The 144,179-nt window shown below is 37.9% G+C and overlaps 1 pseudogene; it reads left to right on the top strand.

Annotated features, from left to right (window-relative positions):
• Positions 1–73,762: 73,762 nt before the first annotated feature.
• Positions 73,763–137,031, top strand: LOC149255670 (homeobox-leucine zipper protein HDG1-like; annotated as a pseudogene).
• The last annotated feature ends 7,148 nt before the right edge of the window (positions 137,032–144,179 follow it).

The following is a 144,179-nucleotide window of genomic DNA, read 5'->3' as shown; positions in this document are numbered from 1 at the left end:
ACTTCCAGACTATGCCTTGCCTCTCTGTCTGAAAACATCAATTTTCCCACCAAAACAAAACAAAAACCCCCTGAACTCAAAACCTAGCCTAAAATCCTTTTCAACAAAGCTAAATCATAAAGAGAGAGCCCTCTCTGACTGCAGGTTGGCTAGAATCTGTAGTCCAAAGTTGGTCTGTGGTTACCTCGGCCGTATCCTTTTCCGGAGCTTAAGGACAACCTGAGTGATAACATAATGGCGACTCCACTGGGGAACTTCCTCAGATAGTTTCACGAAGAAGGTAAGAAAGCTCCGCTGAGACCATAAATCAAACTTTCCAACTCTTGTTTATCTCTTAAAACTACAGATGAAGCCTGAATGTCAGCCAAGAAGCCTTTGAAACTGTTTTTTGCTTTGCATTAACAGGAGTAAATAAATGCTACTTTAGTCAATCTTCATGCTAGTTTTAAGTTACAAACAAGCTGTCCCATATTTTAATTAGTCCCTTGTTGATTACAAAAACATTCCCAGGAAAAATACCCAAAAAACAATTCGGAAGCTGGCTCCCAAGAAAAATCCACGATATACCAGATCAAATCCAGATCCCAATCCTCCAGCTGTTTTTGAAAACCCTAACATAATCTCGAAAAACCTTAGGAAGCAAGAAAGACAGGAAAATTTTGCTGATTTGAGCCCGGAAACAACTTACCCTAGCAGTATTCCAACTCCTGTCAAGGTTTTGTTCCGGTCAACCCCAATTTCCCTTAGTTCATCATCTACATCTCGTAGTACTCCTTCCACACCTTCATTCACTGTACATACTAACACTACTGTTGTTTCCAGCGTTCCAGTTACTCCTATGATCCCCGTTACTCCAGCTGTTCCACTTATCCTCGTTGTTCCACTTATACCTGCCAATATGGCTAATTGATATGCACCCCTGCAATTACCTGCTAATGCTGGGGCTTTACCTCAAGAGTACCAATCAAAAATCACATATTTTAACAGCACCGGTCCTTTCACAGCCCTTCAGCACACCAAAAAGATGCAAGACTATTTTGAAAACTACGAAATAGATGATGATAGTGTGAGAATGAGAATTTTTGTTCAGAGTTTAACAGGTGATGTAAGAACTTGGTTCAGATCACTTGCTGCAAATTCCATAACCACCCCAGATGAGCTTTACCAATCCTTTACCAATAGATGGGAGAAAAAGAAATACCCCTTGCACATACTAGCTGAATATGATACGATCAAACGAGGTCCTCAAGAAACTGTTCTGGAGTACTGCGCAGGATTCAATAATGTATATAACGCAATACCACAGAACTTAAGGCCTCCACCTGACCTTGCCTTGTACAAATTTCCCGATGGATTCGACCCGAATATGGCATACCAGTTAAAAGAAAGAGCTCCTCAAACCCTTGCGGACATGAAAAATGTTGCTGTCAGTGTAGAAGCCAATTTAATTACCAAAAGAAATAGAGCTAGAATGGAAAGAAGAACCACCTTTAAGGAAGAACCCTCAGCTTTTGATCAAAAGCTTGATGCTATCATCAGTGGCCTGCAAAGGCTGGGAGAAAGAGTAGAAAATGTTGAGAGAAAAGCATCATGGGAAGGACAACAGTCTAATACCATAAGGAACCCAAATTTTAGAAAAACACAGAACACAAATGCTGGTAGGCCTAACCAAGACCATGATATAAGACCCCCTTTCCAAGATAATTATGTCGAAGGATCTACTTCTAGTGAACCCATAGAGGACACTCACATGAACTTAATGGATCTAAAGGGTGAGCACCAAACTGTCCTGTCCCAAGAAGACCAAAATGAACTTGATTACAATCAGTTTCAGACTAGGTCTGGCGAGTCCTTTGATTTTAAACAAGGTTATGATATCGTTGTGTATGAAGTACACAAACAATATAAGCTGAGAACTAGGACCATTGACATTTCCGAACCTAGTAAAACGAAGGATAGCAAACAACCCAACAAGATCAAAGGCAACGTTGTCATAACAGAACCAGCTGATATACCTATTCCAAACCCGCATCAAGTGACTGTAGAAGACATAACAGAAATACAGCCTTCCAAAGATCAGCCTTTGCTACCTTCTTCCTCGAAAGAAAGCTCGAACAGGGTCCCAAAAAACTTTCCTGAAGTTGAGAAACCGCAAGCAAAAACTTCCCATAACGCTGATAAACAAGAGCAAAACACAGACAATTCAAATGAAATAGAAAAAACTGCCATTATCAACACCAAGACTCCATTGGAAAAACCATTTAATTTAGAAACAGAAATAGCTAAGTTAAAAATATCCATTCCCCTCTCAGAACTTGCCAAACATGATGTATATAGGCAGCAAATTCAAAGATCACTTCAATTGCCAGAGGTTAAGGATGATGTAAATGTTTTAGATGACACCCCAGAGCTGCTATTTGGCCCAGAAGTTAATGGAAAATCAACACATGGACCGGTCCCACCCTTTTATGTCAGTTTGCATATACACGACAAAGTTTTGCACAACGCTATGTTTGACTCAGGGGCATCACACAATCTTATGCCCAAAGCAGTTATGGAAAAACTGAATCTTGATGTTACAAGACCTTACAAAGATTTATACTCATTTGACTCAAGTCAAGTGAAATGTCTAGGCCTCATCAAAGACTTGTGTGTCTCCTTAGTCCAATATCCCAACAAGACCATCCTCATGGATGTAGTGGTTGCTGACATTCCACCAAAATACGGTATGCTCCTGTCAAGATCATGGGGAGCAAAGCTCCAAGGATCCCTTCAATTAGACCTTTCCTATGCCACCATTTCAGTCTTTGGGCAACCAAAGAGACTGTATAGAGAAACACTCATGAAATATGTGGTAAGTAGTGAGAGCAAGCCTGAAAATTTTCCCATTTACTCAATCCACTCTGATATGGATTCCTTTATTTTGTTTAATGATGATACAAATGTTCCAATTGATAATGAGCCCTTCACTCTAGAGCAACAAGCACACATCAACGAAGAATCAGTTGCACACACTGACGAAACTGTCACAGCAGTTGATGCAACCAGCCTACCAAAAGAAGTTCCCCAAACAGAAATTTTAAATCTGCCCAATCCTAAAACAACTCAATCTCTTGATACTGACCATAAGCAAGAAATCACATGGTATTTAGAGTTTGATGGCTCTATTAACAAGTTAGGAGCAGGGGCAGGTGTCTGGATTCACAACACATATAACAACCATGCAGAAGGTCATGCCTACAGACTGAATTTTAAATGCACAAACAACATGGCAGAATATGAGGCTCTGCTTTTAGGCCTTAAACTCCTCAGAGCTCTGGGAGCTGCAAAAGTGTCTATTTTAGGAGACTCTGATTTAATCATACAACAGATGAAAGGCAATTTCGTAACCAATGACAACAGAATGAGAGCCTATAGGACCGCTGCTACTAATATACTCCAGGCATTCACTGAATTCAAGCTTGACAAGATTTCCAGAAATCACAACATTCATGCACACAGCCTAGCCACCTTTGCTAGTACATGCAAGCTTCCTTTTGACCCAAACCATCACTTCACAGCTGAAATAAAACATAGGCCCGCTGTCCCAAATAACGTTAAAGATTGGCAAGTATTCGAAAACGATGCGCAGAATAATAATTTCCTCACCCTTGAGCATGAGTTTTTGAATATTAATATCGACATGGATGCTATGACAGATCCAGAACACCAAACAACTGAAAATCAGCAAGATGTAACAGCTGCAACAGTCAAGCAAATCCTGAAACCAACTATTTTTGACAAAGACAACATAGAACAGCTGAAACAAATACACTTGGAAGATATAGCCAAAACAGAGGCAGACATCATTGACTTAAAGGATAACTTTCTGCCTGCTGGCCTAACCCCATTAGAAGACATGTTTGATGTTAATGACGTGCCAAGAAAGCCAAAACTACAGCCTATAAACACTGATATAGAGGAACATAACATTGGGACAACAGAAAAGCCAAAAATGATCAAACTGTCCAAAAATTTACCACCTGATCAAAAGCCCAAGTACATTGACTTATTCAAAGAGTTCCAAGATGTATTTTCATGGAGCTATGAGGATCTGAAATCCTATGACACCTCGGTGATCCAACACACCATTCCTTTAAAACCAAACCAGAAACCCTTCAAACAGAAACTTAGAAGAATTAACCCTATGCTTCTTCCCCTGATTGAGAAGGAAGTAAAGAGGATGTTTGAAGTAGGCATCATAGCACCCATCAGATTTTCTGAATGGGTGTCCAATCTTGTTCCTACAAGAAAAAAGACAGGCAAAATCAAACTTTGTGTAGATCTCAGAAATTTAAATCAAGTCTCCCTAAAAGATCATTACCCTTTGCCTAAAATGGACCACATCTTGCAAAGAGTAGTGGGATCATCTAGAATCTCTTTGCTAGATGGTTTTTCAGGTTTTAACCAAATACTTGTTCACCCGGACGACCAAGACAAAACAGCTTTTACTACACCCTGGGGAACATTCAAGTATGTAAAGATGCCATTTGGTCTTAAAAACGCTGGTGCTACCTTTCAACGTGCAATGGATATTGTTTTTTCCAAAGAAATACATGACTTCCTAGTTGTCTACCTTGATGACTTAACCCCATTTTCCAAATCTGATGAAGAACACCTCAAGCATCTCAGGCAAATTTTCATGACATGTAGGAAATATGGCATTTCCTTGAACCCCAAGAAGTCTCTGTTTGGCCTTGAAGAAGGCAAATTACTTGGCCACATCATATCAAAGGATGGGATCAGAATTGATCCTGAAAGAATACAAGCCATCTTCCAAATCCCATTTCCAAGAAACATTAAAGAGCTACGAGCATTCCTTGGGAAAATCAACTTCTTGAGAAGATTTATTCCAAATCTAGCTGAGCTGATAAGATTGTTAAGCAACATGTTAAAGAAGGATGCCAAGGTAAAATGGTCTCTTGAAACCAAGCAAGCATTTGAGAGTATCAAATCAGCCTTAACGCAAACCCCTATCCTAACTAGCCCACAGTTTGACAAAGATTTTATCATATTTTCGTTTGCATCTGATCACACTATAGCCGCTGTCCTTTTGCAAAAGGATGAACAGGGAGCTGAAAAGCCAATTGCTTTTTTCAGCCGAGCTCTAAGAGATGCCCCTTTGAAGTACCCAATAATGGAAAAGCAGGCCTACGCACTTGTTAAGGCCATCAAGGATTTCAGAGTGTACATTTTATATTCACACGTGATTAACTATGTCCCACATGCTGTTGTAAAGGACATATTGACTCAAGAAGGATTAGAAGGCAAAAGAGGCAAGTGGATTGCAAATATCCTTGAATATGACATAGAAACAAAACCAACCAAGCTGATAAAGGGACAAGGTTTAGCTAAACTAATGTCCGAAACAAATCTTCAAGCCTTAGAGATTAACCAGCTGGACAATGAACCGGAGCTGGCGACTCCACAGATCAGTGAAATCTTTTTACAATCCCCATGGTACGCTGATATATGCTTTGTATTGTTAAACCTGTGTGCTCCCCTAGGGTTGTCCAGAACCAAGAAAAGATTTTTGAAAATGAAGGCTTTAAAGTTTTGTGTTATAGATGGTGCATTATTTTGGAGAAATCATGAAGGTATATTGCTTAATTGTTTAACCATGAATGAAACTAACAATGTCATGAAAGAATTCCATGCAGGTGACTGTGGAGGACATCTATATTGGAAGTTCACTGCTGATAAAATTTTAAGGGCTGGTTTTTATTAGCCCTCTCTTTTTGCAGATGTAAAGAAGTTTGCCATGTCATGTCACAAATGCCAAATTTTTAAGGGCAAGAGAAAGCTGTTACCCCTGCCCCTTAAACCCATCTCAACCGAAAGACCTTTTCAACAATGGGGTCTTGACTTCATTGGAGAAATCCATCCCTCTTCCTTAGGCCAACACAAATGGATCCTAACAGCCACCGACTATTTCACTAAGTGGGTTGAAGCCATTCCCTATAGACAAGTCAATGACACCATCATTATCCAATTCCTTGAGTGTAATATCCTTTCCAGATTTGGCTGCCCTGAGAAAATCATCACTGACAACGCCGCTGCCTTTAAGTCCAAAAAGATGATCAATTTTTGCCACAGATTTCATATTGCCTTGGGCCACTCCACAGCCTATTACCCTCAAGGTAATGGCTTGGCCGAATCATCTAACAAAAGCCTCATCAACATCATAAAGAAAGTGCTGGAAGAAAACAAGAAGAACTGGCACAAAAAACTGGTAAATGCCCTATGGGCAGACAGACTTTCAAGCAAAATATCAATTGGGATGAGCCCTTATGAGCTAGTATATGGCATGGAGGCCAGATTTCCTTCATCCCTGGGCATTCCTACTATCAAGCTGTTACAAGAGATTCAAGCTGAACCGAATGACATTCAAAGAAGAATCAATCAGACCATTCATCTGCAGCAAATCATAGAACAAGTTTATGACAGAGCTCAAATTGTGCAAGAGAAGCTCAAAAAGATGTTTGATAAGAGAGCTAAGGCTGAGGATTTCAATGTTGGTGACAAAGTTCTAAGATGGGACTCAAGAAGGGAAGACAAGGGCAAACATGCCAAGTTTGATTTTCTATGGAGAGGTCCATTGGTTATTTCAGCTGTTCAGGGAAATAACACTTATTTTCTCAGATCTGTGGAGGATTGTTCTGCTGAAGAAGGCTCGGTCAATGGCCGTATGTTGAAGCATTACCATGACCCCTTTTAAAGGGACACAATGCAGTTTTGTATATATCTTTGTACAGTCTTATTTGTATATATCAGTACTTTGTTTTCATTTTTATAAACAAGCCGATTGTTTAAGAAGCAGCAGTAAATTCTGTGAAGACGTAACTAATGCAAGTGCCCCAGTTCTGAAAACTTTGTCTTTGCACCAAAGCACAAAACAGCAAAAGGAAAACTGTCACATTACAAGCATTTAATGGTAGAAAAAAACTATTCGCAATCAAAGGCATGTTCCAGCAGCATTGTACATAATTATCAAGCACGCAGAAGAAAGCAGGCGATGCTGTACAGTTCACAGTAATTCAGTTGAGGAGGAGGTTGTTGATAGTTCAAAGTTTATATTTTCAGCAGCCAAAACAAAGAAATGTTTCAGGTCTACAGCAACAAATAAAAGATCAAGGCAATCTGACCTGTTGTTCTTGGCTTTTCACAAGGAAAAGCCATCCCCAAGTGGAGCCACTGTTAGCCTCCTGTTGCAACAGGGTATCATCTTTCATGATTGACATTTTTACATGCCAAATATGTCATACTTTGCAGGCTACAGTGTTCCATATTTCCACGAGGTGCCATGAAGTATGCTTAGTCCAAATGCACTGCTGTATTCCAATTTTTGATGAGTAGTTCCAGTTTTTGAAGAGTTTTCATTTAAGGGAGGTCCAAACAGTTTAATCTTGGTCTCCCTAGGTTTCAATTTCCTGTTTTAGAATATAGAGAATGATATCTGTCCAAACAGTTTAATCTTGGTAGATTTGTAGATAGGTAGAGAATCAAAGGGACCCAACTGTTTAATCTGGGCCCTGGCAGAAATAAGTGTAGATTTAGATAGGAAAAATTCAAAAGAAAATTTGTAAATCTGGGTATGCAAGTCTAAGTGCACCCAATTCAAAAGAAGAAAAAATGTTAGGAAAGTAGGTTGGGTAGGTAGCTGTGTAGTTGCAGAAAGGCAATTTATGATCAATTTTGTGTTACAAAGTGCTTTATCTTTACAAAACACAGTGCAGGCAGTTTTCATGCAAGGGAGCTCAAAGGTGGACATAACTAACTCCCCCTTCTTCTAATTCCCCAAGTCACTTACTAACTTCCCAAAGAGGTCAAGATCTGCTTGATTCCTCTTAGTTTCATCATCATCCATATCAGTTGCCTTGGTGAAGATCTGCTTTACTCAAGGATTTTATTTCTTTTCAAACACTTTTCCCCAAAATCAGCCTAAGGTCCCTGACCTTGGCGCCTGCTTATCATCTTCATATTAACTACTAACAAGTATTATATAACTCCCTATTAGTTTTCCCCTTTCCCCTACTAAAACTTTGTATATAAAATTCCCCTATGTAAATATTCCCCCCTGGCAATATAGCCATATTCTTTCTAAGTCAGGGAAAGAACAGTCCATCTGGGGCTGCTTTTAGCCCATCCGTGTCCAAGCAGGGATTAATCTGACACCTGGCCAGATTAATAACCTCTTCCCTAGCCCTAAAAACCCTCAAAAACCCACTTTTTGCCCCCTTATCCTAAGTTTCGGGCATAAATTGCTAAACCCGCGCGCAAAAACCCATGTTCTACCCCTTTTCCTAAGTCCTAACTGTAAATACATTAACCCGCGCTCGTATTAACCCCCCAAACCCACTAAACCTAAGTTTCAAACCCCACCTGCGCGCGTTATTAAATTTGGAATATTCTGCGCATATTCCCCGCCCGTATATCCCCGCCGACTCGCCATCGCCGCCAGCCGTTGGATCATCCGCCCCGCAGATCTACGGCTGACGGGCCCTCCCATCCCAGAACCGCCCGAGCTTTAGCGTCCGGGAGATGGGCGGTATTACCGCCGTACTCCCGCCACGCGTCAGGCTCTGGGGTGTGGCGGAGCCCCTCCCCCCAAAACCGCCCAGGCACTAAGGCGGTGCGCCCAAAACCGCTTACCGCCCTCCCCTGTGACGTAAGCCCCATGTCACCTGCTGAGTCACCTGCCACGTGGTCTCCTGCCACCGTACCCTGCCACTGTACATGCCATGTCACTGTCCGTACATGATGACGTCACCCGCTGACGTCATCCCGCCACGTCATCATGCTGACGTCACCCGCCGTACGAAGTCACATCCACTGACGTCATCAGCACTTTTTAGCGCGAAGGGCAAAAATCGCACTTCGGAGCCCCAGAATCAGTTTCTGAGGCAGTTTTTGATGAGCGATTTGCGCCTAGAATGGGGAATCTTCAGGGAATATTTTCATTCTGCAGCCCCCAGGAAGCCCGAAAGGCGTCGAATGAACCATTTTTCTTCACGAACCACTCAGAAATGAGCAGAAAACAGTTTTGAAGAAAACAGAGGCCGAACAGCGGCCATTAAATGATGATTTAACACACAGCACATCAGAATAGCATTGGTTTATTGCCAAAGAGTATCAAAGGAAGATGAAGAGCCAAAGAGTATCAGCCGAAGATTTTTTAGGGGCTCGAAGCACCTAAACATTGATGAGCCCCCCTAGAAAGTCAAATCAAGAGGCGTAAGCCCATCCTTGCCCTCAAATCACAGTTAAAGATTTAAATGCAGACAAACAGCAGAGATGCAGAAACCCATACACATTTATTTCAGAAAACACTGCAGCAAGCCACCAAGGACAACATCATTTACTCAGTTTTGATACAGCGGCCCTGAGCGCAGCCCGAGATATTTTTTGCATTTATTTCTGGATAGGATTAGGTTAAGTAATCATCTTTCTTTCAGACCTGATTAGGTCAAGATGTAATAAAGGAACTCTGTAGATAGTTTTTCCCTATATATACCGCCCTCTACATTGTTACAAGGGTTGGTTGATTGAGAATTTTCATTAGAGACTCGCATTGTATACCTGAGTTTTTCTATAATCAAAGATTTCTGAAAGCTTGGAGAGCAAACTGACTGTTGTAAATGAATGTTTTTGGAGATATGAAGATGGAATTCTTGTGCTGCAGCCTGAAGCAATAAGTGCATCTTACCTCTGTTTATTGTTTACCACTATCTAAATAGCAGAAAGAAAGAATAGCTTAGAATTTGTTTAAATACACTCTATGCTCAATTTCTGCTATTTCTTTATGTTTTCCTCTGATTGAATTGGTTATGAATATGAATTCCTCCTGGCTCATGTTTACCCTGATTCACTTGTGTTGGCCAATTATCTAGGGATTCTTCACTGCCCCTAGGTAGAGCTCTGTTACCTCCATCTGTTAAGCTGATTGAGAGATTCTTAACTGCCTCTCATTACTTAGCATTCTTCCCATCATTTAAACCTGAAATATTGTTTCATGCTCAACTATCTTGCTCCATTTTACCTCTCTTGTGACCGAAGAAATGCACCAGCAGTTCTCCTCCTCGACTCCATGCCCAATGGTTTGAAACTTCTAGACTGTGCCTTGCCTCTCTGTCTGAAAACATCGATTTTCCCACTAAAACAAAACAAAAACCCCCTGAACTCAAAACCTAGCCTAAAATCCTTTTCAACAAAGCTAAATCATAAAGAGAGAGTCCTCTCTGACTGCAGGTTGGCTAGAATCTGCAGTCCAAAGTTGGTCTATGGTTACCTCGGCCGTATCCTTTTCCGGAGCTTAAGGCCAACCTGAGTGATAACATGTTGTAAACCCTACATTTTATCATAATGGAAACAATATTACCATATCCTAGAATGTCAAACTTCTACTAGGATTTAGTTACAAACCCTATAATTTACATACTATGAGAATCAACAATTAGGTTAGCACATATATCTATCTAGGATGATCATGCACAAGAATATCATAACATATATTGGACAAACCCAAGACACAAATATAAATACATTTAAAGTCAAGAATATAATGAACTTGATTAGGCTAGGGTTTTGATTAGACAGACAAACATACACCTAGGGTTTTATTCCTAGGAGCTTACTCTCGATATATAAGGGTTTTGTTCATAAACCCTAATTTACCAAAACCTCAAGTTCTAGGAATACACAACCCTAAAGGAATAGGGTTTCCATAACAATACTAAGACTCAAAACATGGCATTACTAACAAAACCCCAAACATTAAAATAATAGTATTTTCTAGATTTCATCAGTAAAACTAAGTAGACTAGGTTTTTTCACATTGACATTCCCTTAGGTTAGGGTTTTACAGAGAACCTTTTATGGTTCCACAAATATGATGATTTTAATGAGGGTAGATTCAATCTAATGATTAATCTCCCAAATAAGAATCTTTATGATTCAAAAGTCGTAGACGTAATACTTGTTAGTAATGTAAAGCAGATTTATTAGAATGAATGAATATACCTTTATCACGAAGAGAACAAGAATTATGGTCTAAAACATACCTTTAAGTTGTTTTCTAGAAAAACCTTATAGGACATCAATTCCAATAGAACTTATATCATGCTTTTTCTTGTGAGTTCTTCTCCATAGCCCTTAAGCATGTCATCAAGATTTACCTAGACAAGGAAAATATGAAAAGAAATGTTATTAACATCTAATACAAACACATTTATATAGGAAAAGGAAAACCAAAAAGATAATACAAAAAGTAAGATACTTATCTTTGGAAAAATGGTGAGGGCTCCCTCTTAATCCAATCTTGAGGGACACCTACAACTTTAACAAACAATTCAAAAATGTTTTTCCAAAGCATGTTAAACTTATAAGTACTAACAATCAAAGTACAAATAAAAACATTTCAAAACTTTAGAGTAGAAGGATATATAGGGGATAGAGTCCCTAAGAGTCCTTAGAAAATAAGTCTTTGACTTTGGATTCTTTCGTCTTGTTCTTCTTTGGTGGTCCTTCATCAACAACATTTTCAGGTTCCCTTTCTCTCTTCTTATTTCTCGAATTCTGAGGATAATTGCTTCTATAGTGACCCATCTTATGAAAATTGTAGCATTCAATCTTGGATAGGTCTACCTTTCTTCTAAGCCCTTTATATTTCTTGAAGGTTCCTTTGTTCTTGTGATGAGCGGAATAGGCATTTGAAATTTTCTCTTCTTCATTCTCTTTGTTTCTTACTAATGAAATTATGACTTCTTCTTGACTACATGCATTCCATAATTGTTCTAATGTTCCTTCCAACTGTTGAGACCTGATGAAAAGGCACTCCGAGATGTTGGTAATTCTAGAAGTGCAGTGATTACAAGCTCCTTTTCAGGTACCATCTCAACTATTGCCTAGAGTTCATCTCTGATTCTAGCTATTCTTACAAAGAAGGATCTACAATGTCTTCCTTTGACATCTTTAAAGTTCTTATTTCATTCTTAAGACTTGCAATTTAACCAAGATTCTTGATTGTGAATAATTTGGATAAGGTGTCATACATATCTTGAGCAGAATCTATGTTGAATATATATAAGATGAGGTTATCCTTTATTACATCCACCATTAGGTTCATGGAAAATATCTCTGTTTCTCTTAATATTTCCTTTTTTGCATCACTTGACTCATTTGTAGGCTTCTTTACTTTTCCTTTGACTAGATCCAATACTTAATTCTTCTCGAGGATGAGATCTATCTTCTTTTTCCATGCCCTGTAATTGGATGCTCCTTCTAATTTGTTTTCTCCCTTCATTGAGTTAGACATTGTTCTTGAAGATAGTAGGCTTGAATTATTATATGATCCTTTTCTTTGATGACCCTTATTCAAACTTCTTAAAACTTCTCCTTTCAATAGATCTTCAGGCTGCCTTTTTCCTTCTTCTTCACCTTAGCTCTGAAACCATGTTGGAAAATCAAAAAGGCAGAAATATTTTATTTATGTTGATAATTACTTGTGATATTCTTATGTTTTTATTAACTTTCTTATGTTCTTATTTTAACTTAGTTCATCAAGCAATTACCAAAATCATAACACAAAGATCAAAGACACCAGATGTAGGCAGATCGCCAGGGAAAAACCCCTATCTAGGGGAAAACCCAGTCAACAACTCTTCCTTTATTAGTTTTACAAGATGATCCAAGACTCCTTGACCTAAACACAGACTTCCTCCAATCACCAAGTTAGGCAGATGATGACCTTCTAGCAACAACTTCGACCTAGCACTTTGATCTTGCAGCAACAAAATTTCGACCTCCCCAACAACAAAAGAAGTTTGATCTTGATGCAGTACTTTGACTTTCCAGAAGTAACCCAACAAATTCACACGTGAGAGAGAGAGATGACCCAAAAATTTGACCTTCCAGCAATGCTTCTTCTTCTCTAGGAATTTCACACCTTTTATGCTTATTCTACTTGTATATTGAACTTGTGAGATTGTCTCCTCCAAATGAATCAAGTTGCACTCTATATATACCTTTTCTGGAGTTCAATTTACCCTCATCTAGGCTGACTTGATTAGGTAAGGTTCAACTTGGTGTGGAGGTGAAAATTTACATATTTTACTCAATAATAATTCTTTTTACATGATTCAACAGTCCAAAAAGGGTCTCTTTAAATGGACAATGACTCTAATGACTTAATATAAAACTTAGAAGTCCTCAATGGGGACTTTGACCTAAAACATGATGGCCCACACATGAAACCCATGCTTTAATAAGTCATAATAATAATAATAATAATTCCTTTTTCTTTCTTTTGATAATACATTTCATTATGACTTAAATACAATTATGATGACCGAACCTAGTTACATTCTTCAACAAACTTTGTGTTTCAGTTGTGTGCCAACCCATATGAAACTTGAGATAATGGCGTTGAGATTACAAACAACTCCTTTGGGAAGTCTGAAAATGTGCATCCAATAGATGGGAATGTTGTGCATAACATACTTGACAAGAATAAGACGCCCTACCAAAGAGATCCAGTGATGAGATCATTGTTTTAGTCACTTACCAATTTTGTCAAGAAGCCAGTCCCAGTCCTTATTTTTGTATCCATTCGGTTTAAGGAAAAATCCCAAGTGAAACAATTGTCCAAGTGAGTGAATTTTAGCTAGAAGATATTGGAAATGTGCTTGATCTCGTCCGCATCAGGCTCACTGGAGATCAGATTGGACTTTAATTGGTTCATGAGAAGGCTCGAGGCGAGTCTAAAATTAGAGAGGGTGTTGAAGATAACTTGCCATTTAGAAGGGTTTGATTTTCCAATTGTGAGAACATCGTCCACATACATTAAATGGGAGAGGGGGACCCTTTCAATGATTTTGCATCCAGATATGAGACCGTGATCACAAGCACAAGTAAGTTTTCTAGACATGACATCTATAATGATGAGGAACAATAGATGAGACAAAGTGCAACCTTGTCTTAGTCCTATGGAGATTGAGAAATAATCTATGGGTGAACCATTTATCACTATAGCAAAGGAGACAGTCTTTATGCAAGCTTTTATCCAATTTATCATAGCTTGCATGTGTGATTTCCTAGCTAGTTTGTGAATTCATGGTACATGCATGCATGTATTTGGTTCTCTTGCTATCAATGGCATGTGTTTTTCTAGGTGTGACAGTGGTTTCAACCTTGCCTTGCAATTTCCAAATAGCCATGGTGTGATGGGGTTCTTTCAATTGGTTAAGATTTGGATTCCCTAATGGTTTTGGAATCGGGTGAGGTGGTCTCAAGAAAATTCCCAAGGGTTGGGGGTGGAGGTGGTTTAATCTCTAGGAATCCCTCGACAAGTGGGTGGATATAGGAAAATTCCTCAAGATATTAGTGAATAAATTTTGAGGCTTCCAGGCTTGTTTTGGACTTAGTGATCACTTGACCGGTTTTGGTGGGATTACAGTAGCCTAAGGGTGGAGGTGGTTTAATCTCTGGAAATCCTTAGTTGTTTATGTATTGGTTTGCCTATGTGATCCCTTGACCAATTTTGACAGGATCGCAAGAGCATGAGGGTGGAGGTGGTTTAATCTCTAGGAAGCCATGATTGTTTCTGTCTTGTGTCACACATTCATGCTTAGAATATGGCACTGGGGTGACTAACTAAAAGAAAGATTTGGTTTAGCCCAATCTATGGTCGTGCGGTATGTGGAAGTCCCTAACTTGGTTAGCTTTTGCATATGTTAATACAAGATCTTTTCCTATCGTAATTCATAAGTACTTGTACTTGTTATTATGTGGCTTTGATGGTTGTTCTATCATGGTTATTATTTAGGTTATATGTTGGTTACAAACATGGTTCCATAACAAGTTCTAGATATGGCTCTTGACATGTTTTGATTAGTGATGAATGGTTAATGAATGCATGAGATAAAAAATGTTATTGCAACTATTATGAGAGGGCATTAGACCTTCTTTGTGATTCTAGGATAAGTATCAGACCCCTATGTTCAGATATGCATTCATGGCCTGTAGATTACATGCTTACCATATGTTTGACGAAATGACTGTCATGGCTAGGCCTAGTTAGGTCAAGTATTTGATCAAGTTTGGTATGAATGGTTTTGTCCTGATGTTATTTATCATTCTGGAAAGTCTCATTGAGTTATGGGCAGTGGTATGGATGCTGACCTGGAATTTAGGCTCATATCCAGGACCACACCATCTATACTGAGGAATCTAGGTCATAATCACAACTCGATAGGCTTATGCATGCGGTTGGAGGCCCTCAACTGTGTTAGGCCCCTATACTACTAGTGTAACCTCTTATTGTTATTAGTACAACCCCCATATTATATTGTTGTACCCATGTAGTCCCCATATTGTTACTATTGTGCCCTATAGAAGCCCACTATTGTTATTATTGTGCCCTTATATTATTATTGTTATGTCGGCTTTGATTACATTATGACCCCTTAGACTCCTATATATAGAAAGGAGGTATTTTCATTTGTATCATCCAAGAATTGTTCATTTGTGTAATGTAAAGGAGGTTGCCCCCTTGAAGAGGCTTATTTATAAGGTGTTCATCTATCTTTTTTATCTTTTTGTGAGCTAGTTTCATAACATTTGGTATCAAAGCTTTGGATTCTAGGGTTTCGCTACTCCAAATAGGTCATCATGGAATTTTCGCTATAACCTTTTTTCTACGATGTCTCAGAAGTGAAAAAAAAACCATTTGAGAAGAAATCGCGTTGAACCGAGGTGTCCAAATTTTAGATCTTTTTGCACTATATTTGCAGAGATATGATCTGAGAAATTTGGTCTTTTTGCAAACTCCTGAATTACATTCCCAACAGGTGACCTTGGGAAAATAGTCATAACTTTTGGTTTGAGCATCAGATTGAAATTTTGTAAGAAGTTGTAGAAAGAGGATGGACTGTAGTTGCTTGTGCATATTTTTCAGATCCTAAGGTTAAAATAGTGACATGTGGCACTTCATACAAGTTCGCTCTTCTGAAAAGGTTTATAATCAGGTCATCTTGGGAGATTGTGCATAACTCTTTCTTGGAGAATCTAAATTCGATTAGACTAGTGGCATTGGAAAGAGGACGCAAAGGGCTACTGCAGATCGCAATTTCAGAACTGGAAGATCCGAAAGTACAGAGTTACAGTCATTGTAAGATTCAGCTCCTGAAATCAAGAAAAGACAATATGAGGAAGTTTGATGGAAAGGATCCAGTAAATTGGATACTTCAGATGGAGGAATATTTTGATCTACAAGGTGTACCACTGTTACAAAAGGTATGTATTGCATCTTCATATTTAGAACCAGATCAATTTCATGGTATAAAGGGCTTTGTTCTCGTAAACAATTTGTTACGTGGTCAATTTTCATGGAGGAAATGATAGCACATTATGAGGATACAAAGAAAAACACCTTCTTTAGAGCAACACCACAACAATTGGAAAGAGTAAAAGGGCTTTGTTACATAGTGGAAAATAAAATTATGGCAACAAGGAAGTCTACCCCTCACAACTATAATAATGGAAGTGTTGTTTCTCCTAGCCTTCCACAACCTACAAGGGTTACACCACAAAAATTGGAAGAGAAAAGAAAAAAATGGCTTTGTTACAATTGTGATAGCAAATGCACTGAAGTTCATAAGTGTGCTGAGAAGAAATTATTTTACATAGAGTATGAAGAGGAAGAAGAAAAGGATCAAGAAACATCAAAAGAAGAGGATATGCGCCAGGACCAAACCCCAGAGAAAGAAGAAATGAATCCGACCATATTTTGTAAAGCATTAGCAAGAATTACCACTCCTCAAACTCTCAAGATAGAAGGACATATCAAGAAGAAAAAGGTTCAAGAAGTGAAATATCACATCGATAAAGAAGAAATGAATCCAACCATATCTTGTAATGCATTGGCCAAAATCACCACTCCTCAAACTATCAATATAGAAGGACATATCAAGAAGAAAAATGTTGAAGAAGTGAAAGATCACATCAAGCATCAAGAAATGAATCTGACCATATCTTGTAAAGCATTGGAAGAAATTACCACTCCCCAAACTCTCAAGATAGAAGGACATATCAAGAAGAAGAAGGTTCAAACAGTGAAATATCAGGAAGAAAAGTATCAAGAAACATCATAAGAAAAGGATACTCCCCAGGAACCAACCCTAGAGAAAGAAGAAATGAATCCAACCATATCTTGTAATGCATTCGTCAGAATTACCACTCCTCAAACGGTAAAGACAGAAGGACATATCAAGAAGAAAAAGGTAATAGTGTTGATTGATTCGGGTAGTACCCATAATTTTATTAATTGTAAGATAACCAAGGACTTGAATTGCTTCCTAGATCTAAAACCAGAGTGTCAAGTGATGGTTGTAAGTGGAGGAACCATAAATTGCTCTAGAAAGTGCCATAATATCCAACTATCCATGAGAGAATATGTATTGAATAGCACAATGTTTTCCGTTCCAATGGGTGGTGCTGATGTTGTACTAGGAGTCCAATGGCTACAATCCTTTGGTACAATAGCCTTTAATTTTCAAGAACTTTTTATGAAATTTTCTTCAGAAGGAAAGGAAGTTGAATTAAAGGGTATCACAGGGAAAACGGGAAAGATAATCAACTCTGACGGAATGACAAAGCTTATAAAGAAAGAACAACGAGGCGTAATTGCACAATTATATTCGCTAACTGTTTGCACATCAAAATCATATATTTCTCCAGATCTCCAAAAAGTCTTGGACAATCATTCCAAGGTATTTGAGACTCCCAAAGGCTTCCCATGTATTCGTGATCATGATCATGCTATTCATTTTATTCTAGGATGTGTTCCTCCAAACATCAAGCATTATAGATATCCATATGCCCAAGGGAGTGAAATTGAACATATGGTTGCAGAAATGGTAGAAGTTGGTATAATTATCCAACCAAATTTGATAAACAAAGGAAGGTATGAATGGAAGAATGGTGAAGGAGGGAGGGAACTCATTCAAAAGTTGTCGAATATCCCAGTTCCAACAATATTGCCAGAACTTGACAAGGAAGGAAAAATCATATTGGAACCTGGAGCAGTCATAGAAACAAGAACCTGATAGCTACGGAATCGATCAATTTCAGAGTATCTCATCAAGTGGAAGAACTTATCCACTAAAGATTCCACATGGGAGGACAAGAATTCTATACAGAAGCATCAAGAACTACTCAAGTGTTAAGGACAACACTTTTTGAAGGAGAGGGGCATGTTTGGCCCCTATACTACTAGTGTAACCCCTTATTGTTATTAGTACAACCCCCCTATTTGTTATGAAACCAGCTCACAAAAAGATAGAAAAGATAGATCAACGCCTTAGAATTCAGCCTCTTCGAGGGGGCAACCTCCTTTACATTACACAAATGAATGATTCTTTAATGATTCAAATGACAAAACCTCCTTTCTATATATAGGAGTCTAAGAAGTCATAATATAACCCAACTGACCTAATACTAATAATATAAAGGCACAAAAATAACAATAGAGGGATTCTATGGGGCACAGTAATAACAATATAAGGACAATAGGGGCACAACAATATTAATAAGGGATATAACTACAATAGTAATGGGGTAATCACTAGTATTATAGGGACCTAACATGCCTCTCTCCTTCAAAAAAGTGTTGTCCTCAACACTTGAGTAGTTCTGGATGCTTCTGTATAAAATTCTCATCCTCCCATGTGGAATCTTCAGCAGATAAGTTCTTCCACTTTATGGATACTCCGAAATTGATCGATTTCGTAGTTGTCGAGTTCTTGTTTCTGTGATTGCTTCTGGTTCCAATATAATTTTCCCTTCCTCGTCAAGTTCTAGCAATATTGTTTGAACTGGGAGCTTGTCGCCTATAACCTTCTTTAAACATGAAACATGGAAAACTAGGTTGTCCTTTAAGAGTTGGAGGACTTGTTGGTGATGCTCGATGTGATGTACCACTACTTGAACCTTACAATTTTCTCTTAAATATGATGTGATGGATGGTGGCTGATATCCATAAAGTGCCATAAATGGGGTCATTTTTGTTGTTGTATGGAAGGAAGTGTTATACCACCATTCAGCCAGAGGCAACCATTTGACCCATTGTGTCTATTTATCAGATAAAAAGAAACAAAGATATCCTTCCAAACATTTTTTTACTATCTTAGTTTTCCTATCAGATTGAGGATGATAAGATGAGCTATGAGCTAACTGAGTACCGAGACAAGAAAATAATTCTGTCCAAAAATTCCTAGTGAAAATGGGATCTCTGTCACATACAATAATCTTTGGGTTTCCATGTAGCTTTTGAATTGTTTCCATAAATGCAGTAGAAACTGTACTGGCTTTAAATGGATGTGATATTGCACAAAAGTGTGCATACTTTGTAAGTCTGTCAACTACCACCATGATGACACTCTTTCCCTCAGACTTGGGTAAACCTGTGATAAAATCCATTGAAACCTCCTCCCAACGTTGGCTTGGAATGGATAAAGGTTGTAATAGACCCGGGGTCTTAATTGTTTCAACTTTATTTTGTTGGCAAATCAAACATTCTGCCACAAACTTTTGAATATCCAATTTCAAGCCATCCCAAAAAAATTCCTTCTTAACCCTATGGTAAGTTTTTAAAAATCCTGAGTGCCCTCCTAAGGGAGAAGTGTGCAATTCCATAAGAATCTTTTGTTTGAGTTGGGAATTCTTACAAAGGTATAAGCGATCTTTGTACCATAACAAATCATTTTCCAGCTAAATGTATCAGATGTACTGGAATCTTCTTGTAACTTTTGAATAAGTGCCCACACTTCTTCATCATTCTTCCATTCCTCCCTTGCTTCGTTTATCAAATCTGGTTGGATAATAGAAATGGCGCATAACAATGCTTCCACATCCTCATCCTTTCTTGAGAGTGCATCTGCCACCACATTTTGCTTCCCTTTTTTGTAGATGATTTCAAAGTCATAACCCAACATCTCTGTGACTCACTTTTGTTGCTCTTCAGAGGATAATCTTTGTTCTAAAAAGTATTTAAGGCTATCATGATCTGTTTTTACCTTGAAGTGTCTTCCCCTTAGGTAGGGTCGCCATTTCTTAAGTGAATGTAGTCTTGCCAACATTTCCTTCTCATAAATAGCTTTGTGTAAAAACTTTCCCTTGATTGGATGAATTTCAAAAGCAATGGGTCTTTCATCTTGCATTAAAACAACACCAATTCCATTTCCTGAAGCATCACTTTCCACAATAAATGTTTTTGTGAAGTCCAGTGTAGCTAAGACCGGTGCTTGGCACATTGCCTCTTTAAGATGTTCGAAGGCCTTTGTTGCTTCTGGAGTCCATGAAAATGCATCTTTCTTCAATAATGTTGTTAGAGGTGCTACTATTCTCCCATAATTTTTAACAAACTTGCGATAATACCCTGTCAACCCAAGAAATCCTCGCAGATGCTTTATGGATGTGGGGATTTTCAATTCCTTAACGGCTTTAATTTTGCTAGAGTCTACCTTAACTCCTTCATGAGATACAATATGACCCAGATATTCCACCTCTTGTACTCCAAAGAAACATTTGGATCTTTTTGCATATAATTGTTTCTCCTCCAATAGTTGTAGCACCCTGTCAACATGTTCAACATGATCCTTCCAAGACTTGTTGTAGTTTAGTATATCATCAAAAAATAATAACACAAATTTTCTAAGGAAGGGTTTGAAAAGGGGTAGAAGTTGCATTGGTAATGCCAAAAGGCATGACCAAAAATTCATAATGACCATCATTAGTTCTAAATGTTGTTTTCGGAATGTCTTCAGTCTTCATTCTGATTTGATGATATCCTCAACGAAGATCCAACTTGGTGAAGTAAATTGATCCATGCAATTCATACAGTAATTCATCAATGACAGGAATGGGAAACTTATCTTTAATAGTGAGCTTGTTGAGCTCCCTATAATCCGGACACATGCACCATGATCCATCCTTCTTGTGCACCAATACTACTGGAGCAGAGAAAGAACTTTGACTAGGTTGAATTATACTAGCCTCCAACATTTCTGCAACCATACGTTCAATTTCACTCTTTTGGGCATAGGGATATCTGTACGGCCTGATGTTTGGAGGAACACTTCCTGGAATCAGATGAATAACATGATCATGATCACGAATAAGTGGGAGACCTTTGGGAGTCTCAAATACCTTGGAATGATTGTCCAAGACTTTTTGGAAATCTAGAGAAATAGATGATTTCGATGTGGAAACATCAGGTGAACATAATTGTGCAATTACACCTCTTTGTTCCTTTTTTAGAAGCTTTGTGATACCATTAGAGCTGTCTTTACCGGTTTCCCTGCAATACCCCTTAATTCAACTTCCTTTATTTCTGCAGAAAATTTCATGAAAAGTTCTTGAAAATTAAAAGCTATTGTACCCAACAATTATAGCCATTGGACTCCTAGTACAACATCAGCACATCCCATTGGAATGGAAAGCATTGGGTTAGTCAATACATATTCTACCATGGATAGCTTGATATTATGGCACTTCCAGAGCAATTTATTGTTCCTCCATTTGCAACCATCACTTGACACTCTGGTGCTGGATATAGGAAGCAATTCAATTATTTTGCTACCTTACAATGAATAACATTGTGGGTACCTACTGAATCAATCAACACTATTACCTTTTTCTTCTTGATTTGTCCTTCTATCTTGATGGTTTGAGGAGTGGTAATTCCTACCAATGCATTACAAGATATGGTCGGATTCATTTCCTTTTTATCTAGGCTTTGTTCCTGGAGTATATCCTCTTCTTTTGACCTTTCATGCTCCTTTTCTTCTTTCTCTTCACAATCTATGTAGAATAATTTCTTCTCAGCACACTTATGACCTTTAGTGTATTTGCTATCACAATTGTAACAAATCCCTTTTGCTCTTTTTTCTTCCAATTGTTGTGGTGTCAACCTTATAGGTTGTGGAAGAATAGGGGCAATAACACTTCCATCTTTATAGTTGTGAGTGGTATGCTTCCTAGTTGCCATAATTTTGTTTTCCATCTTTCTTACTAACCTGAATGTCTTCTCTAATGAATTAGGTTCCCAAAGGCGAACATCATGTTGGATATTATCCTTTAAAGTCCTTATGAACACATCAATCCTATGCTCCTTTGGAATGCTTTTTACCCTTATGTTCAATTTTTGGAACTCTTCAATGTGCTCCATTATTGAACCTCTTTGTTTGAGACTTATCAATTGGCTAAAAAAAGTGTTGCTTTTTGTATCCTCATAATGCGCTGTCAATTCTTCTGTAAAAATTGCCCAAGTGATAATTTGTTTACGAGAGAAAAGCCATTGATACCATACAATTTAATTTGGTTCCAAATATAAAGTTGCAATACGTACCTTTTGTGTGTTTTGCACATTATTGAGATCGAAAAATTGCTCCATCTGTAATATCCATGTCGTGGGATCCTTGCCATCAAACTTCCTCATATGGATTTTTGGAATATGATGGGTCTTCGATCCAACATTAGAGTCTATGAAATCATGATTGACATTTCTTTTGTTCACATCATGAGTTTCCTTTACTACCCTTTCACCATTTGTAAGTATTTCTTGTAGAAAATTTGTCAAATCTGTCTTCAAATCTGCCATGTCTCTCTTCAAATCTGTCTTCAAATCTATCTTCAAATCGTCCATCTTAGCTTCCACGCCCTTTATCTTAGATTCCACGCCATTTATCTTAGCTTCTGTTAGCTTTTGTGAGAGTGACATTTGTTTCACTTGGTCTTGTAATTTTGATATATCATGTAGCATTTCTTCCTCTTCTTCATGAGTCATGCTAGAGCTTTCAGGTTGCTTACTAGGTGTTTGAATTTTCTTTCCTTGGAGCATCAGTTATAGATAATAATTCTCTACTATGCCCTTTGAATACCTTCAAAATATTTTTTCAAACCAAGCTTAAGCAAAAATTTAAAAAAATCTACACACCTTTTTTCACTTTGTAGGAGCTTGATATTGCCTCTGATGTATCTCTGTAATTTCGGATCATCCAGTTCCGAAATTGTGACCTGCAGTGGCCCTCTTTTTCCTCTTTCCAATGCCACCAGTCTGATCCAAATTGGATTCTCCAAGGAAGAGTTATGCCAAATATCCCACAGTGACCTGATTATAGACTAGTTCAGTAGAGCGAACTTGTACGACGTGCCACGTGTCCCTGTTTCGACCTTTGGCTCTAAAAATATATACAAGAAACTAGAGTCTATCTTCTTTCTGTACCTTCTTACGAATTTTCAATCCGATGCTCAGAGAGAAAGTTATGACGATTTTCTCCGAGTCACCTGTTTGGAATGTAATTCAGGAGTCTGCAAAAAGACCAACTTCCTCAGATCATATCTCCGCAAATATAGCGCGAAAAGCTATGAAATTCGGACTCGAGGTTCAGATCGATTTCGTCTCAAATGGGTTTATTTTTTCGCTTCTGAAACATCGCAAAAAAAAAAAATAGTTATAGCGAAAATTCCACGATGACCTATTTGGATCAGCGAAACCCTAGAATCCAAAGCTCTGATACCAAATGTTATGAAACCAGCTCACAAAAAGATAGAAAAGATAGATCAACGCCTTAGAATTCAGCCTCTTCGAGGGGGAAACCTCCTTTACATTACACAAATGAATGATTCTTTGATGATTCAAATGACAAAACCTCCTTTCTATATATAGGAGTCTAACGAGTCACATTATAACCGAGCCGACTTAACAATAATAATATAAAGGCACAAAAATAACAATAGAGGGATTTTATGGGGCACAATAATAACAATACGGGGACAATAGGGGCACAAAAATATTAATAAGGGATATAACTACAATAATAATGGGGTAATCACTAGTATTATAGGGACCTAACATTATTATATTGTTGTACCCATGTAGTCCCCATATTGTTACTATTGTGCCCCATAGAAGCCCACTATTGTTATTACTATGCCCTTACATTATTATTGTTATGTCAGCTCTGATTACATTATGACCCTTTAGACTCCTATATATAGAAAGGAGGTATTTTCATTTGTATCATCCAAGAATTGTTCATTTGTGTAATGTAAAGGAGGTTGCCCCCTCGAAGAAGCTTATTTATAAGGCATTCATCTATCTTTTTTATATTTTTGTGAGTTGGTTTCATAACAAACTGCATGGAGGCCTTGTATGAATGCAATTGGGAGCCCAAGTCACTAAAAAGCATTCCAGCTTAGGGTTTGGGCACTGGGAGTGGTAGCTTAGCTGTAGGTGTCCTGTAGCTCTTGAGGAAGGTCAGTAAGGTTCAAGTTTGTGAATTCCACTCCCTTAATTGTACTTAGGAGAATGAGTCATGTAATAGTAGCCTTCAACTCATGTTTACCCTGGCAAGCCGATGAAAGTGGGTAAATGTGGAAGTGGTGGTTACAAATAATACCTAAAAATACTACTTCTTGTAGCCCTTGGTGTGACTAGGATCCATTATTAGTTGCCAAAATTCCTCCAAAAGTTATGATTTAGACATGGCATGTCGTTATATGGCTTCCATTGCTTCTAAATTATGCATCTCATAATGGATGTATTCAGGGATGGGTGAATGGAAGGATTTTGTGGCCTCTTGAGCATGGTAGTGGCCTCGGTTCTGGCCATAAGGGCCTCAATCACCTCCATTTACTCTTTGGCTCCTCATACTCTACCTTTGCATGATGGCTAGCCAACAAGGGTTTATCTCAAATAAAGTACAAACACTCATGAATTAGAGAACAACAAATAAAGCACTACAAAGATCTCGACTTAGGATTTAAGTTGGGAGCTTTATAACTAAGACCACAGTAATAACTAGTGTCAGACCCACATGGGATGTGAATAGTTATGAATGATAGAACAATTAATTTCCTTTACTATTAACATAGATGTACATTTATAATACATTCTTGTCACTGTTGGATTCATCTTCCAACATCTCTTGGATTCCTTTGACCATTCAGCTCCCACACCTTAACCCTTAGCAAATTAGGTGTCCAACACTCCCCCCCTTAATCCGAAGGGTTATGTACAAGTCTAAGAAGAGATTTGTAATACAAAATCTACAAAAATGCATGGCAACACTAGGCTGAATGTGCTCTCTAAAATGTGTAGTATTTCCTTTAGATTCACAAGTTCATGTTATCTACTAAAACAAGAGACAGGAATCTACTTCTACTCTTTACAATGGAAGCACATAAAGATCGAGAAAAACAATAATCGACAAGAGGAAGAACATCAATGGCACATAACACAATAAATATCCGGGGAAAGCCACAACTCAAAACTCCACTATCTGTATTGCATTAACCAAAAATCCAAGATGATAATACAATGCTTTTTCTCACAAGAACAATCCCACCACTTAGTAAAATCAATCTCCAACTGACAAGCAAACTCTTGGCCAACACTTTTCCAATTATCCTTCTCTCTGAGTCCCATTTCCTTGCGCAATTCCACCACAATTCTTATGGCTGAATAATTCATCTTAAAGGGAAACTAGTGCATCCAAAACTCCGCAATCCATTCAAGGTTGAGTTCCTAATTGCATGCACGATCTGTACAACTAAGAAAATTATACAACAAATAGTACAATGTCCCCGCACTTTAGTCTCAACTGGGTCTTTCTCAGAATCGACATACATGAGTTTCTGATGAGGGAATCTTCAGTTAATTGGAGTAGCACTAATTAATGCATTAGTGCACCAACTGACTGTTAACTCACTATTAGTTTCTCAAACTGTTTGGAACTAATTTAACTGGACTTAACTTAGTAAACTGAGTTAACTACTTACAACTCATACTTAACTCATCCTAAACCCCTATAATATAGGGAGAACATATACATGACTACAGAAAGACTTCCAACTCAAAATTCCTAAGTTAACTAAGTAAACTCACTCTAGTTAACTATTACAAGTTGTTATGAGAATAGAATTTGATTTTAATTATCAGTTTAATTCAAGGAAAAATTAAACTGAAATTTCTAGATTCTATTTTTATCATTTCTTGTTGCTATTTTCAGCACTCCCTCTCAACAAGAAAGGAATTCAACTCGATCCTGATCCTGAACCTTTGGAATGTTCTGCATGCAACACTTCTCTCTAGTGTTGTTTCTCCAACAACTCGAGAAACAAAAAAACATCCAACCTGAATCAAAATGATGCCTTTGTCATCAAAGTCTCTGACTGCTATTGCCTTTGTCTATTGAAAACTCTGCACTTCTGTTGACTCTATCTTTTTGCACTGTTGTCAACCCTCTCTGCGCTCTTCAATATCTGACTGCTCTAGCCTCTGTCACTCTGAGGGCCTCAATCACCTCCCTTTCCTCTTTGGCTCCTCATATGCTACCTTTCCATGATGGCTAGCCAGCAAGGGTGTATCTCAAAGAAAGTACAAACACTCGTGAATTAAAGAACAACAAATAAAGCGCTCTTAAGCTCTCGACTTAAGACTTAAGTTGGGAGATGTATAATTAAGACCATAATAATAACTAGTCCATTCTAAAATAACCCTGCAACAAACCAGAAAACCAGAATAAAAGAACAATGAATTCCCAATTCACAATACACTTGAGACCCCACAGCCATATTCTTTGCTCGATGATTGCAAGTGAATTCTCACGGTGAAAACCACAAATTAAGTAGTAAATTGCTACAAAATTCTAGAAGGACACCCCCTGGTTAGTTGAATCAACTAGAGGCCCTCTCTTAGGCCCAAAAACTAGCATGATAACACCATAGTTATCACCATTCCAACCAAAGGCCCAAGCTATGAGCCAACTTATACTTTCATCAATAGAATTAGTGTACCTACCTACAAGCTAAATGTTGAACCAAGACACATTCACAAATCTGTAAATCCTGGCAGGGATAGAACCGCCAATGGAGCAATACCACCCTTTAATACTACAGGAAAATATCTAGACAAAAAGCTTACTGATACACTCATCCCTAAAGACAATGACTATTAAACCGAATTTTAAACCTAACTATAGAATTGGATGTTACACAAAGATAGGACCAACAACACAATAAATCCTCACAACAAGACTCCAGACATACATTGAGGGAACAATTGAAGTATAATGAAATCCCCTCTTAGGCCTAAAGGCCAAACCAATTGAACCCTAGGTACCACCTTTCCAGCAATAAATCCAAGCAATAAGTAAATTTTTGTTTCCAGGATTAGCACAAAACCCCTCTGAGAAGGTCTAATTTTAGCCCACAACACAGTCGTATATCTAAGAATCTTGATAGGGGTTAGAGTTACCATGAAAACGATGAGACACAAATTTCGATTACAAGCAGTTCCAAGCAGTCGATAAGTTGAAGAAACTAAGAACAACTTCAATCTCCTAACAACAAGATCGAACTAGAAAACAAGGTTTAACCCTCGAACTGATGTCCATATTCCACTAGGTATACATTATTGCTTGTTCACAACATTCTTTCTCCAGGACAAACTCTCCACCTAGCCTACCACTTTGTGGCTCCAGGAAAAACCACTGGTCTACCAGTAGAGGTAGGGGGTCGAGGTACTCCCAAATTGACAGTCCACAAAAACTTTTCCGGTGTTTTATCCTCCCTAGGAAGTTTCCAAAACAATTTAGTCTGCATGTGAATGCATGCATGGGGGTGGCCACACCAACCCACAAATTCAATGCTCAACATAATGGCAGCTGCTATGATGGAGGACACGAATACCTATACCACTATCATTATCATGTTGCAACCCCATCAGGAAAGTTCTTATTATTATATTATTATAATATCCTTTAGATTCATGATCAATAAAAGTTTTAGGGTTTTTCAATAATACTTAATAACATCATTAATATTTTAAAATTAATAAAATTAATTATTATTATCAATATTTTTTTCTTTTCTTTTATATGTTGTTCATGGACCCCAGAGATTGGTGACCACTAAGTCCATGGAATAAATTGTATCAAACAGATCCACATGAAGGGATCACTTCTCGTCGGCTCAACCCCATAGCCTGGCCCCGAGAATGTTGAGAGAAATAAACCTGTGACCTCTCAATAGCAAGGTGATTTAACAATGGGGACTCGACCAATTGAGCTAACTCTCAGGCCTTACTATTATCAATATTACTATTAACAATACTTTTATTTATTATTATTATTATTATTACTTTTATTTATTAGTATTATTTTGGAATATTTTTTTCATTTAATATTGTCCCTCATTTATTCAATCAGTGTTTTCTCTATAACCCTAACATTAATATTAATATTAATAATTATATGTATATTATTATTATCTTAGGTTTATTTTTATTAAGATATATTATAATGTTAACAATTAATACTAACTTAGATCCATCTTAACTGTGGATCTATCAAGTGCCGAGACGGATCAAATCTCTCGAGGTGCAAACCTTTCGTCAAGTTTTACACTTAAAAAGGAGGTTTGTGATTCGAGAGATTTGATCCCTCTTGCCGCTTGATAGATCCAGAGTGAAGATAGATCTAGGCTAGTTTAATTTCTATAAACAAAGTGCAAAGTTACAATGATATAATTTTTATATTTAAATGCATGATATGGAAAAAAATGATTATAGTTGTTTTTAAAAGATTGCACACTAAAAAAACAACGTAATGGAGAGCATCTCTTGACACAATTAATAATAATTCTTATTATTATATTATTGCAATAATGATTAATTTTATATTATTATAATAATATTATCATTAATAATATTATTGAATGGAGACTTCTACAAGTACAATTATTTTGAAATCTATCTTTTGGATCCATCGCATCAATAATTTAATTATTGACATGTTTCAAACCAACCAATGTGGTTTATCTTCACGACAAAAATATGAAGAGAATTTGATCCAACCATGGGTATAAATAGGGACGAATTGTAATAACTAAATGGTTAGGTCAAAATTCATAGGAAATAGTCATTAGGAGACAGGTAATATTAAAATCAAAATAGAGTATATTCTTTAGATTCATTATCAATAAAAGCTTTTAGATTATTTTAGTGATACTTAATAACATTATCAATAATAATTATTGTTATTATATTTTATTGTTATTATTATTATTATTATTATTTGTGTATGTTGAAAAGTTTGTATTAATAAAAAAACAAATACAGAGATGACAAAATGCATGTGGTATCACCTCGACCAGGCTTGTTGAACAATGTTAGAAGCATGCATCATTACACAAAAAACAAAATGCCCAGCGCAGAGGTCGATAGCCTTAAAGGCCTAACATATTGGAAAACATAAAGAACTAAAAAGACACCAGTGATCATAATCAGTCGCCATAAGTAATTGAAGCAGGATTATATGGCCCTATTCTTGGAGGAGGAGGAGGGCGATACAGACAATTGACATGATGCTCAAAGTGAGCAAGCCAAGCTTCCATCTTTTCGAATTTCTCTATCAACAGATTTTGCCCACTCTAGAAAACTACAATTCTTTCATGAACATGGCATTGGAAGTAGTGGAGTTATTCCATTTTGGCCATAATGGCCTCATGCTCCTCCCTTTGGGCTCTATCGAGAGATTCCAACCGAGCAATGAAAAATTGTACTAACTCCTGAAGCGTCGTGGAAATCTTCGGATGCTTGGAAGGAGCACAACCCGTTGTTCCCACACAACCTTGAATGTTGCTCCGTCCCTAAGAGGCCATGACATGACTGTGACCCGGTCCTCTCATACCTCCAATAATGCCACGACCACTCTGAATTATCATTATGATGCTTTTTCCCACCATGAATTTGGTCGAGGAACTTTTCCCCCCACGAGTTCTGCGACCCCCACACTCAGCACCATGCACTGAATCGACGCCCCATTTGGTGCTTCCACCACTTGCATTCATTGCGCCACCCTAAATGCCTTTAGAAGAAGGTAATCCTTCCACCTTTTCCTGGGCCAGGGCATGTGAGGAGGGCAAACTAGGCTTCATATTGATGTCCAATAACAAGCTGATACCCTAAAGGCAATACCCAAACTGAACCAAAGACCACCGAAAAAAACTAGGTAGCACATAGACAGAAATTATGCGCCCAAACAAACGACCACCCTCCACCAGAGGCCAAGAAAATCACACTGTAGACAAAGAAGGAAATGGATTTTGACACAAAAAATCACCCCATGGGAAATTCACCACTAGACAAATACCGAACCAGGCTAGAACATGCAGAATAATCTACAACTGGAAAGGCCAAAAGGTGACTTGAAAACTACACACATGAGAAAAATAGAAGAACAGGATCCCTGAATCCAGACTAACATTAAAGCCACAAGGAAACACCAAAAGGAGGTATTTTATTGACAACCCAAAATGGGAAGAACCAGGGGATGTCAATGCCTAGAAACCAACACCACCCCAACACCAATTCCACCACCCAAATGAAAACAACACCACCAGAAGTCTCAAAGTTGATTAAACAAGTGACGTACGCCGAATACAGATGACCCAAGAGACACCAACCATAAGGCCAAGGTGAGAAACCAAGTAAACACAAAGTGACCAGACCCAGAACAAGCCAAAACCTCAAGTGACATGCCCTTCGACTTAAGAAGAAGAGGGAAAGTTTCACCAATTGCAAGAAGGAAATAAAGATTATCAAATTAAGCCCGCAGGAGTTGCGATAGACAAAATACTACCACCCTAGCCCAACGACCTGGAGAAATAAGAGCACGGAGGAGTGCACATCCCTCAGAGAGATAGAGAAAAACCAAAATATTTCGTGCACCATGCAATTTAACCAAATAAGCGTCAGCGCCATTGAAACCTGAAAGAGTACAAATTCGTTGCACACAGACGAAGGAGAGATTTTCACACAGATGAGCTCAGATTCATTAACTACCGCGTGGTGGAGGAGTTGTTGTCTTGCACTCCCCCTCTTTAACCAAGAGCCAACTGTCAGGCTTCACGTGACGAGTGGTTTCCGTAGCCTGACACCCACATCGAGGATGCTATTATCTTTTTTTTGTAACTAAAAATATTTCTATTACACTTGTACAAAAACTACATTTATAGGGGTTTTGAGGCTCTGCAAAAGCCAACCATGATCATAAGCTAGAGGTTGAGAACTAGGGAAAATTATAGAGGTAGGAGGAGGCCTCTACGCATAGAGGAGAAACTAGAGGTCCTCCTGACGAGTACATAATAACATTACAGATAGAAGCAGGAAAAAAATTACAAATGGAACCAGGAACAAATTTACATATAGAACCATGAGCATTAGAACATCTTAGATGTGAGAAGAGCTACCTTGAAATATGAGTGTTTTCCATTTAGTATTCGAGAGGATCTTCCTTGACCATGAGACAAGGCTTGTAGTAATCTACATTGTCAGGAAGGGGATGCACCACTAGAGCCAACTAGCTAGATGACAATGGATGTGTTGATTGATGTTGAAGAGAAGAGACCCCTTAACTGTTGAAGTGGTCACTTTGACTATTGGAGGGGACCAAGCCAACTAGAGGTTGTGACGCTTTGGAAAGAGGCTGTGATGCTTATTGAGTGGAGTATCTACCTAAACTGGAGAGAGCGAGGTGGGGTCCACAATAATGTCTGTGGAGGGAGACACAAAGCCCTAAAGTTGCATGCCAAGAAGGTTTCCAATGCATTGGTAGGCCATCTTGGCATGGTGCAGGTTGAATTCCATATCCAACACATTGCCTTGCAACAAAATGTTTACATCCTCTTAGTCCCCTTGTAAAGTAATTCTTGCGCCTACCTATTTACTTATTCACTTTCTACAAGTCATTCAATAAGGAACCTTAGTAGGTATAATTGATCTTGGAATCAAATCAATCTCATGTGAAACACTTCTAATGGGAAGCATTTCTATTGGTATATCACCAACAACAATATCTATAAACACCTCCAACAATTGTTGGATATCCATTGCCACTTCACACTTTTCCTCATCCTCTTTACCTTATTTAGAATTATGGACAAACATAAGTTTTCCTTCTTATGTTCCTTAAGAAAATATTTGGCTAAGCATAACATTACGTGACCACTTTTACTACCACTACACCCATCATCACTATTATGTATTGTAGTTATGTCCCCTTTTTCCATTAGTTCGAGCATGTAACAATGCCCATACTTATTGAATTCATATGTATTTTCCATACCATCATGGAGAACCTTCCTATCAAGCAACCATGGTCTTCTCAATAATACATGACATGTGTCCATCTCCACCACTTCAATTAATAGTTGGTCACTAAAATTGTAAATCTAGAAACTCAACCAACATTGCTATGTTAGAGTAATTTGTTGACCCTTATATAACCATGAAATTTGATATGGAGTTGGATGAGGGATACAATTTAATTTTAACTTATCGATGACCTTTTTGGACATCACATTTTCTGTACTCCCTCCCTCTATGATCAAATTGTAGCATTTACTATAACCTTTCATTTAGTTTTAAAAATTCTTCCTTATCCGGGTTCCTTCATAGTATTATTTTTAGGCTTGAGCAATACCCTTCTAAACATAAGGTTTCCACCCTCTTCATGTTGAAGTACTGCAACATTTCCTCCCATGACTGATGCCTCACCTGCCTACATGACATGAATCTCGGCCTCATTCCTTCTTCTTAGAATATGCATCTCTAGACATTTAGATGCCTTGTGCCCTTCTACTCCATGTCATTTATTGCAAGTAATGGCATACTGAGCTTTGCATCTTCCAAACCCTTTATGTTTACCGACATGGTTGTCTTCCTTGGAAATTTGACTACTATACACTTTAGCTTTACTCGCTTTACTAGAATTTCCTCTTGCAACCTTCACTCTTCCTTTTCCTTTAAGATTATTTCCTCTGTAATTCCACTACCACTTCCTATATTTTAACTTTTCCTCTACCTTCAAAGCAATTTGATATGCTTAATCCATGTTTTATAAATAATGGGTACTCATATTGAATATAAAACTTCAATCCATTCACATACTTTGCTACACTTTGATACTCCAGTTCATTAAGTCCTAATCTGAGTGATAGTTTGAGGAATTCATTTATATACTCCTAGACCTAGGTCTTTTTGTTTCAAATTTTTTACTTGTCTGTACAAACTTTATTGATAATAATTAGGCAAGAACTTCTCCTTCTTATTAGTCACCATTTTCTTCCAAGTTTTTATCTTCTCCTTTCAACTTCAATATTAAAAAATAGACTCTATATTGAACTCTTGGATATTGTTATACTCATGGTATCACTTAAGTTCTCCTATCAAATCTATGAGAGTATTTGCTTTCATATTGTCATTGTAGCAAAAAACTTCCACCCTTGCATTATGTCTATCCTTCATAATGAGATCAAATGCTTTACTAAGTCTCTTTCATCAACATTTTGTTAGTCCTCCATCTCATCCTTTAATTCTGAGTCTAATATAACTCCAACATCTCCAATTTGTTTGTTCTCTACTTCTTCAATTCTCCTTCTCAACTCCTCTAATTCATGGTTCCCAACACCTTCTCAACCTACTCCTCTTTGCAACAGCATCCTTAAAAGTTTTCTTGAAGTCCTCAACCAAGATATCATTCACAAGCCTTCCTCAACCAAGATATCATTCACAAGCCTTTCTTTCAACACTACCTTCCAACACTTTTTTAAATAGACCTTTGTTTGATACCCAGTCTCTCCCACAGTGCTATCTAAAATATACCCAAAAACCTATTATATTGACGATGCAATGCACTTTGAAAATTCTAATATAAAAATATTTCAACTTCTTGTCATCCAAATATCATCTTCTTATGCAAAATAAACACATACATGATACATCTTGTTAAACCCATCTATCATGACAAACCAATAGTCATGACCTTTACAAGACAAACAAATCTCTACTTACCTCGATGAACACTAGTATATACTCGTAATGATATATATAGATTTTGATTACATAGTTCAATGGGTTTGTAGACACATCCAAGAAAATTTTGATTACATAGTTCAATGGGTTTGTAGACACATCCAAGAAAATTTTGATTACATAGTTAAATGGGTTTGTAGACACTGGTTGGCCAATACACATAAATTTATAACTTTGTTATCATGGTGAAAGTTCCAAGCATTCTAAAGTTTTCTTATCTTATCAAATTGAAAACTTTTTTGTAATACAAAATTTAGCCTCATGCTTATTACTGACCACCTGCAGTCACTCCGTTAACCTGGACAGTCCTCAGAACTAATCACGGTCGATGGGTGTTGGCCATGTCCAACCAGGGTTAAGCGAACCGATGATGTCCCCACTCTGCGGTGCGCATGTGGTGGAAATTGGAATCTATTGTTTTTGCTGAGGCGAATATTCGAGAGTAGACAACGCCTATTTCTTTTAATTAATTTTTGGATATGATAAAGAGTCCAATATGGGTTTGAACGAGGGCCCCAAGCGATGGAAATTCCATCCATTCGGTGACAAGAAGGTTGATTTATCCTTGTATTCAGACGGGACATAATTTCCATGAAATTTCGTGACACTGGAAAAATATACATAATTTCCAGGAAATTGACTTTTACAATGTCGTTCAATAATGGACCGAGGGCCCATACGAGGGCCCATAAATCCTTTATGTTTAAATGGGGCCCAATTTCCCAAGTTTCAAAGTGATGGAGATTTCATGATGGTCGAGACGCAGCGTTAAATCTATGAAATTTCCGGCGGTGGAATATTTAAATGATTGGCCTTGTCACTTCATGGAATATTTAAATGATTGGCCTTGTCACTTCATGATTGTGGATGGAGATTTGGTAAATTCTTCATCGGAGACCAGGTCTGGAATATTTGGTAAATCTCCTTTCTCTGGAAAATGAAAATTTGATGAGGTTTTGGTATTTTTCGTGTTTTTTATTTTAGGTTCTACTTAAATTTGTGAGTGTCGATTTCTCCTTGTCTAAAAATTCTCTTACAACTATTCATTCATCTCAACTTCTTTTAATCTCTCTATGAGTGTGTCTTGTTTCTTCTCAGCGTATGCGTTTCACCATGTCTCCACTTCCTTTAATCTCCCTCTTAGAGTGCCTTGTTTCTTCCTAAGTTAGCGTATGTTTCCACCTAGTATACAACCATCTTTTTAAGATTTTATAAAGGTTTTTAGCCTTTGGGAGTTTATAATTTTGTTATGTACATAAATTTTCACATGTGAAAGACACTGAAGAAAACCATATAATTATGATGATGAGGATCCTCAACTGCTAGTAAATGAGATAGAGTTATTTTTTTTTAAATATCAAGAATTTAACTACTATCCCTTTTTATAATTTATTTAAATCCAACAATCTACTACATATGTCAAATTTATTAAACATATAATTACATGTTTAACTATTTCTTAATAACTTATTTTCACCAAATATTTTATTTACAGATAGGCACACACATCTTTATTTACTCACTACATATTTTATTTATTGAATTCTTTATTTATACCAAGATAACTTTAATCCCTATAAGTGCACTTTCAAAATAATAAATCTAGTAATGATAGCTAAATATTTTTAAAATATTTGTATATCCTTTCAACTAATTTGATATCCATTACACATATTTGGAACACATTATTCCTAAAACCATGACGGTGAAAAATGTCAAGACTAAGCAAACTTTGCAATCTATCTACGAGGTAAACTCTGCAATCTATCTACGAGGTAGTCAACTCATTGTTTGCATTTGAACATTGTTAACTAATCATGTTCATAATATCTTAAATATGAGCGTGTGATTTCCTCATCTTAAAAAATTAGATTCACATTATTGTCCACATCATAGATGAAATATACAACTCAACCAATTACACAAAGAAATCCTTCCTATTAAACATTGTCGTACACAATATCATCACTTATTCTATTCATGTACTTTGTACGAGTTGAATCCTCCAAATACAACTATATTAGAAGTGGTTGACAATACAACTATATTAGAAGTGGTTGACAATATATAGGTATATTAAATAAATATGAGTTTGTAACATCTTCAATAATTATTTGTATTGTAAGAGAAGTTTAGCTTAATAACTATATAATTATTTTTTTTAAAGAGAAATTCACTACGGTAAAAATGAAGTTGATTTCAGAGCATTTAGTAAAAAACTCAAAATACAAAATTAGTCAAAATAAGCTAGGGCAATAAAAAAACAAAAATAGTCAAAATAAGCTTGGGCTTTTCAAAATGGTAATTAAGCGCTTTATGGAATAAATCACAAGCGATTTTTAGTCAAAATAAGCCAAGGCACTCAAAAAAACAAAAATAGTCAAAATAAGCATGGGCTTTTCAAAATGGTAATTGAGCACTTCATTATGGAATAAATCACAAGTTATTTTTCTAATATTTAAGACATTTTTTTAACATGACATGATATATTATTCTTGTAAAAGAACTCAGAGAAATTCATTTTGACAAGCTTGTATAATTTCACAACATTTATTTCACATCAAACAAATACTAAGAAAGAAATAAAAAACAACAACCGAATGAGATTGAAACTGGTTGAAGAAGGCAACTTACTGGGGACTTGAAAACTAGGAAATCTTGTGGATTGTGAAGTAAATGATGAGGGCAAGTTGTAGAAAGCTCCAAAATTTATTTTTAGCGGCTTATTTTTGGTTGTGGTGTTGTTTTTCATATTTATCGCATACAAATTTTTGGAATCAAGGTTTCAAACTATTTTTCCTAGTTCATGAACCACACAAGATAGTTCGAAATTTTGATTCCAAAAATTAATATGTAATGACTTCGAAAAACAACACCACACATAATATAGATCAAGAGCTTCAAATCAATAACTACCCTTGCTTTTAAAAAAAAATAGCATGGCAGTGACTACAATTTTGAATGAGTTTGAGGTCCACCTTTTGCTTACCCCTTTTCATTGTTATTTTGTTGTCTGTTTGCTTGGGAAGGTGAGTAGCAATGGCAGACCACCTATTTCCCAGTAGAGCATGAAGTTGAATAATAGTTTTCTCTTCCTGCACGCTGATTTTTTTCCCCTTGATATTTGGTCTTAGATAGTTAGCCCAATGCAATCTCCAGGTCTTTCTGATCTCAACACCCAACTTTCTGCTGCAGAGCCCTCCAGCTTCCATGGTTTTGCTACAGTATGTAAGTAACGAGCTTCTGATTTTCTTCGGGCGTCCAGGGCCCTTCTTGAGCCCAAATTTTTCACAGCATTGAGCCCTACCATTATTTCCGATTTGGTGTGACTTTTGATAATCCTCGGCAAAGATGTTGTTGAATTAAACACTACAACTGCCCTTCACGTCACCAGTTGTTCCTCAACTGCTTTTATTTTTCGATCGCACTTCTTCATCGATGTTGGAAGATGGCGGAATCAAACAAGAGGGAGACTATGGAACGATTGAGGGAAGCCTAAGGAACAAAAACAAGAACACCACCCCTTCTCAGTGTTATACACACCAAAAAATGCATGTATATTTTTAGTATTTTTCAATCATGTACTAGCTTACAGTTTGATGGCTGAATTCACATTCTTGACATAGACTGGTTGGTCGGTTCCTTGAATGTAACACCTAGATTACAATGTAGTTGTTCTTAGTTGCCTAGGGGGAGATCTCCCTTCATAAAGTTCAAATCTACGAAAGAACTATAGTCAGATAATTTTTTATACGATTCAAATCTATGAAAGTGTGCCAGGCTCCATTGCCATGTGAGCCAGAGGTATTGTATGCATTTGCGTTATGACCCTAGGCTTAGTCTGACTTTAGTGTTTTTAACTTAAAGACGGGTACTATAAATTTTGGCAGGACAAATCCTAAATTAAATGTCAAAATGACGGTTTCTGATTTATGAAGCACGTCAAATTTCATGGGTAAAAATTTACGGCAATTGTCAAATACGTCTTAAAATATGAAATACGTACTATGGGAGGTCAAATTCCAGGCCTGTCTAAGACGAAGTGTAATTTCCACAAAATGTACAAGGCGTCTCAGCATTTTAATGCACCTTCTTCCACTTCAATCATCTAATTAAGCTCGTTGATACTTCTCGCCAATTTGAAGCTTGGTAAGCTCCATGATCTATCTACCTGCTTCAGTCATCTACTTACTATTTTATGTCTGCCATTTTATCCATTCATTAGTTTGTCTATACGTTTATCCCAATTGTCTTTCAAATGGCACAAACAGCTCCTTAACACTATGACAGTGCTCTTTCTTCCTTTTCTCCATCGATCTCTTATGACGTATTCATCAATCACAGAGGTTCCGATGTTAAAAAGAGATTCGCCAGTCATCTCTACAAATGTCTTACATCAATTGGATTGATAGTGCTTTTGGACAAACCAGAAATGGAAGAGGGGTGCACCTTTCCCTCTCAAATAGAAGCCGCAATTCAAAGTGCCGCTATTCACATAGCCATTTTTTCCCCACTTATGCTAACTCTCAGTGGTGTCCGGATGAGCGAATCAACAACTTTAAACAAACTAACAAATACCATGCTTGCCAAGACCACTGCATGATCCCCACTTATGTGAACTCTCAGTGGTGTTTGGATGAGCTAATCGACATGATAAGGTCGGGGCCACTATTCTTCTTGTGTTTTATGTTGGAAATATTAATCCCAACCACCGCTTTAAACAAATTGATAAATACCATGCTTTCCTAGTCAACTACTGCATGATTGCAATTTTGTTTGCAAGAGAAAGGACTGAAGTTAGAGCAGAAGTACAACCCTGACCATTCCGCAATTGTTTGCAGGTGAAAGGACTGAAGTGAGAGCATAAGTACAGCCCTGACCATTCTGCAACACATCAGAGGAGTTAAGGCATTTAATGAATTTTAGTAAATAAGTATGGGCAAGCATTCACTCCGCAACTGTTGCCCACACTCCACAACACCTGCAAGTTCAAAAAACCAATTACTATGTAAAACCACCCATGCTAGTTCAGAAAACCAAAATCTCCCATGCTGCGCATTAATTATTTTCTCTGTCATGTGTTAATGTCAAATTTGTATGTTAAGATAATTATGGATGAAAATTTCATTTGTAATGTTGGGCATCTTTGGAAAGTAGAGAGAGAGAGAGTCTGTGAGGAGAAAATCGTGGAGGAAATATTGGTGGGCGCGTGAAAACCAGTTTTAGGGAATTTTACAGAGGTTTACTCTGCAACCCCAGTGATGCGTAAATCGCATTAAGTTTTTTGTGTTTTTTTAACAATCGGAGCATGTTAAATATTGTTAGTGAAACAAAAAAAAAAAACAATTGTTTTGAGGGCAGATTGTTTTTTTTCCTTTGGAACGAATTTACCAACAGGTAGATTTTTTTATTTTTTTTTTCACTCAGAAATGGCAACATCAAGCACAAGTTTGACTAATCTTCAGATACCTCAGTTTAATGGAAAAAATTATGATTATTGGGCTATTACAATGAAGGCCTTGTTTTCTTCTCAAGACATTTGGGATTTGGTGGAGAATGGTTTTCAAGAACCAGCAGCTGCAACGACATACAATGCCTTATCTCAAGTAGAAAGAGATTTGTTAAGGGACAACAGGAAGAATGATTCAAAAGCCTCGTTCTATATTTTCCAAGCAGTCCATGAAAGTATTTTCCCAAGGGTTGTAGCAGCAACGAAGTACAAGAAAGCATGGGACACCCTCTAGCTAACTTACCAAGGCATGGCAAAAGTCAAGACAACAAAACTGCAAATGTTAAGAAGAGACATTGAAACACTTTGTATGAAAGAGTCTGAGAATGTAGACTCGTTTTTTACACATGTAATTGGGTTGGTTACTCAAACTAGGTCTCATGGTGAGACACTTAAGAAAGGAGAATAGTTGAGAAAGTTTTGAGAAGTTTGCTAGCAAGGTTTATTGCCATTGTTGTGGCTATAGAGGAGACAAATAATCTCTCATAGTTCTCAGTGGATGAGCTTCATGAATCACTGATTTCTCGTGAACATAGACTGAATAGAGCAACAAGCTCCTCATTGGAGCAGGCCTTCAAGACACAAGTTTCCTTTGGTCAAGGTCGAGGCAGAGGAAGATCATATGCTAGAGGAAGAGGAAGAAGCCCACACAGAGGTGGAAGAAGTAGCCCTTCAAGCTCAAGTGGAAGAGGTTGCAATCAAAATCCAAGTCAAGGCCCAAGAAAAAATCAAGCACAAGGCTAGAGGTATGATAAATCTCAAGTCCAATTTCATTACTGTAAGAAGTATGGTCATTATGAAAATGAATGTAGAAAGAAGCAATATTACATCAGTAACAAACCAAGTGCAAATTTCACAAAAGAAAATCAGAACCATGAAAGCATGTTTTTAGCTTGTAATGTAGCACAATAAAAACAAAGTGATATATGGTATCTATATTCAGGGTGTAACAACCACATGTCAAGGAACATAGAAATGTTTTCCAATCTAGATGAAAGTGTGAAATCTGAAGTGACATTAGGGACTGATAGCAAAGTCTCTGTCATGGGAAAAGGAAGAGTTAATATCCTAACAAAGAAGGGGGAGAAGAAGTACATCTCAGATGTTTACCTTGTCCCTGGTCTGAAGCATAATCTCATAAGCATTAGACAAATCATACAAAAGGGCTACAATGTCTTCTTCAAAAATGATGTGTGCACAATTTTGGATAGGCCTCCAAGCAGATAGTTGATTGCAAAGGTTTAGATGACAAACAATAGAATGTTTCCCCTAAAGATAAGATCATATTTGAAAGAAGAAGGTGCACAAGCACAACTATCAATGAACTCACAAGAGGATGGAAGAAAAGATGCAGTTGTCACACAAGTGAAATATCAAGCAGAGGTCAAATATGAAAATTGGTTATGGCATTTGAGATTTGGACATCTCAACTTTGGAGGTTTGAATTTGCTACATAGGAAAGGCATGGTGAAGGGTTTTCCACTCATAAAAAAACCGAACCACCTATGTGAAGGGTGCATCTTGGGAAAGAAACATAGAGAGACATTTCCAGCAGGAAATTCAGTAAGGGCAAAGGCATCTTTGGAGATTGTCCATTCAGATTTATGTGGACCAATGCAGACACCATCAATTGGTGGCAGCCACTATTTATTGACCTTCATAGATGACTACACAAGGAAGACATGGGTATATCTCCTAAAATAGAAAAGTGAAGTGTTTGAGTGCTTTCGCCAATACAAGGCTCATGTTGAGAAGCAAAGTGGACACTACACCAAAGTCCTCAGGACTGACAGAGGTGGTGAATACATCTCAAATGATTTCCTTCGATTTTGCAAGGAGCATGGAATTCACAAGCAATTTACGACAAGATACACACCTCAGAAAAATGGTGTGGCGGAAAGGAAGAATAGGACCATTATGGAAATGGCAGGGAGTATGTTGAAGGCAAAAAATTTGCCAAGTGATTATTGCGCTGAAGCTGTCGCATGTGCAACATATATCTTGAATAGATGTCCAACCAAAAGCATCTAGAACGTAGTTCCTGAAGAGGCATGGAGTGGAAGAACGCATAGTGTCACTCACATGAGAGTCTTTGGATGTGTGGCATATGCACATGTCCCGGACGAGTTGAGGAAGAAGTTGGACAATAAGGGGGAGAAATTTATGTTTGTTGGATACAATGATGAATCCAAGGCATACAAACTCTACAATCCATTAACCAAGAAGACCATAATCAACAGATATGTGTAGTTCATAGAAGAGGAAGCATGGGATGAAAGTGTAGAGAAGACAATCAATGTGAAAGCATGGATACCACATGAGGACAAAGAGGAATTGGCAGCAACAAGTAATTCCTCAACAGTGACTCCCTCTACTCCTATTCAAGCGCAACAAAGTAGGCAGCAAGGAACACCATCAACAAATAATAGGACAATGTCGCGTAGTAAAGCAAGTGCTTCTCCAAGCACGCCGCAAAGCGCAACACCAAGTGACATGTCAAGCCCATCTTCAGCAAGCACAAGAAGACCAAAATTCATAAATTTAAATGAAATTTATGAGCAAGATGAAGTTGATAGCAGCACTGGTATGAATTCATTATTTTCTTTGTTTTGTCATGTAGATGACCCAGTCCACTTTGAGGATGCAGTCAAAGAAGAAAAATGGGTTGCAGCAATGGAAGAAGAAATAAGAGCAATAGAAAATAATGACAGATGGGAGTTAGTGAACCTTCCGCAAGGAAAAGAAGTCATTGGAGTGAAGTGGGTCTATAAGACCAAAAGAAACATGGAGGGAAAGATTTAAAGGCACAAAGCAAGGCTAGTTCTCAAAGGATACAAGTAGCAGCATGGAAGAGATTATTAAGAGATGTTTGCGCCAGTCACGAGGATGGAGACAGTGCGTATAGTTGTGGCGATTACCGTGCAACATAAATGGAAAGTGTATCAAATGGTTGTAAAATCAACGTTCTTGAATGGAGTGCTGAAAGAGGAAGTGTATGTTGTGCAACTGCCTAGTTATGAGGTAGAAGGCCAAGAAGATAAAGTGTATCAGTTGAGGAAAGCTCTTTATGGGCGGAAGAAAGCACTGTGTGCATGGTACAACAGGATAGATGCCTACTTGTTGGACAATGGTTTCGACAAATGTGACGGTGAGCCTACTCTCTACATCAAAGAGAGCGATGTGAAGCAAACAGAAAATGGCATTTTTATTTCTCAAGCAAAGTATGTAGCAAACATTTTGGAGAGGTTTAATATGCAGAACAACAAGCCCACACCAAATCCAACTCTCAAGGGGATGAATTTGAGCAAAGAATATTGCAGTAGTAATGTCAATCCGACATTATACAAAAGTATGATAGGTAGCTTGATGTATTTAACCGCTACTAGGCGAATATAATGTATGTAGTGAGTTTGGTGTCGAGGTTCATGGAGACACCCAAACACATTGGAAAATAGCGAAAATGATTCTAAGGTATGTCAATGGGACAAAATAGTATGGCGTTTTATACATCACAACAGATGATTTCAGGCCGGTTGGTTACACTGACAATGATTGGGCAGGAAGTGAAGATGACAAAAAGAACACTTCAGGATATGTTTTTCATTTGGGTTTTGGAGCCATTTCATGGGCCTCCAAGAAGCAGCCAATAGTGTCACTGTCAATAGTAAACGCTGAATATGTCACTGAAACAACAACAATGTGTCAGATAGTTTGGATGAGAAGGGTGTTGAGGGATCTTCGCCATGACCAAAAGGGAACGACAACTATTTTCTGCGACAACACATCAACAATTGCATTGCCAAAGAATTCGGTGTTTCACAAGAGGACCAAGCATATTGATGCTAAATATAATTTTATCAAAGAGTTGACTAACAATGATGAAATTGTGTTGCAACACTGCAGGTCATAGGAAAAATATGCTGATATTTTCACAAAGCCACTAGCACGTGAAAGTTTTGTTTATTTCATAGATTGTTTGGGAATTGTCAATGGTGGCAACTGCGACTAAGGGGGAGTGTTGGTGTTGGGTCCCTATAATACTAGTGATTACCCCATTACTATTGTAGTTATACCCCTTATTTATATTGTTGTGCCCCTATTACCCCCATGTTGTTATTTCTGTGCCCCATAGAATCCCTCTATTGTTATTTTTGTGGCTTTATATTATTATTGTTAGGTCGGCTAGATTATATTGTGACTCCTTAGACTCCTATATATAGAAAGGAGGTTTTGTCATTTGAATCATCCAAGAATTGTTCATTTATGTAACGTAAAGGAGGTTTCCCCCTCGAAGAGGCTGAATTATAAGGCATTGATCTATCTTTTCTATCTTTTATTGAGCTGGTTTCATAACATTTGGTATCAGAGCTTTGGATTCTAGGGTTTCGCTGCTCCAAACAGGTCATCGTGGAATTTTCACTATAACTTTTTTTCTGTGACGTTTCAGAAGTCGAAAAAAAAACCCATTTGAGAAGAAATCGCGCTAAACCTTGGGTCCGAATTTCAGAGCTTTTCACGCGATATTTGCAGAGATATGATCTGAGGAATTTGGTCTTTTTGCAGACTCCTGAATTACATTCAAAACAGGTGACCTGGGGAAAATAGTCATAACTTTCTCTCTGGGGATCGGATTGAAATTTCGTAAGAAGTTATAGAAATAGGATGGACTGTAGTTTCGTGTGTGCATGTTTCAGATCCAAAGGTTGAAACAGTGACTCGTGGCACGTTGTACAAGTTCGCTCTACTGAACTAGTCTAGAAGCAAGTCACTGTGGGAGATTTCACATAACTCTTCCTTGGAGAATCCAATTTGGGTCAGACTTGTGGCATTGGAAAGAGGATGCAGAAGGATACTACAGATCACAATTTCAGAACTGGATGATCCAAAATTACAGAGATACATCAGATTCAATATTAGGCTTCTACAAAGTGAAAAAAGGTGTGTAGTTTTTTTAAAATTTTTGCGTAAGCTTGGTTTAACGGAATTCAAAGGCAATAGTAAAGCATTATTATCGGTAACTGATGCCCCGAGGAAAGAAAATTCAAACACCTAGTAAGGAACCTGAAAGCTCTAGCATGACTCATGAAGAAGAGGAAGAAATGATACATGATATATCAAAATTATAAGAACAAGTGCAACAAATGTCACGCTCACAAAAGCTAACAAAAGCTAAGATAAATGGCGTGGAATCTAAGATAAATGGCGTGGAATCTAAGATAAAGGGCATGGAAGCTAAGATGGATGATTCAAAGACAGATTTGAAGAGAGACATGGCAGATTTGAAGACAGATTTGAAGACAGACATGGCAGATTTGAAGACAGATTTGACAAATTTTCTACAAGAAATACTTACTAATGGTGAAAAGGTTGTAAAGGAAACTCATGATGTGAACAAAAGTAATGTTAATCATGATTCCATAGACTCTAATGTTGGATCGAAGACCCACCATATTCCAAAAATCGATATGAGGAAGTTTGATGGCAAGGATCCCGCCACATGGATATTACAGATGGAGCAGTTCTTCGATCTCAATAATGTGCAAAACACAGAAAAGGTACATATGGAAACTGTATATTTGGAACCAAATCAGTTTGTATGGTATCAATGGCTTTGCTCTCGTAAAAAATTTATCACTTGGGCAATTTTTACGGAAGAATTGATAGCACATTATGAAGATACAAAAAGCAACACTTTTTTTAGCCAATTGATAAGTCTCAAACAAAAGGGTTTAGTAATGGAGCACATTGAGGAGTTCCAAAAATTGAACATAAGGGTAAAAGATATTCCAGAGGAGCATAGGATTGATGTGTCCATAGGGTCTTTGTTGGTACCATCCTATGACCTCCTTTTTCCTCCTAAAACATATCATTTTCCTACTTCTTTCCATCATATATCTCTTAGAACCCTTGGAAATTGATTAGTTAATAGTCCTATAGTTATTAAAATGCATTGAAATTGATTTAGGAGTTTTATGTTAAAGAATTAGGGATTTTTGGTAAAATGGCTACAGGAAGTTCCAACATCCTGTAATTGGTTCATTGTTTGACATGTGGCATGACAGCTGGGCTAGAACGAAGGGTAGGGATGAAAAGTAGAATGTCCAAGCATGGACGAATACCTATCCTACAGCAGAATCGACCTTCCTACATGCGCGGTCAACAGTGGTCAAAGTATAGCATGTTGGCGACAAAGGCAGCAACAGCAAAGCATTCTAAATTGATTTAGTTTTGTTCCTTTTTGAAATCAGTTTAGGATAGAAACATTTTAAAAATCTCGACATGATAAAAGCGGCAACAGCCATATCATGAATGTACATTCGTTTTCGAAATGTAAGGGTTGTAAACACATATGTAAATACAGTCCTGTGTAATCAATGTAATGGGTAATCGTTGTATCGTTTGAAACAGAGTTTGAACTTAATATCAAGAACACAGTTACAGTTACGATCTTTGTCTTGTTGCGTTGATTTGATAATCGGTTGAACACAGTCCAGTATACCTCTGGAACGCGGACGGGCCCTGCGTTAAACTGGTATACTGTTATTTCCTTTTCATTTGCAACTTAGGGTATTACATGACACACACAGTAATTAGAATTGGTTGTTGATTTTAATCGAATGCGTATGGTTTATGTTTATGAGATCGCTTGAACAGTTCATCACTGGGATCGTGAATCGTATCCTGTAAGGGATTCGATCCTCTGTTGTCCTCTAAAGCAATGTTATGAACTTTGCTTTCATTTCAAAGTATGTTTATAATTTCCATATGTCTTTAGCTTGCATGAATATTAGTGAATGCTGAGTATTTGTTAAACAGGGGTTTCGTGTATGGTGTCTCTGTAAGGAGATTGAAATCTTGGTTTGAAGTGATACACAGTGTTTTAATTTGATAAATGAATTGAGTGACAGTGTGGTAATTAGGTAGATTAACTGAGTGACCTAAGTGTTTGGGTGATAGGTAACATACCTCAGTCTTTCGTAAAGAAGTCCTGTGACCTACCATCATAACCACTTAGCTAATAATCCTTTATGTCTATATACTTTAGACGCATGCCTCTAAGTTTACGCATCCTGGTCGATAATAAATATAGCCTAGTCTAACACCCTAGATAGGACACTACATTTTGGCGCCGTTGCCGGGGAGGCGTACTTAAAGGATTTAAAAAGAAAAAAATTCAATAAACAAAAACAAACAAAAGCACAATTAGAAATCATGTTCATTTATGCCTAGATTTAGAGACAGTCAGGGTAGATTTGTAAAAACCCCCCACCATCTAAAAACTAACCCATCATCATCAGGAGTAGACTCTTTAGGGAATACAACACCAGCTGAGGAAGTCATCCAAGCATTAGAAGAAAAACAAAAGTCAGGACAGAGACTTACTCTCATTGAAAGGCAAACTTTATTCACACATAAATCGCAGAAGAAGCACTTTCCTAGATCTTCCACACAAGGAGAAAGTAGCACAGTGATCGAACAATCTTTCTTTAATCTCCTCTATCAAACAAGTGACACTGACACAGAGAGACCTATTAGAATGGCTGAGGAAGGAGCTGTATCAGTACCACATCAAGGACAGGGAGATGAAGAGGAGTCAACTTTTAAGTTTCCTATACATGAACCACAAGAAGATGATGAGATCAAAATGAAAAACATACCCCCATCCGTGCTACCAAACTTCTATGGTATGGCTTCGGAAGATCCAGACTCATTCTTGTTCGAGTTTGACATTGTATGTCGAACATATGGCTATACAGATGATGCCCATAGGCTTAGACTATTCCCAGCGACATTAAAGGCATCAGCCTTAAGATGGTTCATGAGGCTCGGTGAGCATGCTATAGTTGATTGGGATGGCATGAGGAGAATATTTCTAAGGAAATATCAGCCTTATTGCAGATCCAAAGATTCTAAAGATGATATCTTTAGAATGAGCCAGCAAGAGGATGAAACCTTAGAAGAATACTTAGAACGGTTTGTCTACAACTTACAAAAATCCAAACACCGAACTATGCCTCTTGATCTGATCCGCACAATATTCTTGAAAGGTATCCGAGAGGAATACATGGATGATCTTAACTTGATGGGAAAAGGTGACATTTATGCCTTACCCTTTGAAGAAATCGCTGAGTTGTGCGAAAAGTATTCAAGGAGTAAAGCTAAAATGGGAAAGAGAACCCTGTCATCCAAAGTCACAAAATCTGCCTCTGCAAGTGTCACAAGGGATGAAATAGGGAATCTTTTAGAAGAGTTTAAAACAGATCTGTTAAGCACCCTAGGGAACCAAATTGACACTTTAAAAGCTAAGAAGAAACAAGAAGATGAAGATCAGATAATGGCTATCTTCTGCCCAAAATGCCGGAAGAAACATGCATTTTAAGACTGCCCACTAGAAAACATCCAAGTTTGTGCTTTCTGTACTGAACATCATGATATGTTTAACTGTCCTAAAGTTAAGGTTTTGCAGAACTGTAATATGGCAGCCAATGCAGAGATGGAAAACGTGTATTACATGGGCACAAAGAGACCATGGAAGCCAAGGCCAGCACCTCAAGGTATGTTTCCAAATCAAAATTTGCAATTTCCTATAAATGATCAAATGTATGCACAAAACTCATGGAATGTACCCATGCCATGGCAGCACCAAAACCAACCACAGCAACAATGGAGACCATCTCAACAGTACTCTCAATCTTATCATACATACCCTCAATCATACCCACCATATTCACAACCATATCAGCAATACCAACAGCCGTATTCATCACATTCTCAACCATATCAACAGTATCCTCAGCAAGTTGTTTATCAGCCTCAACCTACTCAACAAGCACTGCCTGCTCCTCCACCAATAAATCCACCACAACTACAATTTCTAGCTAACTCACAACCTCCCAGACCCACTCAAATTCCTGCTCAAACTGTCCCAAATCCAAATAATAGAGCAAAGAGGCCAGCCTACAATGTAGAAGAGGGAACCTCATATTCCACACTACCCTTGCAAAATATCAACTTGAGGTCTGGTAGGGTACTCCACAAAGATTCTCCAATAACAGATAAGCAAGAAGAAAACACACAAAATGAAAATGAAATGACAAATCAAAGAAAACCAAACGATGATACCAAAGATAAGCAGATGCAACCACTGCATCCACCTTTTCCAGACCGATTGGTCCAAATAAAACCTCCACTGTCTATACCACAGTTTGATGTCTTAGATGAACTCAAGAATGTCTACATAAAAATTCCACTGCTGCAAGCTATAAAAGACATTCCCATCTATACTAAAGCCATCAAAGACATATGCCTCAAGAAGCCTGCTAGAAAAAGGATTGATCCTCAAACCATTCATGTTATAGGACATTTAGCAGGCCTTATGACCAATACCATCTCCATGGAAAAGTATGTTGATCCTGGCATTCCCAAAGTGACCACCATCATTAACAACATACAAATTCCAAACACTTTGATAGATCTTGGGGCCGCAATCAATGTCATGACTCTTGAAACCATGAGAACACTCCAGCTCATAAATTTGCAACATACAACGATTGTTCTAGAACTAGCTGATAGGTCTAAAGTGATTCCTGAAGGGATTTTGGAGGACATAATTGTCTCACTGGACTCTTGGGAGTATCCAGTGGATTTCTTAGTTCTTCAACCCAAATCCAATTTAGGAGGTCACCCTATCATCCTTGGTAGACCATGGTTAGCGACTGCTGATGCATTCATAGGATGTCGATCGGGCAACATGATCATTTCAAGAGGGACCAAAAGAAAACAACTCACTCTTTATCCATCGGCACAATCACCAGCAGTAACACACAATTTGTGGCTTGATGATAAATTTAATGATAAAGAACAATCTGTTTTTAGCATTGACCAAATCTATGATTTCCAAGAACAAGACAATAATGATTTGGTAGAATTATTCCTTTCTCAACCTGATATGTCCAAAAATTTGAGAAATGACCAATATCATGCTGCATATGTACTTTTGGCCCAAAACTTTCAGGAAACATGCACCATTCAATCTTTGCAAACCACATTTCATGACATTTTTCCAGTTCAATCCATCACCAACACACAGAGTCAGACCATAGAGATTAGTCCAGGGAAAACTCTGAACATAGGCAATCACCTAGACTCATCTCAGCAAGAGAAATTGATTCGACTATTGAGAAAATACCAGAAAGCCTTTGCTTGGGACTACACCGATATGCATGGGATTCACCCCGACACATGCACTCACCATATTTATACGGATAGCACCATTAAACCAGTGAGGCAACCACAGAGAAGAATGAACCCCATGCTCCAAGATATTGTCAGAGAAGAATTGCAAAAACTTTTGAGAGTTAATTTCATATATCCTATTTCTGACAGTCAGTGGGTATCCCCATTGGTTATAGTGCCCAAGAAAAATGGTAAGTGGCGCATTTGTGTTGATTACAGACAGCTGAACAAAGCAATGCTCAAAGATTATTTCCCACTACCATTTATTGACCAAGTGTTAGACACCTTAGCTGGGAAATCATCATTTTCTTTTCTTGATGGTTTCAGTGGCTACAACCAGATCAGGATAGCCTCAGAAGACCAGGACAAAACCACATTCACCTGTCCTTGGGGCACTTATGCTTACAATGTTTTTCCATTTGGACTTTACAACGCTCCAGCTACATTTCAGAGAGCTGTGTTAGCTATTTTCGCTGATTTAATTCATGATTGTGTTGAAGTTTACATGGATGATTTTTCAGTATATGGCAATTCATTTGAACATGCATTAGAAAACCTTGAGAGAGTTTTGAAAAGATGTATTGAAGCTAATCTGTCCCTCAGCAATGAAAAGTGATTCATGATGTTAAACGAAGGGATAGTATTAGGCCACTATATTTCTTTTCAAGGCATCAAAGTTGACCCAGCAAAGATCCAGATCATTGTTGATTTGCCAATTCCACAGAATCAAAGAGAGGTAAGAAGTTTCCTTGGGTATGCAAGCTATTACAGAAGGTTTATTGAACATTTTAGTAAAATAGCTTTACCTTTGTTTAAACTTCTAACCAAAGATGTACTTTTCAACTGGAATGAGAACTGACAAAAAGCATTCGAACTACTCAAAAAGAAGTTATCAACCGCACCAGTCTTGAGAGGGCCTAATTGGAGCCTACCATTTCATATCTTTACAGATGCATCTGACACCGCAGTGGGTGCCTCATTAGGCCAAAAAGAGGAATCTTGTAATTATGCCATTTATTTCATTAGCAAAAATCTAACACCTGCAGAGTTAAACTACATAGTCACAGAAAAGGAAACACTTGCCATCATATATGCTGTGAATAAATTCCGACATTATATAACTGGTTATGAGGTCTTTGTACATACTGATCATTTTTCCATTAGACATTTAATGAATAAACCAATAACTAGTGGCAGAGTTACCAGATGGTTATTATTGTTACAGGAATTTAACATCACAGTGTTAGATAGACCAGGCAAAGAGAACCAAGTGGCAGATTTTCTTTCTAGACTACAAAATCCGGGTGAGGTTGTTCCGGTTGAAGATTCTTTTCCAGATGAAAATTTATTTGCAATTTCCATAGTAAATCCTTGGTATGCTGATTTGGCCAATTATTTGTCTACAGGAAGGACACCTCCACACTTTACTGCAAAGGAAAAGAAGAGACTAGTCAAACAAAGTGCTAGATATTCATGGGTTAATGGCGATTTATTTTACATTGGTTATGATATGATCATTAGAAGGTGTGTAAGAAATGATGAGGTAATTGATATTTTAAAATCTTGCCATGATGAACCGTGTGGTGGGCATTTTGCAGCTAAGCGGACAGCATTCAAAGTTCTTACTCTTGGATACTATTGGCCATCCATTTTCAAGGATTCCAAGAAGTATGTAAAGAGTTGTGACAGCTGCCAAAGAATGGGTAGGCCAACAGCTACAGATGAGATGCCCCTTCAGCCCCAAGTTCACCTAGAGCCATTTGACAAATGGGCTCTAGACTTTATAGGACCCATCAACCCAACCTCCAATGGTAAGAAGTACATCTTAGTATGTACTGATTACGTCACAAAGTGGGCTGAAGCAAAAGCACTAGTTAGAGCCACCGAACACACAGTGGTAAATTTCCTTTTTGAAGAGATTTTTGTAAGGTATGGAGTACCAAGGGAAATAGTGACTGATCAAGGTACTCAATTCACCTCAAAGCTAGTGAAGGACATCACAGACAAATACCAAATCAACTATAGGAAAAGTACCCCTTACCATCCACAGGCCAATGGGCAGGTGGAATCCACAAACAAAACTTTGGAAGGGATCATTACTAAAACTGTGGCAATGAACAGGAAGAATTGGGAAGAGAAGCTCAAAGATGCACTCTGGGCTTACAGAATTACGTGGAAGGATACTACAGGATTTACACCATATCAGTTGGTGTACGGCAAAGAGGTAATGCTTCCTATTGAGTTTCAAATACATACTTTTAAACTGGCTGCAGATTTGCAAATTGACTTGGACCAAGCACAACAAGAGAGAATTCAGCAGTTAAACCAGCTGGATGAAATGAGGCAGCAAGCAGAGGAAACCACAATCCTCATGCAAAAATAAAGGAAGCAGTGGCATGATGCACATATCAAGAAGAAGCAGTTCAAGGAAGGTGACTGGGCTTTACTTTTTGACTCTAAATTCAGAGATCATAAAGCCAAGTTTACCACCCATTGGATGGGCCCATACCAAATTATTCAGGCTTACGACAATGGTTCAGTCAAGCTCAAAACTATTGATGGAGAAGGTCATTCCTTTACTGTCAATGGTCATCGCCTGAAACTATACACTAAGCCCATCAGCAAGCAAGATTTTCTCCATACAGTATCTTAGCAAAGAGAGTTTGAGATATTGCAGCCCTCAGCTGCAGTATCCCTGCCTTAGTTCATTTCCTTTCAATTTAGAAATTCAAAAAGAAAATTAAAAAAAAAACACAAAACTAAAACTAAAAAAATATAAAAATTAAAAAAAATTAATAACAATGGGTTAGATGTGAAAACCAGCCTCTGGCACACTCTAACCCCGAATTCCTACTTGAAAACCAATTCGTTGGCGGGTAAGAATTCTCTTTCTTTTGTTCACTGTTTCATGTATCAACTGAATCATGACTTGAGGACAAGTCAAAACTTTAGTCGGGGAGAGAAGCATCAGCATTTTGTTCTCTTATCTCTCCATTGTAAATTCTTAAAGATTTCTTATTTCATCTCCTCACTGTACATCTTCAAAGCAGTTTGTTCCAGCATTCCAGATTTCAATAAATAAGTTGTTTTGTCATTGTTTTATCTCAGAGGGACCTGGTTATAAACATTATGCAGGGGGACCTGTTCTGTCCAGAAGACCATGCTACCAACACCAGCAGTAATGGGACCTGTTTAAGACACATAGAAGGGACCTGTTAAGAGATTGATACTTCAGGGCTACTTCAACAAAGTTTCATCAAGTTTCTACAAGGATTCACAGGTTGTTGGGCACCAAGACTCCATCAAAAACCCAAGCTCAAGGAACCTGTATACATATAAGGAGCTGCATGAACATCTTCAAGATTTCAGAGGGACCTGTTGCATTCAAATCTATTCAGGGGACCTGTGATGAACAGCAAAGAATAGTCAGCAATGCCAATGCCAATGCCAATCCTACTCAGCATGTCAATGCAACAATAACCAACAAAAGTGTAATATGTTCCTTATTCCTAACATTTAATTTCTTAGATTAATTTTTAATGTTAATTTTAATGACTGTGACTGTTATGATCGATTTCAAGGGCACTACATTTTCCATCATCCCTTATCTCACTGTTAATTCTTATCATCTGTCATACCCCAACCTATTTCATACTTCTAAATCCATTACCCCTTTTCATATCAACCTTGTTATGCCAACCGCACCCTACAGTCATACCAACATCTTCCATTTGGCCGAGTACCAATAGAAACAGGACACGTGGTGGATTGTGTTTTTAAAAAAAAAAAAGGAAGGAAACAAATGTTAAAGCGGGCCTATTCATTGTATTCCACACGGCCGAATTATGATTCCACCACCCGACGTGGTCAAATGATTCAGAGGACTCCCTGAAATCATACCCCAGTATTGCATATACGCTTCCAGCGCTCCTATGATGACATCTATACAAGCGGTATAGCCATTCCTCTGTTCCAAAGGATGAATACACTATGAAGTAAGTATAGTGGTTATTTCACCATCATTCTCAGTTATTTTACGCTAGCATTTGACTCCCGTGACTTCCATAGTAAGGATTGAAAGCAGTGAGCGCCACAAGAGGGGAATATAACCATTCGATTTCGACTCCCACCAAAGTCACAAGACAGTCGACCGACCGAGCATCATACTGAATATTAAGGGAGCGACACACCAGGTAACAAATTGAAATTTCTTTGTTGAAATTGCTAGAGCACGACCCTCTGCCAAAATGACCAATAGGGTCGAGCCGAGCATGTTTGACAGTTCTCAATATCATGAAGATTGCATTTCGATTCTCAGAGAGATACAGTGGTTGCCCTTTTTAGAGAAATTTCATGGAAGTAATGAAGAGGTTACCAAACAATTTGCTTTCACATTCAATGGAGAGAAAGCCCTGATAGGTAACTTCTCATTCAGGGTTTCAGAGGACACCATAGCCCAGTCAATAGGGATTAGCCCAGAAGGGGAGAAGTACTTTAAAACAAAGCAATTTAAAGAGAAATCGTGGACTCAGTTTATGTCTAGATCCAGAGTCTCATCAGTTAACTGGAAGAAAGGTGTTCCAAGGAGTTGGTTGATGCATCCCTGGGATGAGATGGTCTATATTCTCCAAAAATTCGTAACCTGCGAAGGCCGTTATAGTATTGTCTATCTATACCATATTAAGTTACTGCTACACTTGAAAAGACAATGCATTATCAGCCTACCATATTTTCTATTACAAAGCTTAACCAAGATGTCGAAGACCATACAAAAGCAAAAGGGAAATGAGGACAAGAGCCTATATCACTTTGGCTTAATTAAAATTCTTATTGAGCATGAATTGCAGAGAAGAGGGAAACCGTGGAAGGAGTTCTTAGCTGCTAATCAAATTAAAGATGAGGAAGACAAAGAAGAACTGCATGAGAACTCAGGTTTCATGAAGGATATCGATGAAGAGATCCCAGTATCCAAAGCCAGCAAGGTACCTCCACCTATGAGCAGCATAAGGACTAGGAAAATGAGAAAAGAAGATGCTCAGAAGGTAGAGCAAGATAAAATTTTCACCACTTATTCAAGAAGAACAAGGAGAGCACCAAAAGCCCAGTTACAAGAAGACCGGCTTGAATCCAATGCACCTATACTAATGGATATTGAGAGTAGTGACTACTCACCACCAGGACTAGGAGCTGATATAGAAGTTGAAAGCCATAACAGGCAGGAAAAAGGTTCACCACCTCCCATTAAGAAACAGAAGAAACTGGAGAAACAAATTGAGAAATTGAAGGAAGAACTCATGGAGGCTAATATGTTAGAAAAGGTTATCAAGAAAGAAAATGAGATGCTCCGAGCGCAGAGTAAAGAGACTCAGCAGAAGAATGAAAAGTTAAGGGAGCAAATCAGTGAACTTGAGGCTGAGCAAACGGATATTTGTAAATGGGCCACCAAGTGGTACAACCAGAAGAAGACCCTCAAAGAAAAGTATAAAAGATTAAAGCAGGAGCTCAATGGTCAGAAAGATGCCCAGGTGAAAAAGAATGTGGACACATTGCTAAAGGCAGCAGAGATCCAGGCAGGGACAGAGTTCAAGGGAAGCACTTCGGGTTAGCATGAGGACATGCTAATTCATTAAGTCGGGGAGAGATGTTGGTACCATCCTATGACCTCCTTTTTCCTCCTAAAACATATCATTTGCCTACTTCTTTCCATCATATATCTCTTAGAACCCTTGGAAATTGATTAGTTAATAGTCCTATAGTTATTAAAATGCATTGAAATTGATTTAGGAGTTTTATGTTAAAGAATTAGGGATTTTTGGTAAAATGGCTACAGGAAGTTCCAACATCCTGTAATTGGTTCATTGTTTGACATGTGGCATGACAGCTGGGCTAGAACGAAGGGTAGGGATGAAAAGTAGAATGTCCAAGCATGGACGAATACCTATCCTACAGCAGAATCGACCTTCCTACATGCGCGGTCAACAGTGGTCAAAGTATAGCATGTTGGTGACAAAGGCAGCAACAGCAAAGCATTCTAAATTGATTTAGTTTTGTTCCTTTTTGAAATCAGTTTAGGAATGAAACATTTTAAAAATCTCGACATGATAAAAGCGGCAACAGCCATATCATGAATGTACATTCGTTTTTGAAATGTAAGGGTTGTAAACACATATGTAAATACAGTCTTGTGTAATCAATGTAATGGGTAATCGTTGTATCGTTTGAAACAGAGTTTGAACTTAATATCAAGAACACAGTTACAGTTACGATCTTTGTCTTGTTGCGTTGATTTGATAATCGGTTGAACACAGTCCAGTATACCTCTGGAACGCGGACGGGCCCTGCGTTAAACTGGTATACTGTTATTTCCTTTTCATTTGCAACTTAGGGTATTACATGACACGCACAGTAATTAGAATTGGTTGTTGATTTTAATTGAATGCGTATGGTTTATGTTTATGAGATCGCTTGAACAGTTCATCACTGGGATCGTGAATCGTATCCTGTAAGGGATTCGATCCTCTGTTGTCCTCTAAAGCAATGTTATGAACTCTGCTTTCATTTCAAAGTATGTTTATAATTTCTAGATGTCTTTAGCTTGCATGAATATTAGTGAATGTTGAGTATTTGTTAAACAGGGGTTTCGTGTATGGTGTCTCTGTAAGGAGATTGAAATCTTGGTTTGAAGTGATACACAGTGTTTTAATTTGATAAATGAATTGAGTGACAATGTGGTAATTAGGTAGATTAACTGAGTGACCTAAGTGTTTGGGTGATAGGTAACATACCTCAGTCTTCCGTAAAGAAGTCTTGTGACCTACCATCATAACCACTTAGCTAATAATCCTTTATGTCTATATACTTTAGACGCATGCCTCTAATTTTATGCATCCTGGTCGATAATAAATATAGCCTAGTCTAGCACCCTAGATAGGACACTACAGTCTTTAAAGGATAATATCCAACATGATGTTCGCCTTTGGGAACTTGATTCATTAGAGAAGGCATTCAAGTTAGCAAGAAAAATGGAAAGCAAAATTATGGCAACTAGGAAGCATACCACTCACAAATATAAAGACGGAAGTGTTGTTGCCCCTAGTCTTCCACAACATATAAGGTTGACACCACAACAATTGGAAGAAAAAAGAGCAAAAGGGCTTTGTTACAATTGTGATAGCAAATACACTAAAGGTCATAAGTGTGCTGAGAAGAAATTATTCTACATAGATTATGAAGAGGAAGAAGCAAAGGAGCAAGAAAGGTCAAAAGAAGAAGATATACTCCAGGAACAAAGCCTAGATGAAGAACAAATAAATCCGACCATATCTTGTAATGCATTGGCGGGAATTACCACTCCTCAAACCATCAAAATAGAAGGACAAATCAAGAAGAAAAAGGTAATAGTGTTGATTGATTCAGGAAGCACCCACAATTTTATTCATTGTAGGATAGCAAAAGAATTGAATTGCTTCCTATATCCAGCACCAGAGTGTCAAGTGATGATTGCAAATGGAGGAACAATAAATTTCTCTGGAAGGTGCCATAATATCAAGCTATCCATGGGAGAATATGTATTGACTAGCCCAATGCTTTCCATTCCAATGGGAGGTGCTAATGTTGTACTAGGAGTCCAATGGCTATAATCCTTGGGTACAATAGCTTTTAATTTTCAAGAACTTTTCATCAAATTTTCTACGGAAGGAAAGGAAGTTGAATTAAGGGGTATTGCAGGGAAACCAGGAAAGATAATCAGCTCTAATGGTATGACAAAGCTTCTAAAAAAGGAGCAAAGAGGTGTAATTTCACAATTATGTTCGCTAGATGTTTCCACATTGGAATCATCTATTTCTCCAGATCTCCAAAAAGTCCTGGACAATCATTCCAAGGTATTTGAGACTCCCAAAGGCATCCCACCTATGCGTGATCATGATCATGCTATTCATCTGATTCCAGGAAGTGTTCCTCCAAACATCAGGCCGTATAGATATCCCTATGTCCAAAAAAGTGAAATTGAACGTATGGTTGCAGAAATGTTAGAGGCTGGTATAATTCAACCAAGTCAAAGTTCTTTCTCTGCTCCAGTAGTATTGGTGCACAAGAAGGATGGACCATGGTGCATGTGTCCGGATTATAGGGAGCTCAACAAGCTCACTATTAAAGATAAGTTCCCCATTCCTGTCATTGATGAATTACTAGATGAATTGCATGGATCAATTTACTTCACCAAGTTGGATCTTCGTTCGGGATATCATCAAATCAGAATGAAGATTGAAGACATTCTGAAAACGGCATTTAGAACTCATGAGGGTCATTATGAATTTTTGGTCATGCCTTTTGGCCTTACCAATGCACCTTCAACATTTCAAGGTTTGATGAATTCAATTTTCAAACCATTCCTTAGAAAATTTGTGTTAGTATTTTTTGATGATATACTAATCTACAACAAGTCTTGGAAGGATCATGTTGAACATGTTGACAAGGTGCTACAACTATTGGAGGAGAAACAATTATATGCAAAAAGATCCAAATGTTTCTTTGGAGTCCAGGAGGTGGAATATTTGGGTCATATTGTATCTCATGAAGGAGTTAAGGTAGACCCTAGCAAAATTAAAGCCATTAAGGAATGGAAAATCCCCACATCCATAAAGCATCTGCGAGGATTTCTTGGGTTGACAGGGTATTATCGCAATTTTTTTAAGGATTATGGGAGAATAGCAGCACCTCTAACAACATTATTGAAGAAAGATGCATTTTCATGGACCCCGGAAGCAACAAAGGCCTTTGAACATCTTAAAGAGGCAATGTGCCAAGCACTAGTCTTAGCTACACCGGACTTCACAAAAACCTTTGTTGTGGAATGTGATGCTTCAGGAAATGGAATTGGTGCTGTTCTAATGCAAGATGAAAGACCCATTGCTTTTGAAAGTCGTCCAATCAAGGGAAAGTTTTTAGGCAAAGCTATTTATGAGAAGGAAATGTTGGCAATACTCCATGCACTTAAGAAATGGCGACCCTACCTAATGGGAAGACACTTCAAGGTAAAAACGGATCATGATAGCCTTAAATACTTTTTAGAACAAAGATTATCCTCTGAAGAGAAACAAAAGTGGGTCACAAAGATGTTGGGTTATGACTTTGAAATCATCTACATAAAAGGGAAGCAAAATGTGGTGGCAGATGCAATCTCAAGAAAGGATGAGGATGTGGAAGCATTGTTGTGCGCCATTTCTATTATCCAACCAGATTGGATAAACGAAGCAAGGGAGGAATGGAAGAATGATGAAGAAGTGTGGGCACTTATTCGAAAGCTACAACAAGATTCCAGTACGTCTGATACATTTAGCTGGAAAAATGATTCGTTATGGTACAAACACCGCTTATACCTCTGTAAGAATTCCCAGCTAAAACAAAAGATTCTTATGGAATTGCACACTTCTCCCTTAGGAGGGCACTTAGGATTTTAAAAACTTACCATAGGGTTAAGAAGGAATTTTTTTGGGATGGACTTAAATCAGATATTCAAAAGTTTGTGGCGGAATTTTTAGTTTGCCAACAAAATAAAGTTGAAACAATTAAGACACCGGGTCTATTACAACCTTTATCCATTCCAAGCCAACGTTGGGAGGAGGTTTCAATGGATTTTATCACAAGTTTACCCAAGTCTGAGGGAAAGAGTGTAATCATGGTGGTAGTTGGCAGTGTTAGCCTCCTGCTGCAGCAGGTTAATCATCTTTCATGATCGATAGTTTTACATGCCAAATATGTCATGCTATGCATGCTGCAATGCTCCATATTTGCTACAGATGGCCAGATAGTATCCATGAGAGCAGGCTAGTCTAAAGGGCCACTGCTGTGTTCCCATTTTGATAAAGCAATCCATTTTGCTTTGAGGCAGTTTTTTCAGTTGGAGGTACTCAGGCTGGAGTTCACTAACATCTCTCTTATTATATAGCTCCCTATTTGTTTTTCCCTTCCCCTATTAAAATCATGTATATAAATCCCCTATGTAAATACCCCTCCCTGGCAATATAGCCATATTTTCTACTAAGTACGGGAAATCTCAGTCCATTTGGGATTGTTTTTAGCCCATCCAAGTCATTGAGGAACTGGCTTGACATCTGGTCGGCCAGCAACCTACACCTTAGCCCCACAAACCCCCAAAAAGCCACATTCCGCCCCTAACCCAAAGTCCCTGTACATAAACATTAGCCCGCACCTTTATTTAACCCCATAAACCCATTTTTCTAAAGTTCATAACCCATCCGCCGCCCACATTAATTTCGGAATATTCCCGCGAATATTCCCGCCCGTTAACACCCTGCCCCGTCGCATTCGCCGCCAGCCGTTCGATCCACAGCCTCGCAGATCTATGGCTGGCGGGCATCCTCTCCCCTGATGCGCTTGGCCTTTAACGTCCGGGAGTTCGACGGTTTTGCCGCCGTACTCCCGCCACGCGTCATGCGCCGGGCGGTGGCGGAGCCCCTCCCACCGAAACCACCATCCCCCATAAGCGGTGCACCATTTACCGCTTACCGCCCTGCCAGGTGACGTCACCACCACGTCACCCCCCTGCACAGTCATGCCCACGTCACCCCCCCTGTACAGTCACCCGCTTGCGTGGCCTCCTGCCACGTCACTGCCACGTGTCCCACCACCGTACCTGCCACATCATCGACTGTACGAGATGACGTCATGCTGATGTCATCCCGCCATGTCGCCCCGCTGACATCATGCTGACGTCACCTGCCGTACAATGCTGACGTCATGCTAACGTCATCAGCCCTTTTGACGCAGAGGCATGAAAATCGCACTTCGGAGCCCCGGAATCGAATTCTGAGGCAGTTTTTGATCATCGCAGGATTTTTTGGGCCAGAATGGAGAATCTTCAGGGAATCTTTAAGGAATCTTCGCCCCATGCAGCCCCAGGAAGCCCGAAAAGGCGCAGAAATGAGCTGTTTTCTTGACAGAGCTTGGCGAAAGGATCAGAAAGCAATTTCAATGGTGCAGAGGCCGAACAGCGGCCATTAATCCATGATTAGACACACAGCACAGCAGATCAGCAGCCCAAATTTTGTCAGAGATTATCAATGGAAGAAAGGACGCCAGAAAGAATCAGTCATGATTTTGTAGGGGCTCGAGGCACCTGAGTATTGATGAAGCCCCCAGAAAATCAAATCGATAAGCATCAGCCCATCCTTGCCTTCAAATCACCGTCAAAACATTTAAAGCACCAGGACAACAAGGAAGCAGAGACCCATACCCATTCATTGCAGAAAACACTGCAGCAAGCCACTGAGGACAACACCATTCATACAGTTTTGACACATCGGCCCTGAGCACGGCCCGAGACATTCTTTGCATTTATTTTCAGATAGGATTAGGTCAAGTAGTCATTCTTATGACCTAATTAGGTCAAAATGTAATAAAGGAAACTCTGCAGAGAGTTTTGCCATATATATACCACACTCTGTATAGTTTTAAGTGTGGGTTAATTGGTAATTTTCACGAGAGACTCGTTGTGTATACCTGAATCTTTCTGTAATCAAAGATTGCTTAAAGCTTGGAGAACGACTGTCTGTTGTTGATGAATGTGTTGAAGAGTTGGAGATGGAATTCCTACGCTGCGGCTCGAAGCAATAAGTGCCTCTTATCTCTATTTATGTGTTTGCCATTATCCAAATAGCAGGAAAAAAGAATAGCCTAGAATTAGTTAACTACTCTCTATGCTCAATTCCTGTTGTTTCTTGATGTTTTCTTCTAAATGAATTGGTTATGAACATTGAATTCCTTCTGGCTCATGTTTACCCCAGTTCATCTGTGCTGGCCAATTATCTAGGGATTCTTAACTGCCCCTAGGTAGCGCCGTGTTGTTTCCCCTGCTAATCTGTTGGAGAGATTCTTAAGTGCCTCTCTTTCTTTAGCATTCTTTCCATCCCTTGAACTTGAAAGTTGCTTCTGCCTCAGTCACCTTGCTCCATTTTCCCCTCCCTGTTATTAAGAAAAAACAACAGCAGTTCCCCTCCTCGACTCCACGCCCAATGGTTTGAAACGTTCAAACTATACTCAACCTCTTTACCTGAAAGTATCGATTTTCCCACCAAAACTCAATCAAACCCCTGTGCATCATATCTAGCCTAAAATCACCCCTTTCAACAAAGCTAAATCATAAAGAGAGAGCCCTCTCTGACTGCAGGCAGGCTAGGGCCTGCAGTCCAAAGTTGGCTTGTGGTTACCTCGGCCGTATCCCTTTGGGAGTCAAAAGGGACAACCTGAGTGATAACATAATGGCGACTCAACTGGGGAGATGAATCATGTGTTTATTAGTGCAAATCCTCAATTTTGACTAGTCCGCCTCGTTTTCTGGAGAAAAGTGTTCCTTTTCTTCAGGGTTTTTCATGTTCAGCTCTGATCTGTGACGGTGGACAGAGATCAGGCACTTTAAGGTTACATCATCCACCTAGCGACTCCACATCATCCTCATAATAAAGACTCCGCTGGAGAAATGAACCCGAAGGAATTGAATAAGCAGATCAGGCTCTCGACTTGGACTATCGTCTAAGAGACCATGTTCTTTCTCTTGCACCAAATTCTGTTGTGTATATTGTACTTTAAAAGCGATTTTATGTAAAAATTTTGTGTTTTTCCTTTGGAAGAGATTGTTGAAAAGCCCCCTTGCACATCAGAGCAGTAGCTTTCAAATGCTATTAAAGATCGTCATACAGTCAAGGAGGAAACAAAAATAGAGCCATTGAATATCAGATTGAGGAAGACCCAGAAGCAGAAGCATATGACCAAATGATCCAAATGGATCCCCTGCCTCTTTGTTTTCAGCCATCTGAATTATTCAAAGAAGAAGAAGACCAGCAGCCTGCACAGATCAGTCCGGCCCTATTTGAGCCAAATTGTAATAAATTGTAAGCACCTTTGCAAGTACTGAATGACCTATCCGCTGGCAGGCAGAATAATGAAAGAGATCAGTGCACGTCACCATCAACAGGCTGCAAGGCTCAGTATCGAGTTGACAATGATCTCCCGACTCCAAGGCATGGTAGTGATCCTGAACCTTTGTACAGTTCTTTAATTTAGCCAAAAAGTTGTATATATATGTTGCAGGATAGTTTTGTACAGTATTTAAACACCGCAAAGGAGATCAGTAGCTTCCTGATCTTCTCAAAGATTGATAAAGCCATAACAAATTGTAAATTCTCAGTTGGTGTCATTAGCAAGCATAAGCAGCAAAGCCCACTCATGTTATTATTACTTAAGTGGCTGCATTGGTTATTTTACTTCACCTAACAGCAAAATAAGTGCTGGTTAGGGTAGGTAGGTAGGTATGATTAATAAGGTAGCCAGCCAAGAGAAAATTGCAGAACACAGTAACAAATGAATACAAGGCAGTCTGACCTGCTGTTCTTGACTTTTCACAAGGAAAGGCCATCCCCAAGTGGAGCCACTGTTAGCCTCCTGCTGCAGCAGGTTAATCATCTTTCATGATCGACAGTTTTACATGCCAAATATGTCGTGCTATGCATGCTGCAATGCTCCATATTTGCTACAGATGGCCAGATAGTATCCATGAGAGCAGGCTAGTCTAAAGGGCCACTGCTGTGTTCCCATTTTGATAAAGCAATCCATTTTTGCTTTGAGGCAGTTTTTTCAGTTGGAGGTACTCAGGCTGGAGTTCACTAACATCTCTCTTATTATATAGCTCCCTATTTGTTTTTCCCTTCCCCTATTAAAATCATGTATATAAATCCCCTATGTAAATACCCCTCCCTAGCAATATAGCCATATTTTCTACTAAGTCCGGGAAATCTCAGTCCATCTGGGACTGTTTTTAGCCCATCCGAGTCATTGAGGAACTGGCTTGACATCTGGTCAGCCAGCAACCTACCCCTTAGCCCCACAAACCCCCAAAAAACCACATTCCGCCCCTAACCCAAAGTCCCTGTACATAAACATTAGCCCGCACCTTTATTTAACCCCATAAACCCATTTTTCTAAAGTTCATAACCCATCCGCCGCCCACATTAATTTCGGAATATTCCCGCGAATATTCCCGCCCGTTAACACCCTGCACCGTCGCATTCGCCGCCAGCCATTTGATCCACAGCCCCGCAGATCTACGGCTGGCGGGCATCCTCTCCCCCGACGCGCCCGGCCTTTAACGTCCGGGAGTTCGGCAGTTTTGCCACCGTACTCCCACCACGCGTCATGTGCCGGGCTGTGGCGGAGCCCCTCCCACCGAAACCACCATCCCCCATAAGCGGTGCGCCATTTACCGCTTACCGCCCTGCCAGGTGACGTCACCCCCCTGCACAGTCATGCCCACGTCACCCCCCCTGTACAGTCACCCGCCTGCGTGGCCTCCTGCCACGTCACTGCCATGTGTCCCGCCACCGTACCTGCCACGTCATCGACCGTACGATATGACTTCATGCTGACGTCATCCCGCCACGTCGCCCCGCTGACGTCACCCGCCGTACAATGCTGACGTCATCAGCCCTTTTGACGCAGAGGCGCAAAAATCGCACTTCAAAGCCCCGGAATCGAATTCTGAGGCAGTTTTTGATCATCGCAGGATTTTTTGGGCCAGAATGGAGAATCTTCAGGGAATCTTTAAGGAATCTTCGCCCCATGCAGCCCCAGGAAGCCCGAAAAGGCGCAGAAATGAGCCGTTTTCTTCACAGAGCTTGGCGAAAGGATCAGAAAGCAATTTCAACAGTGCAGAGGCCGAACAACGGCCATTAATCCATGATTAGACACACAGCACAGCAGATCAGCAGCCCAAATTTTGTCAGAGAGTATCAGTGGAAGAAAGGACGCCAGAAAGAATCAGTCATGATTTTGTAGGGGCTCGAGGCACCTGAGTATTGATGAAGGCCCCAGAAAATCAAATCGATAAGCATCAGCCCATCCTTGCCTTCAAATCACCGTCAAAACATTTAAAGCACCAGGACAGCAAGGAAGCAGAGACCCATACCCATTCATTGCAGAAAACACTGCAGCAAGCCACCGAGGACAGCACCATTCATACAGTTTTGACACATCGGCACTAAGCACGGCCCGAGACATTCTTTGCATTTATTTTCAGATAGGATTAGGTCAAGTAGTCATTCTTATGACCTAATTAGGTCAAAATGTAATAAAGGAAACTCTGCAGAGAGTTTTGCCATATATATACCACACTCTGTATAGTTTTAAGTGTGGGTTAATTGGTAATTTTCACGAGAGACTCACTGTGTATACCTGAATCTTTCTGTAATCAAAGATTGCTTAAAGCTTGGAGAACGACTGTCTGTTGTTGATGAATGTGTTGAAGAGTTGGAGATGGAATTCCTGCGCTGCGGCTCGAAGCAATAAGTGCCTCTTATCTCTGTTTATGTGTTTGCCATTATCCAAATAGCAGGAAAAAAGAATAGCCTAGAATTAGTTAACTACTCTCTATGCTCAATTCCTGTTGTTTCTTGATGTTTTCTTCTAAATGAATTGGTTATGAACATTGAATTCCTTCTGGCTCATGTTTACCCCAGTTCATCTGTGCTGGCCAATTATCTAGGGATTCTTAACTGCCCCTAGGTAGCGCCGTGTTGTTTCCCCTGCTAATCTGTTGGAGAGATTCTTAAGTGCCTCTCTTTCTTTAGCATTCTTTCCATCCCTTGAACCTGAAAGTTGCTTCTGCCTCAGTCACCTTGCTCCATTTTCCCCTCCCTATTATTAAGAAAAAACAACAGCAGTTCCCCTCCTCGACTCCACGCCCAATGGTTTGAAATGTTCAGACTATACTCAGCCTCTTTACCTGAAAGTATCAGTTTTCCCGCCAAAACTCAATCAAACCCCTGTGCATCATATCTAGCCTAAAATCACCCCTTTCAACAAAGCTAAATCATAAAGAGAGAGCCCTCTCTGACTGCAGGCAGGCTAGGGCCTGCAGTCCAAAGTTGGTTTGTGGTTACCTCGGCCGTATCCCTTTGGGAGTCAAAAGGGACAACCTGAGTGATAACAGGCAGACTTACCAAGTATGCACACTTTTGTGCATTATCACATCCATTTAAAGCCAGTATAGTTTCTACTTCATTAATGGAAACAATTCAAAAGCTACATGGAAACCCAAAGATTATTGTAAGTGACAGAGTGTTATGAAACCAGCTCAAGAAAAGATAGAAAAGATAAATCCACGCCTTAGAATTCAGCCTCTTCGAGGGGGCAACCTCCTTTACATTAAATAAATGAACAATTCTTGGATGATACAAATGACAAAACCTCCTTTCTATATATAGGAGTCTAAGGAGTCATAATATAATACAGCCGACCTAACAATAATAATATAAAGCCACAAAAATAACAATAGAGGGATTCTATGGGGCACAGAAATAACAATATGGGGGTAATAGGGGCACAACAATATAAATAAGGGGTATAACTACAATAGTAATGGGGTAATCACTAGTATTATAGGGACCCAACATGCCCCTCTCCTTCAAAAAAGTGTTGTCCTCAACGCTTGAGTAGTTCTGGATACTTCTGCATAAAATTCTCATCCTCCCATGTGGAATCTTCAGCGGATAAGTTCTTCCACTTGATAAGATACTCTGAAATTGATCGATTTCGTAGCTGTCGAGTTCTTGTTTCTGTGACTGCTTCCGGTTCCAATATAATTTTTCCTTCCTCGTCAAGTTCTGGCAATATTGTTTGAATTGGGAGCTTGTCACCTATAACCTTCTTTAAACATGAAACATGGAAAACTGGGTGCAATCGAGAAGCTGCAGGAAGCTCCAATTTGTATGCCATAGTACCAATCTTTTGCAACACCTTGTACGGACCATAATACTTTGGTGATAATTTATTATCCTTCTTAGCTTGCTTTAGGGACATTTGCTTATATGGTTGTAGCCGTAGGAATACCCAATCACCTACATCAAAACTTCTTTCACTGCGATGTTGATCTGCCTGTTGTTTCATTCTATTTTGTGCCAACACGAGGTTATCCTTTAAGAGTTGGAGGACTTGTTGTTGATGTTCGATGTGATGTTCCACTGCCTGAACCTTAGAATTTTCTCTTAAATATGATGTGATGGATGGTGGTTGATACCCATAAAGTGCCATAAATGGGGTCATTTTTGTTGCTGTATGGAAGGAAGTGTTATACCACCATTCAGCCAGAGGCAACCATTTGACCCATTGTGTCTGTTTATCAGATACAAAGCAACGAAGATATCCTTCCAAACATTTGTTTACTATCTCAGTTTGCCCATCAGATTGAGGATGATAAGATGAGCTATGAGCTAACTGAGTACCAAGACAAGAAAATAATTCTGTCCAAAAATTTCCAGTGAAAATGGGATCTCTGTCACTTACAATAATCTTTGGGTTTCCATGTAGCTTTTGAACTGTTTCCATAAATGCAGTAGAAACTGTACTGGCTTTAAATGGATGTGATAATGCACAAAAGTGTGCATACTTGGTAAGTCTGTCAACTACCACCATGATGACACTCTTTCCCTCAGACTTGGGTAAACCTGTGATAAAATCCATTGAAACCTCCTCCCAACGTTGGCTTGGAATGGATAAAGGTTGTAATAGACCCGGTGTCTTAATTGTTTCAACTTTATTTTGTTGGCAAACCAAACATTCCGCCACAAACTTTTGAATATCTGATTTAAGGCCATCCCAAAAAAATTCCTTCTTAACCCTGTGGTAAGTTTTTAAAAATCCTGAGTGCCCTCCTAAGGGAGAAGTGTGCAATTCCATAAGAATCTTTTGTTTTAGCTGGGAATTCTTACAGAGGTATAAGCGATCTTTGTACCATAACGAATCATTTTTCCAGCTAAATGTATCAGAAGTACTGGAATCTTGTTGTAGCTTTCGAATAAGTGCCCACACTTCTTCGTCATTCTTCCATTCCTCCCTTGCTTCGTTTATCCAATCTGGTTGGATAATAGAAATGGCACACAACAATGCTTCCACATCCTCATCCTTTCTTGAGAGTGCATCTGCCACCACATTTTGCTTCCCTTTTTTGTAGATGATTTCAAAGTCATAACCCAACATCTTTGTGACCCACTTTTGTTGCTCTTCAGAGGATAATCTTTGTTCTAAAAAGTATTTAAGGCTATCATGATCCGTTTTTACCTTGAAGTGTCTTCCCATTAGGTAGGGTCGCCATTTCTTAAGTGCATGGAGTATTGCCAACATTTCCTTCTCATAAATAGCTTTGCTTAAAAACTTTCCCTTGATTGGACGACTTTCAAAAGCAATGGGTCTTTCATCTTGCATTAGAACAGCACCAATTCCATTTCCTGAAGCATCACATTCCACAATAAAGGTTTTTGTGAAGTCCGGTGTAGCTAAGACCGGTGCTTGGCACATTGCCTCTTTAAGATGTTCAAAGGCCTTTGTTGCTTCCGGAGTCCATGAAAATGAATCTTTCTTCAATAATGTTGTTAGAGGTGCTGCTATTCTCCCATAATTCTTAACAAACTTGCGATAATACCCTGTCAACCCAAGAAATCCTCGCAGATGCTTTATGGATGTGGGGATTTTCCATTCCTTAATGGCTTTAATTTTGCTAGGGTCTACCTTAACTCCTTCATGAGATACAATATGACCCAAATATTCCACCTCCTGGACTCCAAAGAAACATTTGGATCTTTTTGCATATAATTGTTTCTCCTCCAATAGTTGTAGCACCCTGTCAACATGTTCAACATGATCCTTCCAAGACTTGCTGTAGATTAGTATATCATCAAAAAATACTAACACAAATTTTCTAAGGAATGGTTTGAAAATTGAATTCATCAAACCTTGAAATGTTGAAGGTGCATTGGTAAGGCCAAAAGGCATGACCAAAAATTCATAATGACCCTCATGAGTTCTAAATGCCGTTTTCGGAATGTCTTCAATCTTCATTCTGATTTGATGATATCCCGAACGAAGATCCAACTTGGTGAAGTAAATTGATCCATGCAATTCATCCAGTAATTCATCAATGACAGGAATGGGGAACTTATCTTTAATAGTGAGCTTGTTGAGCTCCCTATAATCTGGACACATGCGCCATGATCCATCCTTCTTGTGCACCAATACTACTGGAGCTGAGAAAGAACTTTGACTCGGTTGAATTATACCAGCCTCTAGCATTTCTGCAACCATACGTTCAATTTCACTTTTTTGGACATAGGGATATCTGTACGGCCTGATGTTTGGAGGAACACTTCCTGGAATCAGATGAATAGCATGATCATGATCACGCATAGGTGGGAGACCTTTGGGAGTCTCAAATACCTTGGAATGATTGTCCAGGACTTTTTGGAGATCTGGAGAAATAGATGATTCCAATGTGGAAACATCTAGCGAACATAATTGTGCAATTACACCTCTTTGCTCCTTTTTTAGAAGCTTTGTCATACCATTAGAGCTGATTATCTTTCCTGGTTTCCCTGCAATACCCCTTAATTCAACTTCCTTTCCTTCCAAGAAAATTTGATGAAAAGTTCTTGAAAATTAAAAGCTATTGTACCCAAGGATTGTAGCCATTGGACTCCTAGTACAACATCAGCACCTCCCATTGGAATGGAAAGCATTGGGCTAGTCAATACATATTCTCCCATGGATAGCTTGATATTATGGCACTTTCCAGAGCAATTTATTGTTCCTCCATTTGCAATCATCACTTGACACTCTGGTGCTGGATATAGGAAGCAATTCAATTCTTTTGCTACCCTACAATGAATAAAATTGTGGGTGCTTCCTGAATCAATCAACACTATTACCTTTTTCTTCTTGATTTGTCCTTCTATCTTGATGGTTTGAGGAGTGGTAATTCCCGCCAATGCATTACAAGATATGGTCGGATTTATTTGTTCTTCATCTAGGCTTTGTTCCTGGAATATATCCTCTTCTTTTGACCTTTCTTGCTCCTTTTCTTCTTCCTCTTCACAATCTATGTAGAATAATTTCTTCTCAGCACACTTATGACCTTTTGTGTATTTGCTATCACAATTGTAACAAAGCCCTTTTGCTCTTTTTTCTTCCAATTGTTGTGGTGTCAACCTTGTAGGTTGTGGAAGACTATGGGCAACAACACTTCCGTCTTTATAGTTGTGAATGGTATGCTTCCTAGTTGCCATAATTTTGCTTTCCATTTTTCTTGCTAACCTGAATGCCTTCTCTAATGAATCAGGTTCCCAAAGGCGCACATCATGTTGGATATTATCCTTTAAAGACCCTATGAACACATCAATCCTATGCTCCTCTGGAATATCTTTTACCCTTATGTTCAATTTTTGGAACTCCTCAATGTGCTCCATTATTGAACCCTTTTGTTTGAGACTTATCAATTGGCTAAAAAAAGTGTTGCTTTTTGTATCCTCATAATGTGCTATCAATTCTTCCGTAAAAATTGCCCAAGTGATAAATTGTTTACGAGAACAAAGCCATTGATACCATACAAACTGATTTGGTTCCAAATATAAAGTTGCCATACGTACCTTTTGTGTGTTTTGCACATTATTGAGATCGAAGAATTGCTCCATCTGTAATATCCATGTGGCGGGATCCTTGCCATCAAACTTCCTCATATCGATTTTTGGAACATGGTGAGTCTTCGATCCAACATTAGAGTTTATGGAATCATGATTAACATTTCTTTTGTTCTCATCATGAGTTTCCTTTACTACCTTTTCACCATTAGTGACCCTTTCTTGTAGCAAGTTCTTCAATTCTTCCATGTCTGTCTTCAAATCTATCTTCAAATTTACCATCGAATCCTCCACCTTAGATTCCATGCCCTTTATCTTCGATTCCACGCCATTTATCTTAGATTCCACGCCATTTATCTTAGATTCCACGCCACTTATCTTAGCTTCTGTTAGCTTTTGTGAGCGTGACATTTGTTGCACTTGTTCTTGTAATTTTGATATATCATGTAGCATTTCTTCCTCTTCTTCATGAGTCATGCTAGAGCTTTCAGGTTCCTTACTAGGTGTTTGCATTTTCTTTCCTCGGGGCATCAGTTACCGATAATAATGCTTTACTATGCCCTTTGAATTCCGTTAAACCAAGCTTACACAAAAATTTAAAAAAAAACTACACACCTTTTTTCACTTTATAGAAGCCTGATATTGAATCTGATGTATCTCTGTAATTTCAGATCATCCAGTTCTGAAATTGCTACCTGTAGTAGCCTTCTGCGTCCTCTTTCCAATGCCACAAGTCTGAGCCAAATTGGATTCTCCAAGGAAGAGTTATGTGAAATCTCCCACAGTGACTTGCTTTTAGACTGGTTCAGTAGAGCGAACTTGTACGACGTGCCACGAGTCACTGTTTCAACCTTTGAATCTGAAACACACATACAAGAAACTACAGTCCGTCCTCTTTCTGTACCTTTTTACGAAATTTCAATCCGATCCTCAGAGAGAAAGTTATGACGATTTTCCCCAGGTCACCTGTTTTGAATGTAATTCAGGAGTCTGCAAAAAGACCAACTTCCTCAGATCATATCTCCGAAAATATCGCGTAAAAAGCTCTGAAATTCGGACCCAAGGTTCAGCGCCAATTCTTCTCAAATGGGTTTTTTTTTCAACTTCTGAAACGTCACAGAAAAAAAGTTATAGCGAAAATTCCACGATGACCTGTTTGGAGCAGCGAAACCCTAGAATCCAAAGCTCTGATACCAAATGTTATGAAACCAGCTCAAGAAAAGATAGAAAAGATAGATCCACGCCTTAGAATTCAGCCTCTTCGAGGGGGCAACCTCCTTTACATTACATAAATGAACAATTCTTGGATGATACAAATGACAAAACCTCCTTTCTATATATAGGAGTCTAAGGAGTCACAATATAATCCAGCCGACCTAACAATAATAATATAAAGCCACAAAAATAACAATAGAGGGATTCTATGGGGCACAGAAATAACAATATGGGGGTAATAGGGGCACAACAATATAAATAAGGGGTATAACTACAATAGTAATGGGGTAATCACTAGTATTATAGGGACCCAACACAGAGATCCCATTTTCACAGGAAATTTTTGGACAAAATTATTTTCTTGTCTTGGTACTCAGTTAGCTCATAGCTCATCTTATCATCCTGAATCTGATGGGCAAACTGAGATAGTAAACAAATGTTTGGAAGGATATCTTTGTTTCTTTGTATCTGATAAATAGACACAATGGGTCAAATGGTTGCCACTGGCTGAATGGTGGTATAACACTTCCTTCCATATAGCAACAAAAAGGACCCCATTTATGGCACTTTATGGGTATCAACCACCATCCATCACATCATATTTAAGAGAAAATTCTAAGGTTCAGGCAGTGGAACATCACATCGAACATCAAAAACAAGTCCTGCAACTCTTAAAGGATAACCTCGTGTTGGCACAAAATAGAATGAAACAACAGGGAGATCAACATCGCAGTGAAAGAAGTTTTCATGTAGGTGATTGGGTATTCCTACGGCTACAAACATATAAGCAAATGTCCCTAAAGCAAGCTAAGAAGGATAATAAATTATCACCAAAGTATTATGGTCCGTACAAGGTGTTGCAAAAGTTTGGTACTATGGCATACAAATTGGAGCTTCCTGCAGCTTCTCGATTGCACCCAGTTTTCCATGTTTCATGTTTAAAGAAGGTTATAGGTGACAAGCTCCCAGTTCAAACAATATTGCCAGAACTTGATGAGGAAGGAAAAATTATATTGGAACCGGAAGCAGTCACAGAAACAAGAACTCGACAGCTACGAAATCGATCAATTTCAGAGCATCTTATCAAGTGGAAGAACTTATCCGCTGAAGAGTCCACATGGGAGGATGAGAATTTTATGCAGAAGTATCCAGAACTACTCAAGCGTTGAGGACAACACTTTTTTGAAGGAGAGGGGCATGTTGGGTCCCTATAATACTAGTGATTACCCCATTACTATTGTAGTTATACCCCTTATTTATATTGTTGTGCCCCTATTACCCCCATGTTGTTATTTCTGTGCCCCATAGAATCCCTCTATTGTTATTTTTGTGGCTTTATATTATTATTGTTAGGTCAGCTGGATTATATTGTGACTCCTTAGACTCCTATATATAGAAAGGAGGTTTTGTCATTTGAATCATCCAAGAATTGTTCATTTATGTAATGTAAAGGAGGTTGCCCCCTCGAAGAGGCTAAATTCTAAGGCGTTGATCTATCTTTTCTATCTTTCCTTGAGTTGGTTTCAAACAGTTGGAAATATTAATCCCAACCACTGCCTTAAAGAAATTGACAAACACCATGCTTGCCCGGTCACCTACTGCATGGTTGCGATTTTGTTTATAGGCGAAAGGACTGAAGTCAATGCAGAAGTACAACCCTGAACATTCCGCAACACAACAGAGGAGTTAAGGCATTTAATGAAGTTTAGTAAATAGGTATGGGCAAGAATTCACTACTCAATTGTTGCCCACACTCCACAACTCCTGCAAGTTCAGAAAACCAATTACTATGTAAAATCACCCACGCTGCATATTAATTATTTTCTCTGTCATGTATTAATGCCAAATTTGTATGTTGAGATAAATATGGATGAAAATATCATTTGTAATGTTGGGCATGTTGGGAAAGTTAAAGAGGGAGATTCTATGAGGTAGTGAGGAGAAAATCGTGGATGAAATATTGGTGGGCGCGCGAAAACCAGTTTTATGGAGTTTTACAGAATTTTGCTCTGTAACCCCAGTGACGCGTAAATCGCAATAAGTTTGTTGTGTTTTTCACTTGGAGCTACATCGTCCATTTATCATGTGAATGTGTTTCCTTATGTTTTGACATATAATATAAAGTGTGGCTAGTTGCGTTATGGTATTAATTTTACACAAGTAAATTTACTACAACCATCTTTTGTTTTACTCTGTTTTGCTTTTTGTTTTAATTAAGTCCTTGTGTGATTGTGATATCCTGGCCGCAACCTATTTTGGAGCTAGTTGACTTTGCCACAACCGATTTCTGAGCTCCTTTGCCCTCGTAAATTTTTTCTAACATTTTACAGCGTGGAGCCTTGGGAGCTTTGTAGGATGGGGAAAGATGGAAGGTATGTGGAAGCCTTGCGCAAGCATGAAGAGAAAAAATGATACGACTCATAGACTATTCAGAAGTGGAGAGAAGCTCTCTCCACTGTTGCAAACATTAGTGGTTTCGAGTTAAAGCAGTTTAATGGGTAAGAATATCAAACTGACCTCCCTCCCTCTTCTGTTCTTCTCTGATCTAGGTTTTAATTTGTTGGATTGGTAGGCATGCGACATTTTGTATTAGTTCCTTTTACCAGTGGTTTTATTCTCTGATATTCAAGGACGAGGGAGAACTGTTGGAAGCGGTCATGCTGCGCGTGTTGAATAATGTTGACAAAACACCATTGAAATTTGCGGCCGAACATCCAACAGGTTTGGAGGAAAAGTTAAAGGAATTTGAAACCAAAGTTCTGCAGCAGCAGAAGGGCAACGTTGTGGGGATTGTGGGTCAAGGAGGTATGGGAAAGACAACACTGGCCAAACAATACTTCAGCTAGAGGAGATGGCATTACAGTCGATCGTGCTTTTTATACGAGGTCAGAGAAAATGCAGCCAATGGCTCTCTATATTCTTTGCAGAGGAAACTACTGAAGGACTTGACTAGATTGGATATGCCAATATACAACATTGATGAAGGTATAGAGAAGCTTTTAAAGCATCTATCCCCCTCTTATAACTTTCTTATAATTTTAGATGATGTAGATGATGTTTGATAGCTGCAACTATTTTTCCCAATTAAAGATATTCTTAGCTCCAATAGCTTGATTTTGATCACCTCCCATGACAAGAAAATTTTCAAAATAGCAAAAATCACAGAGACATTAGTCTAGGAGCTAAAGGGGCTGGATTTACTACACTCCAAAAAGCTCTTCTACTCTCATGCCTTCAATCAGCCAAATCCTCTACCAGAAGTTGCAGATCTGGTAGATGGTTTTTTGATAGCTTGCGATGGATTACCACTATCATTGAAGGTGTTCGATGCACTTCTCTTTGGTGAAGATGACAAATGTTACTGGCAAGACACATTAAATCGACTAAACCACATATTACCTACTACTGAGATATATGAGCGACTTAAAATTAGTTATGACTCTCTCAGTTCAAAGGATCAAGAAATATTCTTATATATTGCTTGCTTCTTCACTGGAAAAGACATAGATACTGTAATAAAAATATGTGGTTCAGTTGGGAAGCTTCTAAATCTAAAGAATAAGTGTCTCTTGGAACTTGATGGTGAAAATAAGGTAAAAATGCATGATCAAATCAGAGATATGAGAAGACATATTGCGGAGGAAGCGACTACTCGACGTTTTTGGCATCAAATGCCCAACAACATCGATGAGTTGTTGGAGTGATCCTCATGTGTAAGTGTTGTAATTATTCAAAATTTTGAAGATTAATACCTAAGTTTCTAATTTGTTTGCTGAGAAAGAAAGAAAAAGCTTTGTATAATTTTCATGAATGAACAGGGAAACATTGAAGTTCGCGGAATTATGATGGATGGTCCCCTCAATTTCAATGAAGACAATACTCACTTGCTGATGAGTGAGTTGTCATGGTACAGAAGATGGTGTCCTGAGTTGTTTAGGAACTATCTGAGGTGTCTTTTAGATAATTTCTGTTTTTGCGGCATTTTGAATTTGCAACTTTTCTCGGCTGAAGGTGATTATTTGGAACGGATACTGAGGAGGGCCCGAGTACCACAACTCAAGTGGATCCGCTGGTATAAGTGTACACACTCTTCCCAACCTGCCTGGATACCCATGGAGAATTTAAAAGTTTTGGAAATGGAAGGAAATAAATTAAGATTATTGTGGGAACGTGAATCTCGGGTATGTTTATTTTGTTTTCCTTCAGTGTTCAACTTCATTTTCTAAGTGAAAATCATCATAGGTGTTTTTGTGATAGTTGAAACACAAACACTGCAGGTGCATAGCCAGTTGCGAAAGCTGCACGTCTACACTCCCCTTTGTCACTTTCCCAAGTCCATAATGCAGCTGAAGAACTTGGTAGAGATTGACATAAGGCATGCATCATTGAAAACTTTGCAGGAACAACTATGTGATGTACATTCCTTGGAACACTTAGTGTTAAGAAACTGTACAGAAATGATCTCGCTTCCTGATTCACTAGAAAATCTAGCAAACCTCTAGGAAATAGATTTGACAAATGCTTCCAATTTGCAGATGCTTCCAACTTCTTTTGGGAACCTTGCTAGACTACAATCCCTATTTCTGAGAGGTTTCTAAAATTTGACCATCTCCAACGAAGCATTTGGAAATATTAGTACCCTGAAAAAGTTAGATCTTAAAGATTGTAGCAATGTGAGGGAATTGCCTCCCAAAGTGGCACATCAACGGTTCTTGGTACAATTGGATGTGTCTGGAATGATGTTAAGAGGATTGCCAGCAAATGGTATTGGAGAACTCTCCAAGATGGAATATATGGAATTAGGAGGGGATCGCTTGTTGGAAATGCTGCCACCTTTTCTTGTTTAACTCAGGAGCTTGAAGACTTTCCGGCTTTCAGATTGCCCAGAATTGAAATGCTTGCCTGAATGCTTTGGACTGTTGACTCGGTTGGAATATTTGAGCATACAGAATTTCCCAGGGTTGAAATGCTTACCCGATTCCTTTGGATTGTTAACTCAGTTGGTAGATTTGAAGATAGAGGATTGCCCAGGGTTGAAATTCTTGCCTGATTCCTTTGGATTGTTGACTCGGTTGAAACACTTGAACATAATTAGATGTGGGATAGAATACTTACCTCAAAAGATGAACATTCTCGTAATTTTAGAGGTAATCGGGTGTTCACTTAGCAAGCTCCATTTAGAAGGGTTGAAGGAGAAACAAAAACATAGTTGAATACATTGGACAAATGCGTGTTTCATGGAGGTATTTGTCCAAACCTTCAAGGTGTGTGCCCTAATCTTAAATATCTTTTGTTATATAATTGTAAGGAATTGAGGAAAATTGGAAGGCTCTGTGGTCTACCAAAACTTAAAACTCTCCGCTTTAGTGGGTGTGAAAACATAGAGGAGATCTCAGGTGCTCAAGCCTTAGTATCATTGGAATCGTTGTCTGTTAAAGAATGTGGAAAGATCGAGACAATAGAAGGGTTGGGATAGCTTGCAAAGCTAAAATCTGTAATCCTTTTTTATTTCCGTGAGATAGGGGAGCTGCCAGGTCTAGAACATAGAAGGTGGAACTTTAGTCTGCTTAACTATACTAAACTGAAATTCCCTTTGTACAGACAATTATCTCAGTCATCTGATGTTTTAGATGTTCAGATTACAGAAAATTCAGGTACCAATAGGATTTGAGAAGGATAATCTTTGTCTATTGAGAAGTGTGTAAATTGAAGGATCACTTAGATGAGTGGTCAATTTATAGGAAGATGAAGGAGGTTTTGTCATAAATGGTGGCATTGAATGGCCTTCCATACTTAGAATTAGTTCCATGGAGGAAGGGATGAGAGGATAGGATGCACCTTAACTCATTCCTCATCCATTTTTGAGCTCATAGGAGTTGATAAGTGAGGGAACCTTCTAGATGACTCCAAAAGATAAGAATATTCCCCAAACCCTATGTGAATTTCACTCAATCTCGCCCAGCACAGGTGGAAGGAAGCCTAAGTGCTCTGTAGAGCACCCTAGCATGGACTCAATTGCTCTGCAGCGCACCCTTACAAGGGCTTACATGCGCTGGTCCCTCTAGAGGCTATCTATGGATGTCTTCAAGTCATGAAACTGTTTGGGAAGGAGGCATTCAAAGGGGTGACTTGTTTAGGACATGAAGCAATTGAAATTAGGGTTTGATGAGCCCTAAAACATTGATCTAGATGATGGGATTGATGTTCCCAAATGGATCTGTAACAGCTGCCCCCCTAAAGCATGAAGTCTGAAAAATGCCAATGTCGAATGAAATGCTTTACGATGTGATGAGGAGGTATTGAAGTGGAAGGTGACCTGCATCAATTACAATACATATATCATGATATTTTGATTTTTGCATGAACCGCTGAGGGAAGGCATACCCATGCTCAGCTTATAAACTTTTATTACATGTACATAAACTGTCATCTACAGATATAGACCCATGATTGGAATGACCATCAATGTAAAGCCATTGTACATATGATTTAGTACTCCTGAAATCACAACCCGAATGGATGAAACTAGATTTGGGGTCTTCTATCTCATTCAATCATTCACTTAAGTACGAGTCTAACCATGTGAATATATGATCTGAAGTCAAACATGGGAAGACACCGTTTAATTACCAGCCAATGACGTAAGCAGTTAACAGACACAAGAGAAATCATCGATAATGATAAAGATCCTCAAGGTACTGCAGTACATTCTGCATGGTGTGAATGGATGATTTGATATCGAACACCATACAAAGTCTTTAGATCAAAGGTCATTGATGTCAACCTATCGCCGGAAGCGAGAAACCTTCCATTGATGTATGCAAGCCTCAAGGTACTAAAAGGGTGTTTCTAATTCAACTTCTTGGATAATGTGCTGATGTCGACAAGAAGTGACTCATCGCAAGAGGGCCTTGATGTAGCCCACATTAATGACACGAAATGAGTGTAGTGATTTTGGAGATGGAATTTGACGGACGATACAAAGTTCTAGAATGGCGGTCATGAAAATGAAGGTTTATGGTATTGCAAAGGATGAATTTTGATTGAATGTCTTCTCTTGAAAATGTCGGCGACACTAAAATGAATTGGTAGCATTGACCCAAAACAAAGTGATGGATGGTATGATAGACCAATGGTGTGATAACCATCAAGCTAATAACCCAACCCAAATAGTCACGGTGACAGAGTGAAAGTGTCATGTTCAAGAGCGACCTGCTACCATAAAGTGGTTTTCCCCTTTTTCCCATTTTCCCTAGTCATTGTTGACCAATACCTCTTTATTTTTATCAAGCTTGAAGAGGATAACATATGCTTGTATAATTTCACCCTTCGAGCGAATTCATCTCTATTTAATGTTTTAATGAGTCTAACGAAGGTGAAACTCGGTCTTGTCTAAATGGACAAGTTTGTCGCTATTTGATATTTTAATGATTTCAACGACAAATATAACTTGGTCCTTTTCATGTTTAGAGAGTTTGAAAAGAGACAAAAAGAAAACTCCACAAGTTATTTTTCATAAATTATTCTCTCAAGCCCAAAAAAGCGTAAAATAATACAAGAGAGATGTCGTTTCCAATTCGTTAACGAGCTGGAAAGGACAAGCGCTCGGCAATCTTTTCATGTTTGGAGAGTCTGAAAAGAGCTTAAAGAGGACTCCACTTTGAGGAACGAGTGGTGTCTAAGGTAGCAACTGGTTCCGGTGATGTTGGAACTTCAAAACATGATGATTTATGTGAAGAGGCTGGGTAATAAGACCACTCATTGCAACTGTTCCTCAAAAAAGGTAAAATAACCAAGTGAAAGCGTATGATCGGCCAAGCAGATAGTGACGATGGAGGGAGAAAAACCAAGGCTCATCTGCAGAAGAGGTTGATAGAATGGCAATCACGAGGGTTAAAATAGAAATGGGTTCATTTTTAGACAAACTTGAACCATAGGGAACTATGCTTGGATCCAGTTTCATGTTTACACAAGCTTGAAACAAAAAACTATGCTTGGATTCAATTTCATTTTTAGACAAGCTTGAAATGAAAAACTATGCTTGGATTCAGTTTCATTTTTACACAATCTTGAAACGAAGAACTATGCTTGAGATTGGTTTACATGCCCCCATCATGATGAAAGGGAGAGTCTCCTGTAACCAGATGGAAGTCGTTGCAGTGAAGCAAGACGGTTATCCTACACCTTTTTGGCTTCGTCCATATAGGGACAAAGGTGAATGGGGTGATTCCCTTCACATAACCTACAGGGAAACTTAACTTTACCACTAAGTGCATGCCCCCAAGCTTAATTACATTCACCTATTTAGACTACTCATGGCTATCAGGTGGATGGAATGAAGGTTCTTTTACGAGATCAAGTGAAAGACTTGACTAGGATTTTACGAGATCTAATCAAAGACTTGAATTGGAACTTTGCTCCAGGGGACCTTGTTTCATTTTTTTAATGAGCTTGACACAAGACAAGGAACTATGCTTATACTCCTTGTTTCATTTTTTAACGAGCTTGACACAAGACAAGGAACTATTCTCGTGGGAGATGTTTCACTTTTTTAATGAGGTTGACATAATAAAAGAACTATCCTCATGGACCTGTTTCATTTTTTAATGAGGTTGACACAGTAAAAGAACTATCCTCAAGGACCTCTTTCATTTTTTAATGAAGTTGACACAGTAAAAGAACTATCTTCAGATCCTTGGTTTCATTTTTTAACGAGGTTGACACAAGACAAGGAACTAACCTCATTGGCCTGTTTCATTTTTTAACGAGGTTGACTCAGTAAAAGAACTATCCTCATATGACCTGTTTCATTTTTTTTAATGAGGTTGACACAGTAAAAGAACTATCCTCATATGACCTTTATATTTCACGATCCATGATAGGAGGTCATGACTTCCAAGAGGTTCTCATATGATGGGAGAATAATGCTTTGGAAAGAGAGATATGGTTCCAATGCCCCCAGTACATAATGTACAACATCATGGAATTGATCGTCCATTGATGTAGGCATGGAATGGGTTGCCACATAATTAAACCGTGGCGGGGATGATACCATTGGTACAAAAGGACCATTTAGGGAAGATGGTTGACTGGAAGCCATATTTGGACCGAGAAATGAAAGCTGGTCAATGGTGGCAATTCTGCCTTCATGCGGGAAACAAATCACTCGAAAGAGTGTTGAAACAATAGCTCCCATGTCATAAACATAGTTGCGCCCATTGTAATATAAAGGTCTTGGGACTACTATCACGTTCAGATAAACAATTTATCCTCCCAAATTAATAGGTAGTTGAGGAAGGATCCCTAATGGTTGACTGGTTCCTCTGTTAAAAGCCAACAGATTCTGGGTAACACGCACAAGTGGCGGTGAACCGAGCGCTTACCAAGCAGTTGAGGAAAGGATACTCACAGATGCACCTTCATCTATAATAGTGCCTGATACAATCATATTACAAACCTATACTATGATCTAGAAAGGCACATAAGAAGGAAGAAGAAATCTTGCTAGTCGATTCCAATCAAAGGAAGTGACTAGACTACTTGGAGGGGGTACCGAAAGAACGAGAGAATCACCCCCTTGAGTTACGAGAATGGGAGGATTTTCCTCCTATCTTGATGGATCAGGAGAGTTTCCTCCAAGCTCATTGGAATCTGAAGAAATGAAAAGAACCTAAGTGGTATCATATTCACTCTCTTAAGCAAATGTACAATTAACTGAAGGTGAAATCGGGTCAACTGTTTCCTCGACCTGTTGATTTGGGTCGAGTATGGACTCATAGGATTCAATTTTAGAGAGAGTGGGTTTGATCGATGGTTGATTTGAGTTAGTCAATTCATCAACTAGTGAAGGATTAAGGGAGAGTCTCCTGGAACCAGATGGAAGTTGTTGCGGTGAAGCAGGACCGACTCACGGTTATCCAACACTTTTTTGGCTTCATCCAGATAGGGACAAAGGTGAATGGGGTGATTCCCTTCACATAACCTACATGGAAACTTAACTTTACCCTTCTTTCCATGAACTTTACTGCCACTAGTTGATGGTGTGTCACCAGCATGATCTCCAGAAGTTGATGACACAGGATGATGTGAACGAGAAGACCATTCTTCTAAGATTCGAGGAATATCAGGACAATTTCGAATAAGATGGTATCACGTACAAAGTTTGCATGGATATCAAACTTTTTGAGGCTTGAGGGACGATTTCTCATCAGATGTTGCATTCAAAGAAATGGTTGCTTGGTTGCCCCTCTACTGAATTTGCTTCTTCTTCTTCTTCTTCTTCTTCCTTTTCTTCTTCTTCTTAGCCACTTGGTTACTAGTACCAATACTTTCACCAGGTGAAGAGGAATAAGGGAGGAAGAAACAACCAAGGAGGAAGGCAATGGGTCAACTTTAGGATCAACTGAAGGTTGATTTTTTCCAGTTAGAGGGGTACTCAATTGCAGAGAATCATGAGATTTTGAACCAAGGAGGTTGACAACAACCATACTGGCAAGTCAATGGTAAATCCCGGAAGGGACAATGTAGCCATATATGGAGCACCAATATTTCCAAAAGGAGGAAAACAACTAGGATTCCCATCAAAAGGAATTCCTTGATCGGTTAACTCCAGATTTGTCGCCATATGTTTCAACCTAAGATCAACTAAGGAGTGAGCATGGAGGATGTTATCCACGGTCAATTAATTTTATTTTAATCAAAGTAACATAACAAACAAAATATGGATAATGTAGGCAAAAGGTTTACCAAGCAACTGTGAACTGCAGAATACCTCTTGGTGAACCAAGAAGTACGGGCAGGCAATCTCCCCAAATGCTGTGTTTGGTGTATCACAGTGTACAAGGTGGCCGACTCGGTTACCGAAGGATGGATATCAACCTAGAGTTGTCCTCCCATATATATTCGAAGGTACATGGAGGCCCAATCGTTATAAGCGTTGTCTAATGCAAAACCGCATAGTGAGAGAATTCCCATATACCTTACATACTGTAACATCGCCCTATATACCTAAAGATATGTGGAAGAGTTACAATATACTCATGTACATGAAATGACGTATCACACTCGGGATGTATTGCAGACAAGTTAGCGACAGTTTCTTTGTTTTACAACGCCGAAACACGTCTCTATCCTAGTGTTCTCGTTAATGACAATGTTCCATTAGGTAAATTGATGTTAATTTTAAGTTGATCTTGCTTAGGAATTTTCCTTTCAAGTTCACCATGTGATGTATTCTGAAATTCCTAGGAATGCAACTATTATGATAAGAATTATTTCCATTCAATTTAACGATGAAAATCCTAGCTACACAGGGATAGCGCAATTAGATTTCTTTCGATCAAAGAGCAAAGAGCACAATCTAATGCAATTTCCCTACACTTTCGATTTCCTTAATGTGAATATGAACAAAAGGAAATATGCACATACAATCGATCAATCTTCATAAGAATGAAGACTTTTACGACAGTTCTAATTCGAAGGAAGAGAAGACTATACGACACTTTCTTTCGAATGAAGATAAATCAACTATATTTTAACTTTGACTATAGATCGATAATGACAAAGAAAACATTAAAGAAACGTTAATCAATCAAATCAAATTTGGGCTAGATCAGGAGATGGAAACTTGTTCTCTGAGACATAACATTCATTGATCAATCAACAAACAAACAAACAGAGAAAATTTGGCAAAAACACTTTCCAAAGGTGGGAAACTGACCCTGGGAGGATCAGCGCAGCCCTGAATGGGAGACAGTGTGCTTCAGAGCACTGTCCCTAAGCCAGGGGTGCTCCGCAGTGCACTGTGTCTCTCACAAGCCTGCGTTGGTGATAGTGAGCCATTTCAAGAGGCAATTTGACACAGTTTTGACCAAATTTTCAATGCAAAGAGTTGAATTACAATCTATGAACACAAGTAAGGTCTACAAGAATGTCCTAGGAGGTGGATAAGCTACTAGGAAAGAGGATCTGTCCCCAACGAAGTCGCCAATTTGTTTTGGAGAATTTAGTATCTACGGATAAACACTAATTCCTTAGATAAGTAGTTGTATCTAGAACAACAATTTAAAGTGTTTTAGTCTTTTCCTATAAGCAATAGATAAGATGAGAGGATAATAAGACCTACTTGTAGTTCTAATTTCCTCTCGTCTCCCTTGTATCGATCCTGTCGCTTCTTCCCGTACTTAATATGCTTGAGAAGTACCTGTAAACACAACAAAAAACAAAGAATCGATCAATGCACACGATCTATTGAATATAAGTGAAAGGAATCAGATACAATTCACACATATAAGCATTATGAAACAATACAAACATATGGGAGAAAGGTTCAAACACTTTATTGAATAGAAGAAGGAATTACAACCATTGGTGTTTGATTCAAAGCCACTCCTCCAGCTTGGATCCCATCCACATCACATCAAAAGTATGACAAACTTGTAGCATTACAATACCTACTCCAAAGCTTAATCCCATAACAGCATAATCTCCTTACAATTCAACATAATCCAGCTCATGATCACTTAGATCAGTGGTCAATTTATAGGAAGATGAAGGAGGTTTTGTCATAAATGGTGGCATTGAATGGCCTTCCATACTTAGAATTAGTTCCATGGAGGAAGGGATGAGAGGATAGGATGCACCTTAACTCATTCCTCATCCATTTTCGAGCTTAGAGGAGTTGATAAGTGAGGGAACCTTCTAGATGACTCCAAAAGATAAGAATATTCTCCAAACGCTATGTGAATTTCGCTCAATATCGCCTAGCACAGGTGGAAGGAATCCTAAGTGCTCTGCAGAGCACCCTGGCATGGACTCAACTGCTCTGCAATGCACCCTTACAAGGGCTTACCTATGCTATTCCCTCTAGAGGCTATCTCTGGATGTCTTCAAGTCATGAAACTATCTGGGAAGGAGGCATTCAAAGGGGTGACTTGTTTAGGGCATGAAGCAACTGAAATTAGGGTTTGATGAGCCCTAAAACACTGATCTGTATGATGGGATTGATGTGCCCAAATGGATTTGTAACAGTTCTCAAATCCAACGGATCTCTCGTTCGCTTGTCGGTGGAATTACAACACAATTTTATCTCTACCATGCTTGTTTAAGGCGAAGTTCATAGGAACTTCGTCCCTTACACTCGCACATGCAATTTACCAATTTACAGTAAAGAATATATAGGTAAACAATACACAGACACACAAAATCCAGACTTTGCCTAGATGTATAATAACATGCATATTTCAATTATAAACAGAACTTGATTACAAGCTAAGGCCTCACGTCCCAAGTCACAAATTGCCCTGTGGCTACATTGCATACTCTATATCTATTTCACACAACACAGACTCTCTTATATAGGAAATTACAAAGGGAGGAATCATTTAAGATCCATGAGTTTCTCCCACAATCGCTCAATCAAACCCCTAAATCTCTCTATAAGCATGCATGGTAGATAATTACATTTAATCAAGCCTTCCAGAGACTTATCAATTCCATCAATTTAGCTCTGTTTAAACAGATTTTTCCCCAATTTACAATGATTGTCCACATTTCCCCTTTCACAGTTTTGAATTTAAATTTTGATTAAGCATGGTCAAATGCTCCTGCATCAGACTCCCGAGGTACAAAATTTTTATGACCTCCTGGTCATATGCCTTCTTCATCCCTTAGCAATTCTACCCACATCCTCTATGGAATTGCCTTTATGATCTTTCTGTGAGCTGCAACCAAACCTCTGCAGTAACAAGTCCTCCCTGCTAGCTGATACCTCACCAGGATTCCCTCCTCTGAGCTTAGTCTTTCGACATCTCTCTGGTTCTCTCTTCTGGAACCAATTGAGCACTCCTAGCTCTAGGCTGCTGTGATCTTCTCACCTTATTTTGGCGCTACCTGTACGAAAATATAAAGACCACAAACTTTCCAATCTACAACATAATTGTACCTCCTTCTTTTGCACACAGAATATTCTTCTGCTCTGATACCACTTTGATGCAGCAAAGCTGCATATTTACAAAATTCGTGCTTGGACCTATGGGTTATGGGCCCACGTATACATCGGAAGCATTACAATCAATAGAATTCACAACAAACTTGACCAATCATCGTCAACTGTGTGTCCCATAGTTGACATAGTTATTTCAACGTTTGACTTTTGTGTGCCCCAAACCTCCACCGTCGATCTGTCTCGTCTAATCCAATGGTTGTCGCGTCACCCGCTCGCCAACTAGCTTGGGCGATCTCCATCGTCAATCAATCCCGCGTGATCCAACGGCTATCGCGCAATCTCACATGAATTCTTGTACGACCGATATCAGATCGAGAACGCATGAGAAAAGTAGTTTTCTCATGCTACATGTCACCCGCTAAGGTTAATCACGTGAAATTGTAGAATACCATTTACAACTTTTAGGATGCACGAGATATTGCTTACCGCCTACAAAGACCACTCTTCTATTCTGCTAACACGTGGTTCTAATATTTGCCATTCCTCTTCCGTCGATATTATTCGTCGATCTAGCTGATCTGATGGTTTCTACTGCACTATTCAATCAACTCTAGTTGCAATTGAAACTCTTCTCTGTTGATTAGTTCTCAAATCTAACGGATCTCTCGTTCGCTTGTCAGTGGAATTACAACACAAATTTATCTCTGCCATACTTGTTTAAGGCGAAGTTCATAGGAACTTCGTCCCTTACACTCGCACACGCAATTTACCAATTTACAGTAAAGAATATATATGTAAACAATACACAGACACACAAAATCCAGACTTCGCCTAGATGTATAATAACACACATATTTCAATTATAAACAGAACTCGATTATAGGCTAAGGCCTCACGGCCCAAGTCACAAATTTCCCTGCGGCTACATTGCATACTCTATATCTCTTTCACACAACACAAACTCTCTTATATAGGAAATTACAAAGGGAGGAATCGTTTAAGATCCATGAGTTTCTCCCACAATCGCTCAATCAAACCCCTAAATCTCTTTATACGCATGCATGGTAAATAATTACATTTAATCAAGCCTTCCAGAGACTTATCAATTCCATCAATTTAGCTCTATTTAAACAGAATTTGCCCCGATTTACAATGATTGTCCACGTTTCCCCTTTCATAGTTTTGAATTTAAATTTTGATTAAGCGTGGTTAGATGCTCTTGCATCATTTAAGATGTAAACCCCTCAAAATTTTAAATCTCAAATTGCTTGCAAATAGTTCAAAATTGATTCATTCTTAATTCAAGAAGGGAAAACAACCTCTCAAATTGAAGTGATTTCCCAAAAAAAAAATTGATTTGTTAGGAAAAGGAAGATGACTCCCAAAAATTAATTTGCTCAGCTAGAAACCCTAGTCATCTAATTCTTCAAGAGGAAAATCTACAAGAAAACTTTATGAGGGTTGTGTTCAACGAACAGAGGTTTGGAGGGCTTTCAAAAAGGTAATTCAATTTATCCATTAACCTCCAAAAGGACCCCTTCAAAATCACTTTGAAATCTTTAAATCCACAAATCTCCTTAAAGATCTGCATAGATCACTAGAGAGAAGCTTAGATCTACAACATAAGAATTAAGTATGTACAAAAAAATGAACTTTATACACAATAAGGGTTAGTAAAAATTCACAAATTATTTAAAAAATTTACAAATTAATTTACCCAAAGAGTGTGAGTACAACTCTGCTCTTGGGTATTAAAATATAAGCTTTAAATAGCAATATTTGTTTAGTAATAAGTTATAGCACACTAGTAGAGAGAAATAGATGAGATAACTAATTTTTTCACAAGAAATGGCCAAGAAACCCTTCCAAAGTTTGTTAGATAAGTCTTTGATAGAAAATGAAGTAGGCTCTTCACTTCTATATCTTGGAAGTTAGCTAGTCCAACTAAAGACACCCCCTAACGCCTAAGATCTGAATAATAGAATGTTCTCTACACACTTGAGCTAAAATTGTTAGATAATAAATAATTAGATAACACAATGAAACAAAATATCTAGAGATATCTACTAGATTGATTAATTTAAAAAATGATTCTCTAAACTCAAAGACTAATGCAAGATACCTGTCCAAATATTAAATCCACAAACTCGCTAGTGAAATAGCAATAATTTAAATTTAAAACTAGTAGAGCATTAAGAAAATAAATCATAAAGAATTTACCATAGAAGATACAAGAGGAACACCAACATGAACTGACCCACAGAAACTAATTTCCGATACAATATTGTAGCAAAGCTTCAGTAGCCAAGAGCTCGATTTATGATTGTGTTATAATGGGGAGTTTTGAGCTCAATTTATAGAAAAAATGAGAGATTAGATACCTCTCCAAGTGAAAACTAATAGGCCCAACGAATTGTACAAATGTTACTTGGTCCCAGAAGAAAATGACTAGTTGAAGGCTTGATCCATGCCTAATTAATCTCATCCCTTGATTGCCCGCGCTGATCTAGAGAATGGAGTTCAATTTCCCTTGAAGATGGTGTTTGATTGACCAAAAATTTGATCTCAATCCAAAAAATATTTTTTCTAAATTTTCTCCTCGAAATTTTCTCATTCAACTTAACCAATTTGGACCATCTCATTAAAAAAATGATTTTTCTTTGAAATTAATTCAACAAATTTCTTGTGGGACTTTTCCTTGCTGGATTTGTGGAGATTCCATAGATTTTTACTTTATTCCTTTCTTGAGAAAGTCCTCTTCCATTTTTTATTTTTTTTCACTTGCAGACAATTTTATTTTTCTCAACAATTTCCGGCTAATTATTTTTCCATTTTTTGTTGGAAAATAAAAAGTATGACTCTAGAGGGGTTTAAACATATTTTTCCACACTCAAAATGTGTCTAGATAGAATTTGAGGTGTTGAGGTATAATTTTAAGTACCCATACCCCCTACAACTTCTACAGATAACACTTTTTTGCATCTTTACATCAAACATTACATAAAAAATCCATTCATAAGAGGAATTTTAAAAATTAAAATTTAACCTCTAGACATAACCAAATTCTGTGAAACTTTATAGATCTAGTATGACATTTTACATTGAATCTATACACTAGGACTCACCTAAGAGTTTACCATCAAGCCTCACTCTAGCTTTGGGGGATGTGTGGGAGAAAAACTTAACCAATTATTTAGTGTTAAGAAACACAAATAATTAGCTAAGGAAAGAAACTCCCGAGAGAGAAAACACTCTAGCAAAAAATCTTAAGCTACCTAGATGTGTTACATGGCTTTATATTCATCATACTAAGATAATTTTTTACATCATCCTCAAAGGGATGCAAAATTTGGCTTACAACATGATGGCCAAATGCTGCATAAAAATAATGAAGTCTGAAAATTTTGACTGATCTGAAAATGATGGAAAACTCTGAAATGTACTCTGCTCATGGGGTATTTGACACTTGATTGGTCAACACGTGAAATCCACTTATATTCTTTAAAAACATCTACATGTGGATCTAGGAGGGATTTTGTAGTTTAGGAATATTGATGACATTGTCTACTTTCACTTTTCAAATCACAAAGCACCATATACTTATACAAATTAACCTGATTAATAATGGTTCTTCCTGAAAGTTCCAGTTTAGTAGACAAATCTGAACTAACCAAAGAAGTGAATTTCAATATGGTGTCATCCTTTTTTATATATCATATTGATATTTTCTAAACCATAATAAAATGTGTTCTTAGAATACAAGATTACCAAGGAGTAGGTCATAATAATCACCTGGTGTGGGGTCACAATCCACACAATCCATTGGTGAGTCGATAACAAAAGTAACTAAACATTTGAGTCACGCAAAGGTAGAGTGTCTTTATTCTTTGAACCATAAAATACCATAAGGATATGGATGTTCCAAAGTAGGGAATTGACTTTTTTTCAACTAGAGGATGAGAGAAAAGGTTCTTTTGAATATCATTGTCTATAAACAAACCTAGAGTTGCTTACATCCTCGCAAGCAGGTCTTTGGTTGAAATCATATGCCCAAAACATATAGTAGGAATTATATTTCTCCCTAAAACCAAAATTCAATTCTTATTTTATGTTTTAGGGCTAGGCTAGGGTTTATACCAGCTTCACATAAGTAAATCAGCCTTAAGTAAGCTAGTTGCCTTGGTAACTATGCATCTATTTAACCTAAAACTACTCTTGTCATAGCCATCTCCGTAATATAACATTCAAACAAGGCACACCATTTGACATCTACTGTGAGTGGCTAATCATACAAATATGGAGATGCTACAAAAATGTGATGATACTTTGTCAATACTACGATAAAGAGGAAATCACATTACTTAATAAGATGTATTTTCCATATTTAATTAACTAAGTCCTAGGTGTACACAGGGTTGACAGTTTGGTCAACATCCCAAACTTTGCTACAAACACAAATGGAAAACCATCCACACAAATCTCTCTGTCAAATATTGATAAATGCATAAAACTCTTTGTCAATAGTGTTGTGATTTAGTCTATATAGTGACACAATTCTATGAACAATAAGCTATAAGATGCCTTCCCTGCATACGATATGCACCTATTGTATAATGTAAAGTTTTTGTCTCTACATAGAAAAAAATTTACAAGTAGAGAACAACCATAATTGGCACTATAGAGCATTTGACTTCTAAAATATAGTTTCATATCATGGTTCCCATGCAAATTTATTCTTCTTAGTAAGTTGATGTAGAGGGCAGGGTATATGAGAGAAATGGTACATTAACTTCCTGTAGAAAATTTTACTACCCAAGAAGTTCTTCAACTATTCAAATGTATTAGGACATGGCCAATCATTGATCACCTTAATTTTACCCAGATTTGCATGAACTCCATTCTCGTTTATGATGAAGCCTATACAAGGTTTAGTCAAACAATAATTCCTTAATCTTAGCTTACAACATCTTTTAACAAAGAAAAATCCAACATTACCAGTACATGTCGCATATGGTCTTCCCAAGTTTTGTTTTAAATAAAAATGCCAACTAGATAGATTTCCACAAAGTACTCAAATGAGTCCTAAAACATCAATGATAATGCTCTGGAAAGTAGAATAAGTTTTGGTAAGCCAAAAGAAATCACCAACCACTTAAAAATCCTAACTTAGGTTTGAAAGTAGTCTTCCAGGTGTCTTGAGGTCCAACATGACTCCAAATATAGCCCAATGCCAAGTCAATCTTTATAATGAAACAATTCCCCCAACTTTGATCTAGTAGGCTTTTTATCATGCAAAGAGAAAAATAGTTAACACAGTTACTATATTCAGTGCCCTGTAGTCTATAAAAAACCACCATTCACCCTATTTGTTCACGGGTATAATAAACATAGGAGAACCATGAGGGGAAGAGTTGGGGAAAATATTACCTTCTTCAAGTAACTTCTTAATCTTCTTTTCAGTTTTTTCACTACCAATAACAATAGCATTATAAGGAAGTTGATTGGGTAGATCATGGAACAAAATAGAATGATGAAATGCCCGCATGGGTAGAATCTCCTTAGATTCTTCAAAAAAATCTACACGTGGATCTAGAAGGGATTTTGTAGCAATAAAAATATTGAGGACATTGTCTTCTTTCACTTTTCAAACCACAAAGAACCATAGAATTATACAAATTAACCTAATTAACAATGATTCTTCCTGAAAGTTCCAATTTAGTAGATGAATTTGAACTAACCAAAGAAGTCAATTTCCATATGTTGTCATATATATTTATATATCTTATTAATCTTTTGAAAACCATAATAAAATGTGTTCTTAGAATACTTGTAAGATTACCAAGGAGTAAATCACAATAATCAGTCAGTGTGGAGTCACAATCCACACAATCCATAAATGAATCAACAACAATAGTAACAAAACATTTGAGTCACACAAAGGTAGAGTGTCTTGCTTCTTTGAACCATGTAATACCATAAGGATTTGGATGTTCCAAAGTAGGGCATTGAATTTTTTTCAACTAGAGGATGAGAAAAACAGTTCTTTTGATTTTCATTGTCTATAACCATCCTATGCAACAAGGAACAAACCATTGTCTTCTTAAAACAATATTAATGTATTGTATGTAGTAGACATCCATCATTCCCTTGCATCTAGGTTGAACTGGTTATATTACTAGTTCAAAGCTTAAGAAATCACAATTTTCTAAAAGTTGATATGTTTTATAAACCATCAATGGTCCATTGGTGGAAATTAAGTACTACAATGTCAAATGGGGAAATTGGCTAGAAGCCTTTATGTCGTAAGAAGTAAATGGCTCATTCTGAGCACATCAATCTTTCCATTAGGTAAGAATTTGAATCTTGTAAATACATGCCTTTTATGCAAACTCTTAAATTTGTGTATATATGCTTCTGGGGAGGCATAAGGGTTGCATGAGTAATAGTAAAATTACAACTAGGGAGAAGAAAGTACCCTAAAAAATTTCATGTTTTCTTATCTTTAAGGGAGACTTGGAAATTCTAAAGATAGGCATCACGTGCTTGTGGGCTTTCAATGTAGAGTGACCAGCAAGCTATTGCAACTTTTGAAGTAGAGATGGCTATAAGTCGCCCTAACCATATAAATTAGAACTCTCTAAGTTGATTTGTAATGAGTCAATATTCATTCCCTAACAGTGAGAGACTCAGTTTGGGAACAAAGGAAATACATAAAGGTTACATCCCCTAATGGTAGACTAAGATTGCAAAAAAAAACAATTTCTATATAGTGGGTTTTCATTGTCCTGGATTCTCCTGATATAGGAATGAGTCCTTAACATTGGTTTCAAAGCTTAGGTCAATGCTTCTCTAAAGAAAATTATGCATCATTCTGTCAATGATGGAAAGTTTACAATGAATTAGAATGCTCATCAAAGTAAGAAAATCCTAAGGATGTCCTACAAAAGTATTCTAACTTCTAAATCAGAGCATCACACACTTACAAAGAAAAATGCATGCAAAGGGCCAGGAAACACAAGTAAATTGGGGGAAGGAGCTTGGAGACACTAAGGATAGACACTATGTGCACGTGGAGTTATGATGTAGTGAGTAGAGTCATCATGTACATTATAACCTACTACCAGCTATGTAGTGGCAATGACTGTAGTCCGTAACTGACACTGATATATTATGCGAATTTTTGTGATGGTGATGATTCCTTTCATAACGTTGTATCTTAATGGGCACATATGGTGTGATAATACACTATTCTCCCCTATAATGTGATGCACTATAGAATGGAATTCTCCAAGTGAGGGAACTTGTGCCTAATACAAAGAACCTAGTAGAAACTATAGAATAATACATGATTAATTGCTAAATTGAGGTTAGAAATAGTTGTTGTGATACATTGACTTCTTGGAGAAAGATTGGATATTCCTCTCCTATCCTTAAACTATATATTTCTCAAGCTAGCTACTAGTGATAGTCCAACACAAATAGGAAGCTGAAAATTTCACATTCACAAACCACACATTGTTATTGATGTATTGTTTTTAAGCATTTGGCCAATGCACTTTGGAAATACTTGGATGTAGGTGAATATAGTGTTCATCGCCAATGCTTATGGCACAAATATTAATGATACGGTGTAAGCCTCTACTTTTAAATAAGAATTATTCAGTTTACTAGCTTTACTTATAGTTCTCTATCAGGATTTGGTGCTAGACAACAATGAAATAAGAATCAAAGGATATGGGTATCCTCAGGGTTCACTATTAAGAATGAATGATTCGATTTGTTGGACTTCCTTACATCTTAAGGGATATATATATCAATTAAACCAATTCAATCTCTATAGATAATGAATATATCAAAATATGAAGACAAGAAAACCAATAAATGAGTATGGCCTCTAGTATTTTCCATGATTCATGGCATGTATGCCATCACAGGTTGTGAGTAGCCCACCTTATAGAGCCCTAAGGAGTTGAGATTCATTTTTTTAATCTTTAACTCCATCTTAATATGGATAGATACATGCACCATTCTTACTTCAACACATGATATTTAAAATCCTCACATCAACACAAGTCACTCTTCCACAAATAATTTAACTCGTTTTTCTATATTTGACAAATAACCCATCATGGCTAAAATGTGCAGAAAACCTTCCAGTCTAGATAGTACATATATATGCGACTCATTACTTATTAGAATATAAAAATGGAATATAGTTTGCATTTTCTATACATATAGTTCAATGCATAAATATACACAACATGTTTGGGACCTTCCATTAACATTGATCAACAACCCTATTTTAAATAGGTATGAATAATTGAGTAAGCTAACGTGAGAGGAAAACTTATCTCAATGAAAATAACCATTGAATTAGGGACGATGGTTCTCCTCCCAACCATAGACAACTGCAACCAGTTTCCTTATGCAATGGTCACCCCCGAGCCATATTCGAGGGCTGGAGATCAGGACCGCTCCCACAGTAAAATGATGCTTCCAGTTGGACTAGAAATCCCAAAAATGATGCCTAACAACTAGGGTTCCTCTGCGCTACCTCCAAGTGGGTACAAGAATCAATATTCACTTGAATCCCCAAGTGATGCCAACTTAACCTCTGGAATAACATCTCTCCTCATGCCATAAATCGACCTCTCCACTTAGTAAACTATCCATTCTTCAAACTCAACCTCCTGTTAGTTAGTGTCTAATCTAGCCGAAATCTTGTAAGCCAATCAAATTGATCCACCTAGTTCCTTGTTTCCATTTTTTTTTGTTAGCCTTGTAATCTCTTGCTTTCTAATCAGCTGAATGCCACATAGGTCCTAGCGCCTTACCTGCCATCTATCCCAAACAACATATCCTTCATAGCCCTGGAAATAGTGTCCCTTTGACTCAACCCATGTTTAGTTTTTTTAATTTACAATAAGAAGGAAAATGTAATTGGGGTTATTACAAAATCCCTATTAAAATTTTTTGCATCCAAAATGCCCCAACCTCTTTCCTCCATCATACGAGCTATTATTGACATATGAACTAGGTGAAATTTCCTCATCTTAATGTGAGAAACCCACAAAAATTTGGTGATGATGGCATCTATTTTATGTATGATCTCCATAGGTAGCATAAATAAATGCATCAGAGAATTCATCAGAGTCTTTGCGAAAGTACTTATACATGCATTGCGTACATCATTAACATTTATTAAAGAGAATCACGTAACATTCCATCAATATTCCATAAAACACATGACTCATCAACAACATATAGAATTAACAGAAATATGAAATAATTCTTCCGAAACTATCTTTATTGATCTTCAATGCAAGGTTATAGACTCAAAACTACCCTACGCACACAGCTGTAGGGGTCCACACACTCAGCTGCGGACTCTACCCAGGCCTCTGCACACTCAGCTGCAGAGTGTTTCTTCTCCTATCTTGCCCACTTCTTTTCGCTATCACTTTTTCATACTTCTTCCTCTTATTATTACCTTAGAATCTCTAAGACACACCTATTTATAACCTTTCTCATACAATGTCATGGTCTACGGACCATGGGTAAATCTCAAAACTGACTCAAACTTTACATAAAACAAGGGGCTAAGCCCCTTTGACAACTATTCATCTACGCGCTCCGCATCCACAAATCACAGAGACTTTACATTATTTACACAAACTGTACCAAAACTTGGGTTATCTTAACCCCAACACTGACCCAGGGGACCCTGTCCCAACAATACTTGTCGAATTCATATGTATTTTCCATACCATCATAAAGAACCTTCCTATCAAGCAACCATGATTTTCTTCATAATACATGACATGTGTCCATCTCCACCACATCAATTAATACTTGGTCACTAAAATTTCTAATATAAAACTCAACCAACATTGTTATGTCATAGTAGTTTGTTGACCCTTCTATAACCATGAAAATTGATATGGAATTGGATGAGGGATGCAATTTGATTTTAGCTTATTGATGACCTTTGTGGACACCACATTTTTTGTACTCCTGACCTATATGATAAAATTGTAGCATTTATTATAAACCTTGCGTTTAGTTTTAAAAACTCTTGCTCTATCCAAGTTCATTCTCAGTCTTCTTTTTAGGCTTGAGCAACACCCTTCTAAACATAAGGTTTTCACCCTCTTCATGTTGTAGTACTACAACATTTCCTCCCATAACTTAGGCCTCACCTACCTAAATGACATGAATCTCGACCTCATTCCTTCTTCTTAGCATATGCATGTTTGGAAGTTTAGATGCCTTGTGCCCTTCTACTCCACATCTATAGCAAGTAATGGCATACTTACCCTTGCCTCTTTCAAACCCTTTACATTTACCAACATGGTTTTCTTTCTTGGAAATTTGACTACTATACACTTCAAGTTCATTGGCTTTACTAGAATGTCCTCTTGCAACCTTCACTCTTCCTTTGCCTCTAAGATTATTTGCTCTGTAATTCCACTGCGACTTCTTATTCAATTTTTCCTCTACCTTTAAAGCAATTTGATATGCTTAATCCATGTTTTAGAAATAATGGGTACTTATCTCATCTGGAATATAGAACTTCATTCCATTCACATACTTTTCTACACTTTGATACTCCAACTCTTTTAAGTCGTAATTTTAGTGATAGTTTGAGGAATTCTTTTATATACTCTGAGACACAGGGCTCCTTTTGTTTCAAATATTTTGCTTGTTTGTATAAACTTTGTTGATAATAATTAGGAGAGAACTTATCCTTCTTATTACTCACCATTTTTTTCCAAGTTTTTGTCTTCTCCTATTACTTATCAACTATCTTTCTACACAACATGCCACTAGAGTGCAACATGCCCTTTCAACTTCATTACTGAAAAATAGACTCTATTGGGCTCTTGGATATTCTCATACTCATGGTATCACTTGAGTTCTCCTATATGAAAGTCTATGTTTTCATATTGTCATCGTATCAAAAAGCTTTCACCCTTGCATTAAGTATATCCTTCATAAATAAGATCAAATGATTAATTAAGTCACTTTCATCAACATTTTGTTAGTCCTCCATCTCATCCTTTAATTCTATGTCTAATATAGCTCCAACATCTCCAATTTGTTTATTCTCTAGTTTTTCAATTTACCTTCTCAATTCCTCCAATTCATTGTTCCTAACACCTTCTCAACCTAATTCTCATTGCAACAATACCCTTAAGAGTTTTCTTAAATCCTCAACTGAAATACCATTCACAAGCCTTTCTCTCAACATTACTTGCCAACACTTATATTTAAATAGACCTTTGTTTGGTACCTAGTCTCTACCAAAGTGCTATCTAAAATCTACCCAGAAACCTATTATATTAAAGATACAATACACCTTAAAACTTAAAAATCGATACAATACACCTTAAAAATCCTAATATAAGAATATTTTAACTTCTTGTCATCCAAATATTATTATCTTACCTAAAATAAACACATACATGCCGCATGTTATACCCATCTACCATAACAAACAATTAATCATGACCTCTACCGAACAAACAAATCTCTCACAACCTTCATGAAAATGCTCTCCCGGAACCCACCCAAAATTTTGATTACATAGTTTGATGGATTACCGACTCTTACATTGGTTGGCCAATACACATAAAGTCATGACTTTGCTATCATGGCCAAAGTTCCAAGCATTCTAAATTTTTCTTGTCTTATCAAATTGAAAACTTTTTGGTACTACAAAACATTAAATAACATTTAGCATTTAGCCTTATGTACGTCACTGTAGGCGCCCACCTACAGTCACTCCGTTAACCTGGACGGCTCTCAGAACTAATCACGGTCGATGGTTGTTGGTCTCTGTGGTGCGCATGTGGTGGAAATTGGAATCTATTGTTTTTGCTGAGGCGAATATTCCAGAGTGGACAACGCCTATTTCTTTTAATTAATTTTTGGATATGATAAAGACAACTCATAAGCAGCACCAGTGATGAAAACTAAATAATATAATAATTATTTTAAAAACCTTTCCAAATAAAGAGAGTCCAATATGCGTTTGAACTCTTTCTCCACTTTGTTAGTTCACCACGAGGGCCCCAAGGGATGGAAATTCCTGAGCACTCTTCCTTTTTCAGCATTGTGCAAAGAAGGTGGACTATTCCTTGTATTCAGACCTGTGGACACAATTTCCAAGAAATTTCCTGGCACTGGAAACTGGCACTGGAAGGTTGATTAATCCTTGTATTCAGACCTGTGGATATAATTTCGGAGTTGTCTATAATGCGATTTTTTGGAGATTCCGGTGACGGAATCCGGCGGAAGAAATTGAGGTTAAATCTTGATTTGTTGCAGTTAAAATGGTTTTTTAACTGCATATTTGGATTCAGCACCCTCGAAAACCCCTGGGACGCTTTCATTGTGCAGAAACTAGCTATCAAACTTGCGATTCCAATAAATTCCTGCCGGATTTCGACCGGAAAAACCCGCCAAAAAGACTTTCAAAAAATCGCGTTATAGACTATTTCTATAATTTCCATGAAATTTCCTTGGACTGGAAGGTTGATTAATCCTTGTATTCATACCTGTGGACACAATTTCCAAGAAATTTCCTGGCACTAGAAGATTGATTAATCCTTGTATTCAGACTTGTGGACACAATTTCCAAGAAATTTCCTGGCACTGGAAGGTTGATTAATCCTTGTATTCAGATCTGTGGACACAATTTCCAGGAAATTTCCTGGTGCTGGAAACCTCTGGACATATTTCCACAAAATTTCCTACCACTGGAAAACTCTGGACATAATTTCCAGGAAATTGACTTTGACAATGTCGGTCAATATACGGGGGCCCATAAATCCTTTAGATGTGGCCTTTACACTGCGCAGCGTTAGATGTACGAAATTTCAGGGGTGGAATATTTAATTATTGGCCTTGTCATTTCATGATCGTGTTAAGAAACTGTACAGAAATGATCTCACTTCCTGATTCACTGGGAAATCTAGCAAACCTCCAGAAAATAGATTTGAAAAATGCTTCCAGTTTGCAGATGCTTCCAAGTTCTTTTGGGAACCTTGCTGGACTGCAATACCTATTATTGAGAGGTTGCTCAAATTTGACCATCTCCAACGAAGCATTTGGAAATATATATTTTTTTTTTAACCACATGGTGAATCGGTAACTATCAAGTTTAATCCACGGGAGACCCAGGATCAAACCTCATTGCTGCCACTATAACACCAAGAGCATAACCAACCACCTGCAAGTCGGGTATGCTAAGATCCTATGATTTTAGCAAGAGCAGACCCAGCGGTCAGGGGGGGTCCGCTGGAAATATTAGCACCTTGAAAAAGTTAGATCTTAAAGGTTGTAGCAATGTGAGGAAATTGCCTCCCCAAGTGGCACATCAACGGTTCTTGGTACAGTTGGATGTGTCTGGAACGGTGAAATGCTTGCCCGATTCTTTTGGACCGTTGACTCAGTTGACATATTTGAGGATAGAGGATTGCCCGGGGTTGAAATGCTTGCCCGATTCCTTTGGACTGTTGACTCAGTTGACAATTTTGAGCATAAAGGATTGCCCGGGGTTGAAATGCTTGCCCGATTCCTTTGGACTGTTGACTCAGTTGACCATCTTGCACATATGTAGATGTGGGATAGAATACTTACCTCAGAAAATGATGAACAATCTCATAGTGTTACGCGTGAGTGAGTGTCCACTGTGCGAGCTTCCATTTAGAAGGGTTGAAGGAGAAGCAGAAACAGAGTTGAATACATTGGACAAATGCATGTTTCATGGAGCTATGTGCCCAAATATTCAAGGTTTTTGCCCTCACCTTGAAATTCTTTTCTTACGTAATTGTAAGGAATTAAGGAAAATTGGAAGTCTCTGTGGTCTGCGATACCTTAGAGTTCTCTGCTTTATTGGGTGTGAAAACATAGAGGAGATCTCAGGTGCTGAAGCCTTGATATCATTGGAGGAGTTGCGTGTTGATGGATGTGCAAAGATCGAGACAATAGAAGGGTTGGGGCAGCTTACAAAGCTTGAATATGTTAATTGCCCTGGGATACGGGATCTGCCAGGTGTGGAACATGGAAGGTGGAAGATGGGATGTTTTGTGATGTGGAAGGTGAGATACTGGTTTCCTAATGTTCGGTTTAAAATAAAATTTCCGAATTTGAGAAGTGTGTAAATTAAAGTAAAAAGTTTTATGAATTTGACAATCCTTTGCCGTAGATTTAGGGAGTTGTCTATAATGCGATTTTTTGGAGATTCTGGTGACGGAATCTGGTGGAAGAAATTGAGGTTAAATCTTGATTTGTTGCAGTTAAAATGGTTTTTTAACTGCATATTTGGATTCAGCACCCTGAAAAACCCTGGGACGCTTTGATTGTGCAGAAAATAGCTATCAAACTTGCCATTCCAATAAATTGCTGCCGGATTTTTACCGGAAAAACCTACCGAAAAGGCTTCCAAAAAGTCTCATTATAGACCACTGCTAGATTTAGTCGTTGATGGAGGAGGCTTTATAATCCCGAAAAATTCTGGTTTCCACGATTATTTATGGCTTTAGGATTGTTAATGAAACATATGTTCACTCAATTATTTAATTTAAAAAGAATATTATATTAACCAGAGTTAGTTTTATATATATAAAAGATTAGTATAAGTAAAATAATATAATAAAATAGGTGATATTAATTATTATTATTATTAAATATTAATAATTACTAATAAACAATAAAATATTGAGAAATTACTAATAAATATTAAAATAATTTGTATAAATAATCACAATAACATGTTAAAATGAAAAAGTTATAAATATTATTTAATATATATTATTAATATAGATGGTAACAATTAAACAATTTTATTGATGATATTTTAAATCCAAAATCATTTATATAACAACCATTTAATATGATGAGCAATGTATATTGTTGGTTGAATATATTCTCAACACATGAGCAGTAAGCCCTAGAGCAATGTTATTTTCATTCAAAGGATTATATTTATTATTAGATTTCATATTCATTTTTTTCATAAAATAATTCTATTATTTATGTTTAATGTTGTTTGATAACATAACCCTAGCTAGAAATAAAACCCTAATTTGCCTTACTATATCACAAAAAACTAGACTTACCAAATGGGAAAAATAAAAGGATATGTTCATACAAATATGCTCTTGCAGCAACCAAACTGAAATGTTTGTTGACCTTGACCTACTCATCATCCATCCCACCGAAAATACCCTAGCTAGATTGAGATGATCGGAATCCCTAGACACAATCATTAGAGAGTAAATTTAAAGTGTCTTCAAATAACTATCACCACAGGCAAGAAACTTTTAGTAGAAATTTAAGCTAAGATAGATATATAAGAAAATATCATAACTTACCACTTTTATTTAATTCATAAATCTTCATATGGATTAAATTTTCTTTTACATAGAATCCCGGGAAAGCAATAAAACTTGGGCCAAAGAGTACCACATAATGCATACATCTAAGCCCCATAAAAACTTCTCAACCTGACCCAAACAACTTTGATCTTGTGAGAAACTGAGAAATCTAACCAAAAAAGCTAACAAAAGTAAAGAAGAAATATTACCCTCACCTAGTTGCCATGTCATCTCTTTAATATATTTCTCCAATTTGTTCTTTACTTCCTTTAATGCCCTAGTTTCCCTAGTAGTTTGCAAGAAGAGAATCTCTTAGTTAAAAGAAAAAATTCATTACCTTGACCTACTGTAGAAGCATGTGAAAGGAAATTGTCCCAAAGCATGACATTGTGTGGATGAATCGAGATAAACATAACCTTAATACCAAAATCAATTGATAATGCAACTTGTCTCTTCTTATCAGATAACAAGACACTTATATATACAATAAAAAATAAATATGTTTATGATAATAATTGAAGCATTTGCTCAAAAATAGCAATATTTATGTTTGAAAATTCAAAATAGGATGAATCTTCACATACAATTTTTTAAAGGAGATAAGATAGAAAAGGATGTGATAAGAAGCTCAACATCTTAAGTTTTTTAAGCTCCTTTCTTGCAATCCTTGATCTCCAAACACACTGTAAATCAAGTGTTGCTTGCTTCTTCTTCTTATAAGATGCATGAGCTTTCTATGTACACCATTTAGCTTCAAAAAGACATTAATCTTTCAATTATCCAAATATTAAGTCTGAGTGATAAAAGGAAAACAATCTCTCTAACATTTTGTAATCTCATCATTCCTCCAACTCTATCCTTGCCACATAGAACCTATTTTCAAAGCTAACAAGAAACAAAACATAAATTAGAAAAGTCAAGCTTTTGTCTCCTTCATTCGAAATGCCATAGACAACTTTCTCCATATATTAATACAGCTCATATTGTGTTCTCAAGTAAAATGAATTGTATTTCAATTTTCAAAATAATAGCCATCAATTAACAATTTTTTGCATCTAATTACTACAGGAGAATGACATACCTGGATAATAATTTCACCTTTACTTTATTGTCAAAATGAATATTCATTACGAGAAGTCATTGCTCAAAATCATGTATGGACAATAATAACCGACAATCGATGTTTAAAATGGGTTCTCCTAGCTTGATGCCCACATAATTTCTTTTTGTATTTATATTGCAGCAACCTCCCTCTTCATGTCTTCATAAAGCTTAAGTGCAAGCTTGCCGACAAATTTAATGGATGAGAAACAAATGAACTTATATTGATTCATGCAAAATTGATAATTGAAGATAGATAAAAATATAATAAACAATAGACAAAGATATTGGCAAAAAGGAACAAGCAACCCATTTCAAACCATAGAAGCTCAAAGATCAAAGGTTTTGAAATAGGCAAGAACAAAATACCTCTCCATAAATCTTGGAAATGAATTACATCATTGTGTACGAAAAAAATTCTCTCTTAGCTAGATGTGTGTGAACTTGGCACTAGATGAGTCTCACTGCCTGTCCCAATATTTCAATTCTTTAAGCATCTAACTCACCCATCTGTCTAGCTCTTAGGAAAACCTTGTACAAACTTGATAACCTTGTCACACAATTTTTTCATCATAGTTGCAGCCAATTAAAAAGGTATAACAACAAAGGGTGAAGCCTAAAATGTTTATCATTTTTCAAACACAACATCGAACTTTATGAGAAGGAACTTTGTTAACTTGGAAGCACATGGCATGCAAAAATCTACCCCTCCAAACTTCCAGGGAAAGAATGCCAAAACAATTTAGGAATTCATCAAATGCTCGTTTAGTGGTATATCCATCACAACTAATCCAAATTGTCTCTAGGACACCCTAGAATATGAAAATGCAGAGTTTATAGACAAGAAGATGTTGGTCATATATCTTCCTTTAATGTATACTATGTATTTGAGCTTAAGCTAAAGCAAAAAGTGCCAAAATTTACTTGCACCACAACGTAGTTGTTGTAAGGCATTGAAATTCTTAAAAACCCCTGTTCTGAGGACACTATTTGGTTTTACACATTTGATATAGTGAGGTTCCATTGTGTAATTCAAGTTTTCCAAAGTGTTTGTAATTGTTGTAGGAAAACCCATAACCACAATTAAAACGTATGTGATTGCAAACAAAATTCTAACAAAGGGATACAAAATGTTAATTTTAGCAAAGGACTATATTTTATAAAATACATCTCTATGGCCTTTGCAAGTTGAAAGATCGTAACCTATAAAATGCATGACAAATACATAGATCTAACAAGCATGCAAGGGAACCTGTGAACAAAACCAAAATCAAACAAAAATTCATAATAGGAACTTTTGTTTCTTGTGGTTTCCCTCCAAGTCTTGTCTCGAGAATCCTCAGTTGGACAACCCTTTCACAAAAACTCAAGAAAAAGATTTTTGGCCTCCTCAACTCTCCCTTCATTGCCAAACCCCTCTATTAATACATCATATGTCACAACATCAGCCTTTTTACCTCTTTCCACCATAGCTTGGACGAGCTTTTGAGCTTCGTCCAATTTCTCCTTTTTGCATAAAACCCAAAACCATTTATTATAAGCAATAAAATTTGGTTTAAAGCCAACTTCAATCATTCTGCCAAAGATATTCAAGGCTTCTTCTAGTTTCCCAATTTTGAATAATTCTCTATAATTTGTATGAGGAGAAGAGTTGGGGAAAATCTTACATTCTTCAAGTAACTGCTCAATCTACTTTTTAGTTTTTTCACTCCCAATAAAAATAGCCTTAAAAGGAAGTTAGTTGTGTAGATCATGGAATAAAATAGAATGATGAAATGCCCACATGGGTCGTGTTGTCACCTAAGATGTACACCTAAGAACAGGAAAAAATTTCAACCCCACAAGCTATATTCTGTAAGGCACAACACTCAGATAAGGGGTTTTCATCTATTCCCAACTCTCTTTGTTTAAGCTCTCTCCTAAGCAAGCTAAGGGGGGTGGTCCCTAAGGATGACTATTAAAGGAAAGCTTGTTGAAGAAACAAATTCTAGGAGATACAAGGTAAGGAAATTACCATCAATATAACTTGAATTAAGGATTAATTAGCAAGTATTATGATTAATGAGCAATGCAAATATCAAAATATAGTTTCAATTAAGTCAATGTGGCATTCAATAAGATAAAATGTAAGAGACCAGTGCCTTATAAACGATGCTCAAATAGAGATACAATACTTGCAAAATAAGAAATTGAAACTTCAAGTTACATGATACGCAATGTTGCAAGACTAGGTTAGTACAAGATGATAGCACAATATTGGAATATGAGCAACATGATAGAACTTGCAAGATGCTAAAAAGGATAGAACAATATCAAAGGACAATGAGCAAGTAACATAATGAAATAAGTAAAATGAGATGCTCACAAATAAAAAAATGCAATATGAAGCAATGTTAGATGAATGAATGCAAGATTAAACTATGTGCAATTCAAATGATCTTGGTTGATTTTAATTTATATGCCTAATCTATGGTGAAGTTTCCCCTCAATTTCTCAAAATTTAGTAAGGATTGATGTAAACTAAAAGAAGGATAGGCCAAGGAGGTGCTTATTCCATCATTAATGATGTCCACCTAGCCTCCTTGAGAACCCACATGCCTTTGTTGTTGGAAATAATACTGAGAGGGGGGGGGGGGTGAATAAGTATTATCAAGTCAAATATTTCCTTTTCCAATTCCAGATGATATACGCTACTTCTCTTAATAAAAACTGTGTATATACGCAACTATAGATAAAGAAACCCACGTATACAAAGCAGACTTATAATTTGATTTATCTTTCAGATGTTAGTTATTAATCTGTGATTCAGAAGCAAATAACCAGTAACCAGAAACAGTAAAGCAGAGCAGAAAGACAATCGCACACAAGAACACAATATATAAGGTGGAAACCCAATGTGGGTGAAAACCACCTGCTGCAATTCGTCTCTATCTTTTCTTTAATTAGAAACTTCTTTTTACAAATGTATTGGTGCAGTCCTTTTACCAGTATGCAGGCTGCAACCTGCAGAGAGCTACAACTCTCTCTCGTTTTCCAGCTTCTCCTGGAAGGGAGCTACAACCCCCTTAGCTCTTGCATTAGCCAAGATACTAGTACGTAGGTGCTGGCCTACAGAAGGCTACAACCTTCTCTTTCTTTCACGGACCACGTTTCATAAATTTTCAGACTGGATCCACAAATAACATCAATCAACCATCAAGAATTTCTGCATCAACCAATCACCTTTTCACCAAAACTAAATCAACATAAACACCTCTCTTACGACTGTACCCATATCACAGTAACAGTACCACACACCAAAACTGAACCCAAAACGCTGCAGCAATAAACAGAAGCAGCAAAAACACAACTCAAAATGTATACGCTACTTTAATGGCCTGAAACCTACGTGCATACGCTTCTGCATATGGAACAACCTGCGTATACACTGTTTTCCTTCACTGAACCTGCGTATATACGCGCCTTAGCTGAACTGAACCTGCGTATAGATCTACAAACATAATTCACTCTTTCAAGTATTCAGGTACTGATTAACCCAGATTATCAGATTTATAGATCACGCATGTGCCAGATATAACAGATCAAAATCATGCAAAGATATTATCATTCAAGCCAAGAGATTACGACCCATCAATAGAACTTATCCTTCTTTTCGCTAAGGTTCCTCCTTCATTCAGATCCAGATCTGCTCCACAATGCTAATCACCAATATTTCAGATCTCGTACATTATCAGATATTCCATAATAATTCAGATGATCCTTGTCACATGATCTCCTTCCTCTTTTATAGTTTTAGTCCTTCCACAATACCACGGTCCAAAACCATAATAAACCAATACCAAGGGCCCAAAACCTGGGGTCAACACTTCTGACGAGATACCTTGGTCCAAAACCATAGGTTCAAATTCCAAGGACTAACAACCATGGACCAAAAATAAGTTTCCCACCATGTACGCGCTTTTCTGTGCATAAAAGTGCGTGTATATGCATACGCGACTTCTGAACGTATAACTCGCGTGTATACGCGTCTTCGGAAGGTGAACCTGCGTATACAGGATTTCCTTCATTCTGAGCGCCTGAACTGAGGTCTGACACCAAAGTGAGTTGCCATCAAGGACAACACTTGTACCATAGGGCCACACCTGTGCCAAAATGCCAACAATCTCCCCCTTTGGACTTGATGGCAACCCCACGATCCTCAAAGTCATTCTCCCCCTTTGTCATCAAGGGCAAAGGGCTATGCTCCCCCTGAGTACATGCTGATATCTCTGCTCTACTGTGCTGAACATGCTCCCCCTGACTGTAGGCAAGATCTGCAAAAAGATGTTCTTCAAGAAGAACCATATACATCATAAAAGACCTTCCTATCACCAAAAGACTCAATACATACAACCATCACCCAACCAAGTGGGGATCATCCACCCAACCAAGTGGGGATACATCAGAATTTTACATATGACAACCAATCACATCAATCATCCCAGGCATAGTGGGGAAACCAAAATAGGCCGTTACATGACCTTGATAAAATAATATACATGACATAGAGACGAAATATCAAGACTTATGCAAATGACCAATAACTACTATCAGTAGCTTCTAACAATCACTGTATATATCAGCAACCATGTTCTCCTTCTGATCTCCTTTCTGCAGCTGATCCACCTGAACCAAAAACAGCTTGAGTACTAGAACCAAGAGCTTCTAAGGTAATGCCAACAATGCATTATTAGAAGATTATCTACTCCCCCTGAACCCGTGCCTGATGGTCTCTGACAGACCCATATCAGACTCTCTTCAACCAGAGTCTGTCCTTGCTGATTTTCTCCAGATACGCGACTGCACCTGCATAAATCGGCGTATGTACGCGGATTCCCCTCATCCAACTCGTGTACACCAAATTTTCTTTGATACAGACAAGCTTCAACAGTAGGATGAAGCATCAACTACTCCCAGCTTCTGTCTAAGATATTCAAAAGTTTCCCTGGGCAGTGGTTTGGTGAGTATACCGGCAATTTGTTCCTTAGAAGGAGCATACTCCAACTTGACATTTTGCTCAAGCACTTGTTCTCGAAGAAAGTGATATTTGATAGGTATGTGCTTGGTCTTTGAATGCATGACAGGATTCTTTGAAATGCTTATTGCACTTGTATTATCACATAAGATAGAGACAGGTGGAGTACATGTGATTTGAAAATCCTGCAAGGTTTGCATCATCCAAAGAAGTTGAGTGCAACAAGATGCAGCAGCCACATATTCCGCTTCAGCTGTAGATAAAGCAATCGAACTCTGTTTCTTGCTGAACCAAGATACTAATCTGGAACCCATAAAGAATGCACCACCACTTGTGCTCTTCCTATCATCCATGCTTCCGGCCCAATCTGCATCTGTGTAAGCATGAAGTGTGAGATCTGTATCTCTAGGGTACCATAAGCCATAGTTTTGAGTTCCTTGAAGGTACTTGAAGATTCTCTTGACTGCTTGAAGATGAGTTTCCTTTGGATTTGCCTGAAATCTTCCAACTATTCCCACTGCATGCATGATGTCTGGTCGGGTACCTGTCAAATAAAGAAGACTTCCAATCATAGATCTATAGGTTGGTTGATGCACTGCTGCCGATTCATCATTTTCACTGAGGCTGCATCCTATAACCATGGGGGTACATACTGGTTTTGAATCTTCCATGCCATACTTCTTCAGAATCTGCTTGAGGTACTTGGTTTGAGACAAGAAGATACCGCCTTCATTTTGTTGGATTTGCAATCCAAGAAAGTATGTCAGTTCTCCAAGCAAGGACATTTCGAATTCTTTCTGCATCACCAAGGCAAAGCTTTGACTCATAGCTTCTTCATTGCTTCCAAAGATAATATCATCTACATACACAACAAGTATTAGCAATTTGTTATTTTCAATTTTTATATAGAGATTGCTATCTGCTGATCCTTTTGAAAAACCTTGTTGACGAAGATATTTATCCAAACGATAGTACCAAGCCCTTGGAGCTTGTTTAAACCCATAGAGAGCCTTTTTAAGTCTGCATACAAGATTTGGATCATTCCCAAGGATAAAGCCATCTGGTTGCTCTATGTACACTTCTTCTTCTAAGTCTCCATTCAGAAAGGTTGATTTTACGTCCATTTGAAATACTTTGAACTTCTGGAAGCTAGAGAGCAAGGAACATTCTGATGGCCTCAAGTCTAGCAACGGGAGCAAAAGTTTCTTCAAAGTCTATTCCTTCCTGTTGAGCATACCCTTTGCAAACAAGTCTGGCCTTGTTTCTAATCACTTCCCCATTTTCATTCAACTTATTTTTGAAGATCCATTTTGTTCCTATGACATTTTTGTCTTTTGGTCTAGGAACCAACTCCCAAGTGTTATTCTTTTCGATCTGCTCAAGTTCTTCATCCATTGCCTTAACCCAACACTCATCTTTGCATGCTTCTTTTACATTTTGCGGTTCAGTGGAAGAGAGCAATGCCAAATAGCTTGAAGCTTCTGCTATTGTTCTTCTTGTTTATATACCTGCTTCTTTCTGCCCCAAAATTTGAGATTCTGGATGATTCTTCTGAACGTACCTGGATGGAGTCTTTTCTTCTATCCTTATCTGTTCCTCTGGTGCCTCTTGGGGTTCTTCTTCATCATTTGTCTAATTTAGAGAGTAGTCTTCATCCTCATTGATATTTTCATGATTCACTTCCCTAGGGATGTATCCTTTTTCATCAACCTTTACATCAATGCTGTCAACAATTCTTCCAAGCCTTTTATTGTAACACTTATATGCTTTGTTGTAGGGAGAATAACCAAGGAGAATGCCTTCATCTACTCTAGGTTCAAGTTTGCCAAGCTGCTCATCAGTATTCTTAATATAGCATTTGCTCCCAAAAATTTTGAAATGCTTTACCGAAGGAGTTTCACCATACCAGAGCTCATGAGGAGTTTGAGTGCTGTTCACTCGAACATTTGTTTTGTTGAGAATAACAACCGCTGCGTATGCAGCTTCACCCCAGAAGGTTGCAGGAGTTCCAGACTCATCAAGCATAGCACGAGCCATTTGTTGGACTGTTCTGTTCATCCTTTCCGCCACTCCATTTTGCTGAGGAGTCCTAGCTGTAGAGAATTCCCTTATTATTCCATGTTCTTCACAGAAATCCAAGAATTCATTTGAGGTAAATTCCCCACCTCTGTCGGACCTGAGGCACTTAATTTTGTAATCTGATTCATTTTCAGCCAAGGCTTTGAAGGATTTGAATTTTTCGAATGCTTCGTCTTTGTGCTTCATAAGTCCTAACCAAACAAACCTGGAGAAGTCGTCAATGAATAGTATAAGGTATTCTTCTCCTCGAGGTGACCTTGTCCTAAATGGACCACATACATCTGTATGGACTAGCTCAAGAGGCCTGCTAGCTGATCCTTCCTTCTCAGGAAAGTTAGTTCTAGTTTGCTTACCAAACTGACATGATTTGCATATGGTGTTGTCTGGAATTTTGATATCTGGAAGACCACGAACTTCCTGGTATTTGCATGCTTTCCTTATTTGTGAAAAGCTTAGATACCCCAACCTCTGGTGCCATAACTAGTGTTCATCATCCTTGCTTAAATAGCATTGTTGTTGTCCTTCTTCAAATATGTATAGATTATTTGGAGTTCTTCTGCCTTTGATCACTGTTTCTCCTGTATCAAGATCACGAACACTACATCCATTTGATCGAAATATTACCTCGTTCCTTGATCGCACATCTGACTAACACTTAGTAGATTATGCTTCAAGCCATCAACATACAAAACATTTCCAGCTTTGACCTGCTCTTTCAACTGAGCAGTGCCTTTTCCTTTTATCGCTGCAGGGGTATCATTTCCAAAAGACACCTTCTTCCCCTTTTCTACTGCAGTATATGATTCAAGTTTTTCTTTATCCCCTGTCATATGCTTTGAACAACCACTGTCGATATACCATATATTTTCCTGTCCTTCTGCATAGAAGGCTATCCCACATCTTTCTGGTTGTGGTTCCTTCATTCTCCATGTTCTGGCACTTGAGGTATGTTCCTTCTGAGTTGTCTTCCAAAACCTGCTCCTGCATTCAGAATCTTCATGACCAAAGTTATTACAAATAGAACATTCAACTTCATTTTCAAGGGCCGAAAAGTTGTTCTAAGTCCTTTTCGTGATTCCATTCATATTCCTTTGTTTTTGAGCTTCTCTAGTCATGATTGTCTTATAGGCAACACATTGAGCTGCTCTGTGACCAAAATTATGGCAAGAGAAACATTGGCCATTGAAGAAACTCCTGCGATTGTCAAATCTATCATCCAATCGATTGTAGTTTCTACTGACATCCATTCTTGAGGCAAATTGGGAAGATTTTACCTGTGGCTGATTGTAGTTTCTCTTTGTCCTTAAGATAGCTTGTCCCCGATTTTCTTGATAGTCTTTATTCATTCTTGAGGTAAACTGTCCCTGATTTACCTGATGATTTCTATTAGGCCTTTGCTCGCTCTTCTTTGCTGCATCAAGATAACTTTTGGAGGTAGAAGCTTGAGATGTTTCTCCATTATATCCCAGACCTGTCTTGATTAGTGGAGAACGCTGCACATTGATAATCTCATCCAGAGTTTCAGATACTTTAACAAATTTAAGATTAATATCTTTTGTTTTCTCAATCTCCTGTCTAAGACAAACAATTTCACATTCCAATTTTTCAAGATGTTTTTCCCTTTCAGCCAGTTGATATTGTAGAGACTCAATAATTGCACTTTTCTCTTCTAAGCAGATTTTGAGATTAGTCATCTCTTCAGAAAAACCTTCTACATCTATAGCATCCATGTAGTCATCATCTTCAAAAGCCATTAAAAGTTTATATTTATTACCTCGTTCATCTTCGTCACTATTTGAAAGTCCATCACTATCTTCATGAGTGTAATAGCTTTTCTTATTTGCATTATGTTTCTTGTTCCATCTAACAGGTTCCTTCCCTTTGTCAATCTTATCCTTGTGAGGACATTTGGCAGCATAGTGACCGACTCTTCCACAAGCAAAGCATTTGAAAGGTAACTTACCTCGGAATCGTCCAGTACCCCGTTGAAGATTTCTGACAAAATTTGATTCTTCTTCTTCTTCTGACACGCGTCCTGACTCATAGTACTCGCCTTTGCCTGAAGCCTTGAAGGCAACTTTTCTCCTGTCTGATGGTCCTCCTTTCCTCATTTCATAAGCAGTTAGAATACCGTGCAACTGTGACATTTTAAGGCTTTGTAGATTCTCCTTTTCTTCTATTGCAGAAAATTTAGATTCAAACCTAGGGGACAAAGATCTTAGAACTTTTTCAACCACAACAGCCTCTTTTATTTCTTCACCCAAATTTTTCATACAATTAACAATCTCATCAACACAAAGAAAATAGTCAGCCACACTTTCATCATTATACATCTTGAGATTTTTATACTGAATCCTGAGGGTTTGAAGTTTTGCTCGTTTTACCTGATCATCTCCTTCATAGCTTAGGACAATCTTGTCCCATATTTATTTTGCTGATTTTAACTGCATAACTTTCACGAATTCTGATTGAGATAGACATCCCAATAGAGTATTGACCGCCTTTGCATTTGTTTCATATTTCTTCTTCTCAGCCGGATCTGTAGGAGTTGCTGGTGGAAAAGTATATCCTGTATCTATGATATCCCAGACTTCTGTACCCAACGATTGAAGATAGGCAGTAACTCTTACCTTCCAATATACGAACTTTGTCCCATCAAACACCGATGGCTTGATTGATGCTTCCCTCTCGTAGTTTCTCACGATGAAGGATCTTCCTTCAAGCGATCAAGCTTCTTTAGAAGGACCTGCTCTGATACCAATTGTTGGAAATAATACTGAGAGGGGGAGGGGTGAATCAGTATTATCAAGTCAAATATTTCCTTTTCAAATTCCAGATGATATACGCTACTTCTCTTAATAAAAATCGCGTATATACGCAACTATAGATAAAGAAACCCGTGTATACAAAGCAGACTTATAATTTGATTTATCTTTCAGATGTCAGTTATTAATCTGTGATTCAGAAGCAAATAACCAGTAACCAGAAACAGTAAAGCAGAGCAGAAAGACAATCGCGCATAAGAACACAAGATATAAGGTGGAAACCCAATGTGGGTGAAAACCACCTGCTAAAATTCGTCTCTATCTTTTCTTTAATTAGAAACTTCTTTTTACAAATGTACTGGTGCAGTCCTTTTACCAGTATGCAGGCTGCAACCTGCAGAGAGCTACAACTCTCTCTCGTTTTCCAGCTTCTCCTGGAAGGGAGCTACAACCCCCTTAGCTCTTGCACTAGCCAAGATACTAGTACGTAGGTGCTGGCCTACAGACGGCTACAACCTTCTCTTTCTTTCAAGGACCACGTTTCATAAATTTTCAGACTGGATCCACAAATAACATCAATCAACCATCAAGAATTTCTGCATCAACCAATCACCTTTTCACCAAAATTAAATCAACATAAACACCTCTCTAACGACTGTACGCAGATCACAGTAACAGTACCACACACCAAAACTGAACCCAGAATGCTGCAGCAATAAACAAAAGCAGCAAAAACACAACTCAAAATGTATACACTACTTTAATGGCCTGAAACCTGCGTGCATACGCTTCTGCGTATGGAACAACCTGCGTATACATTGTTTTCCTTCACTGAACCTGTGTATATACGCGCCTTAGCTGAACTGAACCTGCGTATAGATCTACAAACATAATTCACTCTTTCAAGTATTCAGGTACTGATTAACCCAGATTATCAGATTTATAGATCACGCATGTGCCAGATATAACAAATCAAAATCATGCAAAGATATTATCATTCAAGCCAAGAGATTACGACCCATCAATAGAACTTATCCTTCTTTTCGCTAAGGTTCCTCCTTCATTCAGATCCAGATCTGCTCCACAATGTTAATCACCAATATTTCAGATCTCGTACATTATCAAATATTCCATAATAATTCAGATGATCCTTGTCACATGATCTCCTTCCTCTTTTATAGTTTTAGGCCTTCCACAATACCACGGTCCAAAACCATAATAAACCAATACCAAGGGCCCAAAACCTGGGGTCAACACTTCTGACGAGATACCTTGGTCCAAAACCATAGGTTCAAATTCCAAGGACTAACAACCATGGACCAAAAATAAGTTTCCCACCATGTACGCGCTTTTCTGTGCATAAAAGTGCGTGTATACACATACGCGACTTCTGAACGTATAACCCGCGTGTATACGCGTCTTCGGCAAGGTGAACCTGCGTATACATGATATCCTTCATTCTGAGCGCCTGAACTGAGGTCTGACACCAAAGTGAGTTGCCATCAAGGACAACACTTGTACCATAGGGCCACACTTGTGCCAAAATGCCAACATTTGTTCCTACAAGGGCTCATCCACAAGATAAATACGAGGTCACGTGTTTGAACCTTGTCTCCAAACTCAAATTTATCAAATCGAATGAAAGTTAGGGAAGTTGGTCCTAAAATTTCTATCAACGAAGCTTATGCTTGGAGGTAAATTTTAAATATGCAAACCTAGATCTAATATGCAAATGAGATTCAAATGGAGTGCAATGCTTCAATGAGATACAATTAGAACAAGTTGCTTGAAAGAGAGAAATACCAATCCTCTTATGATAGGATTATGATAAACACTTAAAGCACAAAATCACAAAGAGATTAGATTACAACAATGATTCAATGAAGCAATAAATATTACTCAATGAAACAAATCGTTATGGAAATAAAGCAAGTGCCTTAATAGAAAATTCTCTTAATGTGAAACTAAATTATTGATTAGAATATAATGTCACTTCCCTTGTAATATGCCTTTAAAGAACGTTTAAGAGAAAATATGAATTTAAGAGCAGAAGTAGTTATTTAAGTGATGGAAGATGAAATTGATAATAGGTGAATTAAAAATTATACTAATTTAACCTAAAACACAAGTGAGATAAAGACAAGAATTACTGAAATTTAAATTCGATCAAGTAGAAATTAGATCAAATAATTAGCAATGAAGTTTAGGTCTACAATGGCCATGTGAAACAATTCAAGAGATTAGACTAAACTGCAATGAACATGAGAATGAAACTAATCTAATGAGAGCAAGAGAGCAAGAGAATAAGTTAGATATTAGATCTAAAGATCAAGATGAAAACTAATCTAAGAACATAGTCACCGCCACAAGAAATCCTCCCTTTTAAATAAGGAGGTGGGATACCATGGGAGAGAGAGACCCCAGGCTCTCTCTAAGAAAAATATGATTTTATTAAAATTACAAAGAGAACCCTTTGGATAAAAGAAATGGTTTTAAACCTCAAGGAGGGCTTACACAATAGAATTTAAATACCCCTTCCTCAAAGTGTAAATGAGAGAAATTTAAAATGATTTTACAAATTTTGAAATAAGAAAAATTTCTAAAAAAAAAGAATCGACTTTCCCCAAGGTAAAATCGGCTCAAAATATTTGACATCAGAGCTCAAGGAAAATACGCAAGGGATTAGAAAATCCAAAATTAAATTATAGAGTTAAATATATAATTCCTCCAAATTGAAATTGGGTATTCGCTCAAATTATGGAATTTCTTGCGGCTTCCACAAAATTAATTGTCACATAGGCTCAAGATACGAAGACAACTTCCAAAAGAAATCAATCTGAAACTTCCAAGCCTCAGGTGATGGATTTTGTACTTGCGGCCAAGAGATATAAGCTTTAAGATGTAAACCCCTCAAAATTTTTAAATCTCAAATTGCTTGTAGCTATTTAAAAATTGATTCAAATATTAATTCAAGAAGAGAGAACAACCCCAGTACCACCACCAGAACTACCTGGACCCTACACCGTGGAGAAAAAATCACAGATACCAGCCTTGAGAGTCTATCTGCCTGAGGTAAATGAGCTTTATGCAGAATTCTATACTAAAGCTGTCATATGTAGATTCAAGAGTTTTTGGCCTAAATCAAATGATTTACACCAATGGATCTTCTCCACATGGACAACGAATTGTGATATTCATCTATGTTCCAAGGGGTTTTTTATTGTCAATTTTCGAAACAATCAAGGATAAGGAATATGCCCTCAATGTGGGACCATGGTTTTGGGGCAACATGGTAATTTTCATGATCCCTTGGTTCCCAGGTTTTGATTCCACCACTATGGTGGTTTCTAAAGTTCCTGTTTGGGTCAGGATACACAACCTCCCACTACATTTTTGGTATCACAAAGTATTAAAAATACTAGGGAATTTGTTGGGCAAATTCTCAAGATAGATGCAGATAGAGTCTTAAGAGGTATATTCACTTTCGCCAAAATTTGCGTTGAAGTAGATCTTAGTCAGGGATTACCTAATAGAATTATTATGATCCATAACAATATACAATAGACACAACCATTAGATTATGAAAATACGACATTTCGTTGGCGTGGCTGTCAACAAACAGATCACCTTCACAGTGCCTGCCCACAAACTAAAAAAGACACCAGAAGAAACAATAAACAATCACAAAAACCAAAAGGTTGGCAATGCACAGAACCTCAAGTTGCAACAGTAGAAGAAGTTGAGACAACAGAGAACACCACAGACAATAATGTGTATACTATATAGATCAATCCACATAAGGATAACATCGAGCATAACTCTGCATTAACACATCGTCCCAACAACCCTACGCAGAATAACGAGAAGCACACAATAGGGAAAGAAGTTAGTGGCAAAAAACGAATCCATGGTTCAGAGGGATCAGATTCTGACAAAGAATATTTAACTAATACTAATGAGAATCAAATGTCTATTGTAAATTCCACTCCCAACACTGGTGGTTTGCGAAAAGTGCAAAAGAAGAAAGGTAGGAAATAATAGATTAGTTTTTTATGGATTCTAAGAAATTAGAACCTATTATTACTGCATATGCTCATTAGCATCTACAACATGTAATTTTGCTCTTTTTGAATAAAATTACGATTTTTCCAGGGGAAAAAAGAAGAAGGGAAAACAACCTCTCAAATTGAATCGATTTCCCCAAAAAAAATTGATATGCTAGGAAGAGGAAGAAGACTCCCAAAAAATAATTTGTTCAGCTAGAAACCCTAGTCGTCCAATTATTTAAGAGGAAAATCTGCAAGAAATTTTTATGAGGGTTGTGATCAACGAATAGAGGTTTGGAGGTATTTCAAAAAGGTAATTCAATTTATCCGTTAGCCTCCAAAATGACCCCTTTAAAATAGCTTTGAAATATTTAGATCCACAAGTCTCCTTAAAGATCTGCATAGATCACTAGAGAGAAGCTTAGATATGCAACATAAGAATTAAGTATGTACAAAAAAAATGAGCTTTATACACAATAAGGGTTAGTAAAAATTCACAAATTAATTTACCCAAAGAGTGTGAGTACAACTCTGCTCTTGGGTATTAAAATAAAAGCTTTAAATAGTCAAATTTTTTCAATAATAACACAATAGTTGAGACAAATATTTTTTTCACAAGAAATGGCCAAGAAACCATTGCAAAATTTGTTAGATAAGTCTTTGGTAGCAACCAAAGTAGGCTCTTCAATTCTATGTCTTGAAGTTGGTTAGTCCAACCAAAGACGTCCCCTAATGCCCAAGATCTGAATAATAGAATGATCACAACACACTTGAGATAAAATTGTTAGATAACAAGGAATTAGATAACACAATGAAACAAAATATCTAGAGATACATACAAGATAAATTAATTTAAAAAATGCTTCTCTAAACTCAAAGACTAATGCAAGATACCTGTCCAAATAGTATATCCATAATCTGGCTAGTGAAATAGCAATAATTTAAATTTAAAACTAGTAGAGAATTAAGAACAAAATTCATAAAGAATTTACCATAGAAGATATAAGAGGAACACCACCATGAAATGACCCCCAAAGACTAATTTCTAATACAAGATTGTAGCAAAGCTTTAGTAGCCAAGAGCTCAATTTATTATCGTGTTATAATGGGAATATTTGAGCTCAATTTATAGAAAAAGTGAGAGATCTAGATACCTCTCCAAGTGACAATGACCAGGTCCAATGAATTGTACAAATTTGACTTGATCCTAGAAGAAAACGACTAATTGAAGGCTTGATCCATGGCTAATTAATCTCATCCCTTGCTTGCCCACACCGATCTTGAGAATGGAGTTCGATTTCCCTTGAAGATGGTGTTGGATTAACCAAAACTTTTATCTCAGTCCAAAAAATATTTTTTCTAAATTTTTTCCTCGAAAATTTCTCATTCAACTTAACCAACTTGGACCATCAAATTAAAAAATTGTTTTTTCTTGGAAATTAATTCCTTTTCTGGAGCAACAAATTTCTTGTGGAACTTTTCCTTGCTTGATTTGTGGAGATTCCACAAATTTTTACTTGATTCCTTTCTTGAGAAAGTCCTCATACATTTTTAATTATTTTCACATGGAGAGAATTGTTTTTTCTCTCATTTTTTTTTTCTCGGCAATTTCTGGCTAATTATTTTTCCATTTTTTGTTGGAAAATAAAAAGTATGACTCTAGAGGGGTTTAAACATATTTTTCCACCCTCAAATTGTGTCTAGATGGAATTTGAGGTGTTGAGGTATAATTTTAAGTACCCATGCCCCCTACAACTTCTATAGAGATTACTTTTTTACATCTTTACATCAAATATTACATTAAAATTCCATTTGAAAGGGAAATTTTGACAATTAAAAATTGACCTCTAGACATAACCAAATTTTACAAAACTTTAGACATGATCAAGTATGGCATTTTACATTGAATCTATACACTAGGACTCACCTAATATTTTAACATCAAGCCTCACTCTAGCTTTGGGGGATGTGTGGGAGAAAAACTTAACCAATTATTTAGTGTTAAGAAATACACATAACTAGCTAAGGAAAGAAAATCCCTAGAGTGAAAACTCTCTAGCAAAAAATATTAAGCTATCTAGATGTGTTACATGCCTTTATATTCATCATACTAAGATATTTTTTTACATCATCCTTGGAGGGATGCAAATTTTGTATTACAACATGATGACTAGAAGCTGCATGATAATGATGAAGTTTGAAAATTCTGACTAATCTGAAAATGATGGAAAACTTTGAAATGTACTCTACTCATGGGGTGTTTGAAACTTGAGTGGTCAACACGTGAAAGCCCCTTAGATTCTTTAAAAACATCTACATGTGGATATAGGAGGGATTCTGTAGCTTTAGGAAGATTGATGACATTGTCTACTTTCACTTTTCAAATCACAAAGCACCATAGACTTATACAAATTAACCTGATTAAAAATGGTTCTTCCTTAAAGTTCCAGTTTAGAAGATGAATCTGAACTAACCAAAGAAGTCAATTTCAATATGATGTCATATTTTTTTATATAACATATTGAGCTTTTATAAACCATAATAAAATGTGTTCTTAGAATACTAGTAAGATTACCAAGGAGTAGGTCATAATACTCAGTTGGTGAGGGGTCACAATCCACACAATTCATTGATGGCTCGACAACAAAAGTAACATAACATTTGAGTCACACAAAGGTAGAGTGTCTTACTTACTTGAACCATGCAATACCATAAGGATTTCGATGTGCCAAAGTAGGGCGTTGAATTTTTTTCAAATAGAGGATGAGAAAAAAGGTTCTTTTGATTGTCATTGTCTATAAACAAACCTAGAGTTGCTTACATCCTTGCAAGGGGTCTTTGGTTGAACTCATATGCCCAAAGCATATAGTAGGAATTAGATTTATCCCTAAAACCAAAATTCAAATCTTAATTTATGTTTTAGGGTTAGGTTAGGGTTTATATCAGCTTCACATAATTTTTTCAACCTTAAGTAAGCTAGTTGCCTTGGTAATTGTGCATCTTTTTGACCTAAAACTACTATTGTCATAGTAATCTCCATAATCTAACATCCAAACAAGGCACACCATTTGGCATCTATTGTGAGTGGATAATCGTACAAATATGAAGATACTACAAGAAAGGGATCCTACTTTGTCAGTACTAGGATAAAGAAGTAACAAGATTACTTAATAAGATGCTTTTCCATTTTTATTTGGCTAAGTCCTAGATGTACACAGGGTGGATATTCTGGTCAAAATCCCAAAATTTCCTACAAACACAAATGGACAATCATCCACACGAATCTCTTTGTCAAATATTGATCAATGTATAAAACTCTTTGTCAATAATGTTGTGATTTAGTTTATGTTGTGACACAATTATATGAGCAATAAGCTATAAGGTACCTTCCCTGCATACGATATGCACCTATGGTATACTATGAATCTTTTGTCTCTAAATAAAAAAAAAACTTTTGCAAGTAGAGAACAACCATAATTGGCACTATAGAGCATCAAACTTCTAAAATATAGTCTCATATCATGGTTCCCATGTGAATTTATTCTTCTTAGTAAGTCGATGTTGTAGGAATTTATAGGGTAAGTTCCTCAGAAAGAACACCAAAAGGACACCGCTCACAACCAGATCACAGATCAATACACCAGTATTTTTGACGTGGTTAAAACCCTCAAAGAGGGAAACAGTCCACGGCCTGAGCCAACGCGGCCACTTCAGGCAATTTATTAATCAAAGAATGAAAATTTACATAAGCTTCTCTCATGCACGGATTACCCTACAAATGACCCTCCATGCGCTTTAAATAGAATTCATGGACCAATCGGGTGTCAAGCCACGGATCAAGTGTCGGTAATACCGAGGAGAGAATGAACCGTCGGATCACTACATATCGTGACTGTCGGATTGTAAGTTACAAAATGTACAACGGTAAAGAAACACACTTTACCTAACTCTATACCTAACTCTATACTAGACCAAGTTGTACTTAACTATTTCCTATGTGTCGGAATATCCTAACATCCCCCCTTAAGAACAACTTGGGATAGGATTGAAGGATTTACAAATATGACACAATAGGAGAAGGAAGGAGGCACTAGAGCCTATCCCCCCTTAGTGACAACTTCCTGAACTCCAACCATAAATCGAAGTTTAGTGAACTTCGCCTCTGTGAGAGCCTTTGTGAAGATGTCTGCAACTTGATCATCTGTTGAACAATATTGCACTTCAAGAACATGGTCGTGAATGAGCTTTCTGATGAAGTGCATGTGCAGTTCAATGTGTTTGCTGCGCTGATGTTGGACTGGATCTTTGCATAGCTGAATGGCACTTTGATTATCACACCAAAGTGTAGTCGGATGCTGCTGCTCAAAGCCAAACTCTGACAGGATCTGACGAAGCCACAAGGCTTCCTTACTAGCTTCTACGGCACCACGATACTCTGCTTCTGCTGATGAAAGAGAAATGGCACCTTGTTTCTTGCAAGCCCATGTAATAGGTCCTGAACCAAGAGTGAACACATAACCGGCAGTAGACTTCCGATCATCAGGGTCACCAGCCCAATCAGAATCAGTGAAACCAACCAATAGAGGAGATGCTTTGGCACTGTAATGAATCCCAAACTGAACTGTACCTCGAACATAACGAAGTATTCTTTTAGCTGCTTTCCAATGACTTTCACGGGGGTTTTGCATGAACCGAGCAACAAGGCCAACAGCAAAGGAAAGGTCAGGACGAGTATGGGTTAGATACAAAAGTTTTCCTACAAGTTGACGGTATAAGGTAGCATCAACTTCAGGAGAAGTACAAGTGACTGAGAGTTTGACTCCAGACTGAAAGGGAGAAGGGGCTGGCTTACAGTCTTCCATGTGAAAATGTCGTAGAATATCACAAGCATACTTGGACTGGGAAAGGGAAATACCCTCCTTGGATTGCAAGACTTGAAGACCGAGAAAATAGTGTAAGTGTCCTAAGTCTGTCATTTAAAATTTCCTTTTGAGGCTAGACTTCACATGGTTTATAAGGTTGGGATCACTACCAGTAAGGATAAGATCATCAACATAAAGAACAAGGATGATAAGAGAGTTGCCCACTTTCTTGGTGTAGACAGTATTGTCAGAATGACACCTAGAAAAGCCAGATTCTAAAAGAAAGCTATCCATTTTGGCATACCAAGCCCGAGGAGCTTGCTTGAGACCATAAAGGGATTTCTTAAGTCGACAAACAAGGCTGGAGTCTGTTTGTATGAAGCCAATGGGTTGTTCCATATAGATTTCTTCATGCAAGTCCCCATGCAAGAAGGCAGATTTAACATCCATCTGATGGACTTCCCATTTGAAAGAGGCAGCAAGGGAAAGAACAAGGCGGATAGAGTTCATTTTGGCAACAGGGGAGAAGGTTTCAGTGTAGTCAATGCCTTCAACCTGTGAAAAGCCCTTAGCAACAAGACGAGCTTTATGTTTATCAACTTTCCCATCTGGTCCATACTTGGTTCTGTAAACCCATTTGCATCTAACAAGTTTTCGTCCCTTTGGTAAAGGAACAAGATCCCATGTATCATTTGCCAATAATGAATGATATTCTTCATTCATAGCCGCTTCCCAATCTGGATGGCCTGAAGCTTCTGCAAAGGTGTCAGGATCATAATTTTCTGGAGCTTGAGCCAGTAAAGAAGAGGCTCTCTCGAACTGAGAACGTGTGCGTCGCTGATCTGTAGGATCACCGGCAAGATCACCTGCTGCATCTCGAGTAGCACGAACCCATTTTGGAAGCTCAGGAGCTGAAGGAGGATCCTGAGATGGTGGGGGAGGATTGTCATCCTCACTTTCATCATCTGAAGAAGAAATTTTTTCAAAGGTAGAAGAGATAGGGAGAGGTGGCACATCCGCCGGACTAGGCTCGCAGGCCGAGATATTTTCATCAAATTTTACATCTCTTCTAATGATAACATTTTTGGACTTAAATGGAATAAGTCTATAGCCTTTGACATCTTCAGAATATCCAACAAAAGTACATTTTTCACTCTTAGGTTCTAAAGCTTTATGCTTTTCATCTGGAATATGGGCCCACACTTCACTTCCAAAAACACGAAAGTGACTTACATCTGGTTTGATTGAGCTCCATGCTTCTTCTGGAGTGATATTCTTTAAAGCCTTAGTAGGAGTGCGATTTATTATGTAATTTGCACAGTTAATTGCTTCTGCCCAAAAACTAAGACCAAGTCCTTTAGATTGTAGCATACAATTAGCCATTTCCTTTAAGGTGCGATTCTTCCTTTCAGCTACACCATTTTGTTGTGGAGTATATGGAACAGTATGTTGCATTTGAATTCCATTCTCAGTGCAATAGTTGATGAATGTGTTTTTAACATATTCTCCGCCATTATCAGATCTTAACTTAAGAATTTGATGTCCAGATTGTTTTTCAACAAAGGCCTTGAAGGCCAAAAAAGTGTTAAATACTTCACTCTTGAGTTTTAAGAAGTATACCCAAGTGCGTCTGGAGAAATCATCAATGAAAGTTAAGAAATACTTGCAACCAGAGAATGACACAACTGGAAGTGGACCACATAAATCACTATGCACAAGCTGTAAAGGGGCTGAGGCGTGCCAAGAGGCACGTTTTTCAAAACTGTCCTGATGATGTTTTCCGAGTACACATCCGGAACAAACACCATCTCTGCAAGATACCATAGGAAGACCTGTCACCATATTTTCTTTACATAGATGCTGAAGGGAGCGATAGTTTAAGTGACCAAATCGCTCATGCCAAAGTTTGCTCACTTCATCGTTATGAGCAACAAATACTGAGGGAAGATTTGATGACCCAAAGTTGTGAAACTTATACAACCTTGTAGAATCATCAGCAATGCCAGTAGCCAAAATCTGTTTAGGATCTTTTAAGTCCTTGATTACAACATCATGAGGTGAAAATTCAATGATTTTACCTTCACCTGAATGAGTTATCTGATATACAGATAGAAGGTTGCAGGATAAGGTTGGAACACATAATACATCATTAAACTGACCATTGTCTAGATGAACAGTTCCAGTCCCTACAACATTAAGAGATCTATCATCACCAACATATATATTTTTGGTGTTACAATCATTTAAAGAAGAAAACATGGCTTTGTTTTTGGCCATGTGATAAGAAGCTCCAGAATCAATGAGCCACTCATGAGAATGAGAAGAAGAAGATACATTTAATGCATAGCCAGACCGAGATGCTTGACAACCACATGCAGAAAGTGCCATTCCTGAAGATGAAGTTGAAGTTGAAGATTGCCCCAAATGGATGTTATGCTTCTTCATTGCTGCTTCCAAGGCTTCCATCTTTTTAAAGCATTTTGATTCTAAGTGGCCATCTCGATTACAAAAATTGCAATGTCTATCAGTCTTCTTCCCTTTGTTTTTATTTATCTTATCATTTTGTTGAAATGATCTTTCATTTTGGGGCTGAAATTGCTTAGGACCCTTGTTTGGTTTAGGACCATTCTTTTTAGGATATGACTTCTTAGGATTCTTTGAATTTGGTTGCTGCTGGGTGGCTAACGCTTTCTTGGAAGAGTTTCCAAGATTAAGAAGACCAAGGTGTAAGAGTTTTTCTTGTTCTCTTATTAAAGAATCACAAAAAGAGTCAAAGGAAGGGGGCTTGTAGTCTTTTCCTTGAGAAATGAAGGCCTCTCTTGTAGAATGGAAGGTGGAAACAAATACAGAGTAGGCTGGTCCCAACTTAGTAAGGATGGAATAAATAAGGTTACTATCTTCTTTCTTAACCTTAACACCTTCCAAAAGATATCTAAGGGTCTTGAACTTAGACAAGAAATCTTCAATGCAAGAAAAATTATTAGGGTCCAATGTAAGCAACTCATTTTCAAGTTGATGGGCTCTAATTTCATTTTTAATCCCAAAAACTTTATTGATTTGTTCCATTGCTTCATGAGGAGTATCAAGTTCTGCAATATGGAATCTAAGATCTGGAGAAATAGACATCCCTATCAAACCACGTGCTTGATCTTGTCTATTTTCCCATTTAGCAGCCTTGTCTTCATCTTTCGGTTTCTTTTCTTGGCCTGTGGCTATTCGGTAGAGACCTTTACTTCTAAGTAGATCCTCCATGTAGGACAACCATTGGAAGTAGTTGGTGCTGTCAAGGGTAACTTGGTATTGACTTTCCATTTCAACAGAAAATGAAGCTGAAGATGCTGAAAGTAAGTGTTCCAATGGATAGATCTCGAAAAATTAGGCTGGTTTAAAAAAAACGGCTCTGAAAAAGGCTTCCGGATGAAGAAGTTATGGCTTTTTGAAAAAACATTGTTGAAGTTGCCGACGAAGTGCGGGAATGTGCGGAAATGAAAAAAGTCCGCCCCCACAAAATGGAGACTTGAACCCAAGACCTCTACTCTCTTAAAATAGCTTTGAACCAATTGATCTATACAAAAAATTAGAGAGAGAGAGAGAGAGAGAGAGAGGAGGGGGGGGGGCCTTGGGTTGCGTGCTTGCTTTGAGAAAGCTCTTTTTCCCTACAAAACAAAGAACACAAAACCCAACACGGACATGCAAAGAAAACGAACCTTACGGCTCGAAGTTAGCTTTACCCAAAAAACTAAATATTTTGAAAAATGAACCTTGCGGCTCAAAGTTAGCTTTAGCCGAAAAACTAAATATTTTTCTCAATGTTTCTGATTTTCCGAGATCACACTAAGGTGCAGGGAAAAGAGCATACGCATGAGAAAAATCCTTCCTTTCTGTTTTTGATTTGCCCAGATTGCACAGAGTTGCAGAGCAAAGAGCATACGCAGAAATGAAAGGTATAGATCCGGTTAAAAAAAAGCTAAATAAACTGAAACCGAAATAAGCAGAGAGAAAATAACAGTAAACTGCAAATAAACACTGTATACCTCCAGATCTTAAAAATGACGCAGCTAGGGCTACCGGAAACCTTTTCGAGTGAAACGAAAGGGGTTCCTCACTGGAACAGATGCTCCGAACACAACATAGCAGTCCTCTCGGCCCGAAAGCAGTCAGAAACAGCAGATCTAGGAAACGGCAGTCGGATGCAGTTCTACCGGCTTCAGATTTGGATCACCAACGGACGCGGCCCTCAAATAGCTCTGATACCATGTAGGAATTTACAGGGTAAGTTCCTCAGAAAGAACACCAAAAGGAAAACGCTCACAACCAGATCACAGATCAATACACCAGTATTTTTGACGTGGTTAAAACCCTCAAAGAGGGAAACAGTCCATGGCCTGAGCCAACGCGGCCACTTCAGGCAATTTATTAATCAAAGAATGAAAATTTACATAAGCTTCTCTCATGCACGGATTACCCTACAAATGACCCTCCATGCGCTTTAAATAGAATTCATGGACCAATCAGGTGTCAAGCCACGGATCAAGTGTCGGTAATACCGAGGAAAGAATGAACCGTCGGATCACTACATATCGTGACCGTCGGATTGTAAGTTACAAAATGTACAACGGTAAAGAAACACACTTTACCTAACTCTATACTAGACCAAGTTGTACTTAACTATTTCCTATGTGTCGGAATATCCTAACAGATGTAAAGGGCAAGGTATATGAGAGAAATGGTCCATTAACTTCCGATAGAAAATTTTACTACCCAGGAAGTTCTTCAACTATTTAAATGTAGTAGGACATGGCCAATTATTGAGCACTTTAATTTTACCAAGATTTGCATGAACTCCATTCTCATTTATGATGAAGCCTACATACTTTACAAGGTTTGGTCAAAGAAGAATTCCTTCATCTTAGCTTACAACGTCTTTTAACAAAGAAAAATCCAACATTACCTATACATGTCGCATATGGGCTTCCCGAGTTTTGTTTTAAATCAAAATGTCAACTAGATATATTTCCACAAAGTACCCAAATGAGTCCTAAAAACATCAATGATAATGCTCTGGAAAGTAGCATAAGTGTTGGTAAGCCAAAAGACATCACCAACCACTTAAAAATTTGAACTTAGGTTTGAAAGCAGTCTTCTAGGTGTCTTGAGGTCCAACATGAATCCAAAGATAGCCCAATGCCAAGTCAATCTTCATAATGAAATGAGTCCCCCAACTTTGATCTAGTAGATTTTCATCATGCAAAGAGAAAAATAGTTATTCACAATTACCATATTTAGTGCCATGTAGTCTATAAACAACCGCCATTCACCCTATTCATTCTTGGGTATAACCTTGAGAACCTTGAGAGGAAGAGTTGGGAAAAATATTACCTTCTTCAAGTAACTGCTTAATTTTCTTTTCAGTTTTTGCACTCCCAATAACAATGGCCTTATAAGGAAGTTAATTGGGTAGATCATGGAAAAAAATAGAATGATGAAATGCCCACATGGGTAGAATCCCCTTAGATTCTTCAAAATAATCTACACATGGATCTAGGAGGGATTTCGTAGCAATAAAAATATTGATGGCATTGTCTTCTTTCACTTTTCAAACCACAAAGCGCCATAGAATTATACAAATTAATCTGATTAACAATGGTTCTTCTTGAAAGTTCCAAAGAAGTCATTTTTTTATATATCTTATTGATCTTTTGAAAAACATAATAAAATGTGTCCTTAGAATACTTGTAAGATTACCAAGGAGTAAGTCACAATAATCAGTCGGTGTGGAGTCACAATCCACACAATCCATTGATGGCTCAACAACAAAAGTAACAGAAAATTTGAGTCACACAAAGGTAGAGTGTCTTGCTTCTTTGAACCATGTAATACCATAAGGATTTGGATGTGCCAAAGTAGGGCGTTGATTTTTTTTCAACTAGAGGATGAGAAAAAGGGTTCTTTTGATTTCATTGTCTATAACCATCCTAGGAAACAAGGAATAAACCATTTTCTGATCACAACCATATTAATGTATTGTATTTAGCATACATCCATCATTCCCTTGCATCTAGGTTGAACTCATTATATTACTAGTTCAAAGCATAAGAAATCACAGTTTGCTAAGAGTTGATGCATTTTATAAACCATCAATGGCCCATTGGTGGAAATTAAGTACTAAAATGTCAAATAGGGAAATTGACTAGTAACCTTTATGTTGTAAGAAGTAAATGGCTCATTCTAGGTACATCAATCCTTCCATTATGTAAGAATATGAATGTTGTAAATACATGTCTTTTATGCAGACTCTTTGATTTTTGTATATATGTTTTTAGAGAGACATAAAGGGTTGCATGAGTAACAATAAAATGAAAACTAGAGAGAAGAAAGTACCGTTAAAAAATTCATATTTTCTTCTCAATAGGGAGACTTGGAAATTCTAAAGATAGGCATCATGTGTTTGTGGGCTTTCAATGTAGTGTGACCAGCAAGCTATTGCAACTTTTGAAGTAGAGATGACCATAAGTGGCCCTAACCATATAAATGAGAACTCTCTAAGTTTATTTGTAATGAGTCAATATTCATTCCCTAACAGTGAGAGACTCTGTTTGGGCACAAATGCAATACATAAAGGTTATATCCCCTAAAGGTAGACTAAGACTGCACAAAAAATCAATTTCTCTCTAGTGGGTTTTCATTGTGTTAGATTCTCCTGATATAGGAATGAGTCCTTAACATTGGTTTCAAATCGTTCTATCAGTGATGGAAATTTTACAATGACTTAGAATGGTCCTTAGAGTAAAAAAATCCTAAGGATGTCCTAGAAAAGTACTCTAACTTCTAAATTAGAGCATTGCACACTTACAAACAAAAATGTATGTAAAGGCCCAAGAAGCACAAGTAAATTGGGTAAGGAGCTTGGAAATACTAAGGATAGACACCATGTATCTGTGGATTTATGATGCAGTGAGTATAGTCATCATGTGCATTAGAACCTACTACCAACTATGTAGTGGCAATGACTGTGGTCCATAACTGACACTGATATATTATGTGAATTTTTGTGATGGTGATGATTCCTTTCCTAATGTTGTAGCCTGATGGGAACATATGATGTGAGCATACACTATGCTTCCCTATAATGCAATGCTCTATAGAATGGCATTCTCCAAGTGAGGGAACTTGTGCCTAATACAAAGAACGTAGTAGAAAATGTAGAATAATACATGATTAATCACTAAATTGAGGTTAGAAATAGTCATTGTGATACATTGACTTATTGGATAAAGATTACATCTTCCTCTCCTATCCTTAAACTAGATATTTCTTAAGATGGCTACTAGTGCTAGTCCAACACAAATAGGAAGCTGGAAATTTCACATTTAGAAACCAAAAATTCTTATTGATGCATTGTTTTAAGTATTTGGCCAATGCGCTTTGCCAATACTTGGATGTAGGTGAATATAGCATTCATTGCCAATGATTATGGGCCAAATATTAATGGGACAATGTAAGACTCTGCTTTTAAATAAGAATTATTCATTTTACTCGCTTTACTTATAGTTCTTTATGGGGATTTGGTGCTAGACAACAATGAAATAAGAATAAAAGGATATAGGTACCCTTAGGGTTCACTATTAAGAATGAATGATTCGGTTTGTTGGATTTCCTTACATCTTGAGGGATATATATATATATATATATATATATATATATATATATATATATATATATATATATATATATATATATATATATATATATATATATCAATTAAACCAGTTCCATCTCTATAGATAATGAATATATCCAAAGATGAAAACAAGGAAACCAATAAATGAGCATAGCCTCTAGTATTTTCCATGATTCTTAGCACGTATGCAATCATAGGTTGTGAGTAGCCCACCTTATAGAGCTCTAAGGAGTTGAGATTCATTTTTTTTATCTTTAACTCTATCTTAATATGGATAGATCCACACACCATTCTTACTTCAACACATGATATTAAAAATACTCACAACAACACAGGTCACTCTTCCACAAATAACTTAACTGGTTTTTCTATACTTGACAGATCACCCATCATGGCTAAAATGTGCAGAAAACCTTTCAGTCCAGATAGTCCATATATACACAACTCATTACTTATTAGAATATAAACATAGAATATAGTCCGCATTCTATATACACATAGTTCATTGCATAAATATACACATGTTTGGGACCTTCCATTAACATTGATCAACAACACTACTCTAAAAAGGTATGAACAGTTGAGTAAGCTAATGATCAGAATCTTGGGGGGTGGCAAGATCTGAGTAATTGTCACACCAGGAAAAGAACAAAAGTAAACCCAAACCAGAAGATAATTCAGTAACTAACTTTTATTAGATCAACAAATGATTGTTGCAACTACATTATGCTATATGATCTGTCCTCTTACAAAAAGAGGCTTGTTATTTATAACATTTTTTAGTTATATTACCATGTACGGGAAAATACCATGGGTAGATTTCCATTCGGATCATTACCATGGGCGGATTTCCATTCAGGTCATTCCTCCCTCCTTAGGAAGTAATGGTCCCCATTGCATGAAGTTCCCTCGGGAGAAGCTTTTGTCAAAGATGAGTTTTGGATGACCAAGTGTTGTCGAAGACAAGGGTTTTGGGTGGTTGACCCACAACCGAGGATTTTTGGATGACTCGTAACCATGATACACGAATATTTAATGATAGAGACACCCTGTAATGCTTGTGAGCCAACTATGAGATTGACAGTGTGTGGATAAGAAAATGGATTTCACTCGAAAGGGTTTTGCATGGTTGACCCATAACCATGATGAATGCAGAGCCAAGGATAGAGATACCCTATAATGTCGGTGGGCCAACTGTGAGGTGGAAAGTGTGTGGCCGAGAAAATGGAATTCATTGGAAAAGGGTTTTGTGTGGTTGACCCATAACCATAATGAACGAAGAGCCGATGATAGAGATACCCTGTACTGATGGTGGGCCAACTGTGAGGTGGATAGTGTGTGGCTAAGAAAATGGACTTCGTTGGAAAATGGACTTCAAGAATAATGATTTTTGAGGGCTTTCTAGAAAAAGGTTCCATTGGAAAGCTGATATCTGCTTCTAATCACAACATGGCTTTTGGTGCAATAACTCAATATCATTTGGTTTCTCTTGGTTTCATGCCTTTGTGTAGACCAACTAAAAATATTTACACTTCTTTGGGCCTCTCACTAGCCTTGACGAGTGGAATCGAAGGGCAAGGCAAGGTTGGAGCAAGTGTTGGTGAGTGTGAGCAAGGAAAAAGCAAAGATGAGGAGTATGAGAGTAGATTCGACAGTGACGATATGGATGGTGGATCTGGAGATGACCAAGATGTAGCAGACAATCCCCCTCGCAAGAAATGATATCACAGACACACTCTTCAGTATATTCAAGAATTGGAAGCGCATTTCAAGGAGTGCCCACATCCTGTTGTTCTTGGTGTGATGTCCTTTCAAGAGCAGCAACTTCGGATTGAGAATGCCCACTTAAAAGAAGAGTTGGATTGATTGTGTGCACTAGAAGGGAAGTTATTTGGCAGACCCATTCCTTTAATGCCATCTTTTCCATTCATGCCCAAATCATCCCTAGACCTTGGATTCGGTAGCATGCCCACTTCGTTGCCCTTAGCTAGTGCAGACTTGATGCACGGACCTGTTGGTGCTCGAACATGAAACATAATAGGTATTGAGAGGTCGATGTTGGTTGAGCTTTCTTTGGCATCCATGGAAGAGTTGTTCAAGATGGCTCAAGCAGATGAAACCATTTGGATTATGAACCTGGATGCTGGTAAAGAAACTCTCAACTATGAAGAATACATGTGCCAATTCCCTTCCATCATTACGCCAAAACGTATAGGCCTTGCCACTAAGGCTACTAGAGAAACTGGCATGGTGATCACAAATAGCTTGAATCTTGTTGAAACACTCATGGATGTGGATCATTAGAAGGAAATTTTCCCCTTCATGATATCCATGGCAGTCACAGTCGATGTAATATCGAGTGGAATGAGCAGGTAAAGGAACAGTGCATTGCAACTGATGTATGCAGAATTGCAAGTGCTTTCACCATTGGTTCCTGCTTGATAAGTTTAATTTCTTTGATTCTGCAAACAACATGCTGAGGGCATATGGGCAGTGGTGGATGTATCTGTTGATGGCCTTCAAGATAATTCACCTACAGGATTTATGAATTGAAGGAGGTGTTAAAATAAGATAATTACTCCTGCATGAGGAGTTAGCTAAAAATAGAGAGTCAGTTAACTGAGTGATTGCATGAATGAGTGTTTGAGTGTTGAGTCAAGTTGAGCTAAGTGATAGACAACTTTGAGTGTGTGATTGCATGTAGTTGCATGTCAAGATATTTTAGGTAGTTAGCTAGTTGGAAAAGGTTTAAATACCCTTCACTGTGTTCATTGTAATCATCATATTTTTTGTTATCAATAAAAGAGCAACCACTCATGTTTTATGTGTGAATTGTGTTTTGTATCCTCTGCATTTCCAACAAATTGGTATTGGAGCGAGGTTTAAAAAATTGAATTGCAGACTCTGATCAAGAAAGAGCATCCGCAGTCTGCAGAGTCCCACTGTGTGAAGAGTATCAAAAGTTTTTTGGCATCATAGCCACCGCTGTGAGCAATAGAGTTGCGGTCTTTGAGTCACCTTACAAAACCACAACAGAGCCAAAGAGGTAGAGAGCCTACAGCCATAGCTTGCAGTGCCAAAGTGTGTGAGGAGAAGTCACGGGAAAAAAATTCTGCCTCGCCATCCACAACTGTCATCAGTCCTCTGAGAATCGATAAGGCCTTGATAGTTGTGACGAACTCCAAGAAAAGTCAACACAACAAAATAAGCCTACTCTTTTCGAAAAGTAAAGAGTAAGTAAAGAGTAGGGTATATGTGAAAACTAAGTTTGAGATTTATTGCATGGATAAAGGGCTTTTATTAATTGGTTTATGAAGATCTATAAAAGGATTTTTTTTAAAAGGTGCAGTGAAAAGTTGTTTTAAGTTTTTTTCAAGGGTTTTTTTAAAGGTTTTTGAAAAAAAAAAAAATTAAGTTTTTTTTTGAAATAGAAAACTTAAACTTTTTAAAAGGGGTATTTAAAAAAAGAAAAGAAAAAAAGCTTTGCAAATCTTATTAAAGGAGAAGTTTTTTAAAGTTTTTTTTTGAAGAGAATTATTTTTTGGAGAAAAATGGCTTTTTCAAATTTCCAGCCCCAATTCCCACCGTTTACAAGAAAAGATTATGATGTGTGGGCCATCAAGATGGTGACCACGTTGTAGGCACATTATGTTTGGGATTATGTCAAGTTTGGGTTTTCATAACCTATGAACGAAGGAGAAGAAGAAGTTCTCAATAATGCAAAGAGGGAACAATGGAAGAAAGACAAGATGAAGAATGCATATGCAATGCAGCTTATTCAACAGGGAGTGGATCTAGCAGTGTTCCAGAATATTATGACAACATCTTCAGCAAAAGTAGCATGGGATACTTTGGCGACAAACTATAAAGGTATGGCCAAAGTCAATATTGTTAAGTTGCAGAATACTAGGAGAGATTTTGAAAGTGTGCAGATGAAGGAGATAGAGGACATCGATTCTTTCATGAATCGGGCCATAGCTGTTGTAAATTAGTTAAAGATTTATGGTGAAGATATAAAATATCAAAGAGTGGTTGAGAAGGTCCTCCGATCTTTGTCTACCAAATTTGATGTTGTGGTAGCAACCATAGAAGAAGCCAAGGATTTGGCATCATTGACAGTTGATGAGCTGATGGGATCACTTCTATCACATGAGGCAAGGATAGACAGAAATAAGGATTCCATTTTAGAGATCGCTTTCAAAAGTCAGGTTTCTATTTCAAGAGACAGAGGTCACGATAGAAGTAGGACGAGAGGAAGAGGACGAAGCGAAAGATATGGTGGCCAAAGAGATGACCGAGAAGAGCATGAACATGCAAGTGGAAGCAACTACAAAAGCTTCAACAATAATCAAAGAGTTGACAAATCAAAGGTGAGATGTTATTACTGCAATAAATTTGGTCATTATGCTCTTGATTATAGGAAGAAAATAGCTGATCAAGGGAACCAAAGAGCTAATGTCACTACAGAGAGTACTAACTCCATGTTCCTAACTTGCCATACCATGCATGAACCTTCTGCTAGTGTGTGGTTGTTAGACAGTGGTTAAAGTAACCATGTGACATGAAACAATGATTTGGTTGCAAATTTCGATCAATCTGTGAAAACAAAGGTAAAATTGGGGACTGACAATACTGTGGAAGTAGATGGCAAAGGAGTGGTCAACATTCTGACCAAGCAGGGGGAGCCAAAGACAATCTCAGAGGTATATTATGTTCCTAGTATCAAACATAGTTTGTTAAGTGTTAGTCAATTAACACAAAAAGGATACAGAGTTATCTTTCAAGGTCAAGAAGTTGTTATATATGACAAGCCCCCAAGCAAGCAGCTGATAGCAAAGGTGCAGATGACGAGGAACAAACTCTTTCCTCTAATTTTGAATTACAGTGGTCAGGTGAGTTCTTTTATAGTTGCATTTTCTGATGATTATTGGTTATGGCACTTTTGATATGGACACTTGCACTTTTTTGGTTTAAGATTGTTGCAGCAAAAACAGATGGTCAGAGGATTGCCTCCCATCAAAGAGCCTGCTAGTACTTGTGAGTGTTGCATCTTGGGAAAACAACACCGTGAAAGTTTTCCAAAGGGAGTTGCATACAGAGCAAAGTAACCTCTTGAGCTAGTGCATACAGACTTGTGTGGACCTATGAGGACACAGTCGATTACTAGAAGTTTCTACTTCCACACTTTCATTGATGACTACAACAGAAAGACTTGGGTTTACTTTTTGAAGTGAAAGTCTAAAACTTTTGCAAAGTTCAAATAATTCAAAGCCCTAGCAGAGAACCAAAGTGATCGACAGATCAAGGTATTGAGGTTAGATCATGGTGGAGAATATGACTCAAAGGTATTCCATGATTACTGCAAACAACATGGGATCAGAAGACAATTTACAACCAAGTACACACCGCAGCAAAATGGTGTAGCAAAGAGAAAGAATAGGACAATTATGAACATGGTAAGAAGCATGTTGAAAGGCAGAAACTTCTCTAATGAGTATTGGGCAGAAGCAGTTGCATGTGCTATTTATGTGATCAACAGATCTCCTACAAAGAGTGTGATGAATAGAGTACTAGAACAATCATGGTCAGGGATGTATTGCAACGTATATCATCTCAAAGTATTTGGATTTGTAGCTTATGCACATGTGCCTAAGGAACGAAGAGGAAAATTGGATGAAAAAAGTGAAAAATGCATATTCATTGTTTATAGTGAGCAATCAAAAGCTTACAAATAGTATAAGCCTGTCACAAAGAAGACCATAATTAGCAGAGATGTTGCTTTCAAGGAACAAGAGTCATGGAAGGGAACTGTGGACAAAACAGCTGATGCACAAGTGCCACTAATGGAAGAAGATGATGTAGCAGAAAAGGAGCAGCAAGAATCACAGGTGAAGACACCAAATAGAAACACACCAACAAGGACTCCAATATTTTTAGAGCAACATGGATCTTCAAGCAGATCAACAGATGAATATTCTCCTAAAAATCAATCAAGTGATGAACCAAGCAATGGTAAGAGAAAGATGAGAAGTTTTAAAGATATTTATGATGATTTGGATGTTCAAATTTTTCATTGTTGTCATTCCAACCTTCTTCGTTTGAAGAAGCAATCAAAGATGAAAATTGGGTGCAAGCCATGGATGAAGAAATTGAAGCTATTTAAAAGAATGACACATGGGATTTGGTTGATTTTCCAAAGGACAAAAATCTCATTGGTGTGAAGTGGGTGTACAAGACAAAGTTGAATGAGAAAGGTGAAATTGATAGATTTAAAGAAAGACTTGTAGCAAAAGGATTCTCGCAACAACCAAGAATAGACTTTGGAGAAACGTTTGCTCCAGTAGCTAGATTGGATACTGTGAGAGAAGTTCTAGCCACAACAGCTTAGAACAAGTAGAAAGTATATCAGATGGATGTGAAATCAGCCTTCTTGAATGGAATTCTACAAGAAGAAATTTATGTGCAGCAGCCTCTAGGATATGAAGTTGAAAGTAATGAAGACAAAGTTTACAGGTTGAAGAAAGTGCTCTATGGACTGAAGCAAGCGCCTAGAGCTTGGTATAGCAAAATTGACAGTTACATGATCCAGAATGGCTTTTACAGAAGCAACATTGAGCCTACCTTTTACACAAAGGTAAATGAGCATGGACAGATTTTGATTGTTTTCTTATATGTTGATGACATGATTTTTACAGGTGATTTTGACATAGATGAATTTAAAGCATCCATGATGAAAGAATTTAAGATGATAGATCTTGGTCTCATGAATTATTTTCTTGGCTTAGAAGTTGAGCAATCTGAAAAAGGAATTTTTATTTGTCAAAATAAATATTCCAAAGATTTCTTGAAAAGATTCAGGATGGAAAATTGCAAACCTATCCCTACACCAGTTGCAACATGTACAAAGTTAAGCAAGGATGATGAAGGATCAAATGTCAATCCAACTTTATTCAAAATATTGGTTGGTAGCCTCATGTATCTCATAGCTACAAGACCGGATATCATGCAAGGAGTGAGTTTGATTTCCATATTTATGGAGACTCCAAAAGACACACATTGGAGTGTGGGAAAACGAATTCTGAGATATATAGCAGGAACTAGAGATTGTGGCATTATGTATGCAAGCATAGAAAAGAAGGATTTGATTGGATACACAGATAGTGATTTTGTAGGTAGTTTGGATGATAGGAAGAACACTTTTGGTTTTGTGTTCTGCCTTGGTTCAAGTGTGATTTCATGGGCATCTAAGAAGCAGCCCATTGTGACACTTTCATCAGCAGAAGCAGAATATGTAGCAGCAACATCAACAACATGTCAAGCAATGTGGTTAAGAAGAGTATTTGATGGAATCAAGCAAAAAAAACAAGGATCAACAACAATATATTGTGACAACACCTCAATGATTGCACTATCCAAGAATAGTGTGTTTCATCAGAAGAGCAAGCATATTGATACTAGATATCACTTTATTAGAGAACTTGTGAGAAATGGAGAAGTTAACGTGAAGCCTTGTAAATCTAGTGATCAATTGGCTGATATATTTACTAAGTCATTAGCACAAGATGTGTTTGAGTTTCATAGAAGAAACTTGGGTGTTGTAAGCCTAGCTGAGACATAGACCAGCAGGCATGTTTAAGTTGTCATGAGTTATGTTTTAGTCTAGCAGTTGTAATTAAGAGGGAGTGTTAAAATAAGATAATTACTCATGCACGAGTTAGCTAAAAATAGAGTCAGTTAACTGAGTGATTGCATGATTGAGTGTTGAGTTAAGTCAAGTTAAGTGATAGACAACTTTGAGTGTTTGATTGCATGTAGTTGCATGTGAAGATATTTTAGGCAGTTAGCTAGTTGGAAAAGGTTTAGATACCCTTCACCAGGTTCATTGTAATCATCATATTTTGTGTGATCAATAGAAGAGAAACCACTCATGTTTTATGTGTGAATTGTGTTTTGTCTCCTCTGCCTTTCCAACAGGAGGTTTCCTTCTGGTTTTTTTAATTCAAAACATGCCCAATGGGTATTCCAAGGTGACATGGGTAGAGCATGTGAAGTTTGATGATTGTGGAGCGCACAGGCTTTACTATTTTCTGTTAAATTCCGAGATGGCCTTTGGAGCACATCACTGGCTGGAAACTTTATAAAGTTAGTGTGAGTGTCTTTTTATTCTCATAGCAACAACAAACGTTCCAGCAAGAGATTCCACAACCATACCAACTACAAATGGGCATCGCAACATGCTGAGACTTGCACAATGCATGCCAGATAATTTCTGTGCTGGAGGGAGTGCGTCGACTATACACACCTGGAATAATCTCTATAGTAACATTGATGAAAATATTCATGTTATGACAAGAAAGAGTGTTGATGACCTTGGAGAGCCACCTAGCATCGTGCTGAGTGCAACCACATCAGTGTGGCTTCCCGTTTATCTGCAAATATTATTTGATTTCTTAAGGGATGAGAGACTTAGAAGCGAGTGGGATATACTGTCAAATGGAGTTCCAATGCCAGAAATGGCTCACATTATGAAAGGATAGGATTATGGAAACTATTTTTCTCTTCTAAGAGCAAGCGCCATGAATTCTAATCAAAGCATAAACATGTTGATCTTGCAAGAGACTTGCATAGATGCATCGAGGTCTCTTCTAGTTTATGCTCCAATGGACATCTCAATCATGAAGTGGTGGTGATCCAAGTTATGTTTCCCTCTTACCCTCTATTTTTACCATTCTTCTAGACATACCATAATGCAGGCCCCTTGCACTAAACCCTACTGGAAATGGCGTTGGTCACACAGATTTGTCAAAGGTCAAACGATTGAAGCAAATTTCAAAGAACTAGATAGCTCTAATCCTCAGTTTCTTATGGGAGAAAAATCTATAGGACCATATAACCCTCTTTTGCTAGCATTTCGCCACAAAATTGGTATCATCCATGATGAATGACTTAGACAGAACATGATAGAACCAGGCAGGTCGATATCATCGCATTTAACAATGCCCCAAGTTCTGGCAGAAAGTAGGTTTATACTACTTTAAAATATTTCTTTTGCGCAACCAGTGACCCAACCAATTGAATAAGCTCTTGCAGAACATTGACGTCCTGTACCCACACACAAAATTTATAGCCAAAACTTGACATCAAACAACCAGATATGCATATCATGAACTCATCAAGAACTCATTCAAGGTCTACATTAAATAGAAACCATCATCACCAAATTAGATCTAGGGAAAAAAATTAGGTTAGGAAACTCCTACTCTGATACTATTGATCCAGATCTTGTGGGGGCCCCAAGATCTGAGTAATTGCTACACCAGGAAAAGAACGAAAGTAAACCCAAACCAGAAAATAAATCAGTAACTAACTTTTATTAGATCAAAAAATGATTATTGCAACTACATTGTGCTGGATGATCTGTCCTCTTCCAAAAAGAGGCTCGTTATTTATAACATTATTTAGTTACATTACCATGGGTGGGAAAATACCATGGGCGGATTTCCATTCAGATCATTACCATGGGTAAATACCATGGGTACCATAGGCAGATTTCCATTCAGATCAGCTAACGTGAGAGGAACACTTATCTCAATGAAAATAACCACTGAATTAGGGACGATGGTTCTCCAACCAACCATAGATGACTACAACCAGTTTTCTTATGCAACGGTCACCCCCGAGCCATATTCCACGGATAGAGAGGACCGCTCTAGTGGTGAAATGATGCTTCTAGTTGGACTAGAAATCCCATAAATGTTTCCTAACAACCATAGCTCCTCTGCGCTGCCTCCAAGTGGGTACATGAATCAACCTTCACTTGAATCTCTCAGTAATTCCAACTCAACCTCTGGAAGAACATCCTGCTTCTTCCCAATAACTCGACCCCTCCACTTAGTAAACTATCCATTGTTCAAACACAACCTCCTAGTAGTTAGTGTATAATCTATCCCAAATATTGTAAGCCAATCAGATTGATCCATCAAGTTCCTTGTTTCCATTTTTTTGTTAGCCTTGAAAGCAAGAATGAACTAAATGCCACATAGTTCCTAATTCCTTACTTGCCATATATCCCAAACAACATATCCTCCACAACCCTAGAATTAGTGTCCCTTGAATCAACCCATGTTTAGTTTATTTAATTTACAATAAGTAGGTAAATGTAATTGAGATTATTACAAAATCCTTGTTAAAATTTTTGTATCCAAAATGCCCCAACCTCCTCCATCATATGAGCTATTTATGACATATGAACCAGGTGAAATTTCCTCATGTGACTGTGACCAACCGACAGAAATTTGGCAATGATGTCATTTATTCTTTGTATGATATCCATAGGAAGCATAAATAAATGCATCTAGTATACTGAAATAGTTTGAAGAACAAAGTTGATCAATATCAATCTCCCACCAAGTGATAGCCATTTGTTCATCCACACAACCAACTTCTTGTTGAACTTACTAGTCAACCAATCCCAATCCTGAATGCCATAATTGTTTTGTTTTAATTTGAATCCAAGGTAACTAAAACCCTCATATATATGAATCAAGTTTATCTCAAAGATGCGACATATATCCTTGATCACTATCTCATCCCTAGAATCCAAAATCAATGTTGATTTTTCCTTGTTCATAAAGATACGTAAAGCATCCCCAGAGGATGTAAGGATCATATGAAAGTGATTGCATTCATTAACATGACCTATCCATCAAATATTAAATAGCCCATGAACATCAAATGAGTAATGTTGGTGTGCCTTGTCAACTAAACTCCCTTTATCAAGCCCTTGGATCTTACATCATCAATATTCCTACTCAATCCATCTAGAACAAGCGAGAAAAGGAGTGGCGACAATGCATAACCTTGTTGGAGACCCCTTCAAGCCTTAAAAATAAACAATGGGAGACCATTAATGAAGATGACGAAATTTGTAGAAATAACACATGCCATAATCCATTCAATATTCTAATACCGAAGCCCAATCTTGTGGAGGATCAAACACAAGAATTCCCAATCAACACTATCATAATATTTTACCAAATTGATCTTCATCAAGCATGCCTTTAGCTTTCGAACCTTTATGGAATGAAGACATCCATGAGTAATTGCAACTGTGAATTTGTCTCTAATCTAGGAAGCCAAACTGTTCTGATGATATGTTCTTTGACATAATATTTTTAAGTCTATTAGAAATTAATCTAGAAATCATTTTGTATACATAATTAGAAAGAGAAATGAGCCTATAATTTGCAAAAGAAGATGGCATCGACTTCTTTGGAATTAGTGCAATAAATGTAGTATTAATGGATCCATAAATGTAGCATTGATACTTAGACTCCTTTGCCACTGCCAAAAGGTTTGGATCGAGACTTTTTTCTTTAACCTATGAACATAAAACCTCAGTCAACTCTTCCTTCATAATCACTCTCCCCAATTGTACATGATCTTCTGTTGCAAATGTAACACCCTCCTCCCATATCTACCCAGGTAATCAGCCAATTGGGGTAAACATTTGACGAGAGGCTACTATGATATGATTCAACCTCCTAGGTATCCTTTAGCAAGTGGAATCGACAGAAACCCATCAAACATACCTTCCACATCAACAACACTCCCAAGAGCCATCCCAATAACAAAAGTATCATGCCCCTGGGTCCTACTTAGTTTTTAGACTACTTGAACCTTGGATGCTCCCATGATATGGGCATGCCAATGTACAAAAGGATATGGATGCTCCCACAAGCCTGCATGCCCGCGTCCAAAGACTTTTTCTAGCATACTTGTGCCAGAATTCGTGGGATTTAAGGCACCTTTCAAGCCCATAATTTCGGCCACTGCCCATAACTTGTTGTAACTTCTGGAATCCATTAAACACACGATGACAAGACTAAGCCTGATCATCCCCATCTGGGACTGACATTCTGTCAAACACTTGACATCAATGCAATCTACAGGTCTAGGATACAAGATAGAGCATGAATGATTGAAAACTCTTATGAGACATGACAAGGAGAGTCACCACCTTCTCCCTTGAATTTTTATGACATCAATTAGGTATTACATCCATCATTTTAACAATTACATGTAAATACATGAAATAACCATGACATGAACCAGTTAATTAACCATTCTTATAGCCAACATAAAACCATGGAAATAAAATTGAGATAACAACCATTAAATCCACATATAAACAAGTACAAAAGCAAGAGAAATTTGCTTTTATTAGACAAAGGAAAATCTGACTAGGTTTGAGACTTCCACGTACCACTCGATCGTACACATGGCTGAACCAAATATTTCTTTCATCTAGTCACTCCCATGCCATATTCCAATGTGAATGTGGGATCTCCTGGATAAACCAATCCAAAAACAACCAATGGAATCCAGAGGCTAAACTACATCCACCCTCACCAAACCTTGATCACACCAAAACCGGTGCTCTGATCACAAAACCGAACCAAACTTGTAATGCCATCCAGAATCCATCACTATCCTTGAGGAATTTTCCATCTCCTTTTCTCTTAAGCTTTACCGCAATCCAATCCTAGATCACTAAGCCCTAAACCAAGACACCTCCCTTAGGCTTTACCATATATCCCTCCAAAAATGGTCAAGGGATTCCTAGGCCTTTGGGAATGAACCTTGAGACCCCCTCTACCCCGGATTCTGAAATCCATCCAAAAATTCCAAAGCTCAAAACTAAGATCAACATCCCAACACACCATGACATCTAGAAAAAGGAAAGTCTAGGCGCAAAACCACTATCATAACCCGGAAACACCAAGCCACCGACAGCAAGAGAACCATACACCAACATGCAAAGCCATGCATGTCAAAACCAGCTAGGAAATCATACATGCATTATGTTACCTGAAAGTATTCCTGTTGAAGCTGCTTGATCCTACTCTTCCTTTCTTGATCCTTTCTTTCCTTCCTTTCCCTTTTCTTTCTTTTCCTTCCTTGCACCAAAGCTAGAGTGCTCAAAGAAAATTTTGTGTCCAAGAGTGAGAGAGAGAATAATGAGAGATCTCCAAAACTAAATTGACCAAAAGCTTACATTGACCAAGACTACACTAACCAAGCCTACATTGACCCTCATAAGCCTTTTTATCAATCAGGCCTCTATTTTCTTCAATTTCCATTATTTTCCTTCATTTCCTCCTCACATGCAACCTGTGACCTTTCACTTGACTTTTCTCATAGTTTCCTTTATTTTCATAAATAAATGAGCCAAAAATGCCTTTTTTCCTCTTTAATGCCTTTTCAAATTTCCTTTAGCCATAAAAACATCCAATGATGCCCGCTAGGATATCTTTTCTTAATATCCAGCTTGGAATATGTGTCCCTTACCTGTGGTCTTATTTTTGCATTTATTAACTTTTATTACATGGAATTTTCACTAGGGTTGTTACAAAACCCTCCCCCTTGGGGAACACCATCCTCGGTGTTAAACCACACCAAGACCTCAACAAAACTACTGAAAAGCAAACATACTATCCATGGAGATTTATAACTTAGCTCGTTGTAGTATTTACAATGAATGACCTGCTCAAAAGAAAAACATCATGACAACATGAAAACTTACTGTGTACTGGAGCTTTATAACACAACTCATTACATTATTTACAATAACCACATATACACATATGCACATTTGCTAGACTAGCAAATAAAAGGATATGATGCCCGTATCAATCAACAAGGGAATCCAGAGGCTCACACCTCCACCCTTAAAGTAATACCAGGATTCACCTCCTTCCCAGCAAGTCCAGAATCCACTGTTATAGTCAAACTACATCCAATGTACAACGCTACAATCCTACACCACTTTTCCTCTCAGTGAACAATTACCAGCTCATTTTTCCAGTGCGCACTCCCAATGTGCATCTGATTCCATCTGGCAATGCTCATGACCAACATGTATGTAACACTAGACATATGCAACATCACATGCATGACATGTACACGACACCACATGTACACAAAACCACCTGCACACAACACCATATGTACAACATGTACACAACACCACATGCTCACAACACCACTTGTACAATCATGCACACAACACCATATGTACATAGCACCACATGTACAACATGCACGCAACACCACATGTACATAACACTGCATATCTAACATGTACATAGCATCATATGTACACATCACTGCATATCCAACATGCACACAACGCTGCATATCCAACATGTACATAACACCATATATGCCCAACATTTCATATGCAATACTCACACAACACTATATGTACCACCCTATACATAACATTGCATAACAAAATGTACACACACTATATATATACACAACACCACATGCGCACAACATCATAGATGAAACATGTACAACATATACAATATATGCACAACAATAGTACCACACATTTAAAACCATGCTATCTCTACCAAGCAACTTTGCTTCTAGTGTCTCTCTTCCATCCATGCTTATCCTAGCATGTTGTGCATCACGTTGTTTTCATTTCGTTGATGTATCCCTCAGCACTAGCCTATCCATAACATAAACATAGACATAGTATAATCACATAATATCAATTTATATCCACATGATACTGACCTCAAAGTTCTGTCAGGCTACTCTTCCCACTTGATTCCTCATGAACCAGGAATATCTTCATGCCATTCACCTGCATAAGCAAGCATTCCTCCACACGAATGATCCTTGGTGACCCTGTCAAAAAATGACATACATACATACATGTATACATATAAACATCAACATAAAACAATCATGATCCCTGATGACCCTGTTAGATACGTACATATATATACACATACGTGTATACATATATAAACATTAGCATAATTGTGATCATAACATAATTACTAGATTTCATAGGGTCAAGGTTAAGAGAACTCCCTTTATCTGTGCACACCATGCACAACATTGAGGAAAATCGTTCCCAACATAGCCAAGGCATATGAGCCTCAAATCCATTGACCTTACCTTTCTTGATTACCTTTCCTATAATTGTCCTAACATTGTCCATTTACACCAATGGACCCAACCAGTCCAATTGGTTGTCATACTATTGCTTTCAACTTCCCTTATACATGCACCAAGCTTCATCTAGGACTTACGTTACCTGTTGGGTACCACAACTCTCCCCGAACTCCATAAAATTTCCTCTTTTCTCAATTAATTCCCAAGGCTCAAAACATAAAAGGCAAGTCAACAAATTCCCAAGGCTCACAACATAAAAGTCAAAACAAGAAACAAACAAGAGAATACCATGAAAACCAATAAAAACATGACATCACAACAAAGTGGCATGGCCATGCATAAGACACAAACAACACTGTTGGGTGTGGAGCCTAATTATCTTCTGTATTCAAAGGTGTCACCGCATTGGACCACAATTTGTAATGGGGCGACAACGCCGCCTGTAAAATATTTGTTGCAGGGGGGGTCCAGGGGGCGTAGCTGTGACCTTTTGGGAGCGCCAGCGCCTCTGAAGCTAAGAATAGATGTAAAATTGCCTTGTAAAAGGTTGTAATTTCATAGTCAATCTGGGCCATTCATTAGGCGGAGATCTGACGATAGAAGTTATGTTTAATTTAGGGTTTTTTGCCCTAGAAGGAAACCCCTCGCTATATATGAGGGAATTGTATTGCATCTATGTATCTCTGTATTCTGAGTGAGGAAAAGAGAGGAGATTGAGAGCGAAGAGGGAGTTACAACGGATCTGTTGTAGGTTGTATCTATTCAGTTTGCTAGATAATATAATAAAAGAAGGACTGGTTGTTTCTCCGTGGACGTAACCCAAACTGGGTGAACCACGTATATCTGTGTCTCTCTTGTTTTATGCATTTTCTGTGTTTATATTTCTACAATACTTTATGTGTTCCATTGCTCTGTAATAT

The sequence above is a fragment of the Pinus tabuliformis genome, chromosome 7, assembly GCF_031772625.1.
Source record: "Pinus tabuliformis cultivar Carrire ecotype Pingquan chromosome 7, CPIR1, whole genome shotgun sequence".
NCBI lineage: Eukaryota > Viridiplantae > Streptophyta > Pinopsida > Pinales > Pinaceae > Pinus > Pinus tabuliformis.
Note: the sequence above shows the minus strand (reverse complement) of the source record. Positions and strands in the feature narration are given on the sequence as shown.